At 45.3% G+C, this 143,167-nt stretch overlaps 1 protein-coding gene, 1 long non-coding RNA gene, 1 other non-coding gene and 1 pseudogene across 13 annotated transcripts; 3 read left to right on the top strand and 1 right to left on the bottom strand.

The window, feature by feature from the left end:
- The first annotated feature begins 4,549 nt into the window (after positions 1–4,549).
- LOC132585149 (uncharacterized) lies at positions 4,550–40,487 on the top strand. Its single transcript, XR_009556298.1, has 3 exons — positions 4,550–4,775; positions 25,138–25,218; positions 40,028–40,487. It is a non-coding gene; the product is annotated as an uncharacterized LOC132585149 (long non-coding RNA).
- LOC132585340 (small ribosomal subunit protein uS17-like) lies at positions 10,964–11,791 on the bottom strand (annotated as a pseudogene).
- Positions 40,488–72,244: 31,757 nt separating the features above from the next.
- ABI2 (abl interactor 2) lies at positions 72,245–142,824 on the top strand. 11 transcript variants are annotated; one of them, XM_060256919.1, is made up of 12 exons: positions 72,245–72,422; positions 102,170–102,337; positions 109,940–110,116; positions 113,664–113,681; positions 125,799–125,896; positions 126,763–126,909; positions 127,974–128,095; positions 130,574–130,759; positions 131,902–132,060; positions 136,190–136,276; positions 137,676–137,849; positions 142,446–142,824. In XM_060256919.1, exons 1-12 carry the CDS (start codon positions 72,306–72,308, stop codon positions 142,619–142,621), a joined length of 1,629 nt encoding a protein of 542 aa, XP_060112902.1. In that variant the 5' UTR covers positions 72,245–72,305; the 3' UTR covers positions 142,622–142,824. The 11 variants fall into 11 exon arrangements, with proteins under 11 accessions (XP_060112902.1, XP_060112901.1, XP_060112903.1 ...); XM_060256918.1 differs by having other exon boundaries at positions 127,971–128,095; XM_060256920.1 differs by lacking the exon at positions 113,664–113,681 and having other exon boundaries at positions 127,971–128,095.
- Positions 135,306–135,378, top strand: TRNAK-UUU (transfer RNA lysine (anticodon UUU)). Its single transcript has one exon. It is a non-coding gene; the product is annotated as a tRNA-Lys (tRNA).
- Positions 142,825–143,167: the final 343 nt, after the last annotated feature.

Raw genomic sequence — 143,167 nt, 5'->3', positions numbered from 1 at the left:
GGTTATATGTTTTCAGTCAGTTTCAGGTTAATTGATTTCTTCCCCCCACCCCCAAAAAGCAACTATCTCTCTCTTTTCCTTTGTGCTTTTTATTGTGAATTTTCTACTATGTGTGTAATTAGCTACGTTAGAAAAAGAGGCAATTAAAGCCACTTACCAACATCAGTACACTGCTTTTGAGAAGCTAGCTTTTCTGGCAGGTTACTCGGGAAGTTTCAGTTCCCCAGCGTATCTTTCTAGGCGTGGGGCTCAAAGGTGCTCTCTGGGTTGTTTTATAAAACTGCTGGTTAAACCGCGTAGGTGTCTATCGGGAAAAGAACACCTCTCAACCTGTGGCACTACCCTATTGTACCAAGCACACTAATTTTCAGAAGCATTCATCAGGGGAATATAGGCTGGTGTAATCTGCTTTTAGTAAGAAATTTGGGCGCAGAGGTCTTTCCAGCATTGTGATTCGACAAGATTTTGAGGCCGATGCATTTGATCAGAATCAGGAACGATGAAATTTGCCCTACGTCAGCGCTACATAGCTTGAAGTTGGTCTACAAACGAAAGGAGAACAGAACAAAAATGCTGACATGGGAGATTATTGCTGCTTGTCACAAAGGCAAGGCAGATGCTTTAACCCTTTAATCACCACAGAATCAACTTAGTTTGTATCAAGCTTTAGGAAGTTAACATCAAAGGAGGACTGATGGGAATCATGGCAAAAGGCAGTGGCGGAATACCACCTTTTGATTTCACCAAGGGCAGCAAGGGAGTGCTGAAGATCTTGAGCAACAGTGAGAAAGCTGCCTGTATAGTCAACAGTGAATAGAAGTTAAATTATTTTCTCATTATCCTTACGTGATCCTTGCCTTCTTTTGGTTTGCTGTGGCCCAGAAGGTAGAACCAATGGGTTGAATTACATCAAAAGAGTTTCTGGCTCAACATGAGGAAGAACTTCCTGACCATCAGAGCAGTTCCTTAGTGGAACAGGCTCCCTCGGGAGGTGGTGGGCTCTCCTTCCTTGGAGGTTTTTAAAGAGAGGCTAGATGGCCATCTGGCAGCAATGAGGATCCTGTGAATTTAGGGGGAGGCATTTGTGAGTTTCCAGCATTGTGCAGGGGGCTGGACTAGATGACCCTGGAGGTCCCTTCTAACTCTGATTCTATGATTCTATCTTGCCTCTATTACATCATTTTCTCCCTCCCTCCCTCTCTCTCTCTTTCTCCCTTCCCTTCCCTATGTAAATTGGTTGCTTAAGTTAGAATGAGCAGACACAGATAGCCCAATCTCAGAAGCTAAACAGGGTCGGCCCTGGTTAGTACTTGGATGGGAGACCACCAAAGAAGTCCAGGGTTGCTATGCAGAAGAAGGCAGTGGCAACAGCACCCCTCCCCCCCGAATATTTCTCATCTAGAAAGCTCCATGGGGTTGCTGTAAGCTAGCTGTGACTTAACAGCAAAAAAAAGCAACATAACTCTTTGAGAGAGGCACTTCAGGCCTAAGCTGACTTGAGCCTGTCACCTTCTGAGGACAATCTCTTTTGGTTGATCACTGTATGATAATAACTTATATGTGATGATTAGTCCATCATGGCAGTTACTTAAGCTTGCTTCTGATAACCACTAGGAAAAGCCCCTCTCATGCCAGACATGCTGATTCAGTCAAAAACAAAGCAGAACTGTGGTCTAAACTAAACGTCCGTTTACACAACTGGTAATTCCAGACTAAGAACCCATGGCATCCTCCATTTCTGAAGAGATTTCAGAGCCTCTGACAATTCCACACCACCTGTAAACAAGCAACTTGTTTTGGTACCTAAAGCGGACGAAGCTCTCACCATTTTTATGATCTGTGCCTGGCCCAAGATTGTCATCAAAGGTGGGTGTGGTTCAAAGAGATTCTGGTTGGGAGATTGTTATCCTGAAGACTTGTCCAGTCAACATGGTTGTAAAGAAGCAGGGCTTTTTTTGTAGCAGGAACTACTTGGCATATCAGGCCACGCTCCCCTGATGTAGCCAATCCTCCTGGATCTTACAGGGCTTTTAGTACAGGGCTTACTGTAAGCTCTCGGAGGATTGGTGACATCAGAGGTATGTGGCCTGATATGCAAAGTAGTTCCTGCTACAAAAAACGCCCTGTATATGTCATATGTTCATTTTGACAGAGGTGTTGGTTTTCTGGGAATAACAATCCCCTGATGACATGAACACCTTTCAGTTATGTTCATCCTTGCCAGCTGCCTGCTCAGCAGTGTGAATTTCAGTGTGCTGGCAAGCTGGTTCTTTGTGGTTCATGGAAGCAACGTTTCCCGCAGGGCTTTTTTTTGTAGCAGAAACTCTTTTGCATATTAAGCCACACATCCCTGATGTAGCCAGTCCTGGAGTTTACAGTGGGCCCTGTACAAAGAACCCTGTAAGTTCCTGGAGGATTGGCTACATGGGTGGGGAGGTGACCTATGCAAAGGCATTCCTGCTACTAAAAAAGACCTGGTTTTCTGACTACCACAACTAGTCTGAAGATTTGGCTACTGAAGATTTGATCTTCCATGCTTCACTGTGGCTGGAGCTAAGCCATAGCAGCCATTTTGTGGTAGCTTATGCAGGGCTTTTTTTGTAGCAGAAACTCCTTTGCATATTAGGCCACACACCCCCATGTAGCAAATCCTCCAGGAGCTTACAGGGCTCTTAGTAAAGGGCCTATTGTAAGCTCCAGGAGGATTGGCTACATCAGGGGAGTGTGGTCTAATATGCAAAGGAGTTCCTGGTACAAAAAAAGCCCTGCTCCCACCACTGTGTGTCAGAATTCCAGGTCACTGAAAGCTCAATTTTAGTTTACTGTCTTATGCCATCCCCATCTTTTTTTTTTTTTTGAAGGGGGGGGGGTGGTCTTTACACGTACCCAGATAAGCCACACCATAGCTACAGTACAGCTTCAGGAGTTGAGAGTGTTTCTAGGCTGTGAGGGGAGCCAGTGCAATAGCTGTTGCTTTTGCATTTTTGTGTAGACATGATAGAGAAGGGGATAGAAGCATCAGTGAGTCTTATGGGATGGGGTGTGTAGGACAAATTTTCACCTCCCCCCATGTAGATGCAGCCCATCTCTTCTGTATCTTGGAAGCTAGACAAAGCTTAGTTTGTTCTATATAGAGAGGATAGTGTGGAATTGTTTTCTGTGGCCCCAGAAGGTAGGACCAGAACCAACGGGTTGAGATTAAACCAAAAGAGGTTCCAGCTCAACATTAGGAAGAACTTCCTGACTGTAAGAGCGATTCCTCAGTAGAACAGGCTTCCTCAGGAGGTGGTGGGCTCTCCTTCCTTGGAGGTTTTTAAACAGAGGCTAGATGGCCATCTGACAGCAGTGAAGATCCTGCGAATTTAGGGGGAGGTATTTGTGAGTTTCCAGCATTGTGCAGGGGGTTGGACTAGATGACCCTAGAGGAAAAGGAGATTTTAAGCTGCCCTGAGACTCCTGTTGGTAGTGAAGGGTGGGGTATAAATCCAATCTCTTCTTCCTGTCCTCCCACTATTTTGGCAGAGGGAAATTAGCCTTCACAGTAACAGACGTCAGTAGAGACAAACTTCTCAACACCAGCTTTGGATTGAATTAGCAGCCAATAAACTACAGCTATCTCCTTGTGCCACAAATCAAGTTTCTGTAAACTGATTTCTTGCTTTGATTTTTATCAAGGGGAACAGCCCAGGGGGGCGGGGGGACTTTAATACTCCCTGTGTTCTTGTCTGTTGTCTCCTTTCCTTTTTTCAAATCTATTTTTAGTTGATACATGATGTTACTTAAAGCAGTTTTATTTCCCTGTTTTATGTAAAATGCCTTCATCGGCAGCTGGCAGAGTGGGTGGGGATGCCTGATTTATAAGATGAGCATTATTGAGTGGCTTGAGGTGTAACCTGAGCTCTGCAAATCTCTCTGCGCCTCTCACACATTTCTATGGCAGGGTACGAAAAATAGTTGACTTTCAATTCTGTTTCAGCCCAGTATTTCTAAATTGCTCTGTTGTGGGTCGTAGTTCTTAACAGACCGTAATAGCCTGGCCACCTGTGCCCCTTGGAAACCTTTGGGTACTCCTGGTCAATGTTCCCTCTAAGCTGTCAGTGTGAGCTAGCTCACAGATTTTTGTCTTAGCTCAGGAAGAATGGTCGCAGAGCAAATTAATTTATGCAGCAGCTCACTACTTTAATCACAGTAGCTCACAACTTTAATGACAGTAGCTCACAAAGTAGAATTTTTGCTCACAAAAACTCTGCTGCTTAGAGGGAACATTGTTCCTGGCATGTGAGAAATCAGTAACAAAACCAGTTCATTATCACAGAACCCAAATAAGGTTCTTGACCCTCAAACTCCTGCTCTTTAGAGTTCTGCTCCCTATAGGGTTGCCATTTAAGAAATATCTGGGGTCTTTTTTTGTAGCAGGAGCTCCTTTGTATATTAGGCCATATCCCCCTGATGTAGCCAATCCTCCAAGAACTTACAGTAGGCCCTGTACTAAGAGCCCTGGAAGCTCTTGGAGGATTGGCTACATATGAGGGGTGTGGCCTAATATGCTCCTCACCAACATTTTGAGGAGCTTCCATTTGGCTTCCATTTTAGGTTCTCTCGCTTCTTCACCTGCTGTGAGGTTCAATTCTCTTCAAAGGATTGCTGTACCTATGAATTTCCAGGTATTTGGGGGCTGAAGGCAGCTTACAGCCAGTGTGGTATACAAATAGTGTGTCAGAGTGGTGCTGAGAAAGCTAGGCCTGACTCGTCCATGAAGCTAAACAGGTCACTGGGTAAGTTCCTTCTACTTCACTAGCGAGCAGCACTGGAAAGATAAACTTTCAGCTCCTCACTGAGGACAATTTCAACTCCACCTCAGTCTGTGGTAAATGAGGCAAGCAGGCTTGCAGGCTGACTGTTGTATTATATTGAACTCTGTCTTGCCTTCGGCTAGGCTCCTAAGAACTCTAAGCTTTGCCCAATCAGGAAAGAGACTGTTTTGGAGGCAGGGTTGCCAATCCCCAGGTGGGACAGGAGGAAAAAGCCACGTGGGCTCCTGTTCTATCTTTTCACGTTACTGTTTGGTTGCTATAATCCCCAGGTGGGGGCAGGGGATCTCCTGGTTTGGAGGCCCTCCCCCCGCTTCAGGGTCATCAGAAAGTGGGGTGGGGGGACAGAAATGTCTGCTGGGCACTCCAGCATTCCCATAGGGTATAATGGAGAATTGATCTGTGGGTATCTGGGGCTCAGGTGGCTGTTTTTTGAGGTAGAGGCACCAAATTTCCAGCATAGCGATCAGCGCCTCTCCTCAAAACACCCTCCATGTTTCAAAAAGATTGGACCAGGGCGTCTACAACTATGAGCCCCCAAAGAAGGTGCCCCTATCCATTATTTCCAATGGAGGGAAGGCATTTAAAAGGTGTGCTGTCCCTTTAAATGTGATGGCCAAAACTCCCTTTAGAGTTCAATTATGCTTGTCACAACCTTGCTCCCGGCACCACTCCAAAGTCTCCTGGCTCCACCCCCAAAGTCACCAGATATTTCTTGAATTGGACTTGGCAACCCTATTTGGAGGGAACTGTCCTGATTGGGCCTTCAATGAACATCTGGATTGGCTGACTTTTTGGGACACTTGTAACGTTGTATATAGTTATTAAAAGATGATTGGCTGGAGGCAATCTCTGAAGCGCATATAAGTGGGGATATCGTTGGGTTGCGTGTGTTGTGTTTTGTGAGCTGAATAAATCACTTGCTCTTTGGTGTAGTGGTTAAGTGTGCAGACTCTTATCTGGAAGAATTGGGTTTGATTCCTCACTTGCACCTGCTGGAATGGCCTTGGGTTAGCCATAGGAGTTGTAGGAGTTGTCCTTGAAAGGACAGCTGCTGTGAGAGCCCTCTCAGCCCCACCCACCTCACAGGGTGTCTGTTGTGGAGAGAGAAGAGAAAGGAGATTGTAAGCCGCTGAGACTTTGATTCAGAAAGAAGGGTGGGGTATAAATCTTCGGTGGTCGTCGTCTTCTTCTGTTTTTGAAGAGGAGCTGCTCCGGCCTCAGTTTATGATACTGACCAGGCCAAAATTACCTGCCTTGTCCCAGTGCTTGTTACAGCAAATCCACACGCGACGCTTTCCATAGCACAGACATAAGAAATTGCCACTTGCTAATGACTGCAGCTTCTGGTGTCAGTAAAGACCCAGCAGCAGAGAAAGTCAGGCAAGCTACAGATAAGCTTTGAAAGGTCACTTGGGTTAGTCTTACAAATTAAGAGCTCAGTGGGACAGGTGCGCTTATTTTGCACAGGTGTTCAGATTACCACTGTGCCGCCTACAGCAATATGCCGGGAGCTGGTAAGTAGGGGGAAAGGAGCAAATGCAAAACCTTCCAATGCTGTGACTCTAATTTATGATGGCAGGGCTTGGAGTGTTTGTAAAATTTACGGCAGAGTTTGCTTAGCAACGTAAGCATCCATTTTTCACAGCCGCACGGCAGCCGCAGTGCCAGCATTCTTTATTATTTTTAAATGATGTGTCAAACCTAGAAGTCAATAACATTCTTAAGAAATTCAACACCTGCCCCCTCCCCCTCCCAAAAATCCGTGTACGTCATTTCTTTCCTGCAATCCTTTTTTTTAAACAGGCTTTTAAACAAGAAATCACAAACAGCAGAACTGAAATACAGTGTTGTATAAATCTTTGGGTGGCAAGCAGGGCTTTTTTGGTAGAAAAAAGCCCAGCAGGAACTCATTTGCATATTAGGCCACACCCACTGATGGCACCATCATTTTGCACAGAACTTTTTTTGTAGAAAAAGCCCAGCAGGGACTCATTTGCATATTAGGCCACACTCCCTGATGGCACCATTGTTTTGCACAGACCTTTTTGTAGAAAAAGCCCAGCAGGGACTCATTTGCATATTAGGCCACACTTCCTGATGTCACCATTGTTTTGCACAGAACTTTTTGTAGAAAAAGCCCAACAGGAACACATTTGCATATTAGGCCACACCCCCTAATGTCACCATTGTTATGCACAGGCCTTTTTTTGTAGAAAAAGCCCAGCAGGGACTCATTTGCATTTTAGGCCACACACCCTGGCACCAAGCCAGCCAGAACTGCGTTCTTGTGCTTTCCTGCTCAAAAAAAGCCCTGGTGGCAAATAAATAAAGGATCGGATATTGCTTGGGGTCATGAATGGAGAACGGTGGGAATAAAAACATATACAAATGAACTTTGAAATAAATAGTCTGCCAGGAGCTTGCTCGGTAGTTTGTGCAAGCCACTAATCTTTGTTTTCAGCCCTGCCCCCCCCCTCTCTGAAATATGGGGGGGAATAATGCTGATCTTCTAAATAGGATTAAAGGAAGAGCCATGGTTCAGTCATAGAGCATCTGCTTGGCATGCAGAATATCCCAAATTCCATCCCCGGATCAGGTTGTAGGCAATGTGAAAGGCCTTCACTTGAGACCCTAGAGAGCAGCTGCCAGTCTGAGTGGACAGTACTTCTAACGTACCAAGGGTCTGGCTCAGTTGAAGGCAGGCCTCAGATTCAGCAGAAGCTCACAGAAGGGCAGCTCCTGAACCTTTCCGATGGTTCCCCCCCTTCCTCCCCACCTACCTTGTCCATTGAATAGTAGTAGGGTTGGCAAATCCAATTAAAGAAAAATCTGGGGACTTTGGGGGTGGAGCCAGGAGACATTGGGGGTGGAGCCAGGAACAAGGGTGTGACAAGCATAATTGAACTCCAAGGGAGTTCTGGCCATCACATTTAAAGGGACAGCACACCTTTTTAAATGCCTTTCTTCCATAGGAAATAATTAAAGATAGGGGCACCATCTTTTGGGGCTCATAGAATTGGACCCTCTGGTCCAATTGTTTTGAAACTTGGGGGTAGTTTGGGGAGAGGCACTAGATGCTATACTAAAAATTTGGTGCCTCTACCTCAAAAAATAGCTCCTCCCCAGAGCCCCCAATACCCGCAGATCAATTCCCCATTATTCTCTATGGGAATCATTCTCCATAGGCAATTATAGAGTGCCCAGTAGACATTTCCCTCCCCCCCCATGCTTTCTAAAGGGGGGGAGGGCCTCCAAACCAGGGAATCCCCTGCCCCCTCCCTCTCTCTCACACACACATAGTTACTAGATCTTGTTCCTGCAGAACTTTACTTGCTGTGAAAACGAAAGCAAAAGAAAGGGAGGGGCCATTCCCCATCGAAACTGTTACTGACCCTTTCCCATGAAGTCCTTCCTGTTTCCTGTTTCCTGCTCAGCCTTAAAGGCACACATTTTACAAATAGATCAGTTTGCAGGTTTCTAAACCTGCAGGAGCTCTACAACTACATGATGACTGTGGGGGTGGGGCTTCCCCCGCTGGCCAGCTGGCTGGGGGCGGGGAGAAGCCTGTAAAAACAGGGGATCCCCCACTGGGACCTGGGGATTGGGAAGCCTAAATAGTAGGTGCAGCTGCATAACAATTCCTGGATTAGGAGAGTGGGCAGCCAGCCAGCCACCAGGGGCTTTGCCAAGCCCCCAGCAGCCCTTATCAACCCCTGGAGAAGCCTGCGCCACTCTTTCCCCACTTCTTATGTGATTTTGGGTGGTGGGGTGGCTTGCTGGCCTTTTGAATGGGGGAGGGGGGGCCCAGGAGAGCCCCAGGTGAGTGAGGCCTGCTTGAACTGGTTGGCTCTCTAGCCTGCCCAAGCAGGCCTTGCTCGCCTGGGGCTCTCCTTTCTTGCATTGGGTTCCTTTGGCTGGGGGGGGGGCATATGCTAATGAGTTATGCTAATGAGCTCCGCCACCTATTTTTCTACAAAACAACCCCTGAATTAATGCAACTTCACGTGTTTGTTGTGAGGGTTACTGAGATGATATATATTAAGTACATTGTACATTCTTAACATGTCACATAAATAGTTTGTGGTGGTCATGATATTGCGGTGGTATTGCATGCGTTGTTTTTAGGTTTTTCTGCAGTTAAGAAGGCAATCGATGATGCAGAAGCCAGTGCAGTTGGGAGAGTGTCTGCATCCATACCATAATAGTCAGTCTTCACCGCAGTGGGTGGCTGCATCGTTTGATGCACAGATAGAGTCACGGCCCCCTGGGAGATGCGTATGTGGTAACAATTACAGTGTTTCTTTTGCCAAACTTCCAAAATGAGCAGCTCTGCCACAACTATGAAATTCTGTTCTCTGTCTCATAAAATCTTGACTTATGTTACTGCAAACAGAAGTGCTCTGATTCGTTGTATACAATCTATGTGAAGAAGAAGAGAGACGAGATTGGATTTCTACCCCACCCCTCACTCAGAGTCTCAGAGTTTACAATCCCTTTTTTCTTCCCTTCCCCACAACAGACACCCTGTGAGGCAGGTGGGGCTGAGAGAACTGCTCTTGAGGCAATGGCTCTGAGAGAACTTCTGACAGACCCAAGGTCACACCAGCAGCTACATGTGGAGGCGTGGAGAATAAAACTCGGTTCTCCCAAATTAGAGTCCCCCGCTCTTAACCACTACACCAAACTGGCAAAAATTGTGCAAAAACAGGTTGCTGTGCATGGGATTTGCTGTATATGAAACATAGAATCGTAGAGTTGGAAGGGACCTCTAGGGTCATCTAGTCCAATCCCCTGCACAATGCAGGGAACCCACAAACACCTCCCCCTAAATTCACAGGATCTTCATTGCTGTCAGATGGCCATCTAGCCTCTGTTTAAAAACCTCCAAGGAAGGAGAGTCCACCACCTCCCGAGGAAGCCTGTTCCACTGAGGAATTGCTCTAACGGTCAGGAAGTTCTTTCTAATGTTGAGCCAGAAACTCTTTTGATTTAATTTCAACCCACTGTTTCTGGTCCTACCTTCCGGTGCCACATAAAACAATCCCACACCATCTTCTATATGACAGCCCTTCAAGTACTTCAAGATGGTGATCATATCACCTCTCAGCCGCCTCCTCTCCAGGCTAAACATGCCCAGTTCCTTCAACCTTTCCTCATAGGACTTGGTCTCCCAACCCCTCACAATCTTTGTTGCCCTCCTCTGGACCCGTTCCAGCTTGTCTATATCCTTCTTAAAATGTGGTGCCCAGAACTGAACACAACACTCCACGTGAGGTCTTACCAGAGCAGAGTAAAGTGATACCATCACATCATGTGATCTGGACACTATACTTCTGTTGATACAACCCAAAATTGCATTTGCCTTTTTAGTTGCCGCATCACACTGTTGACTCATGTTCAGCATATGATCCACTAAGGCTCCTAGATCCTTTTCGCACATATTACTGCTAAGACAAGTCTCCCCCATCCTATAACCATCCATTGGATTTTTCCTACCGAATTGCAGAACTTTACATTTATCCCTGTTGAAATTCATTTTATTGGTTTTAGCCCAGTTTTCCAGCCTGTCAAGGTCATCCTGTATCCTGTTTCTGTCGTCTTCTGTGTTTGCAACCCCTCTCAATTTAGTATCATCTGCAAATTTAATAAGCATTCCCTCTATTCCTTCATCCAAATCATTGATCAAGATGTTGAACAAAACAGGTCCCGGGACAGATCCTTGAGGCACTCCACTTGTCACTCCTCTCCAAGAAGATGAGGAACCATTCACAAGCACTCTTTGGGTGCAGTCTGTCAACCAGTTACAGATCCACCTAACGGTAACAAGATCCAAACCACATTTTACCAACTTGTCAACAAGGATAGTAAATGCAATGCAAATGACCAATCACAGGCCCGCAGCGCTATAATGCCAGCCAAGGCTTTTTCTGTAGCAGGAACTCCTTTGCATATTTGGCCACACACACACTGATGTAGCCAATCCTCCAAGAGCATACAGGGCTCTTAGTACAGGCCTACTGTAAGCTCCAGGTGGATTGGTTACATCAGGGGGGAGTGGCTTAATATGCAAAGGCGTTCCTGCTTCAAAAAAAGCCCTGGCCTGGCATTATAGTGCTCTTTTAATGAAAACATTGGAAAGAGAGAATCTGTTTTTTGTTTTTGTCTTTACAAAAAGTTTATTTGCACATCCCAACAAACCAGAATAGACTTCAGAACTTTTGGAACTGCTTCTTGGTACGAGCAACCTTGGTCAGCTTGAGGACATTGAAGCGGACTGTCTTACTGAGCGGACAGCACTTGCCCACAGTCACAATGACCCCGATCTGCACATCCCAGAAGCAGGGGGACAGATGCACTGACACGTTCTTGTGGCACTTCTCAAATCAGTTGTACTTGCGGATGTAATGCAGGTAGTCTCACTGGATGACAATAGTGCGCTGCGTCTTCATCTTGAGAGCCAGTTTGGTGTAGTGGTTAAGTGTGCGGACTCTTATCTGAGAGAACCGGGTTTGATTCCCCACTTCTCCACTTGCACCTGCTAGCATGGCCTTGGGTCAGCCATAGCTCTGGCAGAGGTTGTCCTTGAAAGGGCAGCTGCTGTGAGAGTCCTCTCAGCCCCACCCACCTCACAGGGTGTCTGTTGTGGGGGGAGAAGATATAGGAGATTGTAAGTGGCTCTGAGTCTCTGATTCAGGGAGAAGGGTGGGGTATAAATCTGCAATTCTTCCTCTTCTTCTTGGTGACCCCGCCTGATGAAATGCAGCCCCAAATGGACACATTGTCAGTAATGAGGCATTTCTTTTCAATGTAAGTACCCTCAATAGCCTCTTTGGGGTTTTTGAATCCAAGCCAATGTTCTCCTAGTGGGGGGGGGGCTTCTCTTTGCTGGTCTCTCCCAAGAGCACCCGCTTCTTGTTCTGGAAGATCGAGGGTTGCTTCTGGTAAGCCCTCTCGATCTGCATGTCCGCCATCTTGGGCCGCCCAAGTCGGAAAGAGAAGGGAGAATCTCAGCATGGGTTCTGTAAGGGAAGATCTTGTCTCACTAACCTGTTAGAGTTCTCTGAGGGGGTGAACAAACATGTGGACAAAAAGGACCCAATATATGTTGTTTACCTTGACTTCCAGAAAGCTTTTGATAAAGCTCCTCATCAAAGGCTCCTTAGTAAGCTCGAGAGTCATGGAGTAAAAGGGTAGGTCCTCTTGTGCTTGTGGGGGGGGGGCGGGCACAGTGGGAGGGCTTCTAGTGTCCTGGCCCCACTGATGGATGTCCTGATGGCACTTGGGGTTTTTTGGCCACTGTGTGACACAGAGTGTTAGACTGACTGGGCCATTGGCCTGATCCAACATGGCTTCTCTTATGTTCTTAATTCTGGTCTTCACTGCTCCCTTCATCCCTAAGACACCTTATCTTTGCTGTGAGTCTCATTCAGTTTGGATCTGAGCCACAGCAGGCTGCTAAATATGACCCAAAGACAGCTCTGCACTCCGAAAGTATTAAATACAAATGCAGCCCCCGCCCCGTGAACATTTTTCCCCTGAAGTGTTAATGTGGTAGGGCCCCCGCAAAGAGACCTTGTGCTGAGGTATCGTGTTGGCAGTGTCACAAGGCGAGGCAGAAAACACTTCTTACTCATGAGGAGCAGGGTGTGGGAAGGGGATAAAAGATCAGCGTTGCCATGGCGATCATTGCTTGAAGATAGCGTATTTTTAAATCTGTCTCAACCGTAAGCATTCCGAGCACATTAGCCCTTTCCCTATGAAGGCGCGTAGTTAAAATTCTGTTGCTTTTTTGCAGCTCTCAAAACGAGTACCCTGTATGAAAGGAAGGGCGTAATGCCGTCCTTCATCAACGCTGACTGGGAAGGAAAGCTTGGACTTTCCCTCCTTTTTCTTTTTAAAGAGGCTGTTGCATTAAGAGAACATAAGAGCATAAGAGAAGCCATGTTGGATCAGGCCAATGGTCCATCCAGTCCAACACTCTGTGTCACACAGCGGCCAGAAAACCCAGGTGCCATCAGGAGGTCCATCAGTGGGGCCAGGACACTGGAAGCCCTCCCACTTTGCCCCCCCCCCCCACAAGCACCAAGAATACAGAACATCGCTGCCCCAGACAGAGAGTTCCATCTATACGCTGTGGCTAATAGCCACTGGTGAACTTCTGCTCCATATGTTATCCAATCCCCTCTTGGTTTACTATGCTTGTAGCTGCCACCTCCTCTTGTGGCAGCGAATTCAATGTGTTAATCACCCTTTGGGTGAAGAAATACTTCCTTTTATCCGTTCTAACCCAACTGCTCAGCAATTTCATTGAGTGTCCATGAGAAACTGTATTGTTGAGAGAGGGAGAAAATGACTTCTTTCATTCCTACTTCTCTTGTTCCAGAATTAGAGTTGCCTGATCTCTGCTGGCCACCGGTGGGGGACAGAGAGAGCAGGGTTGCCATAGTTAGGCTGGGGAAGCTCCTGGATATTTGGAGATGGAGCTTTTGCGGGACAAGGACCTCAGTGGGGTACAGGGTTGCCAGCCTCCAGGTGAGGCAAAGCTGGAGGAAACTGTGCTTTAATAAAGACAATAAAAGACAAGACTTACATCCACCCAAACTTTTCTGAGAGATTATTCTCTAATGTAACAAAATTGTGTAAAACATTACCATGAGCTCAATATATTGTGCCAACGTATTATAATAAACCATTGCTAGCAAGTCCATCGTAAGAGAAAGTCCATCTTGAGAGTCCAAAATGTAGGGTTGCCAAGTCCAATTCAAGAAATATCTGGGGACTTTGGGGGTGGAGCCAGGAGACTTTGGGGGGTGGAGCCAGGAGACATTAGGGGTGGAGCCAAGATCAAGGCTGTGACAAGCATCACTGAACAACAAAGGGAGTTCTGGCCATCACATTTAAAGGGATGGCACACCTTTTCAATTCCTTCCTTCCATAGGAAATAATGAAGGATAGGGGCACCTTCTTTTGGGGCTCATAGCATTGGACCCCCTGGTCCAATCTTTTTGAAACTTGGGGGGTATTTTGGGGAGAGGCACTAGATGTTATACTGAAAATTTGGTGCCTCTACCCCAAAAAACAGCCCCCCCCAGAGCCCCAGATACCCACAGATCTATTCTTCATGATTTTCTATGGGAATAAAACTCCATAGGGAATAATAGAGTTCCCAGCAGACATTTCCCTCCCCTCCCCCCGCTTTCTGACGACCCTGAAGCAGGGGGAGGGTCTCGAAACCGGGGGATCCCCTGCCCCCACCTGGGGATTGGCAACCTTACCAAAATGCCAAGTTTGGAAAAGGCTTCAGTGCAGAACTATCTTGTCCCGCGTAGCAATCTCAAAGTGCAACACGCCCCCTAGGTGAAATTTGCATGTTTTGATACTAATTCTTCTTCAGGCGACTATTCTCCTGGAACCGAAGCTCTCAATTTTTGGCATGCAGGAGTCTAAACATTCAGAAGCGGCGTTGCTCTTTAGGGCCTGGAGATCTTCCACTTTTACAACGGATCTCCAGCTGGCAGAGATCAGCTCCCCTGGAGAAAATGGCTGCTTGGAAGGGTGGGCTCTATGGCATTGTACCATGCTGAGGCCCCTCCCCTCCCCAAACCCCACCCTCTCCCAGATCCACCCCCAAAGTCTCCAGGTATTTTCCAGCACAGACCTGGCAACCCTTGTGGGGTACAATGCCATAGAGTCTACCCTCCGAAGCATCCATTTTCTCCAGGGGAACTGATCTCTGTAGTCCGGAGATGAGCTATAATTCTGGGGCCCCACTTGGAGGCAGGCATCCCTAGACATTCTGTGATTCCTTGCTATTAATCTGGAAATTAATTGTACAGTCCTTAATAAACCTGTACACTGTATTCATTTTAGCTGTGATAATGATTCTAATGCACTTCTCAGAGCTAATATTAAAAGGTCAACACACATCCTCCTGGGAATCCAAAACATGGTTTGGCTCTGGGATCCTGTTAATTAGATTCGTGGGGCCACGGGGACGCTTCAAGCGGCTTCAAAGCAGGATTTTTAAAATCACATTTTAAAAAATAATTTTAAAAAGCAATGTTGCACACATTTTCACGTAAAGAAAAGGTCAGGACAAAACGCCACGCATGACTCAAAAATACGGTTGCCAACTCTGGGTTGGGAAATAGCTGGAGATTGGGGGTGGGGCCTGAGAAAGGTGGGGTTTGGGGAGAGGGAGGAGCCTCAGCAGTGCCATATTATCTGGAAATCATCTGTAATGCTGGGAAATCTCCAGGCCACAACTTGATGATGGCAACCCTACTAAACCCCTTTTTATGAATTAAAAAAATAAAACATCTCAACCCCTTTGTAAAACCTGAGAGAGTGGGTGGCAATTCGTGTAGCGTTAATTCAAACCAGGGCTTTTTTTGAGCAGGAACGCACAGGAATGTAGTTCCGGCTGGCTTGGTGTCAGGAGGAGTGGCCTAATATACAAATGAGTTCCTGCTGGGCTTTTTCTACAAAAAAAGCCCTGTGTGGAACAATGATGACATCAGGGTGTGTGGCCTAATATGCAAACGAGTCCCTGCTGGGCTTTTTCTACCCAAAAAAGCCCTGTGTGAAACAAAGGTGACAACAGGGGGTGTGGCCTAATATGCAAATAAGTTCCTGCTCAGCTTTTTCTACAAGAAAAGCCCTGATTCAAACCACGGTTTGCTGCTTTGCATTAATATGCTCCCACCTTCCCACTTCCTCCCTTCCTGCTTGGTGTCTTGCAGTTCAATAATTTACTTCCAGTCATTGTTACTGCCAAACCATGGTTTGTGCTTAACCTCCAAACCCACAGCTCTAAGCCATGAGTTGAAATTATCCTGCAATATTGGTTTGGGAACCAAGTGCAAATAGGGTTGCCAATCCCCAGGTGGGCAAAAACAATGAAAAGACCATGCAATTTCCAACAAACATATGTATAAGTGTATTACAGTGTAGAATAATCGAACAAATTGTAGTTTGTAGTTGCAAATTGTAGTTGCAGTCCATGAATGCTGAAAAACCTTTTCAGACCAAAAATAGGTGTTCTGCAGATATAGTCCCATAAAGAGTGCTTTCCTCCTTTCTTCCACTAGCCAATTAGATCGATTCCCATAAGGTATAATGGAGAATTGATCCACGGGTATCTGGGGCTCTGGGGTGGGGCCGTTTTTTGAGGTAGAAGCACCAAATTTGCAGCATAGCATCCAGCATAGCCTCTCCCCAAAGTACCCTCTAAGTTTCAAAAGGACTGGACCTATGACTGGATTCTATGAGCCCCCAAAGAAGGTGCCCCTATCCTTCATTATTTCCAGTGGAGGGGAGGAATTTAAAAGGTGTGTGGTCCCTTTAAATGTTATTGCCAGAACTCCCTTTGGAGTTCAATCATGCTTGTCACACCCTTGTTCCTGGCTCCACCCCCAATGTCTCCTGGCTCCACCCCCAAAGTCCCCAGATATTTCTTGAATTGGACTTGGCAACCCAAAGTGCAAACCCACAGACTTCAGACTTGGGAGGTAGCGGTACGCACACGCATACATGAACATATGAAGCTGCCTCATACTGAATCAGACCCTTGGCCCATCAAGATCAGTGTTGGACCTGCATCAGCTCTCCAGGGTCTCAGGTTGAGGTTCTTCACATAATCTCCTACCTGATTCTTTTAACTGGGGATGCTAAGGATTGAACCTATGACCTTCCACATGCCAAGCAGATGCTCTGCCAGCAAGCCACAGCCCCTCCCCTTAATGGCAATGGCAAAATAAGTTTTGTGCTAAAGCGGACAATGAACTTTGAGCTTGTGGTGGAAAGAGAAAGGGGGAAAGTCAATGAGAAACCACAGGAACATGGAACTTACTCATACTGCCAAACTGTGGTATGGCATGGGATCTGAGCTTAAACCAGAGAGAGGAAATGTGAGAGGTCTCTCTACATAAAGAATTCCATATGGAGGGTGCGAAGACTAAGAAGCCCCTGCTCTCTGGAATATCAATCAGCTTCCACATGGGACCTGAGGACATGGAAAGACTCCTAAAGGAGAAGGCAGTTCCTGAGGGCCACATAGCGATGCTCTAACCTAGGAAATCCTACTATGTAGGCAGGGGTGGAATTCTAGCAGGAGTTTCTTTGAATATTTGGCCACACGCCCCTGATGTAGGCAATCCTCCGAGAGCTTACAAAAAAGAGCCTTCTAAGCTCTTGGAGGATTGGCTGCATCAGGGGTGTGTGGCCTAATATGCACAGGAGTTCCTGCTAGAATTCCACCCCTGCATGTAGGTGCCAAGATGTAATCCCAACAGTAGATTGGGACTTCTACGCATTCCGCTCTCTGAATCTGAGTTATGGCTTCTAAATATATGAGGAAGAATAAAGAACAGCTTGTTCCAGGGCAGATATTCTTGGACATCCAAATTCCTGACTCCACATGCTATCCTAACTAGCGCAAAGAGGGTTTTGGAAATCTACTGCAGTTCTAATAATTCTTTCCTGGGAGCCAACCCCATTAGCACAGGATTCCCAGCAGACCTGCTTGGGCATTCTATGAACAGCACAGAACAAAATCCGGCTTCCACTTTAAGGGCGCCAATCCAGGAGCGGATTCAAAAGTGGAAGTTTCTCCATGCGAGAGCTGGCAAAGATCAGATTCCTAATAACACCGCCAGCTGGTGTTCCCTTCCTTCTGTCTTGTTTCCCCTTCCCCCGCAGAACCCGAGCAGGTCCCTTCTGTCTTGGAGAGGAGAGGCACAAACCCTCTCTCTCTCCCTGCCTGGTTCCTAATTAGCAACGGACCCAGCATTTTTAACTCCTCATCCACGATGACTCATAGATTGCAGCAAGGGAGGTATCGATCCGTTCCTTTATCCGAGCCCTGGTGAAGAAACAGAAGCCCCTAATTATCTGGGCCGAAATGCCAATACCTTCCTGAAGATGCACGTTTATGTCTGAGCATTTTACATGAAAAGCGTCTGGAGAGAAAGGTTGGCGATCTTTTTCTATTGTGAAGGTTTGTTAAAGGCACGCTACCTATTTCCTGTAGTTACAACTCTTTTGTGAGCTACCTGTCGTCGGATGGACTGGCCAAGCATGATGGCTTCTGGGAAAGAATAGATTTAGGTCACTTTCTTTCCTAAGTTCATTTAGTGTTTGCAGGGCCAGTGCGTGGGGTAGGGTTGCCAAGTCCAATTCAAGAAATATCTGGGGACTTTGGGGGGGTGGAGCCAGGAGACATTGTGGGTGGAGCCATAAGCAAAGTTGTGACAAGCACAACTGAACTCCAAAGGGAGTTCTGGCCATCACATTTAAAGGAAACGCACACCTTTTAAATGCCTTCCCTACATTAGAAATAATGAACGATAGGGGCACCTTCTTTTGGGGCTCATAGAATTGGACACCCTGGTTCAATCTTTTTGAAACTTGGAGAGCATTCTGAGGAGAGTCATCAGATGCTATGCTGAAAATATGGTGCCTCTACCTCAAACCAGAGCCCCAGGTACCCCCAGATCAATTCTCCGCTATACCCTATGGGAATCAATCTCCACACAGGGAATAATGAAGTGCCCAGCAGACATTCCCCCCCCTCCCCGTTTCTGACGATTGGTATCTCTGCTCACGAATGGCTGAACTTCCAACTTCTTCAGAGTAACACAGAACAACCAAAGGTTCATGTTTACCTTTCCTATGCAAATGACCTCTGAAAAGATTGTGCAACCAACGGAGGCTCTGGGCTGCTTTCACATCCACTGGGAGCAGCCATCTTGTTCTGCCTACTCCCCCCGCCCCCATTCAGCCTTAAAGACACAGACACACCATCCCAAGCGGAGTCTGAAGCCTCTGGAGGGGGAAAGGCACATGGTGGCTGTGGGGGTGGGGCTTCCCCTGCTGGCCAGCTGACTGGGAGTGGGAAGGAGCCTGGGAAAGCGGGAGAACCCCCGCTGGGACCTGGGGATTGGTAAGCCTAGCGTGGGAGTCGGCAAACTAGGCAAATGCCTAGGGTGCTGGATCCCAGCAGAGGTGGGGGTGGGTGGGCGCCCCTTCCCTGCTCGCACAGTCCTTGAGCCTCAGACTTGCTTCCCGTCCGCAGTGCCCTCTGAACTGGCGAGTGCTGCGGAGGGAAAGTGCCGAGTGTTTTTTCTTGGCTTTAAGGGGTCAGGGGAGCTCTCTCAACCCCTTAAAGCCAAGAAAAAATGGGGCTTCCTGTCTGCAGCGCCTGCTGAACTTGGCGAGCGCTGTGGAGGGGATGTGCTGAGCCCCCGGTGTGATGACATCACCTCTGGGTGACATCATCACGCTGCACATGTGCAAAGCGTACGCACAAAAGATCTACTGGAGGGGGTGCACGTTGGGGTTCTGCCTTGGCAGCAGAACCCCACACACCGGGCCTGAGTGTTTGCATGTAACATACCAGATACTATGGAAGGCAGATAGTAAGGGTTTATAAATTACAGAGGGTTTGTAAATTACAGAAGTCTCTGAAAGTTCCAAAGGTCCTTGAAAGTTTCATTGAATCTCTGAGCTTTGAACATCGGGACATATTGCAGCCACCTGCTGGGAACAGAGGAGCTGCTGCATTTTGCATTAACTGCAGTTTCTGAATCACCTTCAAGGTCAACCCCATGTAGACTATGTTACAGTAGTTAAGCTCCATTGGCACCTGACATGCCCGGCATGATTATGTCACCTGGAAGTGACATCATCATACTGGGCAGGTTGCTCAGGAATGCTCTAGCATTTGGCTACAAAAACTCTATGGCACCATAGAGTTTTTAACTAAAATGCTGGAGCATCCCTGTGTGATGTGCCCAGCATCAAAGGTCATTTTGTAGAAAAAAAGGTGGTGGAGCTCATCCAGGGATCGTTATGCAGCTGCACATACTATTCAATGAACAAGAAGGTGGAACTCTCAGGAGGAGGTGGAACTCTCAGGAGGAGGTGGAACTCTCAGAAAGGTTCAGGAGTTGTGCTCCTGTGAGCTCCCATTGAATCTGAGGCCTGCCTGGCACAATTATGTCACTTCTGGGTGATGTCATCGCACCACACATGCAAAGTGTGCACGAGGGGACTCCCCCTGCTGGCAGCCAAGTAAGGCCTGGCGACCCTAGTCACCCAGCAGGATACATGTGTCCCAAAACAGCTTACAATTGCCTTCCTTTCCTCTCCCCACAACAGGCCTCATGTGAGGCAGGTGCGGCTGAGAGAGTTCTGAGAAAACTGGGACTGGCCTGAGGTCATTCAGCAGGCCTCATGTAGAGGAGTGGGGATCAAACCCAGTTCTCCAGCTTAGAGTCCGCCACTCTTAACCACTACACCATACTGGCACTGGATAGTGGTAGGATACAAAGTTATACATCTTAATATTGTAATATTTTTATTGGTTTAACCGGAGAGCCAGTTTGGTGTAGTGGTTGAGTGCGCAGACTCTTATCTGGGAGAACCAGGTTTGATTCCCCACTCCTCCACTTGCAGCTGCTGATGTGACCTTGAGTCGGTCAGAAGTTCTCACAGAGCTGTTCCTCTCAAGAGCATTTATGGGAGAGCTCTCTCAGCCCCACCTACCTCACAGGGTGTCTGTTGTGGGGAGAGGAAGGGAATGGAGATTGTAAGCCGCTCTGAGACTCCTTCAGGTAGTGAAGAGCAAGGTATAAATCCAATCTCCTCCTCCTCTTCTTCTATTATTATGTTGTTTAAGTGTTGCAAGTCACTGCAAGACCCTTTGGGTAAGCAGCAAAGAAACACACACACACACAAAACCATTAAAGCCAACATGTTAGATTGCCTTAAAAGCACTATCCTACCCAGCATCTGGAAGTGTCCAGCTGTCTTATATGCTACAAGGCAAGATACCACATAAAGGTAAAGGTAGACCCCTGGGCAAGCACCAGTCATTTCCGACTCTGGGATGATGTTGCTTTCACAACATTTTCACGGCGGACTTTTTACAGGGTGGTTTGCCATTGCCTTCCCCATTCATCTACACTTTCCCCCCAGCAAGCTGGGGACTCATTTTACTGACCTCAGAAGGATGGAAGGCTGAGTCAACCTCGAGCCGGCTACCTGAACCCAGCTTCCACCGGGATTGAACGAAGGTTGTGAGCAAAGTTTAGGACTGCAGTACTGCAGTTTTACCACTCTGCATCACGGGGCTCTGTAAGGTACCACATACCCACCCACATGCTCTAAGCTCACATGCCAGTTTTATTTGCTGGATCACACTCCTTCCTTTCAACATTGGTTTGATCCCACCTATGAAAACAGCACTCATCCATTAACCATTTATTTTTTAAAAAATACACTTCCAAGCCTACACCACTGCTGTCAATCATTTCTGATGCTTCGGAGAAGGATGGGAAAGTTACGCTCTATGAAAGGGGTCTTTCTTCATTTAAGAAGATACACCTTGCTAGCATAGCTGTGATTCTTCTAAAGGGAGAGGTTCACATTGTGTTTTCCCTTCGCCGCTTGCTCTAACGATATTGAAGTGGGATCAAACTTCCCCCCTTAGTGAAATACACAGAAAGCCGTAGATTTGTACATCCTTGAACTGTACAGTAGATCGTTTTTGCTCATGCCGGGAGCTTAGTCAGATGTGAGGGGCCGATTACATTTATCCTGTTTGCTTCAGATAATCCTTTAAGACAATTTAAGCATTTTTGGCTCGGCGTCCACACAGTGGCTTTCTCTCCCGCTGCGATCCGAAATTACAGCTGAACATTCATCCAGGAGTTCCAAAAGTATCCAAACAACGGAGACCATCGGCGCTATGCTCAGTAGGCGTCAGCCCCCCGATGATGTCAACGAGAGAGGCTAGAATAGACGTATTGATATATTGAATACAGTCCTGGGCTGCTTGCAACACTCCCCCCTCCCGGGTGATGAGAAAGGCCGTGGAAAAGTCAAAGCACCGAATAATGGGTAACTGGATTATCTCTGCAACCGAGCATTTCAAATGCAGCCGGCTTTCTTCGGCGTTTATTAGGATTCTTAGGCCATTCTAAGCTTTGCACAGGCTGAAACCATTCTAGCCCCACCAAGCTGCTGTTAGCCAGAACAGAATCACACGACAACATCCTGTTTTCTACCTTGCCTTCAGAGAAGGAAGACAATAAGAAATGCATCTTGTTTGTATCTGTTTTTTTTTTTACATAAAAGGCAGTTCTTCATTCTTTTTGCACACTTGGAAGTATCTCTGTTTACAAGGGTTTTTTTTTCCAAGGCATTGTTACATATTATGTGTTTTTCATAGCTTTCCTGACTTGTTTCTCTGCTGGATATATTAATCTCTTCCCTTCTGCAGACGCATATTCAGAAGAGGATTATACAATAATGGTGCCACAAATTAATTCAGCAGTCCTATTAACATGACCTCCCAGTAAAATGGAGTATTAAGATGGTGCAGTGGTTAATACTAATCTAAAAGATTACCGTCTGGGCTTTTTTTTTTGTAGCAGGAACTCCTTTGCATATTAAGCCACATGCCCCTGATGTAGCCAATCCCCCAAGAGTTTACAGGGCTCTTAGTACTGGGCCTACCATAAGCTCTTGGAGGATTGGCTACATCAGGGATGTGTGGCCTAATATGCAAAGGAGTCCCTGCTGCAAAAAAGGCCTTGATTACTGTATCCTCCCATAGATCCGTGCATAAAGGAGCTGAAGCAAAAGAGTTCTTTAGGGGTAGGACTTTTTTGTAACCCCCCCCCCCCAAAACAGCAGGAACTTATTTGCATATTAGGCCACACCCCTGATGTCACCATTGTTTCACACAGTTTTTTTGTAGACAAAGTCAATCAGGGACTCATTTGCATAATAGGCCACACCTCTGATGTTACCATTGTTTCACATGGGGCTTTTTTGTAGAAAAAGCCCAGCAGGAATTCATTTGCATATTAGGCTACACCCCCTGATGCCAAACCAGCCAGAACTACATTCCCGTGCTTTCCTGCTCAAAAAAAGCACTGTTTAGGGGGATATATTGTTTGTACTTACATATGCATATTTGACACTATCAAGCTTGGGCTCAACAGGAATGGGGCGGCGGTGGGGGGGTGGCTATCTCTCTAGAGAAATAAATGTCTGTGGGTTGAGGTATATGTACAACATCAGTGATTTTTGTATCCTGCTTTTCTCTACCTTCAGGAGTCTTGAAATGGCTTACAATCACATTCCCTTCCCCTCCCCACAACAGGCACCTTGTGAGGCAAGTGGGGCAGAGAGAGTCCTGAGAGAGCAGTGAGTGGCCCAAGATCACCCAGCAAGCCTCATGTCTCAAAGCAGCTTACAATTCCCTTCTATTGTAAGTAGGGTTGCCAAGTCCAATTAAAGAAAAATCTGGGGACTTTGGGGGTAGAGCCAGGAGACTTTGGGGGTGGAGCCAGGAGACATTGGGGGTGGAGCCAAGAACAAGGATGTGACAAGCATAATTGAACTCCAAGGGAGTTCTTGCCATCACATTTAAAGAGACAGCACACCTTTTAAAATGCCTTTCTTCCATAGGAAATAATTAAGGATAGGGGCACCATATTTTGGGGCTCATAGAATTGGACCCTCTGGTCCAATCGTTTTGAAACTTGGGAGGTATTTTGGGGAGAGGCACTAGATGCTATACTAAAAATTTGGTGCCTCTACCTCAAAAAATAGCCCCCCCAGAGCCCCCAATACCCACGGATCAATTTCCTATTATTCCCTATGGGAATCGTTCTCCATAGGAATAGAGTGCCTAGTAGACATTTCCCTCCCCCCCCCACGCTTTCTAAAGGGGGGGAGGGCCTCCAAACTAGGGAATCCCCTGCCCCCTCCCTCTCTCACACACACACACACTTACCAGATCTTCCTCCGGACAACTCTACTTCCTGTGAAAACGAAAGCAAAAGAAAGGGAGGGGCCATTCTCAGAAGCCCTTTCTGCCTCCGGCTTCCTGCCCAGCCTTAAAGGGGCAGACATTTTGCAAACGGCTCAGGAGCTCTACAACATGAAGCCTAAAGGTATGTTCTCCCCACCCCCTCCACCCCTCACCCCCGCTTCCAGAGTTTTGAAGAGCGGGAGATGAGGCTGCGAAACCAGAAGTCTCCCGCCAGAGCGGGAGGTTTGGGAAGCCTAATTGTAAGTTTTACACTGTGTAACTGAAGCTAAGCTGCGGCAGCCATTTTGTGGCCGGCTCCCCCTCCTGTGGCAGCCATTTTGTTGCTGCGCCCACCATGCCGTGTCAGAATTCCGAATGTGCCTGCAGGCTCGAAAAGGTTGGGGACCCCTATAATAGAGTATCATTTAATACACTGCAGCTGCTGAAGTTATTTTGAACAGTTAAGAACACATTGTAAAGTAGGGTTGCCAGGTCCAACACAGGAAATATCTGGGGACTTTGAGAGTGAAGCCGGAAGACTTTGGGGATGGAGCCAGGAGCTAGCTTGCGACAAGCATGATTGAACGCCGAAGGAGTTCTGGCCATCCAGAGCCGGATTGACAATTAGAGCAAGGAAGCACTGGCCTATGGGCCCCCATGCCTTCAGGGGCTCTGGGCTGACTTTTCCTCCTCCCCCCCCCCCTGCTTGCAGCCCTCTCAGCTTGGAAGAGCAGCCAGCAACTGAGCTGCTCTTTGCCAGACTTGCCTGGTACGGCTGCTGCTGGTGTGGTTGCCAAGTTTGCCTCTCTCTGCTTCTCCCCTGAAGCTTCGTAAAAGTGGCTCTTAAGAAAGTGCTTGCTGGCTGCAGTGGGGGCCATGGGTGGTGGGACTGGCACCCAGACTCAGATAATTTGCAAGGGGCCCCCCAAGATTTCAACGCCTAGGGGCCTCCACAGGGTTTAATCCAGCACTGCGGCCATCGCTGCTCCTTTTAAAAGCCTTTCTTCCATTGGAAATAATGGAGGATAGGGGCACATTCTTTTGGAGCTCATAGAATTGGACCTCCTGAACCTTTGGGGGGGGGGGTTGTGGAAATGCACAAGATGGTATGCTGAAAATTGGGTGTTTCTACCTAAAAAAAAAAAGAGCCCCCCCCAGCCCCAGATACTCACAGATCAATTCTCCATTATACCCTACAAAGATTGGTCTCCATAGGGAATAATAGCATATCCAGCAGACATTTCCCTCCCCACCCCACCCCCTGCTTTCTGATAACACTGAAATGTGAGGAGGGCGTCCAAACCAGGGAATCCCCCGCCCCCAACTGGGGATTGGCAACCCTATGATGACTACATGTTTCTATTATATCTAGCTGGGAGAAAAATCCTCATCAGCTTTAGATTTCCGACTCAGTAACTAGGAGTTTTTTTAGTGGTACGTGTTTTTAACATACATTTTGTCATTCTGGGTACCTTCTCCTGTTGTTTTCTCCTGAAGATGAAGATGGCTACGTGTTTTTCCTGGAAACCATGACTTAAACAGCTGAGCCTACGTGAGGAACAGGCAGAAATGCAAGTGGTGAGTGAAACACCAGCGGACATCTGGGAGAAGAAGGGCTTTCCCTGTTGAATGCTCACCGCTCACACAGGTGTTAAAAGCGATGAAACCTCACTGGGGGGCAAATATGACATATGAAGTTGTCTTATACTGAATCAGACCCTCGGTCCATCAGAGTCAATATTGTCTACTCAGACTGGCAGTGGCTCTCCAGAGTCTCAAGCTGAGGTTTTTCACACCTGCTTGCCTGGACCCTTTTTAGTTGGAGATGCTGGAAATTAAACCTGGGATCTTCTGCTTACCAAGCAGATGCTCTACCACTGAGCCACCATCCCTCCCCAAAGTCAGTATTGTCTACTCAGACTGGCAGTGGGTCTTTAGGGTCTCAAGCTGAGGTTTTTCACACCTATTTGCCTGGACCCTTTTTAGTTTAAGATGCTGGAGATTGAACCTGGGACCTTCTGCTCACCAAGCAGATGCTCTACCACTAAGCCACCGTCCCTCCCGAATAGCACCAAATACCTCCTGAATTGCCTTTTTTCATATCTTTGTGCCTTTTCATGACACAAAATATAATTAGAGCAGTATAATTTTCTAAACAAATTTAGTGTTGGAGCAAGGCGGCGGGCGGGGACACACCAGGTTTTACCTCCTCCGGGCATTGTGCTTTGAAAGAGAAAGAGGACATTTGACAATACCGTTGCCTCCTAAATATTGGTTGCACCGAGTCTTTCTTTCACGGCTGTGACTCCTGTGGGTAAAGAATGTGGATAATACAAGCAGTTAATGGGAAATTGGTGAGAAATATCTGCTGGTTTCTGTGGAGGAGGAGAGGGATAGATGGATCCTGTGGCTGGCATTTTCTCAGCAAAGCTGCTAAATTCAAGGAGTAATGTTCACATTTTAGCAGATAAACGTGATGCCCCCCACACACTTCTTTTCCTCCCAGCTTTTTCTTCTTTTAGAACAGCTACTGAGGAATCCGGATTGGCAATTACAGAGTACGTTATGCATATTCTAAAGGCAGCTGCTTCTAGATTCCTTTTTGCAGCTAAATGGGGGCGGGGGGGCTTTTCGTTTTATCAGCAGATCCCCTAAGTGATCCTTCTCTCTTAAACACAAACCTGGTTAAATAACTGTCCTCCATGAGGTGTCTCGTTCTCCTAAATGGAGAACAGGCTAGCGAGTGGTCCAATTAATCTTTTGTTTAAAACGCTGTAAATACTGACAAAAACAGATTGGTAGGAAATGAGTAAATGGGCCCAGGAGTGGGAGATTGTGCAGAGGCTGCAGGTCAACTGATATAATTGAAGTTCAGATTCCAAAGGGACTGTTCTGAGTTACTTAGAATTAAACACGCCGGCCTCAACAACTGGAATATGCAAGCATTTCGCTGTAGTGCAAACAGCAGGATCTGGCTGGTAGGTTTTCACGACTCTGAGGGCCGTAGCTGCACAATGGTTAAAAACAGTGCGGGATTTGGGGTCCCCAGTTGGGATTACAGGATCCCCTGGTTTAGAGACCTTTCCCCTGCTTCAGAAAGCGGGGTTGGGGGAGGAAATGTCCACTGGGCACTCCATTGTACTCTATGGAGACCAGTTCCCATAGGATATAATGGAGAATTGATCTGTGGGTATCTGAGGCTTGGGAGGGCATTTTTTGAGGTAGAGGTACCAATTTTTCAGCATAGCATTAGAGGCCTCTCTTCAATCCTGCCCCCTCCAAGTTTCAAAAAGATTGGACCAGGGGGGTCCAATTCTATGAGCTCCCAAAAGAAGGTGCCCTCATCCTCCATTATTTTCAATGAAGGGAAGGCATTTAAAAGGAGTGCAATCCCTTTAAATGTGATAACCAGAACTCCCTTCAGAGTTCAATTATGCTTGTCACACCCTTGATCCTGGCTCCACCCCCAAAGTCCCCAGGTGTTTCCTGAGTCTGACCTGGTAACCCTTGTCAAAGACCAAATCTACACATGGCTGGATGTTGTGCGATAACTATCAGATAGCAATCATCCTCTATTGGATTGGGTCGTCTACTCAGGATAATGCTCCTGCAAAGGATAGCTATGCCACAACGAAAACAGAATATCCAACCATGTGAGGATACAACCGAAGTCTGTATTGTCTGCTCTGACTGGGAACAGCTCTGTAGTGTCTGAGAGAGAGGTCTTTCATATCACCTATGACCCAATTCTTTTAACTGGTGGTGCTGGGGATTGAACATAGAATCTTCTGCAGGCAAAGCAGATGGTTTTACCATAAAGATAAAGGTAGTCCCTTGTGAAAGCACCAGTCATTTCCAACTCTGGGGTGATGTTGCGTCACGACGTTTTCATGGCAGACTTTTTACGGGGTAGTTTGCCATTGCCTTCCCCAGTCATCTACACTTTTCCCCCAGCAAGCCGGGGACTCATTTTACCAACCTTGGAAGCATGGAAGGCTGAGTCAACCTGGAGCCGGCTACCTGAACCCAGCTTCCACCGAGATTGAACTCAGGTCATGAGCAGAGAGCTTGGACTGCAGTACTGCAGCTTTACCACTCTGTGCCACGGGGGCTCCTCAGTTTTACCATAGCCCCTCCCTGAAAGGAGGATAGGATGTCTGCATACAGCAGTGACCCCTCAACATGGTGTTGTGCGGATAATTGTGGTGCCTACCAGTGTATTTCCTGGTGCCTTCTTCCATCTTGTTGGAACAGGAGGGGTCTGGGAAGACCCCAGTAGGAATTACTTTTATCTCTTCAGGGAGCACTCTTTGCTATTTTATCCTAAGATGACATTTAGCTTGGAACCTCCTGATATTATGCGACTAGTTCCATGGAAGCCATTTTGTGGGCAACCGTCCCCCACAGAGGGCGGACATTTTGTGGTGGCGCCTATTGCCTGTTCTCAACATCCTAAAGGGCCCACAGGATCAACAAAGTTGGGAACTCCTGGTATACAGGTCTCGTACAGACATTCAGCCTCCATCCTTTTATCTCATCGTAATCGTCTCCCTTCATTTAACTCATCTAATTTACTTGAGTTCCTGGCAAAACATCTGAAGTCTGTACGACAACAAATTGTATTTCGCACGACAGATGCACTGTCGCTGATGGCACGTACCCAATCATTTCTTTTGTGCTACTGTTGCGCTTTGTCAAATTGGCTTTTTTGAAATATTACGAACATTCGCAAAACTCTTCACTTGAGATAATAGGAGGGAATGAGGACTGAAGCACATGATAGACACAACAGGGTTCCTACCGCCAGCACCTTTAATGCTAAGAAAGAACTGTTTGACGGAGTGGGCTTTTGTCCACAAATGCTTATGCTGCAATCAGTCAAAAGATAGCCTTCATGAGGCCACTAGGCAGGGGTTGTTTTGTAGAAAAATAGGTGGTGGAGCTCATTAACATAATTCATTAGCATATCCTGCCACCCCCCAGCCAAAAGCAACCTGGCGTAAGAAAAGAGAGCCCCAGGCAAACAAGGCCTGCTTGGGCTGGCTAGAGATCCAGCTAGCCCAAACAGGCCTCACTCACCTGGGGCTCTCCTTGGCTGCCCCCCCCCACAGTCAAAAGGCCAGCAAGCCACCCCCCATCCAAAATCACATAAGTGGAGAAAGGGTGGCACGGGCTTCTCCAGGGGTTAATGAGGGCTGCTGTGGACGTGGCAAACCTCCTGGTTGCTGGCTGGCTGGCTGCTCTCCTAATCCAGGGATTGTTATGCAGCTGCACCTACTATTCAATGGATGAGGTAGGTGGGGAGGAAGAGGGGGAATTCTCAGAAAGGTTCAGGAGCTGTGCTACTGGAAGCTCCTGCTGAATTCAAGGCCTGCCACTAGGTTTCCTTTTGTTTTTCTCGTCGCATGTCTGTCCCTCTGGAATTTGTATGAAGCTTAAAGTGTACCAGCCACAACCCAGGATCATTGTGCTGGCATATAATTCAGCCATGGATAAAGGGAATGTGTCTCTGTTTTGGTTTGATCTGTCAGCAGCCTTTGTGTGGGGGGTGACACATACCCTGCACAGATATGAGGTGGAGTGATGCCGTGACAGTCCTGGTTCTTTTGATCATACTGATTGTAGAAGGTTGCAATGGGACAAGTTGAATCAGCCATGTTGCGGGGGCTGGCATGGGGTGTGCCACAAGGTTCTGTTGCTCTCTCCTAGGTCAGGGTTTCCCAAACTTCCCCCCCCTGTGGCCTGTTTTTTTCTCTGTGGTCCGGGTGGAGCATGCTCAGGGAGCGATACAGAGACTGTGTGCTGGCCAGGAGCTTTCCCCACCCTCTCTGAGGGGGAGGGTTTCGGGCCAGTGCGCAGTCTCAGTATCACTCCCTAAGCATACTGATTGTAGAAGGTTGCAATGGGACAAGTTGAATCAGCCATGTTGCGGGGGCTGGCATGGGGTGTGCCACAAGGTTCTGTTGCTCTCTCCTAGGTCAGGGTTTCCCAAACTTTCCCCCCCTGTGGCCTGTTTTTTTCTCTGTGGTCCGGGTGGAGGATGCTCAGGGAGCGATACAGAGACTGTGTGCTGGCCAGGAGCTTTCCCCACCCCTCTGAGGGGGAGGGTTTCGGGCCAGTGCGCAGTCTCAGTATCACTCCCTAAGCATCCTCCAGGCAGAGGATGCTCAGGGAGCGATACAGAGACTGTGCGCTGGCCAGGAGCTTGCCCCTCCCTCTCTGAAATTTCCAAACATCAGAGAAGGATGGGGGAGTGCTTCTGGCCTGTGTGCAGTCTCTGTAGCGCTCTCTGAGCGTCCTCTGCCTGGAGGACGCTCAGAGTGCTACAGTCATCGTGGACGTGGGGGGCAGGGGCTGGAGTGCAGCGTCGTATTGTGGCACCGAAGATAAATATAGAGGGGAGAGGGGCTGGGGCAGTTGGGCTGCCCCTGGTGACCCAGCATTGAGGCTTGTGTGACTCAGTACAGGGTCGCGACCCTGCAAATGGGAAACGCTGTCCTAGGTTGTTTAGTATCCATTTAAGGCCCCTAAATGAGATTTTCTGATGTTTTGGAGTTGGTTGTCATCAAAAGGCTGATGACACTCAGCTATATATCACTTTGAGTAAACCTCCAGCTGCGACTGTCTCTGTCCCGGACTGGTGTATGGACTCAGGGTTTCATTGGCTGTGGAGAATGAACAAGTGGAAACCAGGCAAGATGGAGGACTGCTGTTTTAAATGGGACTTTCCTCCTTACTGAACAACTCTCACTGAAAAGCTCTGTGAAGAGTCTGCAAGTCTTGTTGGATCCTGCTTTCTCCTGCTGGAGGAATAGATCACAATGACAGTGGATAATGCCTTTTTTACAGCTTCATTTAATTAGGAGCCTGGCTCGCTGTTGACACCTGATTTGGCTGTGCTGATTCTTGCTTCAGTAACCTTGAGTCTAGAGTCCTGTTATACGCTGGAAGACAATTGGGAACTGCCACAGGGCCAAAATGCAGTTGCCCATCTGTTATGCGGGGCTACCCCTCAGAATCATATTACTCCTCACTCTTCAGCAGCAGCTTATTCTCTTCTTGGTCCAGTTCAAGGTGATGCTGATGCTCACCTTTACAGACCTTCATGGTGTGGGGTCCACACAGGGCTGCCAGATCCTACTTTGCAGATGGTGGGGTAATCCTGGGTAGTTTGGTGTAGTGGTTAAGTGCACGGACTCATATCTGAGAGAAGTGGGTTTGATTCCCCACTCCTTCACTTGCAACTGCAGGAATGGCCTTGGGTCAACCATAGCTCTCTTAGGAGTTGTCCTTGAAAGGGCAGCTTCTGGGAGAGCTCTCTCAGCCCCACCTACCTCACAGGGTGTTTGTTGTGGGGGAGGAAGGTAAAGGAGATTGTAAGTTGCTCTGAGATTCAGAGTGAAGGGCAGGATATAAATCCAATATCATCATAATCTTCTTCTTCTTCTTCTTCTTCTTCTTCTTCTTCTTATTATTATTATTATTATTATTATTATTATTATTATTATTATTTTCTAGGATCTTCTGGCATGCAGCCAAGTGACATCACCTGGAAGGGATGTAATCACATCATGACATGGGGTGATGCTCTAGTTTCGGACAAAATTCTATGGTTTGTTTTTATCATAGAGTTTTGCCTCCAAACTAGAACATCACCACACAATGTCAGTGATATGACGACATCGCTTCCAGGTGACATCATCATGTCACTTTCAGGCCAGTTGGAGGCGGGATCTCCCCCAGGAAACATCTCACAAAAGCAGGGGTTTCTCCGCCCCTGGCGGGGGTTTGGCAACCCTAGGGCCACTTATCTGAAGGATGACCTGTGGTGGCATGATTCTGTGGGAGGGACGGTGGCTCAGTGGTAGAGCATCTGCTTGGGAAGCAGAAGGTCCCAGGTTCAATCCCCGGCATCTCCAAAAAAGGGTCCAGGCAAATAGGTGTGAAAAACCTCAGCTTGAGACCCTGGAGAGCCGCTGCCAGTCTGAGAAGACAATACTGACTTTGATGGACCAAGGGTCTGATTCAGTATAAGGCAGCTTCATATGTTCATATGTGCAGCTTGAAGCTTTATTGGATGTGGCTCCCTGGAAAAAAATCCAAGCTCGGGGTTTTTTGAGTGGCTGCCCCATGCCTGTGGAACAGTTCCCTGGAAGAGGCCAGAAGGATTCTGCAGAAGAGTTCTGTTTTTCAGCCTTTCCAGAAAACCTGAGTTAGTTAAAGGAGGCGGGAAGCGATTAGCACTGAGTCATAGGTGCCCCGTAAAGTAGCAAAACGAATTAATGCTTTCATCGCTGGAGTTCTCTGGAGAAGAAGAAACGGAGCGGAGGGAAGGGAGAGAATGGGATTTGTTCCTGGAATCATCTCCCCCCCTCAAAGTCTCAAGATGTAGGCCTACGGAGGGAAAAAGCAGCTGTTGCAGTACTGAGACATTTTTTGTTGTTCAGTCGCACAGTCGAGTCCGACTCTTTGCAACTCCATGGACAAAGTCACGCCAGGTCCTCCTGTCTTCCACCATCCCACCATCCTCCGAAGTCTGTTCAAATTCGTGTTTGTTACATCAGTAACACTGTCCAGCCGTCTCATCTTTTGCCGTCCCCTTCTTCTTTTGCTTTCTGTCTTTCCTAGCATCAGGATCTTCTTCAGTGAGTGCTCCCTTCTCATTTGGTGGCCAAAGTATTTGAGCTTCAGCTCTGGCATCTTACCTTCCACGGAACAGTCTGGGTTGATTTCCCTTAGGACTGACTGATTTGATCTTCTAGCAGTCCAAGGGACTCTCAAGAGTCTTCTCCAGCACCACATCTCAAAAGCCATCTATTCTTCTGCGCTTGGCCTTCCTTATAGTCCAGCTCTCACCACCATACATTACTACTGGGAATACCATCGCTTTGACTATATGGACTTTTGTTGGCAGGGTGATGTCTCTACTTTTTATTATACGGCCCAGGTTCACCATAGCTGTCCTCTCAAGGAGCGAACGTCTTTTAATTTCATGGCTACAGTCACCATCAGCGAAGTATTAATGGACAGGAAAGGAGAACTGCAGGGTTCTTTAAATCTCTCTTCATGTGAAGCAAGTTCGGAGAGAGAGATGTAAAATTAGATTAGCAGAAGCAGCAAGGGAGAGCGATGGCAATGATGGATGGGGCTTTGAAGCTGTGATATTGTAGCCTGGCCGTCTTCAGCTCAGGTTTCAGGTAGATCAGGGGGGCTCACCTGCTGTCATCCACCTGTGGATATTTATTTGTATTCAGTGGACACTGAGGGCTGCTTGGTCTGGGGGTTTATAGAGGCTAAATTCAAGGCCTGTGTTTTTTAATTTGTATTTTAAGTGCGGCGTACAATAAGTTGATTTATTTTAATTTATTTTTAACATTGCTGTTACTCAGGGCTTTTTTATTTTTTAGTGGGAAAGCGCAGGAACACAGTTCCAGCTGGCTTGGTGCCAGGGGTGTGTGGCCTAATAGGCAAATAAGTTCCTGCTAGGCTTTTTTCTACAAAAAAAAAACCTGTTCAACTTTTGTGGTACCTAATTCAGTTTGGGGGTTGGGGTTATATTTCCTTTTGGATTATATTGGCCTCATCTGCTGGGAGAAGAACTCCTCCCAGAGAGCCAGTGCGGCTTCAGAGCTAACAGGAGCACCACCGACATGGTATTCGTTCTCAGGCAGCTCCAAGAGAAATGCAGGGAACAGAATAAGGGTCTGTATGTGACTTTTGTCGACCTTACCAAAGCTTTCGATACCGTTAGCAGGAAAGGCCTGTGGCAAATCTTGGAACGTTTAGGATGTCCCCCAAGGTTCCTCAGCATGATCATCCAGCTACACGAAGACCAGCGAGGCCAAGTCAGACACTGCAACGACCTCTCGGAGCCCTTCCCAATAGGCACAGGTGTAAAGCAAGGCTGCGTTCTTGCGCCAACTCTCTTTACGATCTTCTTTAGCATGATGCTTCAAAGAGCCGCAGTAGATCTAGATGAGGACGATGGTGTCTACATCCGCTATCGCACCGATGGCAGCCTGTTCAACCTGAGGCGACTAAAGGCACACTCCAAGACAATGGAAAAACTCATCCGAGAGCTACTGTTTGCTGATGATGCTGCACTCGTCTCCCACTCGGTATCAGCTCTGCAGCATATGACGTCCTGCTTTGCAGAGGCTGCCAAGCTATTCGGCCTAGAAGTTAGTCTGAAGAAGACAGAAGTTCTCCACCAGCCTGCACCCCAGGAAGATTATCACCCTCCCTGCATCACTGTGGGTGAATTAGTTCTGAAGACAGTCCAGCAGTTCAGCTACCTGGGGTGCATCATCTCCTCAGATGCCAAGATCGACAAGGAGATTGACAACAGGCTGGCAAAGGCAAACCGTGCATTTGGCCGACTGCACAAAAGAGTGTGGAGCAACAAGCATCTGAAAAAAGGCACAAAGATCAATGTTTACAAAGCGGTTGTGATGACAACCCTCATCTATGGCTCCGAATCGTGGGTTTTATACCGTCATCACCTGCGACTCCTTGAGCGCTTTCATCAGCGCTGCCTTCGCACCATCCTCAACATCCACTGGAGTGACTTTGTGACCAACACTGAAGTCCTCAAGCGGGCAGAGGTTACCAGCATCGAGGCACTGCTGTTGAAGACGCAGCTGCGCTGGGCAGGGCATATTTCTAGGATGGAAAACCACCGCCTTCCCAAGATTGCCCTGTATGGCGAACTCTCCACCGGCCATCGAAATAGAGGGGCACCAAAGAAGAGGTACAAGGACTCCTTGAAGAAATCCCTTAGCACCTGTCACATCAACCATCACCAGTGGTCTGACCTAGCCTCAGATCGCAAAGCATGGAGGCACACCATCCACCAGGCTGTCTCTTCCTTTGAGAACGCACGCATAGCTGGTCTTGAGGACAAAAGGAGATTGAGGAAGAATCGCACTGCTACAGCACCAACCCCAAATCAGACTTTTCCCTGCAGCCACTGTGGCCGGACCTGCCTGTCCCGCATTGGTCTTGTCAGCCACCAGCGAGCCTACTGCAAACGTGGACTATTGCACCCTTCTTAAATCTTCGTTCGCGAAGCCAAGCCGAGAGAGAGAGAGAGCTGGGTCACAAGCCCCTGAAGAGCTGTTGGTTTTTTAAATTGCTTTGGGGAAGAACCTGCAGCTGGTGTGCCTGTACAGAGAGCATGTGTACCATGTAGCCTCTGCACACATAACTGAGAAGAGAAGCACAACATAGCAGTGCCACTCAGTGGTAGGGTTGCCAATCACCAGTTGGCCTTGAGCCTTTTGGAGTTTAGTGCCATTTTGAAATCTTACTGGAGACTTTCTGTCCCATTGGTCCATTGGGAATTCTATGTGCAGTCTTTGGGCACACTGAAAAAGAATCTTGTGAGTTTTGCAGCTTTTTGCAACTTATTGATGCATCAGAGAAGAAGAAGAAGAACTGCAGATTTATACCCCGCCCTTTTCTCAGAGACTCAGAGCGGCTTACAATCTCCCATGTCTTCTCCCCCCACAAGAGACACTTTGATATTTTTTCTGAGCTTTTGCCTTTGGTTGTGATATGTGGTTGGAGCACCGTATGCTAGAAGAGGATTCGAAGCAGGAATAATCAAGTTGACCTCCTGTTCTTTGGGACTCCCTTGATGGAATTGTGAAACTTTTGGGGAATTGTTATTGCTAGTTAGTCTTCTATTGAACTTATTTGTATGATTTTGTTTCAATACATTCTTAGTTATTTGGTCACTATAACTTCGGTTGTGCTGTCTTAATCACCAGTTGGGGGCAGGGGATCCCTTGGTTTAGAAGTCCTCCCCACACTTCAGGATTATCAGAAAGTGTGCGGGGTGGTTGTCCTCTGAGCACTCCATTATATCCTATGGAGACCGGTACCAATAGAGTACAGGGCTGCCAAGTCCCAAGCTTCCCAGAGCGGGGGAGTTTTGCACGGTGTGAAGCCCATGCGTGGTGTGATGGCATCACCCAGAAGTGACATCATCAAAATGGCGGCGCCCCCATGCGGGGCCGCTCTAGGCATTTCCAAGGAAACTCTATGGTTTTCCTGGATGCTCTAGCCATTTGGGAGTTAAAAATTATATGGTACGTATTGTACCATAGAGTTTTCCATCCCAAATGGCTAGAGCGTCCGGGAAAACCATAAAGTTTTCCCAGAAACGCCTAGAGCAACCCCCCACAGGCACCACTATTTTGATGACGTCACTTCTGGGTGACATCATTGCGCCAGCAATGTAGGGGGAGGTTCCCCCCACCGGCCCAATGCGGATTCCCCACCTGGACCAGGGGCTTGTCAGCCCTTTTAGGGTATAATGGAGAATCAATCCAGTACTGGTTTCTTAATTTAAAACAAGGTGCTCTGTGCAGCTTGTGAGAGAATGTGGTAACCGTTAGACTAGGCCCCGCTGCTGCGCTGAAGCTCAGAAGGAGCACTCGGCTAAGTGAAGGTAGGGACGGCTGCCTGACCAGTCCAGCCGTCCTAAACCAGACCCAACAGGTGTTCCTCTTCTGTATCCGGAAAGACTCTGCGGTCACAGTGGGGGAAAATGCAGAAAAGGAGATTTCCCCAGAGCCCATGTTGATGGGATTAAAACCACCATATTTTTCAGAAGGGAAAAGACGATTCTTAGCTTGTCTCTGCAGAAAAGACAAGACAGATCAACTTAATTATAGCAATAACAATGGGTGGGAAAGTTCAATGCAAATGCAGTAAAGTCAAGGTAGAGTTTATTAAAGAAAGAATTGAGGATTCAAGAGTGTCAAGTAAAGAGGGGGTGGGAGAAATCGTCAGTTTGGCACATTCAGTGAATATATCAGATGAGGCCTGCATGGTCAGGAGTGGGTTGGGGAAGCTATCTCAAGAGAGCCAGTTTAGTGTAGTGGTTAAGTGTGCGGACTCTTATCTGGGAGAACCGGGTTTGATTCCCCACTTCTCCTCTTGCACCTTCTGGAATGACCTTGGGTCAGCCATAGCTATTGCAGGAGCTATGAGAGGGCAGCTGCTGTGAGAGCCCTCTCAGCCCCACCCACCTCACAGAGTGGGAGGGTGAAGATATAGGAGATTGTAAGCCGCTCTGAGTCTCTGATTCAGGGAGAAGGGCGGGGTATAAATCTGCAATTCTTCTTCTATCTCTGATTTCAGTGAGTGAGGATCAAAGAATCAGTCTCAGAGCATCTTACAATCTCCTTTATCTTCCTCCTCTACAACAGACACCCTGTGAGGTGGGTGCAGTTGAGAGAGTTCTGACAGAAGCTGCTCTTTCAAGGACAGCTCTGCAAGAGCTATGGCTGACCCAAGGCCATTCCAGCAGCTGCAAGTGGAAGAGTGGGGAATCAAATCCGGTTCTCCCAGATAAGAGTCTGCGCACTTAACCACTACACCAAACGGGCTCTCTGTAGGGACTATAGAGACTCAGGTGATGTCTCCTAGGTTGTTCTGAAGCACCTACGGCTGCCAACCTCCAGGTGTGGGCTGGAGGTCTGGAATTAATCTCCAGACCACATGAATCTCTTATTGGTTTGATATTTATTTATTTAGAAGACTTATTTCCCTTCTCCTGGAGAAAATGGCTGCTTGAGAAAGTGGACTGCATTATTATACCCTCCCTTTCTCACACTAAACCTCACTGTCCCCAGGCTCCGCCCATTTCTGAAACCTGAGCTGGTGACCCTAGCAAACCCCTCCTGCTCCAATAAGACGGAAGAGAGCCAGGGCTGGCTCTTCAGGTAACAGGAAACATAGCAGTGGTCACCATGGAGCCCCTGAGCGCCCTGCTGGAGATCATTGTCTTAGTCTAATGCAGGGGTGGCCAAACTTGCTTAACGTAAGAGGCATATCGAATAAATGTCAGATGTCTGAGAGAGAGGAAGGAAGGAAGACAGAGGAGAGGGGAGGGGGAGGGGAGGGGGAGGGGAGGGAGAAGTAGAAAGAAAGCAACTTTAACTTCAAATGCATTTTCCAACCTGCCAGCAGGCTTGGCTTGGAGGAGTGATTTAGAGAGAGAAATGCCTTCTCCAAGCAAGCTGACAGGGTGATGGGGGTGTTGAGATATGTGTGAAAGATTCACACATGGCTTCCAAGCTGCAGTTTGGCCACCTCGGGTCTAAGGCATGAATCCCAAGACTCTGTTTTTAAAAAAAATATATTTTGTCATACTCATTATGGGCAGCATGATCAATTCAGGGCACTCATTCCTGCTCACTCTTTCCAGCTTTGTGTCTTTGACGTGTCTACCAGCCAGAGCCACTTAACTGTCTGGATAGACAGTGTTTAGTAAGTCAGAGCTATGGGTGAGCCTGATGAATAATCACGCATGGTCTAGCACACAAAGAGAGGGTGGGTGGAGCTTTCCAAAATGCCTCCTCTGCTGGACGGACTGATGAGCGGTTCTGTTCACATACTCCTCATCAGGCGACTGCTTCATCTGTCACCTACAATGAGCTCTGAATTTGTCATGCAGAAAACCAGCGTCCTCTTTTGTCACACCAACGAATTCTAAGGGCCCAACTTTGACAGGTGACCATCGATTAAGATGGCTTCCAATCTCTGTCCTACATCCTTTAGATGGAATCATAGAGTTGGAAGGGAACTCTGGGGTCATCTAGTCCAACCCCCTGCACAATGCAGGACATTCACAAATACCTCCCCTCCCACAGACCCAGTGACTCCTGCTCCATGCCCATAAGATGGCGGAAAACCTCCAGGACCCCTGAGCAAACTAGCCTGGGGAAAACTGCTTCCTGACCCCAGAAGTGGTAATCAGCATTTCCCTGGGTATGTAAGAAAGGGTCACGAGAACTAAGCACTGATGCAGCCCTTCCTGCTCTCCCTCTAATAAACTGTCTGTGTTCACGGGATCAGCATTGCTGTCAGATGACCATCCAGCCTCTGTTGAAAACCTCCAAAGAAGGAAAGCTCACCACCTCCATCCTTGTGGCCTTGTATTTATATGTTTGTTTGTTTATCTCATTGTTGTTCATATCTCAAAGCTCCATGGCGCAGAGTGTTAAAGCTGCAGTACTGCAGTCCTAAGCTCTGCTCACGGCCTGAGTTCTATCCCCTGCGGAAGCTGGGTTTTCAGGTACCCGGCTCAAGGTTGACTCAGCCTTCCATCCTTCCGAGGTCGGTCAAATGAGTACCCAGCTTACTGTGGGGGGAAACGTAGATGACTGGGGAAGGCAACGGCAAGCCACCCCGTAAAAAGTCTGCTGTGAAAATGTTGTGAAAGCAACATCACCCCAAAGTCAGAAATGACTGGTGCTTGCACAGGGGACCTTTCCTTTCCTTGTTTGTTACATATTTTATCTTGCTTTCCTCCAAGGAGTTTGAGGTTTCCCTTGCCTCCGTTTCATGCTCACAATGACCCTGTGACGTAGGTTAGGCTGAGAAGAGGGTTGTCAGGTTCTCCCCTAGCTCCCAGTGTGGGATGGGGGGTAGGTTTGCCAGTTCCAGGTTGAGAAACTCCTGGACAATGTTCCCTCTCAGCTGCAGAGTCTTGTGAGCAAAAATTCTACTTTGTGAGCTCCTGGCATTAAAGTTGTCAGCTGCTGCATAGATTAGTGTGCTCTGGGGTCATCCTTCCTTAGCTAAGACAAAAAAATGTGAGTTGGAGGCTAAAAATCTGTGAGCTAGCTCACGCCAACTCAGTTTAGAGGGAACACTGCTCCTGGAGATCTGTGGCAGTGATGCTCTGTATTCTTGGTGCTTGGGGGGAGAGTCAACAGGGGGAGGGCTTCTAGTGTCGTGGCCCCACTGGTGGACCTCCTGATGGCACTTGGGGTTTTTTTTGCCACTGTGTGACACAAAGTGTTGGACTGGATGGGCCACTGGCCTGATCCAACATGGCTTCTCTTGTGTTCTTATGTTGATGGAGCCTAGAGAAGACAGGGACATCAGTGGGGCAGAATGCCCTAGAGCCCACCCTCCAACGCATCCATGTCTCTCCAGGGCAGGGGTGGAATTCTAGCTGGAGCTCCTTTGCATATTAGGCGACACACCCCTGATGTAGCCAATCCTCCAAGAGCTTACAAGGCTCTTTTTTGTAAGCTCTTGGCGGATTGGCTACATCAGGGGTGTGTGGCCTAATATGCAAAGGAGCTCCTGCTAGAATTCCACCCCCACTCCAGGGGAACTGATCTCTGTAGTCTGGAGATGAGCTGCAATTCCAGGGGATCCCCAGCTCCCACCTGGAGGCTGACGTGGTCCCTACCTGAGAATCGTTCACCCAAGTTCACACATTGAATTTCATGTCGGCGATCTGAACAATTGCTAAGTGATATTGAGACGTCTGTTGGAAACAGGAAAACATAACACATAGGAGTGAATGGAGGAGGGAACTTTTCTCTATGATGACTCATCCCGATATTTTCTGTCTTGCCAGATGACAATAGAAAGGCACTTGCAGGCCAGAGAAGAAAGAATATCCACCTGTGTGGCTTGGAAAAGGCGAAGGAAACTTAGTAGAGTCTGTTAAGGTCGGCATGCTGTATCCAGTAGGTCTTTCACTTCATTCAGACTAATACAAGAGGCCTCTTTGAAAAATTAATGAACATCCTGTTGCTGAAGAGATCACTTTTCCAAACAAGGTTTTTTTGTTTTTTGTTTTAAACCCAACAGATTACAAAGGGATATTGTTAAGGTTGTTAGGAGCATTGGATTCGGAGAAGGTTTCCGGTTAGTGGCTCGAATAAATCCAGCCTGCTAATGACCTGTGTAATTATGGAATTTCATATGCAGCCTGCGCCCAACTGCATAGGGTTCTGTGGTAGGGCTAGGATAAAAGAGCACCAATGTAAAACATCATCAAATCACAAAAGGTAGAAATAAAATACTGCATGCTATCTCAAAATGATTGTTAAACCCAATCAAATGGTAACACAAGTGACTAACATCACGTTAATTCTTGCCATACCCATTATGAGGTATGGGGGTGGCGGTGAAAGTTGGACAATGAAGGTGTGGACAGGAAGAAAATTGATTCATTTGAAATTTGTTTGTTTGTTTATTTTATTGGATTTACCGTATATCCCGCCCTCTCTGCCAAACCAAGTTCAGGGCAGCTCACAACAATAAAACATTTACAGTTCTGAACTTTAACAGACTGTGAACACTAGGACACTTGGGAAGAAATAAATTCATAAGGTTGTCATACGTTAGGGTTGCCAAGTCCAATTCAAGAAATATCTGGGAACTTTGGGGGTGGAGCCAGGAGGCTTTGGGGATGGAGCCAGGAGACATGAGGGTGGAGGCAGAAGCAAGGTTGTGACAAGCATAATTGAACTCCAAAGGGAGTTCTGGCCATCACATTTAAAGGGACCATGCTCCTTTTAAATACCTTCTCTCCATTGGAAATAATGAAGGATAGGGACACCTTCTTTTGGGGCACATAGAATTGGACCCCTCAGTCCAATCTTTTGGAAACTTGGAGGGTATTTTGGGGAGAGGCACCAGATGCTATGCTACAAATTTGGCGCCTCTACCTCAAAAAACAGGGGCCCTCAGAGCCCCAGATACCTGTGGATCAATTCTCCATTATTCCCTATGGAAATCGGTCTCCACAGGGAATAATGAGTGCTCAGCAGACATCCCCCTCCCCCACTTTCTGATGACCCTGAAGTGGTGGGAGGGCCTCCAAACTGGGAGATCCCCTGCCCCCACCTGGGGATTGGCAACCCTACCATACGTTGGAAGTGACTTGGTGGCAATTAACACACACACACACACACAAACACAGAGGCTACTATGAAAAGTTGGGAGGAAGAAGAGAGCAATCACACCAACAGCTCAGCAAAAATCAATTGCGATGCTCAGGGAAATAAAAACCATTCAGACTTTTTGTCTGAAAATGAAACAACTATTGCAAAAAAAAAGAAAGAAAAGCTCTTTCTCTGGAAACCAGATGGAGAAGTTAGACTTTCTCCAGAAGGCATAAGTGGAAATAAAGTGGTCCTTTTGCAGTGCCATCCTATGCAGAGTTACTCCAGTTTAACCCCAATGAAACCGATGGGCTTAGGCTGGAGTAACTCTACAAAGGATTGCTCTGTCAGTTCCCTGGTCTCAAATGATTTAAGTCTTCTAAAAATAATAACCAGCGCTTTGAATTATGCCAGGAAAAGAATATATAATCAGTCTTTTAGTATTAGAAAGATATGTCCCCGGCAATTTATACCTGTCAGTCGGCCTGCCCATTCATTCTGAACTAACTGAAGTTTTCGACAGTTCTCAAAAGTATTTCATGGAACGCACTGCAATAGTCCAGTCTAGGTGGCTGGGGAAATGGTATTTATTTCTTTATTCCATTAGACTTATATCCCACTGTGGCCCACAGGTGGCTCAGGGCGGTTACAGCATAAAGGAAAATATAACAAACATTAAAGCATATAATCTATAAAGCAGTTTTGAAACAGAACAAGATGCAGTCACCACCCAAAATGCTTTTTGAATATCTTGCATGTGCAGAAACAGCTTTTTAGTTTTCACCCTCTTTTTGATTTTTCTAACATCTGCATCTGGGATGCAAAATCTATTAGTGATCCCCAAGCAGAGGCAGGCAAGATTGAAGTTAACTAGCGAGAGAGCCTTCTCGAGAGCCAGTTTGGTGTAGTGGTTAAGTGCGCAGACTCTTATCTGGGAGAACCGGGTTTGATTCCCCACTCCTTTGCTTGCACCTGCTGGAATGGCCTTGGGTCAGCCATAGCTCTTGCAGAGCTGTTCTTGAAAGAGCAGCTTCTGTCAGAGCTCTCTCAGCTGCACCCACCTCACAGAGTGTCCGTTGTAGGGGGAGAAGAAAAAGGAGATTATAAGCCGCTCTGAGTCTGTGATTCAGAGAGAAGGAAAGGTCCCTTGTGCAAGCACCAGTTTCCGACTCTGGGGTGACGTTGTTTTTCATGTTTTCACAGCAGACTTTTAACGGGGTGGTTTGTCATTGCCTTCCCCAGTCTTTTACACTTTCCCCCCAGCAAGCTGGGAACTCATTTTACTGACTTCGGTAGGATGGAAGGCTGAGTCAACCTTGGGCCGGCTACTTGAATCCAGCTTCTGCTGGAATTGAACTCAGGTCGTGAGCAGAGAGTTCAGATCACAGTACTGCAGTACTGCTGCTTTCCCACTCTACGCCATGGGGCCTCTTTAGAGAGAAGGGCGGGGTATAAATCTGCAATTCTTTTTTTTCTTGCTGCCCCCTATCGGTGCAATCAGCTGCCGGAAGAAGTTAGGGCCTTGTGGGACCATGCCCAGTTCTGAAAGGCCTGTAAGACGACACTATTCCGGCTGGCCTTTAATTGATCCGGACTGACTGATATGGTAATAGGGAATGTCCCCTGAAATATACTGAACGCCATCTGAAATGAAACAATATCAAATGATATTAGCACCAGACTGTTTTAACAGTTTTAATTGTTTAATTTTAACTTAGGGTGTAAGTAATACGAGTGCATTGTTTGATTTTACGGGTTGTGAGCTGCTTTGGCAGGGAGGGCAGGATATAAATCCAATAAACCTTCAACCATCTGTGTCCTCCAGAAGCCCAGCCACTGCACATATCAAGAATGTACCCTGCCTGTTATGGTTCCTGTATGCATCATCACCATGTTGTTTGAAGAGGGATGTGAATCTATTGCATGCATGTACAAAAGTGGTACACACAGGACTTCTCTTTTTTGGGTAGCAGGAACTCCTTTGCATATTATACGCCATGCACCCCTGATGTAGCTAATCCTCCAAGAGCTAACGGTGGGCTCTGTACAAAGAGCCCTGCAGGCTCTTGAAGGATGGGCTATATCATGGGGGTGTGGCCTAATATGCAAAGGAGTTTCTTCTACAAAAAAAGCCCTGGGTATACACAATGAGAACCTTGGATAATCGGTTGGTCGGATCCCACGGTACTAGAGCAGAATGTGCATGCAAAATGACTATGCTGACTGACCCTGTTCAGATAGGAGACCATGGCTATCAGCAGGATCTCTTGGTATGCATGGACATAACATTTGAAAAAGGCTACTGATCCATGCACACCCTCGCCACCAGGTCCATTACTTGCTTCATTGTCTTTATCTTTGAGTTGCACCTGTTACTACTCTTCTTCCAGTGTAAAACTTCAGATTCTACATAGCCAGTTTGCTAAGCAAGAGGAGGAGGAGAAGAAGAGGAGGAGGAGATGGATTTATATCCCACCCTTCACTTGGAGTGTCAAAGCTGCTTACAATCTCCTTCCCTTCCTCTCCCCACAACAGGCGCTGTGTGAGGCACATGGGGCTGAGAGAGCTCTGTGAGAACTGTGATAGACCCAGGGTCACTCAGTTGGCTTCATGTGGAGGAGCAGAGAATCAAACCTGGTTCTCCAAAGTAGAATCTGTCACTCTTAACCACTACACCACACTGGCTCAAAGGCTGAGCTTCCAAATCCTACACTCGCCCATGCTTAAGTTCAAAGGTACCCTGCTTGAGCAAAGCAATTGAATGAGTGGCGTCTGGTCAACCTCAGAGGTTCCCGAATGAAGTGGATTGTTTCGATTTGTTCCAGTTTTTTAAAAGGGTAAAGTTAATTTTGGTGTTTGCCGCTACTCAGACCCTGACTGGGTAGAAAGGTGGCATAAAAATGTTTTCAATAACAAATGTGAAGAGGAAGAATTGCAGATTTATACCCTGTCCTTCTCTCTGAATCAGAGTCTCAGAGCGGCTTACCATCTCCTATATCTTCTTCCCCCACAACAGACACCCTGTGAGGTGGGTGGGGCTGAGAGAGCTCTCACAGCAGCTGCCCTTTCAAGGACAACTCTTGCAAGAGCTTTGGCTGACCCAAGGCCATTCCAGCAGCAGCAAGTGGAGGAGTGGGGAATCAAACCCGGTTCTCCCAGATAAGAGTCCGCACACTTAACCACTGCACCAAACTGGCTAAAATGTGGAAGATTACCTGGCTTCTTTCGAACTTCAATTCTGATATTACTTTTCGAGAGGTGAGGTTCTTTGCAACTTTGTTCTGATAATACAAGTTGGTTGCTCTGTTTTAGCCCATTTGGCTTTTTAATGGGAGGGAGGAAGGGAGGGAAGGAAGGGAGGGAGAGAGGAAGGAAGGAAGGAAGGAAGGAAGGAAGGAAGGAAGGAAGGAAGGAAGGAAGGAAGGAAGGAAGGAAGGAAGGAAGGAAGGAAGGAAGGAAGGAAGGAAAATTTACTAAGTTATGCTTGCAACTCATGGAGGTAACCACGCTGAGCTTCTATTTATCACAAAATTAGCAAACAAACAAACCCCCAAATCCTAAGGAGGCTACCACAATGCCCTCTTTGTAGAAAACAGTAATAAAAATAGAGGAATATTTTTAGAGTTCAACTCATATGGCGGGAAAATTCCTTTGTACTTGAGATCACACCATTAACTTGCTTCCTAGAGAGAAGTTCAGAATGAATTCATCAATCTGTCGTATGCTCTTTGCTCGAACATATATATTTAAGAATGATTAATGTCATTCTCATGGGGATGCATAACCATGATTTTTAATGAGTCCTTCTAAGGTTATTTTTAGTTGCTATGTTTATTCTTCCTGATTGTGCAGATATGTTATATATATATAATGCAGATAATATTCTAATAATAGAAAAACGATCTTACAAAGAGAGAGCAAGAGAAAGGGAAAGAGAGAAGGTGTTTATTATTATAATGAAGACGGAGAGAGTAAAATTTCATCCACTTTAGCACATCATTTAATTTGACAGATGGAGGCTAATTTGTAGGAATTAGCAAAATTAAATGGAATTCAATTATAGCCTTCTGGATTCAAGTGATATATTTTCATCGCTGTGAGTAGTTAGGGGACTGATTAGAGGGGGTCCAAGGCCATTGAATTCCAATCAGGGCATTGCAAAGGAATGCCCATTTTGGGTTTGAGCTCAACTACAAGGTTTATGTTCTGTCCTTCCAGGGCCAGTTCCAGATTTTTTTTGGGGGGGGGGGTGGGGAGCTGGGCAAAAAGTTCCCAAGAGTCTCCCTTCATGACCACTCACCCTGCGTGCACATTCCGTCCACAGAAGAGCCACAGAGAGCCAATTTGGTGTAGTGGTTAAGTGTGCAGGCTCTTATCTGGGAGAACCAGGTTTGATTCCCCACTCCTCCACTTGAAGAAGAAGAAGAAGATATTGGATTTATATCCAGCCCTCCACTCCAAAGAATCTCAGAGTGGCTCACAATCTCCTTTACCTTCCTCCCCCACAACAGACACCCTGTGAGGTGGGTGGGGCTGGAGAGGGCTCTCACAGCAGCTGCCCTTTCAAGGACAACCTCTGCCGGAGCTATGGCTGACCCAAGGCCATTCCAGCAGGTACAAGTGGAGGACTGGGGAATCAAACCCGGTGCTTCCAGATAAGAATCCACACACTTAACCACTACACCAAACTGACTCTCTGTTAGAGTTAGAGAGCCCCACCCACCTCACAGGGTGCAGCTGCTAGAGTGGCCTTCGGTTAGCCATAGCTATTGCAGGAGTTGTCCTTGAGAGGGCAGCTGCTGGGACAGCCCTCTCAGCCCCATACACCTCACAGAATGTCTGTTATGGGCAGGGCTGGCCTGAAAGCGTGCTGCGCCCCAGGCAGACTTACTGCCTGTGCGCCCCCAAGCTTACCCCTCTTGTTTTTTCTGCGGCACTCCGTTTCCGCCCCCGGCACGCTCAGATGCCAGCCTCGTGCTTACCGGCTTCGGGGGGGGGGCATCAGAATAGCGCTCTCTCTCTTAATACAGAGCAGAACGAGGCTTCGCTTCCTGTTCTGGAAGGAAGGGGTGAGAGCGAAGCCTCTTCCTGCTCTGTATTAAGAGACGGGTCTATTGCGATGCCAGTCTAAGCGGGTAAGCATGAGGCTGGCGTTGCTACTCTGAGTGTGCTGGGGGTGGTGGTGGAAGGTGGGCTACCTGCTGCCCCCTCTCCACTGGTGCACTCAGAGTAGCAATGCCAGCCTCGTGTTTACCCACTTTGGCTGGCATCGCAATAGACCTGTCTCTTAATACAGAGCAGGAAGAGGCTTCGCTCTCACCCCTCCCTTCCGGAACAGGAAGGGAGGGGGAGCCAAGCCTCATTCTACTCTGTATTGAGAGAGAGAATGCTATTCTGTTGCCCCCCCCCCTGAAGCTGGTAAACTCGAGGCTGGTGTCTGAGCGTGTCGGGGGCGGAGGTAGCCTGCCCACATGGGGGAGAAGTCCCCTGCCCGCCACTGTCTAACTACCCCGGGGCAATTAGGCATTTGTCTTATGTGCCAGGGAGGGGGGAAGAGCCCAATTCAGCGCCCCCCTGCCTGGTGCCCTAGGCAAATGCCTAATTTGCCTAGTGGGCAAGCCGACTCTGGTTGTGGGGGGAGAAGATATAGGAGATTGTAAACTGCTCTGAGTCTCTGATTCAGAGAGAAGGGCGGGGTATAAATCTGCAGTCATCTTCTTCCCTGCCTTGCTTGCAGGGGCTCCTTCTGCCTGTGCTTATGGCTGTCTGCAGCACCCACAGCCCTTTCCCTGATGCCACTGGGCAGTGTGTGCAGCTGGGCACATAAATGGCAAAGCATTCACAAGCGAGCAGGAGGGGAAAGGCAAGTTAAGGGGGGGAGCAGCAGGGGGTAGGGTTGCCAAGTCTGACTCAAGAAATATCTGGGGACTTTGGGGGTGGAGCCAGGAGTCTTTGGGGGCGGATCCAGGAGCAAGGACATGGCAAGCATGATTGAACTCCAAAAGGAGTTCTGGCAACCACATTCAAAGGGACCGTGCTCCTTTTAAATGCCTTCCTTCCATAGGAAATAATGGAGGATAGGGGCACCTTCTTTGGGGGCTCACAGAATTGAATCCCCTGGTCCAAACATTTTGAAACTTGGGAAAACTTTTGGGGAGAGGCACTGGATGATATGCTGAAATTTTGGTGCTGCTACCTCAAAAAAACAACCCCTCTGGAGCCCCAGATACCACAGATCAATTCTCCATTGTACCCTATGGGAATCAGTCTCCATAGGGAATAATGGAGTGGGCAGCAGACAATTTGTCCCCCCACCCCTCTTTCTGATGACCCTGAAGCAGGGGGAGGGCCTCCAAACCGGGGGATCTCCTGTCCTCAACTGGGGATTGGCAACCCTGGCAGTGGGGCCTGCCAGAACAACATAAGAGAAGCCATGCTGGATCAGGCCAGTGGCCCATCCAGTCCAACACTCTGTGTCACACAAGTGCCACCAGGAGGTTCACAAGTGGGGCTAGAAACCCTTCCACTTTGCTCCCCACCCCCCAAGCACCAAGAATACAGGGCATCACTGCCCCAGACAGTTCCAATAATATACTGTGGCTAATAGCCACTGATGGACCTGCTCATAGATCTTTTAATAATAATATTATAATAATAATAAATTTTTATTTATATCCCGCCCTCCCCGCCGAAGCAGGCTCAGGGCGGCTTACATGACATAGTACATTGTACCGTGATACAACAATAAAATTCAAAACAATTTACAGTTAAAATACAATTACATAAAAACAGCATTTAAATTAATAATTTAAATTACAATATAACATAAAATGGTGCTACAGTCTTAATATGCATATGAACACAGTTTTTGTAGTGATGGTGCAATGGTTCCACCTTAAAAGGCCAGTTGAAAGAGGAACTGATTAAGGCTCCGTAGGGCCCGTATCTCCTCTGGCAGCTGGTTCCACCATTGGGGTGCTGTTACCGAGAAGGCCCGCTCCCTTGTCGCTTTTAGTTTGGCCTCCTTTGGCCCAGGGATTTTCAGCAGATTTTGTGAGCTAGATCTCAGTACTCTCTGGGGAACATATGGGGAGAGATAGTCTCTAAGGTAGACAGATCCTCGGCCATATACGGCATTAAAGGTAATAACCAGCCCCTTGTAACGAACTCGGTAAACAATAGGCAGCCAATGCAGTTCCCGCAGCACAGGCCGCACATGTTCTCGCCTAGGGAGTCCCATTAACAGCCTGGCTGCCGCGTTCTGCACTAGCTGCAGTTTCCGAGTTCGGCACAGGGGCAGCCCCATGTAGAGGGCATTACAGTAGTCTAACCTTGAGGTGACTGTTGCATGTATCACTGTTGCCAGGTCGTCACGCTCCAGGAAGGGAGCCAGCTGCGTCGCCCACCTAAGATGAAAAAAGGCAGATTTAGCAGTAGCTGCTATCTGGGCTTCCATTGTCAGAGAAGACTCCAGTAGCACCCCCAAGCTCTTGACCCTGCGCACTGCTTCCAGTGGTGCACCATCAAAAGCTGGTAGGGGAATTTCCCCTCCCAGACCGCCACGGCTCAGGCAAAGGACCTCTGTCTTCACTGGATTTAACTTCAACCCACTCAGCCTGAGCCAGCCTGCCATGGCTTGCAGCGCCAGGTCCAGATTTTTAGGGACATCGTCAGTCCGGCCGTCCATCAATAGATAGAGCTGGATGTCATCAGCATACTGGTGACAACCCAGCCCATATCTCCAGGCAATCTGGGCAAGGGGGCGCATGTAGATGTTAAACAACATCGGGGAGAGGACTGCTCCCTGAGGCACCCCACAATTAAGTAGGTGTCTCTGGGATAGTTCTCCCCCAATCGCCACCCTTTGTCCCTGACCCTCAAGGAAAGAGGAAAGCCACTGCAAGGCCAGCCCCTGAATCCCTGTGTCGGCGAGGCGGCGGGTCAGCAACTGGTGGTTGACCATATTGAATGTGGCCGAACACGGTCTAACAACAACAGTACTGCCAAACCACCTCGATCCAGATGCCGCTGGAGGTCATCTATGAGGGCAACAAGCACTGTCTCCGTCTCATGGCCTGGGCGGAAGCTGGACTGGACTGGATCTAAGGTGCAAGCGTCAGCCAGAAAACTCTGCAGCTGCAACGCCACTGCCCTCTCTATAATTTTGCCCAAAAAGGGCAAATTGGAGACTGGCCGGTAATGCGCCAATTCGGTCGGGTCTTTAAGGGGTGTTGGAAAAAGGTCCTCCGAGAGGGATCTATTTATGATGTCCCGTGTAATTAGCCAGGAGGGACATGGGTCCAAATCACAGGTTGTTAGATGTACAGTAGAGAGGATTCTGTCAACTTCCTCCAAGCTGAGTGTGTCGAAGCGATCCAGGGTCAAACCAGAAGACAGGCACGGAGCCTCAAGTTCACACACTGTATCTAATGTGGCGGGGAAGTCGTGGTGGAGTGACATGACCTTGTCTGCAAAAAATTTCGCAAAAGCCTCACAGCCTATCTCTAATTCCTTAACATTTGGCCTGCCTTGTGGCAGTGTTGTGAGATTCCGAATTGTCCTAAACAGTTGTGCCGGGCGCAAATTTGCAGATGCAATCTTAGCCGCAAAGTGTATTTTCTTTGCGGCTTTGACTGCCATTTCATAGGATCTCATAAACTCTCTATAAGATGTTCTAGTCGCTTCATCCCAAGTACACCGCCATTGCCTCGCTAACCATCTGAGTCCTCGTTTCCGCTGGCGCAATTCTGGGGTATACCATGGGGCCAGCTTAGAGTGAGGTTGCAGAGGGCGTCAAGGTGCGATCTCATCGATGGCTCTGGAGAGTCAGCCATGCCAGGCATCAACCAGGTCATCGAGGGAATCGCCAGGCGGCCAGGGATCCCATAGAGCCATTTGGAACCGTTCCGGGTCCATCTGACTCCGTGGGCGAGCCATAATAAGCTCGCCGCCTAAACGGGTTTGGAGTGGAGCATCCACACGAGCCTTAAGGACAAAGTGGTCCGACCATGGCACCACTTCTGCAGTTATATCATCCACCATAACCCTGGCCGCAAAGATCAAGTCTAACATGTGCCCAGCCTGGTGGGTGGGGGATGTAACAAACTGAGAGAGTCCTAGTGTCACCATGGATGACACTAGGTCCATCGCCTGACTAGAAGCCGGGTCATCAGCATGGACATTGAAGTCACCCAGGATCACCAGCCTTGGGCACTCCAATGCCCAGCCTGCTGCAGCCTCAATCAGGGACGGTAAGGCGTTGGCTGGTGCGTTAGGCGGACGGTACACCAGCCAAATCACCAACCCCTCTCCAGCCTCCAACGCCAGACTGGCACATTCAATACCCTCGATCTCTGGAGCTGGGAGAGCCCTAAAGGAGTAAGCCTCTCGTATGAATAGGGCCACTCCTCCCCCCTGCCCGCTAGTCCGCGATTGGTGAAAGACTGAGTAACCCGGGGGGAGCTGTTTGTGAGAGAGCCACAGTGTCTCTCTCCCAAACCCAGGTCTCAGTCATGCAAGCCAGGTCCATGTCCTGCTCAAGTAAAAACAGAGGTCTTATTGTTAATGGACCTGGCATTGCATAACACCAGTGACGAAGGCGAGTCATTCAACCTGGCCCCTCTACCTGTCACCCTTGGGATGGGATGCAGACTGAAGGCTGTTGAGCACTGTCTGGTCTCGGTCTCCTTCCCTTGTGTCATTGTCTGTTCCCACTGTCATACCTCCCCCTCCCCAGGAGTACTGGAATCCCTAGGCCAGTCATCTCCCAGTGATGGCTGCTTCTGTTGTAGCTGCTATAAGTACACAACTCCCACACCACACTTGGTTAACTCCCCAAGCCACTCCGCCCTGCCAGCTGCAAATTTTTCAAGTCAATCAACCCAGTTAAAACCCTACCCACAATCTCCCTTTTAAATTAATTGGCTAAAATACTTAAATTAATTCTAATGGCTAATTATTTAAATATAAATCCCACCCTAACAATAATCCACCCTTAATTAATTTGCCAAAAATATATATTATTCTGAAACCAATCAATTCAACTAATCTATGTTAATTAACAAACCCCTAAGCAGCTCAATTTATAAACTGGCAGTTTGTAAATGGTTGGAGGTAGTTGTTATCACCGAGTAAAATGCTGTTGTGCTTCTATAACATAGATGCAGATAACGTAGATGTAAAGTTCTCTTCAATTGTAATTTGTATGAAGAGCAGGGTCCCCAATTTTCTCTGATGTAGTAGTGGGATAAAATGCAGTCTCTACGATGTAATTGTGGAGTAAAATGCAGCGTTGAGTGCAGCGGTCGTACAGCAGGGTGTACAGCGGGATGTAGGTGACACATATAGAGCGGGCCTGAGGGGGAATGGCCTTGTGGGGAATGGCCTTGGCTCTGGGCCCTGGCCGCTGCCCCACCTGAGATTTTGCTGACTAGAGTTGTCAACCTCCAACTGCCACCTGGAGAGCTCCCAGTATTACAGTTGATCTCCAGACTACGGAGATCAGTTTCCCTGGAGAAAATGGCTGCTTTGGAGCGTGAAGTCTATGGCACTGTACCCTGCTGAGGCCCCTCGCCTCCCCAAACTCCATCCTCCTTAGGCTCCACCCCCCAAATATCCAGGACTTTCCCAACCCAGAGCTGGCAACTCTAAGACACTGGCCTTGTATCCTTCCTTCCTCAAATGAACAAAGCAGGGATAGGATCCTACCAGCCTGATAACGCCCATCCCAAACAGACAACAGATATCAGGACAGTTGCAGGGTGAGTACAAGAGCATGCAATTCCCACTTCCCTATAGACAAATCCAGGAGCTCCTTTGCATATTAGGCCACACCCTGCTGATGTAGCCAATCCTCCAAGAGCTTACAGTAGGCCCTATACTAAGAGTCCTGTAAGCTCTTGGGGGATTGGCTACATCAGGGTGCGTGTGGCCTGATCAGGGTTGGCTTGCCTATTAGGCAAACTAGGCATTTGCCTAGGGTGATGGGAGGGGGGCGCTGAATTGGACCCCCCTCCCGGTGCCCAAGACAAATGGCTAATTTTGCCACTGCCGCCACAACAACTGCCCGCCCCCTCCCTTTCCTTCCGCTGCGCATCACTCCGCCCTCCCTCCCACTTGATCGATCAGAGGAGCGCCACGATGAGACTCGGCGCTACCCACTTCAACGCGGCCGGCATCTGATTGTTCTTTGAAGAGAGCGCTCACTTCTGGTCCTGGAATAGAGGGGGAGAATAATAATAATAAGAGTTGCAGATTTATACCCCGCCCTTCTCTGAATCAGAAACTCAGAGCGGCTTACAATCTCCTTTATCTTCTCCCCCCACAACAGACACCCTGTGAGAGGACTCTCACAGCAGCTGCCCTTTCAAGGACAACCTTTGCCAGAGCTATGGCTGACCCAAGGCCATTCCAGCAGCTGCAAGTGGAGGAGTGGGGAATCAAACCTGGTTCTCCCAGATAAGAATCCAAACACTTAACCACTACACCAAACTGGCTCTCAGCCTCCTCCAGCGCTCTCTTCAAAAAACAATCAGATTACGGCCGTGTTGAAGTGGTAGGGCTGAGCCTTGTCGCGGCGCTCCTCTGATTGATCGAGTAGGGGGGTGATGGAGTGCGGTGCCGCGTTGCAGTGTGGCATAGTGAAGGGAGGGAGGGCAGCAGGTGGCGATGGGCAGGGAGCCTGCATGGGGCACCACGTCCCCTAGGGCCGGTACTGGGCCTGATACGCAAAGGAGTTCCTGCTACAAAAAAAGTCCTGATCCATATTCACTTTCACCTTACGACCCGTAACGTTAGGTTCGCGGGGTTGCCTGACAAACAGGCATTGTTGCCGCTCTGACAACTCTGTCCCTGAAAACGAGGAGAAATTCCACCAAAACAGTTGGAGGAGATGCAATGAAAAGGTTTTTTTGTTTAGTGTTGGTTCTTGACACTTAGGATCATGTTTGAACGGTTCACGGTAGTCTATTAAATGCAAAGCTTTGTATCGCTTGTCAAATATGCATTATTTAAATCTTCTTGCCAAGCTGGGGAGAACACAGTTGCTGATAAAATATAAATTAGATTTCTGGAGCTGTGATGCTGTCGAAAAAAAATAAAATCGTGTCGCATTAGCAAGCGGTTTGGACTGCAGATGTATCCTAACATTTTAGGATATGAAAAGGTTTAAGCATCATAGAGAAATCTGGAGACATCTGGAGAAATCTGGATAAAGAGGCTTTTTAATAAAAGTTGACCTTTGCAAACATTTGTTTTGATTTCCACACCGTAAGATCTGAACTGGATTGGGAGTGGTCCAGCATTTGAAGGAATGACTCCAATGGTTCATTCTTTATGACTGACATAATCCAGAGCAGGGGTGCCAGTGCTGGATTAAACCCTGTGGAGGCCCCTAGACAGTCAAAATCTTGGGGGGGGGGGCTCACAAATTATCTCAGAGTCCGAGTGCCCGCCCCACCACCTGCGGTCCCCGCTGCAGCCTGCAGGCACTTTCTCAAAAGCCCTTTTTACTAAGCTGCGGGGGAGAGGCAGTGAGAGGCAAATTTGGTGACAACGCCAGCAGCGGCCGCACCAGGCAAGTTGGGCAAAGAGCAGCTCAGTTGCTGGCTGTGTGTGCAGGCTGGGAGTGCTGCAAGCAGTGGGAAAACTGTGTGTGTGTGTGGGGGGAAGCCAGCCTGGGGCCCCTAAAGGCATGGGGGCCCATAGGCCAGTGCCTTCTTGGCCTAATTGTTAATCTGGCTCTGGGGGTGGCCAAACTTGCTTCATGTAAGAGCCACATAGAATAAATATCGGCTGTTTGAGAGAAGCGAGACAAGGAAGGAAGGAAGGAAGGAAGGAAGGAAGGAAGGAAGGAAGGAAGGAAGGAAGGAAGGAAGGAAGGAAGGAAGGAAGGAAGGAATAAATGGGGAGGGAGGTGGGAGGGAGAGGCAGAAAGAAAGCAAATGTAACTTTAAATGCATTCTCCAGGCTGCTGGCTGACTTGGCTTGGAGAAGTTATTTAAACAGACAAATGCTTTCTCCAAGGTGGCTAACAGGGTGGTGGGGGCTCTGAGAGCCACACAATAAGTGTGAAAGAGCCACAGTTTGGCCACTCCTTCTGATTCCAGAGATTACCCCAAGAGGCAAGTGTATCTGTGTAGGAGCCCTTGCACTTCGTGCTCTGCAGAGGGACCGTGGCTCAGTGGAAGGGCATCCGCCTTGCATTCAGAAGATTCTTGGTTCAATTCCCAGCATGTTCGATTAAATGAATCCAATAGCAAGAAAAAGGTAGGTGGGGCTGAGAGGGTTCTGAGAGAACCATGACTGGCCAAAGGTCACCCAGCTGGCTGCATGTGGAGGAGTGGGGAATCAAACCTGGTTCTCCAGATTATAGCCTGCTGTTCTTAAACACTTCACCAAACTGGCTCTAATGGGATGGGAAACATCTGAAATTTGCTAATTGGAGCAGGCAGTCTTGAGCTTAATAAGCCAATGGTCTGACTCTGTTGTAGAAGGCAGCTTTGTGTATATGGTCACTTTTAAATGTATATTATTGACCTAGGACTGTTTCAAAACAAGGGATGTTCATGACTTGAAAGTGTGGCATAGTGGTTACATTGCCGGCCCTGCCACTAGGACCAGTTTCCCACTCACCTTACACCGCTCTCACGTTCCTCTTCTCCGTGGGGCTTCCTTCCGATTTCACATTATCTGCCTCGGGGCTGCAGCTAGCGTCAGCTTTTTTGCGCCGCAAACAGAGACCTCTAAAAACCAGTTTCTGTTTGAGGCAAGAAAAAGCCGACGCTGGCTGTAGCCCCGGGGCAGAGAGTGTGAAATCAGAGGGAAGCCCTGCTGAGAAGAGGAACGTGAGAGCAGTGTAAGGTGAGTGGGAAATTGGTCTAGGTGATTGCCTAGGGTGCCAGCCTTCTGGGTGTGCCGAATTGGGCACCCCACCATGTGACTTGGTGACATTATCAGTGCCGAGGGGGAGGGTACTAGAAGCTAGCCTTGCCTAGGGTGCCAGATGGTCTAGGGCTAGCCCTGAGTGGTTAGAATGTTGCAGCACTAGGATCTGGGAGACCCAGGTTCAAATTCTCACTCAAATTCCCCCCTCTCCAGGTGACATCATCATGCCAGGTATGCCACACAGGGACACTCTGTTATTTGGGCAAACTCTGGTTTTGAGGGTGGGAAAAACAGAGAGTTCTGTCCAGATGCCAGAGCATCCCTGCACAACATTCCTGCCATGATGACTTCATTTCTGTGCAACATCATTGCATCGGGGATACTGTGCGGCATGCCTGCCCACCCCCGGAGTGCCCCACAAATCCCCCCACTGGATGGGCAAGGGGACCTGGCAACCCTACCCAGGGGTGTTGTAAGGATAAAAATGGAAGGAAGATAGAATGGTGTTATAAGCTGCTTTGAGATCCCCCTTAGAGATAACAGTAGGATACAAATAAAGAAATAGGGCCTGTAAGATGGAGCTGTTCCGCCAGGCCTTCGGTTGAGGCAGCGAGCGTCCTATTCCACCAACTGTTCCATCAATCGGCCTCCCTTGTTGTGACATCATGCTCTACAGCCTTGTTGTGGTGCTGAATCTGATTATTTACATCATCACTTCTTCTTGGGCCAAAAACGGTTATACTTTTGTGAAATGTGCCCTTTCCGCCAGTGATGCACTTTATTCCGTTATATTGTTCTACTGTTTTGGTTTTATTGTAGTGTTTTAAATTTGAGTTGTAGGTATTTATTGTCCAATATATGTTGTGATCCACCCTGAGCCTGTTATGGGAAAGGGCGGGATATAAGCCTACTAAACAGAGCTCTTTTTCTAGCATGCCCTTTTACTAAGCCACACACCCCTGATATAGCCAATCCTCCTGGAGCTTACAGTAGGCCCTGTACGAAGAGCCCTCTAAGCTCTTGGAGGATTGGCTACATCAGGGGGGCATGGCCTAATATGCAGAGCAGCTCCTGCTAGAAAAAGAGCGCTGCTACTAAACAAGCAAACAAACAAATGCAATAGGTGCAAAGCGCACCTTGCAAGGCCTGGGAGATAAGCCTACGGCCTATCAAATGTAGTGTTCTGTATCTGAGAGACATTTTTAAAAACTGACAAGCATCCCTCACATCTGGTATTCAGCAATATGCTGCCTCCGCACTTGCAAGTTTCATTTACGTACCATAGCCATTCGTTCATTTATAAATCTGCTTGCAGGGGCAGAATTCTAGCAGCAGCTCCTTTGCCTATTAGGCTGCACCCCCTGATGTAGCCAATCCTCCAAGAGCTTATTTATTTATTTACCTTACATTTCTACCCCGCCCTCTCCACAAGCGGACTCAGGGCGGCTAACAGTCACTTCCGACATTTGCATTTATAGTATAAAAACCAATAAAATACAATTTCAGTTAAAACATTCTACAAAACATTCTGTGATGTTGTCTTCAATATAGGCGGGTTCTTTTCCTGATGGTGATCGTCTAGTAATCGTAGCTCTTTAGAGACGTGGGTGGCAGCCTTCTCCCGGATCAGATGTTAAATGCCTGTCAAAACAGTTCTGTTTTGCAGGCCCTGCGGAAGGTAGAGAGAATCTGCAGGGCCCTTATGGATTCCGGGAGGGCATTCCATATTCTGTGCTCTTTGTACAGGGCCTGCTGTAAGCTCCAGGAGGATTGGCTACATCAGGGGTGTGTGGCCTAATATGCAAAGGAGCTCCTGCTAGAATTCCACCCCTGCCTGCTTGTATGAATTTATCTAAGCACCAGGGCTTTTTTGTAGCAGGAACTCATTTGCATATTAGGCCACACCCCCTTGATGTAGCCAATCCTCCAAGAGCTTACAGGGTTCTTAGGACAGGGCCTACTGTAAGTACCAGGAGGATTGACTACATCAGGGGTGTGTGGCCTAACATGCAAAGGAGTTCCTGCTACAAAAAAAAGCTGTGCTAAGCATGTTTGTTTTGGAATACATTGGAAGAAGAAGAAGATGATGATGATATTGGATTTATATCCCATCCTTTACTCTGAATCTCAGAGTCTCAGAGCAGTCACAATCTCCTTTACCTCCCCCCCCCCAACAGACACCCTGTGAGGTGGGTGGGGCTGAGAGAGCTCTCCCAGAAGCTGCCCTTTCAAGGATGAGAGCTATGGCTGACCCAAGGCCATTCCAGCAGCTGCAAGTAGAGGAGTGGGGAATCAAACCTGGTTCTTCCAGATAAGAATCCACCCACTTAACCACTACACCAAACTGCCTTTCAAACTGGAGCGAAATCTCAGGCAGGAGTTGGAAAACACAAGCCGGTCGAGCCCTCTGATCCCCCCCCCCCGCCACAGCAGTTTGTGATGTTCAAACCAGTGATGGCCCTGGAACTCTTGCATCTGAAGCAGTACAGTTAGTGACCCCAAATACCAGGGATCATGTGAAATTGTGAACACTTGCTATATGCAGAAGTACCAAACCAGAGATAAAGCCTGTCATAACTCCTGTTTTGGGGTGGTCTGAAGTTTGGAGATATTGCCTGTCTTGATTACATTGGAAGCTCAAATCTTAAGGCTGAACCTGTGAATTTTCCTCAGGAGTGCAAAAAAAGCGTTGTGGGTAGCGGGCATTTTTTGGGGAGCGGGGGAATGGACAACTTTTCATTGTTCACGAATCACCTGAGGAAAATTCATGACTCAGCTACCTGACTTGGCTTCGGTTTGAACTCTCTGGCTGAAGCAAGGGAGAGTGGTTTGGGAGTCCTGTCGCTCACAGGCAGCTTGCAGAAATTAGGCCCCTGACTTCCTGAAATGGGATGGATGCAGGGCTTTTTTTGTAGCAGGAACTCTTTTGCATATAAGGCCACACCCTTCTGATGTAGCCAATTCTCTGAGAGCTTAGAGGGCTCTTCTTACAGGGCCTACTGTCAGCTCCAGGAGGATTGGCTACATCAAGGGTGCGTGGCCTAATATGCGAAGGAGTTCCTGCTACAAAAAAAGCCCTGGCTGGATGAATGGGAATACATAAACGTGGCCGTCCCCATCACTTCTATTCTGGTCCTCCGAGAACAGCCTAAGAGCTAGAGGTTGTCTCCAACGGTTTCTTCATGTAAAAGCCGTTTTCAGTTACATTGGCATACAATATTACATTCCTTTTTAGTTACCCCCACTTACACACACACACAACAAGGTTGTGACTTTCTGACAAAATCAGAAGAGATTGTTAGCACTTGCCAGGAATTGTATTTCAGTATGACACTTGCGTGTTAATGATTTAATGTTGCAAAGTTGGTTACATTGTTTCAGAGTAACGGATTTACAGTTTGTGGTTCATGATCTTAAATAATTTTGTAAAAGCAGAAAGGCAAGTATCTGTCCCCCCCCCCCCCCAAAAGGCAGAAAAGAAGTTAAGAAAAAAATGCCTCTGTGTGTGTGTCTGTGTGTGCGTGCATGTGTGAGGGATAATTAATACACTTCAATGATAACCTGGGGAAAAAAACCCCTGAAATCTCTAATAAGCAAGTTTTCAAAGTGCTGCATCGACAAAAGCCCCATTAAAATAATTGAGCGTTAATCAAGCAGCAAATGAGTTTGAAAATCAGGCAACCGACATGATCCAAGGGAAAAAAAAGTATGGATTTTCCTGTGTCATCTCAGGCAAGTCACTCGACATCTCTAAACTGGGAATTTTAAGTGCCATTGTCCATGTGTGTGCACGTGTCTGTGTAAAATGCCATCGAGTCTGTCATGACCCTGGGCCTAGCGAGGCCTGCAGGCCCAGAGGAGCCTGCTTTGGAGTTACTGGGAAAAGCCTACATCTCCCAGGATCCCCTCTGTCCCTCTGATTGGGTAGCAAGGGGTTTGGAGGGAAACAGGCCCGGAGAGGGGTGGGGCCTGGGAAGAGAATATAAAGGCCAAGCCCAGGAAGTGGGTGTTCTTTCTCTGGAAGGCTGAACTTGGGGTAGGCTGTTACCTGGAGAGCTGGAAGCAAGGGAAAGGCCCTTACCCAAGTTGGGGTAAGTGTAGTATTAGAGTAGGGACTGTAGAGATAGACGAGTTAGGGCATTTGTTTATTTTCCCTTCACCCTTTTACTGGTTAATGCACCTTGTTAATTTATATTGCACTAAAATAAACCTTTTCATTGTTGTTCACTCTGCCTGGTCCTCATGCCTATTATTTGGCCTAAGCTACAGGAGGTCTGAAGGGCTTGGGAGGGGACTTTGGGCCTTCTCAAGGGGAACCTTTAACCCAGAGTGGTGGCAGCACTTGGTAAGACCCCCCCTGAGTCGTGACAGAGTCACAACTGATGTATGGCAATCTCTTATGGATTTTAAGATGAGTCGCTTAACAGAGGTGGTCTGCCATTGCCTTCCTCCGCAACGTGCTCCTTGGTGGCCTCCCATCCAAGTACTGACCCTGCTGAGCTTCTGACATGTGATGAGGTCGGGTTATGCTATGCCATGCCACATCCTGCTTTTCATTGAAGTTCTACAGTGATTTGCACTGAAGTGCAAAGGAGAGCTGCCAGGGTGATCTGGGACCCGGAGACCAAGCCCTGTGAGGGAAGGCCGAGGGACTTGGGAATATTCAGTCTGGAGAAGAGGAGGTTGAGGGGGCACGCGGTCGCTCTCTTGAAGTATCTGAAGGGCTGCCCCTTAAAGGAGGGCAGGGAGCTGTTCCTGTTGGCAGCAGAGGAGACGACTCACAACCAGTGTTCCCTCTAAGCTGAGTTAGCGTGAGCTAGCGCACAGATTTTTAGCCTCCAGCTCACCCATTTTTGTCTTAGCTCAGGAAGGATGACTCCAGAGCACAATCATTTATGAGGCAGCTCACAACTTTCATGCCAGTAGCTAATAAAGTAGAATTTTTCCTCACAAGACTCTGAAGCTTAGACGGAACATTGCTCACAGTCATGGGTTTAAATGAAGAGCGCAGGGTTGGCCCTGCCACCAGGCAATTTCCTAGGGGAGGGGTGTCAAACATGCAGCCAGGACAGGATCTACATGCTTTTTGAGGGGGGGGCAAAATTAAAAAATGGCACCCCCTTTTGGGTCCATTCTACCTTATGTGCCCATAGAATAGAATGGACTCCATACCCAATTTGGTGCCCTCCCTCCGGTGGCGCCCAGGGCAAGCACCCTCCTCTGTCCTGGCCTAGATCCGGCCCTGCATGCCGCCCGGGGGCCAAATCAAGCCCTCAGAGGGCTCCTATCAGGCCCCGAGCAACTGGCTGTCATCTGCTTCCTTCTCCTTCTGCAGCACAGCTTGCTCAGTCACACAGGAGCCAAAGAGCAAAGTTTCTATTTTCTCTATTGGCTGAGGCTCCTCCCTTGTGGATGAAGGGGAGGAAGGCAGAGCTTGCTTTGCCAGCCTCTCTCAATTGCACAAAAGAGCTACTGAGCCAAGCCTCTCTTTCTTCTGTTGGCTGAGGCTCCTCCCTCTCCTGGTCCCCTGGGGAAGGAAGGAAAGAGCCAGAACTTCCTTTGCCAAGTTCCTTGGATCCTATGGAAGAGATACACAGAAAGCACCTTTAAGACCAACAAGTGCTAATGTTTTAAGCATGTTTTATTTTAAGTTTTGTAAAAAAAATCTTTGTGTTTGTCTGTGTCCTTTATAAAGTTCATATCTCTGCTACCTAATGTTACATAGCTACACATATGGCCTGGCCCAACATGGCTCGGCCCAATGTCTCATTTATGTCAGATCCGGCCCTCATAACAAATGAGTTTGACACCCCTGGCCTAGGGTGCCGGCTTTCTGGGGATGCCAACTTGGGCATCCCTCATGTGGCTCAGTGTCATGACATTATCAGTGCAGGGGTGGGGTGCCAGAAGTTAGCCTTGCCTAGGATGCCCGACAGTCTAGGGCGGCCCTGGGAGGGCGGGAAGGTACCAGCTGGATATTAGGAAAAACTCTCTTACGGTAACAGTGGAATCAGCTACTGAGGGAGGCGGTGAGCTCCCACCCACTGGCAGTCTTTATGCTGCGGCTGGACAAACCCTTATCAGGGATAGGCTGATCCTGCATTGAGCAGGAGGCTGGACTAGATGGCCTGTCTGGCCCCTTCCAACTCTATGATTCTATACAATAACATTAGTGGACAGATCAGGGGGTTCCCGTGCACTGTGTTAATGATGAAAATAATTCATTGCATTCTTTGTGGGAACGCTCTTTCCTAGGAGTCAGCCCCGTTGAATTAAATGGGACTGACTGACTTGGCAAATCTGCCTAGAATTGTTTCCTATAATCAGTTATTTGCTTCATATATATCCCTTTTTTCTCCCCAGTAGAGACCCAAGTTAGCTTTCAAAATTCTCCCCTTCATTTTATCCTCCCAACAACCTTGTGAGGTAGGTTAGGCCGAGACTGTGTGACTGGTCCAAGGTCTCCGGGCAAACTTCCCTGGCAGAGGAGGAATTTGAATGATGTACCAAAAAGGTAAGAAAGAAACCTACTAGATGGCCAACAAGTTAATACTACATATATACTAGTTATAAGGAAAAACATACGTATTTATTCTGAGAAGACTTTAAAAGAAAAGGGCCCAATTAAAGCCTTGTTACAAGGTACAGATTTAGGGCTGCCAGACCCAGTTTCGGGGGCTCCAGTCCACTGCTGGCCAGCTGGCTGAGACCTCTTAGGAGTAAGTCCTGTGTCCAGGCATATGCAAAAGATGGTAAAAGATGTTACAGTTGTGTATCTTCCAATTCTGGTCCAGAAAGTAATGATCTATTCAATTAATCAGAGCCACAATGTTTTCTATAGAAAGCAGGAAAGAATTTGAACCTGGGTCTTCTAGATCCTTCTCCGTCACTCAATCCACTGTACCAAGCTGGTCCTCAAATTAGAGTCAGTCTAGCCCAGGAATGGCCATACTGCAGTTTGTGAGCCACATGTGACTCACACATTTTGTTTGCCTCTCAAAGCCAGCCAGTGGCTTGGAGAATACCTTTTAAGTTAAAGTTGCATTCTTTCCACCTCTCCCTCCCTCCTGCCTCCCCCATCTATTCCTTCCTTCCTTCCTTCCTTCCTTCCTTCCTTCCTTCCTTCCTTCCTTCCTTCCTTCCTTCCTTCCTTCCTTCCTTCCTTCCTTCCTTCCTTCCTTCCTTCCTTCCTTCCTTCCTTCCTTCCTTCCTTCCTTCCTGTCTCGCTTCTCTCAAACAGCCAATATTTATTCTATGTGGCTCTTACATTAAGCAAATTTGGCCACCCCTGGTCTAGCCTAATGCTATTGATGTCCGTGGTTTAAATTTAAGTCACTCAGTATAGGCATAAAACTCTGCATAGTGGCATAAAACTGATATACTTGTGCAATAGAGCTGAGTTATTTGGTTTTAGCTGCGGTGCTGCTGATTCAATGTACTTTACATTTGCACTGAGCTAAAGCAGCTAGTTTAAAGACGGCAAAGGGTCTCGCAGGCTCACCAACGGCAACTCAGCATAAGAAGCACAGAATCCTTGTCATCTTGTCTTCAGAACCCCTTTATCTTCAGCACAGTGCTACACCAGCCTTACCCTAACCTGGATACACCAGGCTAGCCTGATCTTGTCTGATTTCAGAAGCTAAGTGGGTCGACCCTGATAAGTGTTTGGATGGGAGCAGGGCTCTTTTTGTAGCAAGAGCTCCTTTGCATATTAGGCCACACCTCCTTGATGTAGTCAATCCTCCAAGAGCTTACAGTAGGTCCTGTAATAATAATAATAATAATAATAAAATGTTATTTATATCCCGCCCTCCCCACCGAGGCGGGCTCAGGGCGGCTAACAACATTTCATAAAATTATACAGGGTTTAAAATCACATTAACTTTAAAACATTCCAGTTAACAGATTTCCAGGTGCTAATTCCAATTATAAATGATAATAGCGAAGTCACCCACAGCAGTCTCTCAGCCAGCAAAGGCCATCCTGAAAAGAGTGGTCTTGCAGGCCCTGTGGAACTGGTCAAGGCACCTCAGGGCTCGCACTTCTTCCGGGAGCTGGTTCCATAGGTGTGGAGCTGCGATGGAGAAGGCCCGTGTACGGGTGTTTTGAAGTTTGGCCTCCTTTGGTCCAGGGATAGTCAGCTGGTTCTTCCCTGCTGACCTCAGTGCTCTCTGTACTAAGAGCCCTGTAAGCTCTTGAAGGATTGGCTGCATCAAGGAGGTGTGGCCTAATATGCAAAGGAGCCCCTGCTACAAAAGAGCCCTGGATGGGAGACCTACGAGGAATACCAGGGTTGTGATGCAGAGGCAGGCAATGGCAAACCACCTTTGACTGTCTCTTGCCTTGAAAACCCCACCCGGGGTCGCCATGAGCCAGCTGTGACTTGATGGCACTTTCCACCAATATGCACCAGTTGTGGGAGATGCTGTCATCTGGAGACTCTTATACTCCAGTGCAGATTCAGGTAGGGTAGCCACATTGGTCCGAAGCAGCAGAGCAGAGTTTGAGTCTGGTGGCACCTTGAAGATCAACAAAGTTTTATTCAATAAATAAAATTTTGTTGGTCTTAAAGGCGCCACTGGACTTCAACTTTGTTCTGATCCTCCAGAGCAGTTTAATTTAGGACGAGACCATTCTACAATAAACGGCGAGGAAGTTGCATCTTTGCTATTTCATTCATTCTCAGCTTTTATCTCAAATGAGATTTCCACAAGGGTGCCATACACAGGAAATAAATCACCGCTTTAACAACGGTGGAAGTACTGCATCAACACTTGAACAGCGATACCTGTTTTTTTTCCTGTTTGCCTTTGCATAGTCTTTCAGCACAATCCTAACCACAGTAGCGACCTTCTAAATCAATGGGCCTAGAAGGGGCATAGCTCCGCTTAGGACCACCCTGTAAAGCTGCTCTCCTCTTGGGTGTAAACTTTGTAATAACTGATGATTAATCTCTACTGTCAGGACAGTTATAAAATTAACAGTGGAATCTCATTTAACTCACGAGGCTGCAAAATATGCTGAAGTTAGGTAGCTTGGCATATTTTGCGCAATACGGATAATGCAGAAATCCAGTAGCTGCATAATTTTAACTTACCTACGTCCCCCCCGCCCCCGGTTTTAGATAAATGTTGATTAATGTTCCTCTCACCTCCAAGGACATTTGTTTTCAGATCTTTGATATATCGTGCTTTTAAAAGAAATATATTCTAGATTGGAAGGGAGGTTAAAATGATCGATTGGAGTATTGCTCAAGATGGGTGTAGAAAATATATAAAAAATCTGGAAAGGTACCTGCTATTAAGCTTACTGTGCTCCTCTGAGCTATTCCAGTCTGTGAAACTAGACTGCCTTAACTCTGCATAGGATTGCACTGTCCGCTTCGGACAGATTCCTGAAGAGAAAGTGGTTTTCATTTCCATCGTAAGTTGCGTTACCCCCTTAGAACGCTTAGAATGGTAGACTAGAAGGCTTAAGAATTGTCTCTCTAAACTCCTGTCTATGCATGCCTTGTGCATTACTGTGATTTAATTTTTTTGAATAATTTTATTTCTTTTAATGTTTAATGCAAAGTGAATTTCAACAAAGAAAATGAAAATGCGCATCCTCAGAAAATTGTATTTAGGGAGTTAATTAGTACAGGCTCCTGTGATTTTCCGGTGTTTCTCGGCACTTGCAAAATTATCCGCCGAGAAGCCTAATATGTAATATGAGATGAATTAGCAAACAGGAAAGTATGTCTGCGAGTATGCATTTTTATGAATGGGCTGAGCGTCCTCAAATGCAATCTGGTTTTGTGACTCTTGTAGGTATTTTGCATTTTCCATTGCAACTTTATGTAGAACTGGTTTTTATGCAGAATTGGTTTTTAAACGTTGGGCAAGATCCAACCCCTTTCCCAGTCTTGCTGATTCCAGTATGGGAAACAGAAGCTCTTTTTTTTTTTTTTAAGTCTTTCCCATTGAAATAATGACCTTTGTTATTGGAAAATGGTTCATGAAATACTCCAGAAAATATCTGAACAAAGCAGGAGTCAATTAGCACCTTTAAGACCAACAAAGTTTTATTCAGAACGTAAGCTTTCGTGTGCTAAAAGCACACTTCTTCAGATGAGGAAATAAGGTACAGTGTTTCTGACTATACATTTTAAGTTGTTTCTTTTGAATAGTGTACTTAAAGTAGTAGATAAAAAGCTAAATATTTGATTATACACATAGTGACTGCAGCTAGAATACTATATGCTAAATATTGGAAGAGAACAGAAGTGCCCTCAAAGGAAGAACTCTTAGAAAAGATATTGGAAATAGTAGAAATGGACATTTTGACTCAGGGGTGTCGAACTCATGAGGGCTGGATCTGACATAAATGAGACCTTGTCAGGCTGGGCTGAGTTGTGTTGGGCTGGGGCCATGTGTGCACCTATTTAAGATTAGGTAGCAGAGCTATAAAAATTTTAAAGGACACAGACAAACACAACTAAAGATTTTTTTAAAAAACTTAAAACATTAGCCCTTGTTGGTTTTAAAGGTGCTTTCTTTGTATTTCTCCCATGGGATCCATGGAACTGGGCAAAGGAAGCTCTGGCTCTTTCCCCCCCTCCCCAGGGGACCAAGAGGGGGAGGAGCCTCAGCCAGTGGAGAAAATAGAGGTCTTGCTCTGTAACTCCTGTGCAATTGAGCAAGCCTTGCAAAGCAAGTTGAGATGCAGAAGGAAGCAAGAGAGAGGGAGAAGGAAGCAAATGACAGCCAGTTGCTCGGGGGGCTTGATAGGAGCCCTCTGGGGGCTTGATTTGGCCCTTGGGACACATGTTTGACACCCCTGTTTTGACTGATATACTGAAAGACGGCTCCAAGCAAGACATAAAGGGGACTTTGGGCACCACTGTATGAATGGATGAAGACAAATTATTAAACTTATGTATTATGATATAATCTAGCTTTATAGAAAGCAAACTAAATATGATATACAGTTAACAAAAATTATAGTACTAGATAGTTAAAGGTACTGTGATAGCAAACTTACAGACTTTATTGTTGTTATTAATAACTGACTGTGCAAAATGTGATAGAAGACGACGACATTGGATTTATATTCCGCCCTCCACTCAAGAGTCTCAGAGCGGCTCACAATCTCCTTTATCTTCCTCCCCCACAACAGACACCCTGTGAGGTGGGTGGGGCTGAGAGGACTCTCACAGCAGCTGCCCTTTCAAGGACAACCTCTGCCAGAGCTATGGCTGACCCAAGGCCATTCCAAGCAGGTGCAAGTGGAGGAGTAGGGAATCAAACCTGGTTCTCCCAGATAAGAGTCTGCACACTTAACCACTACACCAAACTGCTCTCAGAAATGATTATTGATTTTTAGCCTTTTCTTATTGTTCACCTCCCCCTCCTCTTTCCCCCCCAATACCCTCCCTTTAAAATTTAATAAATACTATTTAAAACGAAATAATGACCTTTGTCCACTGCCCTGAATCCCATTTCGCACTAGGCCTTTAATCCTGGTTTAGCCCTGTCCCCAAGCTGACATTTTACACCAGGGGTGGCCAAACTTGCTTAACATAAGAGCCATATAGAATAAACATCAGCTGTTTGAGAGCCACAAGACATGAACTTTAGCTGTTTGAGAGCCAGAAGGGAGGGAGGGAGGAAATAAATAAATAGATGGGGAGAGGGAGATAGAAAACAGCTTTAACTTTAAATGCATTCTCCAAGCTGCCAGCTGGCTTGGCTTGGAGAAATAATTTCAAGAGACAAATGCCTTCTGATCGGGGATAGGGGTTTTAAGAGCCACGCAATATGTGTGAAAGAGCCTCATGTGGCTCTGGAGCCACAGTTTGGGCACCCCTATTCTACACTAAAATCAGAGAATCATAGAGTTGGTTTCTCTGATTCTAGTGTAGAATGTCAGTTTGGGGACCGGGCTAAACCTGATGCCAGACACAGTGGAAAAAGAGGAGCCATCTCAAAAGCCCTTAAAGCCCTTCTTGTGGGAGAGGAATGGTGAAAAACTTGTCTTTAAGTAGAATAATAAAAGACATTCCAACCATTCCTGTTCCCGGAGGAATCCTATAAGATTTTTAGGGGCCTGGCTGATCTCTCTCTCTCTTTTTTTAAAAAAGCACAGCCATCTTGTGTGGTCTACTTATTTCTTTTCTAAGAACCTCAAGGTCAACTGATACATTTTAAATTTATGGAGCAAGACAAGACAAGCAAAAGGACAGGACAGGGAAATCTATGAGATTTATTACCAATGATGGTGCGTGGAACTCCGGCAGAAGTGCACTGCTAGGTAAGCTCCAAGCTCACCCAACTGAGCAACCTATTATTCATCTCGTATCACCTATTAGGTTTCCAGGCTGATAATTTAGCAAATACTGAGAAACACCAGAGAATCACAGGAACCTCTATGTCACGGGTGGCCAAACTTGCTTAACATAAGAACCATAAACGTCAAGACGTTGGAGAGCCACAAGAAATGAATGTCAGATGTTTGAGAGCCACAAGACAGGAAGGAAGGAAGGAAGGAAGGAAAGCAAATAGATGGGGGGCAGGAAGGGAAAGGTGGAAAGAAAGCAACTTTAACTTAAAACGCATTCTCCACGCTGCTGACTGGCTTGAAGAAATGATTTAGAGAAAGAAACGCCTTCTCCAAGCTGGCTAAGGGGGCAGTGGGGGGCTTCGAGAGCCACACGAAATGTGTGAAAGAACCACATGTTGCCTCCGAGCTACAGTTTGGCCACCCCTGTTCTATATAGTTTGCAATAATCACTGCACTATCTAAGATCAAAATCAAGGTGTACCATCCATAACACCTGGCATACTGTCGGTGGTTAATAAATGCCAGTTGTAATGAAGGAATCCCTTAAATGAGATGGAAGCAAGTAAGGACAGCTTTATTGCAGGTTAAGTATTTGTGGACTACAGCCCACAGGGTCTAATGCTTCCAACAAGGCTGCCAGATTCCCCCATAGGTTGCACTTTCCAGAGGAGTTGCTGTGTCAGAATGGTTGCATCCACACTGTGTGTTTTGGCACTTTTAAGAACCAGGCTTCAGGGGTTGTGGCCTAGAGGAGTGGTCTTCATCCTTCATCCGGGTTTGATTCCCCACACTTCCACTTGCAGCTGCCGGAATGGCCTTGGGTCAGCCATAGCTCTCGCAGAGTTGTCCTTGAAAGGGCAGCTTCTGGGAGAGCTCTCTTAGCCACACTTACCTCACACGGTGTCTGTTGTGGGTGGGGGGGAGAAGTAAAGGAGATTGTGAGCCACTCTGAGACTCAGAGTGGAGGGCGGGATATGTATCCAATGTCGTCGTCTTCTCAGGACCCACTGAGCTACAAGCACAGATGAGGGGCTAGACTTATGAACCCACTGGGGTCGTGGTCACATCCACGAGAAAGAGACAAAGACCCAGGGAAGGAGACATACAAGCACTGGGAGCTGTACTGCAGTGAGGAAGAGCAGGTTGCCAAGCCTCCAACTGACAGATCTCACAACGGATCTCTGGATGGCCCAGTTCAGTTCCTGGGGAGAAAATGGCTGCTTTGGAGGGTTAGGCTGCTTTGGACTATTTAGCATTGTACCCCACTGAGGCTCCTCCCCTCCTCAAACTCTGCCCTCCCCAGGCTCCTCCCCCTCAAAATCTCCAGGCTTTTCCCAACTCAGTTGGCAACCAGGGGTGGGATTCTAGCAAGAGTTCCTTTGCATATTAGGCCACAAGCCCCTGATGTAGCCAATCCTCCAAGAGCTTACAAAAAAGAGCCTTGTAAGCTCTTGGAGGATTGACTACATCAGGGAGGTGTATATTAGGCCACACCTCCCTGATGCAGCCCATCCTCCAGGAGCTTACAAGGCTCTTTTTTGTAAGCTCTTGGAGGATTGGCTACATCAGGGGCTTGTGGCCTAATATTCAAAGGAGCTTCTGTTAGAATTCCACCCTAGTCAGAACAATGGGAGAGCCTCCTCCACTAGGGGGTGACCTCTCTCATGTCTTCCTGCTCTATGCGTGCAAAGAAAGGCAGGAAGAATGGCACTCTTGCTTTCTGTGCAGCAGGGCTGCCAACTCTGGGTTGGGAAATTTCTGGCGGTTTGGGGAGGGTAGGGTCCTCAGCATGGTGTAATGCCATAGGGCAGGGGTGTCAAACATGCAGCCCAAGGGTCAAATCAGCCCTCCAGAGGGCTCCTATCAAGCCCCCGAGCAACTGGCTGTTGTCTGCTTCCTTCTCCCTCTCTGCTTCCTTCTCACAGCTTGCTTTGCCAGGCTCTCTCAATTGCACAGCAGAGCTACAGAGCAAAACTTCTATTTTCTCAATTAGCTGAGGCTCCTCCCTTGGGGAGGAAGGTAGGGAGAGAGTTTGCTTTGCCAGTTTCTCTCAATTGCACAACAGCCTCTCTTACTTCTATTGGCTGAGGCTCCTCCCCCTCCTGTTCTCCTGAGGAGGGAAGGAAAGAGAGCTTCCTTTGCCCAGTTACCTGAATCCCTTGGGAGAAATACAAAGAAAGCACCTTTAAGACCAACGAATACTAATGTTTTAAATGTGTTTGATTTTAAGGTTTGTTTTTTTTAAAAATGTAATTGTGTTTGCCTGTGTCCTTTATAAAGTTTGTATCTCTGCTACTTGGCATTACATTTTAGGACACACATGGCCTGGTCCAACAAGGTGTCATTTATGTCAGGCCCGTCCCTTATAACAAATAAGTTTGACACCCCTGCCCCAGGGTCCACTTTCCAAAGCAGCCATTTTCTCCAGGGGAACTGGTCTCTGTAGTTGGGAGATCAGCTTTAATCCCAGGAGATCTCGAGGCCTCAGCTAGAGGATTGCCACCATACTTAACACAGCAAGTTCTTCCAGAAGGCAGCAAATGAGAAATGGCAGCCATACAGGGCTTCACAATGCAGCAGGAAGTGCTTCCCAACCTATTTGAGGATCCCAAACACATACTCCCTCTAAGCTGTGGAGTCTTGTGAGCAAAAATTCCACTTCGTGAGCTACTGGCATTAAAGCTGTGAGCTACTGCATCAATGAGCTTGCTCTGGGGCCATCCTTCCTGAATTAAAAAATGTGTGAGCTGGAGGCTAAAAAACTGTGAGCTAGCTCACACTAACTCAGCATGAGATCTCCCAACTGTCACCTGGAGGTTGGCAACCTTCTCACTACAGTACAGCTCCCAATCTTTGCTGCCTCCTCATGGACCTGACCATGACCCCAGTGGATTCATAAGTCTAGCCCCTCTTCTGTGCTTGTGATTCCGTGGGTCCTTGGTCAGGAAAGGATGAAAACCTTTGTTCAGGAGATGTCTGTCTGTCAGTCTGTCTTAGGGTTGCCAGGTCTGTGTTGGAAAATACCTGGAGACTTTAGGGGTGGATCCAGGAGAGGGTGGGGTTTGGGGAGGGGCTTTAGCATGGTACAATCCCATAAAGTCATCCCTTCAAAGCAGCCAGTTTCTCCAGGGGAGCTGATTTCAGCCAGCTGGAGATCAGTTGTAAAAGTGGGAGATTTATCTGTCTGTCAGTCGGTCTGTCTGTCCAACCAGACCTCAGATTCAGCAGGAGCTCACAGGAGCACAGTTCCTGAACCTTTCTGATAATTCCCCCTCTTCCTCTCCACCCACCTTTTCCATTAAATAGTAGGTGCAGTTGCATAACAATCCTTGGGTTAGGAGAGTGGGCAGCCAGCCAGCTACCAGCTTTGCCACGTCCCCAGCAGTCCTCATTAACCCCTGGAGAAGCCTGTACCACCCTTTCTCCAGCCACTTATGTGATTTTGGATGGCGAGTGGCTTGCTGGTCTTTTGACTGGGGGGGGGGCGGCCCAGGAGAGCCCCAGGTGAGCAAGGCCTGCTTGGGCTGGCTGAATCTGTAGCCAGCCCCAGCAGACCTCATTCGCCAGGGGCTCTTCTTTCTTTCATCGAGTTGCTTTTGGCTGGGGGCTATGCTAATGTTATGCTAATGTTATGCTAATGAGCTGTCTGTCTGTCTGTCTGTCTGTCTGTCTATCTATCTATCTATCTATCTATCTATCTATCTATCTATCTATCTATCTATCATCTATCTATCTACAAGTGGGCAGCTGTGTTGGGCTGAAGCAGTTGAACAAAGCAGGAGTCAAGTGGCATCTTTAAGACCAACCCATTTTTATTTAGAATGTAAACTTTTGTGTGCTCTTAAGCACACTTCATCAGGGAGTCGTTTCATGGATTCCTCCTGTGATGAAGTGTGCTTAAGAACACATGAAAGCTTACATTCTAAATAAAAATTGTTTGGTCTTAAAGGTGCAGCTTGACTCCTGCTTTGTTTATCTATCCATCCATTTCATATACAGATCCACAGAGCAGGGCCGGATCTATGGGTAGGGGCAGAGGGGGTGCTTGCCCTGGGCGCCAATGGAGGGGTGTGTGTGCCAAATTGGGTATAGAGTCCATTGTATTCTATGGGACCATAAGACAGAATGGCCCATAAGGGGGCACCGTTTTTTAATTCCCCCCCCCCAAAAAAACACATTTAGATCTGGTCCTTCCACAGAGAGATGTCTGTCTGCACCCCCCCCCCCGGACAGATGGCCAACAGGCTCCTCTCCTCCTCCTATCACGCCCCCGGGAGTGGGGGGTCTCTCTCTCCCATCACGTGCACGAGCCCCCCCACGTGCCCCTCCCACCCCTGGCCGCCCTCCTGCTCCGACCTGCGGGGGACAGAGGCACCGGAAGTGTGAACCGCGCGCGGCTCTGTGAGGGGACGGGGGGGGGGGAGAGGAGGCGAGAGTGCCCGGCCTGGTGGAAGCCTCCGGCGCCTGCGCAGTACGGCCGACCGCTGTTGGTCGGTGACGCCGCGCCCCCCACGGAGGGACCGTTGGGGCGGTTGGGCAGCGGGCGGTTTCTCTCCGGGGAGGGAGAGGGGCGAGTCCCGCAGCCTGGGCGCGGTGAGGGGAAGGACGAGAGTCCAGAGTGTTCGTGGCGTGCGTGCGTGCGGTGTTTTTTGTGTGTGCGTGTGAGGGGGGCGGTTGGCTGCACGCGGGAGGGAAGGAGGGAGCGCGAGCGAGGGAGAGGGCGGGGCGGAGCGCGCGCGAGCGAGCGACGATGTGAAGATGGCGGAGCTGCAGATGCTGCTGGAGGAGGAGATCCCGGGGGGTCGCCGGGCCCTGTTCGACAGCTACACCAACCTCGAGCGGGTCGCCGAGTACTGCGAGACCAACTACATCCAGGTACGGGAGGTCGGGGTGGAGGGCCGCCCCCCTCACATCCTCTCTCTCCAGCCCCAGCCCCGTGCTGCGCTAGGGCACGGGGATCCCTTTCTGCCGGTGGGACTCTGCGCGTGCATGTGGGGGTTGCATGATTGATTCTGCTAACCGACCCCCGCCAGGACCCCGTGCTTGATGATCATAATTTTGCTCCCTTCAGAATCGACTCAGCTCGTTATATGCAGGCCCGGATGCAGCTTGCAATGGGGTATGGGGGGTGTTGGTGTTGGTGGTGAGAGTCGTTTCGTACCACGGATGGGAGGGGGCGCGGCGGGAGAGGAGGGGCGCTTGCTCAGGGTCTAAACTCCAGCACCCCGCCCCCCCCCCCCAGCTCAGTCTTGGAAGCTGAGAGAGGTGGGAGGTTGCAGCTTCTTCTAGCAACGCGGGGTGGGGGGGATTAGAGTGGGTGTACCATTAGATTCAACCCCCCCCCCCTCCTGTATGTAGTATTAAACGCCTGCGACTATAGAGATCTCTTGGTGTTTGTGGAATGTTTTCAGCTTTGACGTGTTGTCTCCCTTGGAAGGTGATTCTCGGTTGACGTTGGTTTAATAGGATTCACTATGCAATCCTATGCAGGGTTCCTCCAGTCTAGGGGCCATTGATTTCTGGGGAATGGATTGCATTAGGGAAAGCATGAATGAGCTCTCTGTATCTAAAGTCTTCCTGTTTCTCTCTGCGTTTTTAATTCAGGTATGGGGTTCTAAACCTATCAGTTTTTCTTGTTTAAAGTCCTAGTGCCCCCAAGATTTCAGTGGGTCCCAAACATTAGGATATTTGTTAGCCACTTAATTCAAAATGCTAGGCCATGGACTCTTTCCTCTGTCTTTTTGCATTTCTGATCTAGCAACTGTCAGTTGGTGTTGTCAAGTGAGACTGCTTCCATGCTCCTTCTGTGATGTGGGAATGCGTGAACCAACTGGGTGGGTGGTTAGCACCCTGGCGTTTCTACTGTATGCCAGAAAATAAAAATCTCAGAATCGTTCTGGGGAAAGCATGCTGAGATTTAAACACGCAAGCAGACACCTGAAGGCAATTTTGTGCAGCCTACAGTTCATACTGGAGCTGTATTCCCGATTACCTCTTTACCACAGCCATTCTGTCCTATGCGTCGAGCTTAGGTAATGGGATTAATTTTGGATGTGTTATTACGGGGTATGCAGCCTTCTGCCTCACATGGTGATACAATTAAGTAGCTTCATGCCTGCTGACTGGGATTTTTTGTGCTTGAGGTTTCTTTTGAGGAATCTGATGTGACCCGTGAGAATATCGGCTGCCAAATGTCAGAGAAAAGGCCGGACAAATCAGTGGTAGCTTTGACATACTGACATTATTGTGACTCTTATTGTCTTGTACACTGGCAGACTGATAAATAAAATGTGGATCATGACAGTGATTTTGTTCCGTTATGGTGTCATTAAATTTATCTTCAGTATATATCTAGATTTTCATAAATGTACTGGCAAAGCCAAAATACAGGGATCTTATACCTGAAGCCCACACTGCAGCCTTAGACTTCATTCCACCATGTGTAAAGTTGAATTTTTCTGGACTTGATGTGAGCGAATGGTGGTGGCAGGGAATACATGGGCAAATTTTTCAGGTATTGGTTGCTGTCTCACTTTCAGAAAGTCAATTATATAATATGTGATTCTGACTTGGAAATCATCGTGGGCTGTATAAGGATCCTGAAATCTCTGTTGCTTCCTAGATATAGTTGTGGTGTAAAATAATGCAACATGTTTTCAAGGAGACCTCTAGGAGCAGTAAAACAAATGCTCAAGATTCCAGTTTCTGTGTCTCTTACACAAGTTTGTGTTTTTATCAGCATAGGCACAGTGAGAAGGATTATGGCAATTTAAAGATGGTGGTTGTAGCACAAAAAGCACACAGAAAGGATAGAACCGTTAAAACAGCATAATGGGAGCGTGTTCTGTGTTCCACTGGATGACTAACCCTATCAAGTGGATATTGATATCAAGTGGACTTGAGTGTGCTCAGAGATGGTTTGGTAGGTGTTCTGTCTTTCTGTATGTTCCATTTTTCCAACATGGTATCTGAGTGCTCATATCTGGCTTTATAATCTAGGCTGAACAGGTTTTTCATTGTAAAAAAGAGAACAAAAAAAGGGGACGTTTTAGAAAAAATGTCTTACTGTGCTTTGTAAGAGCTGGTAGGCTTTGGAGAATTCTTTCTTTTAATCTAAATGATTGAAAATGTATTCTGGCATTTTGACCTGAAGATGATTGAATTTCTGATCAGGCTTTGCTGTAATGATTGTGTGAAATGGTGAGAGAGCTGTTACCTCCAGAAGCCTTGGAGAATTTCACTGAGTGTTGTTGAAAGTCAGGAAAGTATTGTTTTGGGATAAAAATGGTCTAAAACCCAAGCTGTGTAGATTAGGTTTTTGCCCATATAGGCAAGGCTGTTTGAATATATGTGTATGTGTGATTTTTTAAAAACCTAATCCTTTGCTAAGAACATAAAGAGAAACCATTTTGGATCAGGCCAGTGGCCCATCCAGTTGAACATTCTGTGTCACACAGTGGCCAAAAAACCCAGGTGCCATCAGGAGGTCCATCAGGGGGGGCAGGACACTAGAAACCCTCCTACTGTGCCCCCCCAAAGCACCAAGAATACAGATCATCACTGTCTCAGACAGAGAGTTCCAACAGTACACTGTAGCTAATAGCCACTGATGGACCTCTGCTTTGTAATAAACATTTCCATGGGTCAAAATAGAAAACATAACACTAAATACAGTGAAAAAGAGCCCTTCTGAATCAGACCAATAGTCCCATCTAGTCCAGCATCCTGTCTCACACAGAGGAACTAATTGGCCACTTATTGAGATGGGATGCTGGACTAAATGGACCACTGGTCTGATCCAGCAGGGCTTTTCTTACAATCCTATGAAGTTGACTGAAAATATGCCAGGTGTCCTAACAAAATTTGTTTTGAGTTATTAATTTGCTAAGGAAAACAAGCAATGAGTAATTGTTGGTTTTATCCCGTGTTACAATAAAAGCTGCTTATTCTAATCACAATTACCAACAGGTTTGCTGTGCTATAGTCCTCTTTTAAATTCAGCAAGTGTAAGGAAAAGGAACTAAATTGCTTTGGTACTCACAATTTAGAAGTGTATTTGATTTAGGTCATACCTCTGCAGTACACGGCACCTTTTACCAGCTTTATCTGGTGTACCACCTGCAGCCTTACCTTGTGGAATGTGACTCGGATACAGTTATTCATGCACTGATAAGCTGCTGGTTGGACTACAGTAATACACTTTACTTGGGTCTGCCCTTGAAGATGATTTGGAAATTGCAGTTAGAGCAGAATGCAGTAGCCAGACTGCTGGCTAGAGTCTTGTGCAAATAACCTATTATGTCTGCCTTAAAACAACTGCATTGGCTGGTTCCAGGCCCAATTCAGCATCTTGCTTTTGGCCTTTAAAGCCTTAGATGGCCAGGGTATCTGAAATATTTTCCTACTTTCATTTTTTTCTGGACTGGCAGTTAAGATCAGTATTTCAAGTCCTGCTTCATCTTGCATCAGTCGTGGATGGCAACCTGACAACTAGAAGGGATTTAAAAAAAATTATGGTACCTTGACTTTGGAATGCCCTCCCATTGGCAGTTTGCCTGGTGCCAGATTTGGTGTGATCTTCTAGCAGCAAGTAAAGACCTTTCCTTTTACCTAGGCTTTTTTGGACTGGGTTATATGTTAGGTTGTGTTTGCTTGGGTTTTGTAAATCTTTGCTCTGATTTCTGCTGATGCTTATCTCCTGCATTTTCATATGTCTATTTTAGTTGATAATCTGTCTTTTGGTCTCAGTTAGAAAGGTGGAGTGTAGATAAATAACAGTTTTAATGAGGATATGTTAGGTTTTGGGAGGGTGGATAGAGTTATGGTTGTGATATTTTTATTGTATGTTTCGCATTTCGTTTCCAAGGAATATAGCTGCACTAATGTATCAAAGCAAGATAGATCAGAAGTCCAATGACACCTTAAATATTAGCATTTATTCCAGCATGAGTTTTTGTGAGTTGGAGCTCACTTCCTCAGATGTGTGAGAGAAAACCAGAGTTACTTCTCTGCTCCCCACTTCTCCCTTACCCTCTCCCCTTTTGTATCTTTCCTGAGGAAAATGATTTTCTGTTCCTTGCATCTGAGGAAGTGAGCTCAGATTCACAAAAAGCTCATGTTTTTCTTCAAGATGCCACTGGACTTCTGTTTTATTGCTTTTCTGTATTTAATTAAGCTGCAAGGTGCCTGAGAGCTTTTGGATTAAGAGGTGGGAATACACACTGTGCAGTGAATAGTCTTGGTGATTACATCAAATCCTAAATGTGCAAATTTCCTAATCAAGCAATGGGAATTCCCAGATGTGGAAATTATATTCCAGTTTTTATTGGAGTCCAGTTGTATTGGAGTCCAACATACTTTGCATTGTAGATTATTTGGTCTGACTGGGTGGAATGTAACTCCGTCAGCTGAACATGCATCCAGACTCCATCAACTGAGCATGCATCCCAGTTCTGGGTATGTTTATTCAGTAAGTCTCAAAATTATTTGGTGGGGGAGGGGGGGAGAGGCTTACTCCCTGCTAAATGTGCATTTGATTGCAGCCTTAGTAAGTATTATGAATAAAATAAAGGATAGAACAAGCATCCTTCACCTATTGAATAGACTTTTAAAAGAATTTATGTATGGGATAATGAGTAAGTGCTTCTGCTTCATGAATATTGCAGTTGGCTACCTTAATCTGTGTAAAACATGACATAACCCTACTTTACCCTCTCATGATCCTTTTTTGCTTGCTAGTGAGCACTGTTCAAAAGGGGGGAAAGCCAGAGGTTTGGACATGGATTTATGAGATGTGCATGTATTTTTACAAACTGTCACAAAGAAGTAGTCTGTAAATAATGAATGATAAAGAAATTACCAGGAAAGCAGGCTGCATGAGGAAACATTCTGCAAAATGCAGAGACCAGGAAAGACCAGAGCTATTGATGACTTTTGCTAAACATATTGGCAGGTCCTGACATGCGTGCAGGTGTTAAGACTCTGGAGACGAATCTTGTTTTGTACATATGTCAGAAACTGAATCGTCTTATCGTAATACTTTATTGAAGACAGATCATATTGTAAAGACATGTGGGTATTGAGTGTCCTGTTTTGAACTAGTCATGCTAGAATGCCTGCCAGAAATTTCTCCCCAATATGTTTTATTTTTGGCTGTACTTCATTCAGTTAGAATATATCATTAATAGAAACAAACTGTAACCTATTGCATTGGAGAATGTTTTAAAGTAGTAATTAAATGCTTTATACTGGGATGACAGGCTTGTGCTGGTAAAAATGGAGTTTTACCTGGTGGTAATTGTTCTAATAAATGTCTACAAAATGATCATGGTAGAAATTAGCCAATATTATTTTTTCCAGTTTTTTTTTTTTAAACTAGTCAGATTAAAGGATTGAAACTTGATGCAGTGTTGGGTGGGAGAGTAGAATATCATCTTGCAGAGTTGTGTGAACTCTTGGCTTTAAAAGAATTTCACATTTTTCAAGGAATGCAAAAGTTAGTGTACAGATTAAATTATGCTAAAATAAGCATGCTTTCATAAACTGAGTTTGCTGAATTTTTGGTTTGGAAAATGTTGTGATTGAACAAAATGTGGAATGTTTTTGTGAGGCCAAAGTATGTAAGAGAGAAATGTTTTGTGGAAATAAGATAAAGTCAGAAGAAGACATGTCGGGCAGCCACAAGGGACAGAGTTTTTAGAGTACATGTTTAGAGCACTGAAGTTTCACAGCTTAAAAATTGCACTTTAAATGGATCTAGTTGCAAACTAAGAAATGAAGGAGACTAGGTGTCACTCTACTGCATTTTTCTCTTGTTGGCATATAAGCAGAACAGCATTTCCAGAGAAATGTAAATGCTCTTTTGCTGCACATACCAAGAAGAGACCTGTCAAATAATTAAAAAAAAAGGTTCCTTTAACTTGTTTGGTATGCTGTTTGTATGAAATGTAAATAGAGACCAATACACAAACCTGCTTCATAATCCTTTGAACTGGATGGGAAGATGCCTTGTAATCTGGTTGGATCCTAATGATAGGGTGTTCTGTCAGCTCCTGCAAATTGTAGACCTTGCTGTCCGCTACTGTTGGTAGCTTTTGTAGGCACTTAATGCAGTGGCTTTGCTTTCCCAGCAGCTTAAATGACAATTCAGTGTCTCCTCTGCATTATTCTCTTCTGTTGCTCAATAATAATTCAAACTGGTGAAATGATAGGAAGCCTTGGCATGGAGGTTAACCACACAAGATGCATGTTTTGTAAGGAGGAGGTACTGAGTCTCCACAATAAAATTTTTATGTGTTTATCCATCCATCTCTGAGCACGACAGGTCTTGCCTGAGAATTTTTTTTTTTTACGGTGGAGGACGGGCAGAATACTGGTTGGAGAAATCTGTTTCTCAAGTGTGAGCTGTTGTACACATATCTAAATCTGTGCATCAGGCCCATTCTGAGTGAAAGGAAATTTTTCTCCAAATTTGGGGAGAAATTTATCCCCGGTTTGCAGAAAAATCTTAAAAGGTAAAAATGGTATTGGTGGGTGTAACCCCCCCTCCCAACTATAATGTTATGTGCACATGCATGGATTGCTTACCTGCTCAGCCGATGTAGGAGAAGCCCTGCTGCCCATGCTGCATCTGAAGAGATTATCAAAGTAAAGGGGGGGGGGAAGAGAGATGGAATAAATATTGACAGAGATGGGGAGGGGAGAGAAATAGAAGGAGTAAGTTTGACAGGGGAGGGGAGAAAGAGGAGAGGGTAGAAGATTGTTTGAGAAGGAGGGAAAGGGAAGGAAGCAGCAGTGGTGGGGATGAGATCAGGGCCAGGAAGGCAAGGGGGGCAGGGCAGGGCGCACATATCCTCCTTGGAGCCTGCCTTCCCTTACAAGGGGACGCAGGCTCCAAAGAGCGCATACTCTGCCCTGCCCCACCACTCTCACCTTCCCGGGTCTGTGCAGACTTGGGAAGGCGAGAGCGATGGGGTGGCGCGTGTACTTGGAGCCTGTCCTCCCTTGCTGCGGAAGACTCTGGAGAGCGAGCACACACTCTTGGGGAGGGGGTGCCCCTGTAGCCTAGGTGGCTATCTACTTGGCCTACTCCTGCGTGCCAGCCCTAAGTTTATTTTGGGTTCCCGCTTGTTAAGTATATTTGCAGTTTTGTTTGAACAAAAACCAGTCATTTATGCTTTTAAATGTCGTAAAAATACCAAATCTAAAATGGTACTATGCAAAAGAAGTGCATTTGCACTTGCGAAAAGGAGGGCATTCTGGAATGTGTGGGTATTCTCTTACCACAGTCCCTGGAAGCAGAAAGTAGGCTGATCTTTCTGCCTCCAGTTGGGGAGAGACCACCCACCCATCTTCAGTTTGCCTTCCTGCCACCTCTGTGAGAGTATGCTAGGAGGAGAACTCTGAGAGATCTTTTCTCTAGGGCTTGTTGGTTGTTTTCTTTGAGTTCTCTCCTTTTTTCTCGTTTCTAGCATTGTTCCTTCCTGAGAATCCAGAATGTCCTTCCCTATTGTTCCTGTTCCCTGCTCAGTGTGCTGTGTCAGCAGTACATTAAAAGAGAAAATTTGGTTCAAAGGGAAAGGATTGGGGCTTGAGCATAATCTGCTGAAACCTGGGTTGATATCTGAAGTAAAACTGACAGGCATGAGATGGTTTGCTTTTTAAAGTGAATAAATAACAAAGTATATTTCAGAACAAACATGTGACTGATGTAAGTGCTTAACCAGGAATTATGGGATGTTAAGGTTTATGTAGTGTAAGCCTCAGGAAAGCACACAGGCAGGTTAATAACATATCTACACAACACTCTGCTTCAACTGAATTACGCACCAGAGTATTTCAGCATTCCTCAAAATTGCCCAATCTTTCTATTGGAGAAATTGAAAAAGTCCTCAAACTTTTCCAAACTTTGCTCGTTCTAAAATAGAAAATGTCTCATCTTCTCAGTGTTCCCTTTAACACATATAAAAAAAACCCCAGTCCCCAACCCTGGGAAAAATATGGGGTCGAATTTTTTCCTCCTGGGCCATGAAATCACAACTACAGCTCCCATTGGCTGATTCAGAATACTGCTCTGCTTGGTTGCTGCGTGTCTGAGGTACATTTCTGTGTTCTGCCTGTCACAGGCAGTTTTTATTCATGTTCTTTATAGTCTGCCTTTCTCACTGAGACTCAAGGTGGATCACACAATATAAATGAATGTAGGTCCTTTTAATCCCTTTTTATTCCTAAACACTTGATTGTTGTAATTGTAACAGAGAAGTTGTTTGAATATTTACATTTCAAATGTTAAACATTTATTAAGACTTTTGATTGTCCTTGTAATATATGAATTAATTACTCCTTTTTTCTTTATTTTCTCTCTGTATCCTTATCTTTTTTAAAAAAATAAAAAATATTAAAATGTAGTCAGTAGGATGGTACATCTACGAAGCAGTGTGATAGGATTGGACTGCAGGAATTAGAAATAAAACTGTTATCTGAAAAAAGTATATTAAAAATGGTATGTTAAGTAGTAAGGAAAAAGGTATTACAATAATAGAAACAAAGCATTTTCAAGGAGCAGTCTGTTCCATCCCTAATAGGGCAACTTTCCGATCAGGTTCTACAGAGGCATAGCATGATAGGATCTCAAGGCTGCCATGAGATGTCTTGTGGCCCACAGGTTCCCTAATCAGCCAGCTGAAGAGGCAGCTAATACTGCCGCGATTCATCCTGCATCTAGACACCATCACAGATTGGATGAGAGGGGAAAAAACTTTACCTTCTGAGAAGTGAGAAACAATCTTACATGCTATCACACAGCGGTGTGCTCAACTTGATCCTTCGACTTTGTCTCTTTTCTCCTATTCGGTTTTTGCAGGGCTGATGGTAGCAGCTATCAATAGTGTTCACTCTTGTCAACTCTGCAGCAGCCTTAACAAAAAGTTAATGCTCTGAGGCATCTTCTCAGATGGTCTGTAAACTGACAGCTTCAACTAGATCTGAAGTGGGTGATGGTGAAGAACCTTTTCCTAAGGGGAAATTGGCCTGGGTACAGACAGATGTACAAATCTCAGTTGGAGTCATCTTATCTGGGTCAGAAGTCCTTTGTTCACTGGGCCATGTTTTGGGGATGTGGAACCACCTTGAAAGCTTCAGAAATTTCAGGCCATTTGCCTAGCACTAGTTCACTTCCATGAAAAGATCTCTCCGTTCTACATTTGCTTTCAAATAGACACCATAGAATGAGTGTTATCAGTTGTCCGGGAGGTATGAGGTCTAACAAGACTAAAGAGAGAAGTGGTGGTTCTGCTGTAGTTGTGGGGGCGGGGGAATGTCCCTCGTTTTATAAAGCCCCTGCCCCCAGAAATGTCCAGAACAGTTACATCTGTGGGGTTCACACTTTATTTCCCCTATATGTACGTGGGCTGAAGTTTCACTTCATGCATCTGATGGTCCATGAAATCTTATGCTACAATAAAGATTCCACATTTGTGTTTGCTGCAACAGCCTAACACAGCTACTTTACTGGATTATATTAATACTAGGAATAAGGCCCATTGTGGGGAAAAACACAACAGGCTGTAGAAAGAGGCTCTGGGTGAGTGCCCCTCACCTTGCTGTCTTTCTTACCCATCCAAGGTGGCTGTTTTCTGTAGTGGAATTGATCTGACTTCAGCTTTCCATCTCCTCCCCACTCCCTGCAGCTTCTACTTAGGAAAAGTACAGTCTTTATCCACAGTGTGTACCAAAGCAGCTTACATCATGCTCTTCTCTCCCTTTTGATCTGCACAACAATCCTGTGAGGCTGAAAATCTGTGACTGGTCTGAAATCCCAGTGTGGACTAAAGCAGGAGGAAAGTGACCTCAGCAGGAGGAAAGTGACCTCAGTCCATTCTGCAAAATAGCCATTTTCTCCTGGGGAACTGATCTCTGCCATCTGGAGAGCAGTTGTAATTCTGAGTGATCTCCAGTGATCTAGAGGTTGGCAATTCTGAGTGACTTGGAGATTGGCAACAATGGTTCCCCAGGAGGAAATGGTTGGTTTGGAGGGTGGAATCTATGACATTGTACCTGTCTGAGGTCCCACCCCTCCTCGAACTGCATCCTCTCCAGGCTCCACCCCTCAAATCTCCAGGAATGTCCCAACCTGGAACTAGCAACCCTATCTCCTTCTCAGCAGCAGTAGCAAGCAGCCAGGCCTTGTTTTATGGTTCTGATGTGTGCTGTGCTGACCATTTGTAAAATCTCTTGAGGCATTTGATTAAAATGAATTTATTTTCTATTATATCTAGGATATTTGCTGTCCATTTGAAAACAAAACACACTCAAATATTAATTTAAAAACATTAATTAAAAAAGAACCTAAATTTAGAAATAAGTATTCCTTAATTTTTAATTACTACAGTAGGTGTGATTACAATGTTGCAGAAACTGAACTCTGCTGCAGGTGATTTTGCAAGAAGACTGCTATCACGAAATAAGTTCCCTTTGGCTTTTAGGCATTAGTCTACAAAAATAGTGCTCTTGCTAAGAGAACTCTAATAAATACTAAATTAAAGCAAAATACTTCTTTTATTCCTTGAGGTCAGAAAATGTAAAAGTTACCACTCCTTAGATTAGGCAATATTGATAGATTCCTGTCAGTTAAAGCTGCTTCTAGATAGGTTCCTTGACTGTGGTAATGCTGGTTTTGAGGTCCATCCCCCAGCACTGTACTACCTGTAGCCATTTAAAGAGATAGCTCTGTCCTAACGTTATGGAAAAGAGGCAGGGCTCACGTTGTCTTGGAAAACAGTCTTGTTAAATGAGAAGTGCTGGTATCTTTCTTTAAAACAGAAAGGGGGTTTGCATTCAAGAACTGCAGAGCTGGAGTGAAAAAAGAAAGTTGAGTGAGATAGCTGATATACTTAACAGGTATTTGAAACTGGTACTGGGTGGATGAGGGACATTGAACAGAAATTCAGTAAGTTGTGTGCTGTTCAATGTGGCTGATCTGTGAATGAAGAGTCAGCATATACTGGATGGGATTGTAATTTCTTTGAAGATTAGGGGTTGGGTCCTGTGGTCCACTGGTGCAAGGATTCTGGGATCTTCCCCACCTTTTTATCTGCCCTTTCCTGTCTGCCCTTCACTGCAGCCACCTCACCCATAAGGCTGTATTAGTACTCGCAAGTCATTTCTAAATTATTTACTTAATTTTAATCTTGTTTCAATTAACATTTTAATTATGTTATTGTTTTATGGAATTGTTATAGCTTAATGATATGTTGTAAGTTGTCTTGAACCCGCTCACGGGGTAGGGCGGGATATGAATTGCAAAAATAAATCTCAGGAAAGTATTCCTGGGGTTGAGGAATGGATTTATGTGTACTAACATTCAGGTGGGATGAGCAGGTGCAGTGAGGAAGGGGAAATGGACACAGTCCCTCCTAGAATGAGCAGAGGTCTACTCCCTCAAGAGGCAGGAAAGGTGCCCTAACCTGGATACCCCAGGCAAGCCTGATCTTGTCAGACCTCAGAAACTAGGCAGGGTCGACTCTTGCAACTACTTGGATGGAAATATCCTTGGAATATCAGAGCCAGGAGGGCGGGGGCAGGCTTTATTCAGCCACTTCTCTGAATATCCTCCACGCCCCCAGTAGGTGTGCATCACCAGAGGTTGCTATGACCTCCAGGTGCACACACGCACATTAAAAATACATAAATATTTTTTAAAAGAGGCAGGAAAGACAACTTTGTCTCCTGCCCCTTGGAAAGGGCTTCTGGGAAGATCCCCAGATTACCATAACTTTTTGCTGATGGCTTGCGGGTTCCAAGCCTAGTTTTGAAGCTTTATCATGCTTTTAGATTTCTGCTGGTCTCCTCGTGGCATGATGCATCTTTGGCCAATTTAGGGCTGCAGGCAGACCAGTAATTTTTGAGCGATAAGATCTGACCATACTTATCCATGTTTTGATCATGTCTAGACTGGATTATTGTCATGCACTCTGTGCAGGGCTGCCTTTTAAAGTATATCTGAAAGCTTCCATGCGTGCAATATGCTGAAGTGAGGTTACTCACTGATGTAGATTACATGAAACACATCTTGCTGAGTTTGAAAGTTTCATGCCAGTATTTTTAAAATAATTCCCACTAATGCCATAGGTCTTGAACTAGAGCATTTAAAGCCTAAAACCTACAAGTTTCACTAAAATCTATGATGCAGACCCTGTTGTGTTCCCACTCTGCCATCTGAGGTCGTCTCCCCCTTCCTTCAGCTGTGATGGAATTCTTTCCCTTGTTGTATATTTTGCCATCTTGTTCTTTATTATTTCTTCTTTCTATCTATTTTACGATCCTGTTTTTTTCTAGTCTGAATAGCATAATGATATTTATTGAAAGGAATTTTTAGCAACTGCTATTGTTTTTATTAATAGGCCTTTAATTATTCTTATACTTTATGGCTTGCTGTCTTGAGCTTATGCTGGGAGGCAAGGTATAGATATTTTAAATAAAGAAAAGGCACGAGTACTGTTTTCACTGCAAGTATGACAGGAAGCCGCATTTGATAAATTTCTGCGACATTCACACTTGGTATAATAGAAGGATGATTTTCTTGTACATAACTAACTGCGCATGAGAAATATCATGGTCTGGCAGTAGTTTTCTAGAGGAAAAAAATAACAAAGAGATTTAAAGATCTAGTGAGAAAAAGTAAGATTGAAATGGATTTATAAAAACACAAAACATTTAATGCTTTAAGTATATACTTCATAGTGTTAGTAGTTAAATTGGGGTACTTCTAAACAGATACCTTTTTTCTTCTGAAGTGTTGCGTGTGAAGTATCAGGCTGAGAACTATGTTTACCTGCAGAGTGGCTTGAATCTTGTGCCATATGAGTAACGTGGATTGAGAGTGCACTTCTGATATGAATTAGATCAAGCTGACATAACATTGCAACTCCTGCTTTTGAGAAGTTTTTAAAACTATGCATTAAAAAAAAAAACTGTTTCCAGAACCATTAGCAGGTGTTTGACCTTCAAATAGTTGCAGGAACATTTGGCGACGGAGTGTAGACACCTACTTTTATAGTGCTTGTGTGAAGCAAATATTTTTCAGTATTTTAGAGGCAACTGAAAATGGAACATTTCATAGTTGTGTTGTGCTATTATTATTTTTCCATAATTGTTAATACTCCTGGATTGCAGCAACTACCGTGTGCGGGGTAAGAGACTTTATTCTTTTGACTGTGTGTACTTTGAAGAATATGCAGTTTCCTCATTTCAGGGATTTTGCTTTTGAGAGCATTAAGGTCTGTGACTTATCGTTTTTTGGTTTCAAGGCAGGAAGTGGTACACCATTGTGGTGAATAATTAGAAACAGCCTGAACAGCCTGTGCCTATGGCTAGGGGATGAATCTTGCACTATGAAGTTTCATGTTTGCATTGTCTTTTAATTCCGTTCATTAGATTTCATTTAGTTTTGTTGTTCCTCAGATGTTTTATGCTGTACAAGTACATTGTTTCTATTCTGTAACCTGCCTTGAGCCTTGGCAAGAAAGGTGGGCTATAAATAAAGCAGATAATTTTTTTTAAATTAAAAATGTTCATAGAGAGCATATGCAGTTAGTTTTGGCCTAGGATACCCAAGCTACAACAGGGACTCTCTGAGTATTTATCAGTATTTTTTTTATATCCCATATCAATATTTGGGAATCCGATGAAGGGACTCTTGAAACCTTATAACCTGTTTGTCTCTTAAGGTCCTACTGGACTCAAATCTAGCTTGGCAATATTGCTATCCAGATCCTGAATATTTGGGAATATCTGGGGTTGGTGTTTTGAAGCTCTGAACTCCACACACACCAGTTTTTCAGGTTTTGTGGGCAACAGGAGGGAATGGAGAGGGAGGTAGCTCTTACAGTAAATGGGGTTACACGTTGGCGGAGCTTGTCAGGTTTCTAGGATTCTCTGGTTTGACATTGGTTCCATTGGGCTTGTGCCACCACTTTGGTCCTGGGTTCTTTTCTATTGCTTAAGTTTGTGTGGCTTGGATTCTCTGGTTTAACATTAGATGTGTTGGGAGCGCCACATTGGCCTTCACTTCTGTTTGGATTCTCTGGGTTGACAGTGGTTCTGTTTGGTTTGTTGGTTCTGTTTGTATTGGGAGGCTTTCGGCCAGTGGTTGCTTGTTCTTGTGTGTTTGATTAGTCTTTGCTCCTGAGAATGGAGAAGCATGGTTCCCCCCCACAGGACATTTCAGTAGTGTTTTTCTACAATAAATATGCTATAAGAAGTTTAAAACAATAAATAAATAAATATGCTATAAGATGTATGATGATAATAATGTGATATTTAAATAATAGATGCTTAATAATATTTTGTATATGTTTACAGTATACGCAGGAATTATTATCTAATATTGTTGATTATCTATATAAATTTCATACTATACATTCTCAGTGACTAAAACCTTATCTTTTAAAAAATTCACTTGTAATATATTTATTTATTTATTTATATTAAGATTTATACCCCGCCCTTCTCACCTAGGTGTCTCAGGGCGGCTTACAACACAATAATTAAAACAATTTCAGTTTAAACAATTAAAATACCATTAAACCATAATTTAGTAAAAAACAAGATAGAGTAAAAACCGGCGGCCTATAGATACATTTTTTCATCCAGGATATTTTACATTGTCAGTTAATATCATAGGCCTGCCGGAAGAGGACTGTCTTACAGGCCCTGCGGAATTGCCCTAGATCCCGCAGGGCCCGCACCTCTTCCGGCAGCTGGTTCCACCAATAAGGTGCCGTTATTGAGTAGGCCCGATCCCTGGTGGATTTTAGGCGGGCCTCCTTTGGCCCGGGGACTACCAACAGGTTTTGTGAACCTGAACGTAGTACTCTCTGGGGAACGTGTGGGAAGAGACGGTCCCTAAGGTAGGCAGGTCCTAGGCCATATAGGGCTTTAAAGGTCATAACCAACACCTTGTACCGGACTCGGAATATTACTGGCAGCCAGTGCAGACCCTGGAGCCCCGGTCGAATGTGCTCCCATCTTGGGAGCCCTAATAACAGCCGGGCAGCAGCGTTCTGCACCAACTGCAGTTTCCGGGTTCGGCACAGGGGTAGCCCCATGTAGAGGGCATTACAGTAGTCCAGCCTCGAGGTGACCGTAGCATGAATCACTGTTGCCAGGTCGTCACGTTCCAGGAAGGGGGCCAACTGCCTCGCCCGCCTAAGATGAAAAAAAGCGGACTTGGCAGTGGCTGCTATCTGAGCCTCCATCGTCAATGAAGGCTCCAACAGCACCCCCAGGCTCTTAACCCTGCCCGACGCTGTTAATGGAGCGCCGTCAAAAACTGGCAGGGGGAGTTCCCTTCCCGGGCCGCAGCGACCTAAGCAAAGGACCTCTGTCTTCGCCGGGTTCAGCTTCAGCCCACTCAGCCTAAGCCACCTAGCCACTGCCTGTAACGCCCGGTCCAGATTTTCTGGGGCGCAGGCGGGCCGGCCGTCCATAAGCAGATAGAGCTGGGTGTCATCAGCATACTGATGGCAACCCAGCCCATACCCTCGGGCCATCTGGGCAAGGGGGCGCATATAGATGTTAAATAACATCGGGGAAAGCACCGCCCCTTGAGGCACCCCGCACTCAAGCGTGTGTCTCCGGGACAGTTCCTCCCCAATCGCCACCCTTTGTCCCCGACCGTCAAGGAAAGAGGAAAGCCATTGCAAGGCCAACCCCTGAATCCCTGCGTCGGCAAGGCGGCACGCCAGGAGCCGATGGTCGACCATATCGAACGCTGCCGATAGGTCCAACAACATCAGCACCGCCGAGCCGCCTTGATCCAGATGTCGCCGAAGGTCATCCACCAGGGCGACCAGCACCGCCTCCGTCCCGTGGCCCGGGTGAAAACCAGACTGGTAGGGGTCGAGGACAGAAGCATCCTCCAGGAAGCTCTGTAGCTGCAACGCCGCTGCCCTCTCTATAAGTTTGCCCAAAAAGGGCAAATTCGATACCGGCCGGTAGTGTGCCAATTCGGTCGGATCTAACGTTGTTTTCTTCAGGAGGGGACGGACCACCGCCTCTTTGAGCGCCGATGGAAAATGTCCCTCCAATAGGGATCTATTTATGATATCCCGTATAGGATATCTTAGCTCCCTCTGGCAGGTCTTAATAAGCCAGGAGGGGCATGGGTCCAATTTACAAGTTGTTGGGCGTGCAGATAGGAGGATCCTGTCAACTTCTTCCAGGCTGAGCGCGCCGAAGCCGTCCAGGACACAATCCGAAGACAGGCACGGAGCCTCAGGTTCGCTAACTGTATCTAATGTGGCAGGGAAGTCGGAACGGAGCGATGCGATTTTATCCGCAAAAAAATTCGCAAAAGCCTCACAGCCAATTTCCAATTCATTAAAATTTGGTCTGCCCTGTGGCAGCGTTGTAAGAGTCCGAATTGTATTGAACAGTTGTGCCGGGCGCGAAATTGCGGACGCAATCTCTGCCGCAAAGTAAGTTTTCTTTGCGGCCTTGACTGCCACCTCATAGGACTTCATAACCTCTCTATAAGATGTTCGAGTCGCTTCATCTCGGGTACGCCGCCATTGCCTCTCTAGTCGTCTGAGTCCTCGTTTCAACTGCCGCAACCCCTGGTTATACCAGGGTGTCGGCCTTGAATGAGGGCGCAGAGGACGCCTAGGCGCGATCTCATCGATGGCCCCGGTGAGCCTATTATTCCAAGACTCCACCAGGTCATCGAGGGAATCGCCAGGGGGCCAGGGATCCCGCAGGGCCGTCAGGAACCGTTCCGGGTCCATCAGGCTCCGCGGGCGAGCTAAAATAAGCTCGCCGCCCAAACGGGGTTGGGGTGGGACGTCCACACGAGCCTTGAGGGCATAGTGATCCGACCATGGCACTGCTATAGAAGCAAGATCGTTCACTAAAACTCCTGACGCGAAGATCAAGTCTAACATGTGACCGGCCTGGTGAGTGGGTGTCGTAACTATTTGGGAGAGTCCTAGTGTCGCCATGGAAGACACTAGGTCCATCGCCTGATTGGAGGTCACGTCATCGGCATGAACATTGAAGTCACCCAGGATCAGAAGCCTCGGGTGCTCCAATGCCCATCCTGCTGCGGCCTCCATCAGTGATAGTAAGGCGCTGGCCGGTGCGTTAGGCGGTCGGTACACCAGCCAGATCGCCAACCCCTCCCCAACATCCCACGCCAGGCCGGCACACTCAATGCCCTTGATCTCCGGAGCCGGGAGGGCCCGGAAGGAGTAAGCCTCTCGAATGAACAGGGCCACCCCTCCCCCCCGCCCGCTAGTCCGCGACTGGTGAAAGACCGAGTATCCCGGGGGCGCCATCTGGGAGAGAGCTACGGTCTCTCCATCGCGAACCCAGGTCTCGGTCACGCATGCCAGGTCCATATCCTGCTCAAGCAGGAATTCCCGGAGGATGGAGGTCTTATTATTAATGGACCTGGCATTACATAACACCAGTGACGGAGGCGAGTAATTTCGCCTTGCCCCGCTACCTGTCACCATCGGGATGGGACACAGGCTGGAAGGTGGTCGAGCACTATCTTGTCTCGATCTCCTTCCCCTCCATTTCTGCCTGTTCCCACCGTCATACCTTCCCCTCCCCAGGAGTACCGGAATCCCCAGGCCAATCATCTCTCACTGGTGCCACCAACCCTCCACTGACAGATGTTCAGATTTGTCTCTTCTCAGCCGTCCCACCTCCGATTGGCCTATCAATAAATACCCACTAATATCTAATAGTTACTTAGTCTAATAGTTATTTAATCTACCCCCACCCAACCAATCCAATTCACCAATATAAGAGAAAATATAAGCGGTTCCCCACCCCAGCACTCCCCAACATTTCCAATTTTTACTGTTAGAAAAGCCAGGTTTATTTTTATTTTTTGCTTTCTCCAGGCCTTTGTGACTCTAAATGCAGTTGATGCTATGGAGAGTGACAGTGAAACTTTGGTGCCCCAGTGCCCTTTACGGAAGACAGTTAAATTCGGTTGAAAGAGATGACCGGGCAGTGACATACAGGCATATCACGGCACAGTTCTTTTGAACTAAAATTAGAATGCCAACAGATCTCACATCTCTGTATATCACACGTGAATGTGGTTAATCTTAAATGACTATTCCTTTTCCTCATGCTTCACATGAGCAGGGAAAGGAGAAAGAGTAAGGAGCCAGGGGTTCGTGTTTCAAGGCCAGCATGTTTATTTCTCACAGTTTAGTTGGGCATCCATTGTGGGGTGTTTGAGAATGCAACCATAGTGGAGCACTTGGGGCATCTGGCCTCATCTCTCTTGTGTGAGGAGAGAGAAGAAGACGACTGCAGATTTCTCTCTGAAACAGAGACTCAGAGCGGCTTACAATCTCCTGTGTCTTCTCCCCCCACAACAGACACCCGGTGAGATAGGTGGGGCTGAGAGGGCTCTCACAGTAGCTGCCCCTTCAAGGACAACTCTGTGAGAGCTATGGCTAACCCAAGGCCATTCCAGCAGCTGTAAGTGGAGAAGTGGGAAATCAAACCCAGTTCTTCCAGATAAGAGTCCGCACACTTAACCACTACACCAAACTGGTGTAGCAGCATCAAACATTGGTGGCAACATGTCCCCCTTCCTTCCTGCCTTGAAAGGTGCATGGAGTGGGAAAGGAGTGGGCTGGGGTTTAAATCTGTGAACACAGTGGAGGACCAGCAAGCAGCCTCTGTAATCTTATTGGCAGTATTAGGTGAGAGCGTATTTCTTGCTAGAATGTGCCATGATGCTTCATGGGGTTTAGGTTCCAGCACTTCTGTCTAGCGCTATAAATGGAGTGATGGTGTTATTGGTAAAATAAATCCCTGTCTAAACAAAAGAGCTCATTGTGCAGAGATCTCATTGAACTAGGTGGTTGAAAAGCTGTCTTTGTTCATGTAGCAGCAGAACTTGTAAACACAGATTTGAAATATCTTGGTAGACAAGCCTGAGTACAAATAACTTTATTCTAAGCATGGAAGAATATCTTGTAAACAGCACTTGTCTGAACAAGTGCCTGCTTTGCTTAGTTTAAACTCCATGTTTGGGTAATGTTTTGGCAGACATAGCAAGAAACAACCACAGAATGCCCATTTTCCTTGGTGTGTCAAAAGATCATGGATACACTGCTTTGATTTTAAAAAAGCTCAAGCACGAATTTTAGAACAGATTCACATACCTGTGCTCCAGGGGGAATCCAGGGGATACCAGTATAAGTAGATGTTTTTAGAAATTGTTTTGATGTTTGATGTTTTTATTGTTGTTTTATTTTATTTGTTTACACAATGTAACTGTGTGACCTCAAATTTGTGAGCCGCCCTGAGCCTGCCTCGGCGGGGAGGGCAGGATAGTAAATAAATAAATACTGTTGTGAATTGATGTGGGGCTTGGGGTTTTGCAAGTAATTACACTTCTTTGAGGGTTGTAAAAGGTCAGTTTGGCTGGGCCTTGCACTCAGGTTCAACATTTAATTTCATTGCTGAATTAGGAATGTGAAGAATGTACATAAACATTTGAGATTTGAGATTTTCTGTTCAGGTTCTTCACACACACCCCATCTTGGGAAAAAATTGCAAATGGCCATGGGTAAAGATAATACTTTATAAATGGGATAATATTTCATAATGCAAAGGATGGAAACATAAATAATACTTCATAAATGGGAACATGAGTGGAAGTGGCTTGTTTGTATTTCATATTGGATAGGAGCTTGGTAAGCAATTTCATATTGACACTGTTTTGTTTTTAATAAAGAAGAAATGCACCCATTCTTCTTCTGAGGCAGAGGACATCTTGAAGGGTGATTTCCAGTGCAGTCAGGGAGGCAGGAAGGTGTTTTTTTACTTCCTGTTTCTCACCTGTAGGAATCACCCTCTTCAGTTTCTTCCCTGCCGCAACAGGGAGAGCAGCTAATGAACAGACTTTGCCTTTGTCTACACTAAAAATCTCTTTTTCCTCTTCTCTAAAAGCTTTTTTCTATTCTATCCTAGCTCCCTCCTATAAGTCCTCCTTCAACCCAAACCCCTTCCTTTCCCCAATCTCTGGGAGACCAGCGAAGGGCAGCTGTCAATCTCACTGTAGAGATGGTGGCCATTTTGTGGCGGCAACAGAGCTGGACCAACCAGCTGCTCCAATTATGGCATAGAAGAATGGTAGAAACAAATTTCTATCAAACAGCGACTCATCCTTAATGGCAGGCACAAGGAAGACTGCTGGGGAAACTGGCAAGGCCCACTGTCGGCTCACCTCATTGGCTGTGACCATCTTTGTTATGAGGAAAGGAAAAGATTTGAACAAATACCACTTATTGAAGAAACGCGCAGGAGACCAAAGCGGGTTTGAGTCTTTCAGCTAACCATGTTGGCCATTTTACACAGCCACAAATACCTCATGGAGGCAGTTCTGATGTGGGCACAGCTAATCTGGAGGATGTGGAGCCTGACTGTTCTGTCACATCTTGCCTTGCCGGGATCCAAACAGGATCCAAGAAGATTGAACTAGACTGAGTTGAGACCCTTCCTCAGAAACGTTTTTTACTCCAGATTTGCCAGATAGCCCAGGAGCAGATCAGAGTAGACTGGGATGGAAAGGACCCCAAAGCATGATGTCTCCTCCATTCTGGTAGGAGGAAGACGACTTCAGAGAAATCTGGATCCAGTCTCAAGGCCTTTGGACTGTGGAATTAGTTACCAAAGGTTGCTCAATAGAATTTTTCAACCTTCCACCGGAACGCTTCATTCCAAGAAACCAGAGGGAAGATAATCGGTGGTTCCTCACTTAAAAAAAACATAAAAACCTTGTCAGAATATTGTTTTGTTGCATTTGATGAATTTAGTGCTCAAGGCACAGATGACAAGATGGTCCACTTTTTGTTGTTTTTTATTAAAATGTACTGAGTGTTTCACACTGAAGCAAAAAGGTCTTCCAGTGCCAAAAGTGATTTCATTGTTTCTTTAAAAAGCTTAGAGTTGAAAGATGACAACAACGTTGGCGTATAGCTGACAAAAAAGTGCTGCTCTTGCTAAATATGCCCTGGTGTTGGCTTATTGTATGCATTTTTTTGGCGTTGGTTGATATGGTAGATTAGAAGAGGAAGAGTGTAACCTTTGCAAGATTTGAACATTACATGTTGCTGCTTCCTTTTATTCTCTCATGAATGGCTGTTGCATTTGTTTGTGTCCCCCCCCCCCCCCCGGTGGCTTAAAGCAGAGCAAAGTTGAAATTCAGTCATGAGTAACATAGTTTAAAATTTGAATTCCTAAAATATTCTTGCTTGCTCTACTTGATAACTGTTGACAGCTAGACAGAATAAACAAGTATATCTTCTATAGAAAAGATGTCTGAATATGTTTAATCACTTAACAGGTTCTCATCAACAGTAAAAAATATAACTGCAAAACCAGAAAAATGTTACATTCTGTATACATGCTGTACTTGTTTTGTTATGGTAATTATTAAATGAACTGATCGAAAGACCTTTTTTAAAGTCAGGCACGTTATTATATTTCCTTTCCTTTTATTCCCTTAGAAGCTCATTGAGTCTTGTTGTTTGCCCTGAGCCCGTTCACAGGGAGGGTGGAATAAAAATCCAAATAAACAAATCCATCTTGAGTAGCGGAAAATACTTATTCCTTGTTTTTTAGATGCAAGGGCTAAAAGGATGGAAACATATTTTGCAATTGCTAAGGTAAACTTAGGATCCTTATCACTAAGCAAAAGAGCAAGGATTTCTGGAGTATAAGGGGACAGTTGTCTAATTAAAGGCTTAATATAATGATCCCTTATATTTTCAAAGAACCTATATTCGAGCAGGGTATGAAAGGATGTATCGATCTTTAAGGCCACAAGGGCAAATTCTGTTGGAATAGGACCTATTCAAAAATCTCTCCTGTAAAACCATTGTGGGTGTAGTATTCAATCTTGTGAACAAGAAAGTTCTGCAGTATCGTGAGGCGGTAAGATAGTACATATGGAGGGGGGTATTGATTTTGGGGAAGAAAGACCAAAAAAAGAGAGATGAACAAACTCTGCAGGCTCTCAGAAGCAAGCTGCTATGATTGATTTCTAGGACACAGTTTTTGATCAGAGAAAATGCTTTGCATTTGCCCATCTCAAACATATCATCAATTGACATTCCAACTATCATACTAACCATGTCTAACAAACCATCTTCAGCATAGAGCAGTTTTAATCTCAGTTTAAAGGCATATAGCCATGCTTTGCTTCCAAGGATAGCTGTCCAAATTCTGCCTGCAATATATTAGACACGCATCGGGGGATATTCAATAGTTTCCTAAGAAATTGTGCTGAGGGTTGATCAATATTATCAGAGATAACTTTGATCCAAATAGCTGAGCCATAAAGAATGATGGGGGCCACTTTCAGATTCAAAACTTGCACTGCTGTAGGAATATACTCCCCCCCTTTATTGTGGAAAAACCTGTTTATATTGTTTGCATATGGTTTTGCTTTGGGCTGAACTCCCCAAAAACAGATGTGCCAAAAACAGAATTTCCAGATAGGAGAAGGCAGGGCTTTTTTTTTGTAGCAGGAACTCCTTTGCATATGAGGGCACACACCCCTGATGTCACCAATACTCCAAGAAATTGTAGTAGGCCCTGTAAGAAGAACCTTGTAAGCTCTTGGAGGATTGGCTAAATAAGAGGGATGTTGCCTAATATGCAAAGGAGTTCCTGCTACAAAAAAAGCTCGGGGAGAAGGTCTTGACTTGCTCAATATTGGACTTATTGATTGACCATTGAGACGGGTTCCATTTCTTAGTTTTTGTGAATTATTATATTTCACAGTTCAGTAATTAAAGTTGTTTAACATTTTGGTCTTTGTTTTGACCTGGGTTGGATGCTATTTAAAACCTTTCCATTAGGCAGCAGTAATCACCCAACAATTAATGTGCTTACTGGTGCTGTATACCATTCTCTGGCTCAAGAGCTACACGCAACTCTTTCACCTCCAGCTGTTCTTCTAATTTCAGATCCTGGTGGTTTGCTTTGCATCTTTTACAGTGTGTTCCAGTGTAAACAGATAAATCAGTGGATTTTAGTTTTCCAGCAAACATTATTTGGCTTTTTATCTGTTATGCTCTTAATATCTGAGTGTTTGTATGTAAGTTTGGTGGGGTGGTACACAAGTGGCTGTTTCAATTGACAGTGATTGTGCATATGGCTTTCTATAAGGTACACAGTGAGTACTACTGCTTTTGATAGTTGTTTAGTTGCAGGATTTGTTGGTAGATTGAGGTCTAATTCATGCATTCTGGTGTGATGTGGCTACTTCTTGTGCGTGTTCTGACTTCTGCACACTGGTGCTAGTGTGGATGCTTTTGATGTCTGGATGGTTTATAAATGGCAGAATACACTGCATGGCTTGACAGTTGGACATTATTGTAGGGTAATCGGCAGCAGGAGGCTGGTTTAGTTGGATTCGGTGTGTGTGTGCAGGGAAAGATTCATGTGGAAAGCCAGGCAGCTTTTTTCATGGGTGCCTGAGAAAGGGGCATGTATCTATCGTTTGCCACAAGCTGCACCAAGAGCAGGTGAAGATTCCTGAGGAGGCAGGCATTCAGCTTCTTTCATGGCGCTTCAGCCAGTGGTGAAGGAGTTGGTGATGTGGAAAGGCTTTGCCTTTAGCTGGGCGCTGCAGTGCAGGTCGGTATGATAGCAGTCAGGTTTTTGCAGGTGGTGGGGGAAAGGTGGAGGAACTGAAGTCAGATTTGGACTTCTGCAAACTGAATCCTCATTTCAGAACCTAACCACAGTCAAAACAAACCATGAGTTTTACATCAGCTGAGCCAAGCTTGAGTAGACGTTCTGCAGGAGGCTTGTGCTTATTATGTGGCTGCTTTGAAGACTGAGAAAAAGGATGTTGATGAACCTCTTCCTTCTGGGCCTTTTTCAGGTTATTCTCCTTCTCTGGAAACTGCAGCTCCATCTGTGGAGGCAGCTATATGTGTGCTTCTATAGGTGTAGCATCCCCCCCCCCACTGCCACCTCAGAGGGGAGTGGTTAAGCATAGGAAAAGGGTTAAACATCCCCATCCTACAAAGCGACTTTGTGGGGCTGTTTATGTAGGCTTTAGAATTCCATTAAAAAAAAAAAGACATCTCCATGGTATCTCTACTCTCAAACTCATTCTGTATAATAATGTACAGTGAGTGAAGAGTTAATTATTTGCATACCTGACACAGTATTAACAAGCTGTCTCTTGTGCTCCAAGTTTAATCTGGCATTTAATCACATCTGTCCCTTGCTTTCAAGGCTATAATGCTGAAATGTAGGTAGCAATACAGCTGTGGTGCTGGCTCATACTTCTCAGGCCTGAGCATTTTCCAGGAGCAGGACATGGTGGCTTGACTATTCAGTAGCTTTTGAATGTCATTTTAGCATAATAAAACAATAGACTGATTTCTTGAAAGACTAAAAATATAGACCAAACATGACACTTTCAGTTGACTAATGTTCAAATAGAGTTACTGCTTGCAGGCACACCTTGTGTATGAACTTACGTTGCCTAGCAGAAGTGTTTAATCTTGCAACAGTTTTTTTACTCTTGTGCTCACACCATCCATGCAACCTTAAATTAATTCTGATTTATTGTTTTAATTGTTTTAACTGTTCTGGTTGTTTTATTGTTGGTTTTAATGGTTTTATCATGTTGGAATCTGCCCTGAGCCTGTTATGGGAAAGGGTGGGCTATAAATCTACAGAAATAAATAAATACTTTTAAAGATCAGGTTGAGCTATAGATGCACAAAGCATTATTCTTAATTATTCTTTATCAGCGGTATTGCTACTAATTCTGTTTTCCCTTAAGTATTGATTTACAAAATTTATACTCCACCTTTCTGCATTCATAAGGGACACCACAGGGGGGCTGACAAATCACATATTTAAAAACTGTTAAAAGCAACCAAAAACATATAATCAAAATAATTAAAATTAGAGCTAAAATATGCATTCAAAAACATAGAAGTGATTTATGTGTGTTGCTGTCTAGAAATTTAAAAATAGTTTTTTATGTTCATTAAAATGAATTTGCAAGCTTGTGTGAGATAATGCAGTTTAGTTTCTTTTGGTGGAACCGAAGATACCCTGTATGTAAAATGGTGGTATTTCGGTTGCTTTATTCAGCAGCTTATACTCATTTCAGTGGTGTGCTGGTTTCATGCTTTTGGTATTGTCCATATTTGTAGTTTCTTAAATACACACTGAAGTGGCTTCCTTTGAAACTATTATGGTATAATGATTTACTGAACGTGTTTGCTTCATATTTGCACTTTTGAGAATATTGCCCTTGGCCAGGAGACCTCTGATTTAGTCATATTCTTTATATGAGCACAGTTACGGTAATTGACCAAATAAAACTTGTTAAAGAAAAGTTAAACGGCACAAGGTTTACCAGACTTCTTCATTTACCTAAAAGTGTTCTTTCGCACACAACAAAAAATGAAGTTGGTTTAAGTTGATTACAGGATTGTTCTGGAAATACAGAATATTACACACCTTAACACAGTGAATGAATGTTTTGGCCTAATTGCTTAAGTTTGGCCTGCCTTGCATAACTGGTTTCTAATATTTGAATGGCCAAAATGAGGTCAGCCTATATTTTCTGTCTGTTTATACAACAGCTGTTTCTCACATTCTCACTGCATTGGTCTGTCCTGTGGATGCTGTACAAGTATTTCTTCCTCAGCCAGACTATACCTTGTTACTCTTTAAGCTACAGCTACTACCCAGACTTAGGGGAGGTGCTTAGAACTTGGCCAGAACTTGCCGCCACAGCAACCTCTCCACCATTTGATCACCTCTAAGCAAATGGAAGAAGTGACATGGGATTGGGATCAAAGACTTGAGAGCTTTCAGAGACAGAAAGGGGGAGGGAGTGTGAATGGGTCCAAGGAAGACAAAGGGAATTTGAAAAGGGTTAAGGAGGGAATCTTAAGAGTCCCTTGGACTTCAGGAAGATCAAATCAGTAAGTCCTAAGGGAAATCAACCCAGACTGTTCCCTGGAAAGTCAGATGCTGAAGCTGAAGCTCAGATACTTTGGCCACCAAATGAGAAGGGAGCACTCACTGGAGAAGACCCTGATGCTGGGAAAGACAGAAGGCAAAAGAAGAAGGGGACGGCAAAAGATGAGATGGCTGGACAGTGTTACTGATGTAACAAACACGAATTTGAGCAGACTTCGGAGAATGGAAGACAGGAGGGCCTGGCGTGACTTTGTCCATGGGGTCGCAAAGAGTCAGACTCAACTGTGCGACTGAACAACAACAGCGAGGGAATGTGGAAGGATTAGGAACAGGTGCCGGATAATGCACTGGTGGGCACCACATTGGGCATTGCTATTTTAATGTAACTCTTTCCTTCAACTGATGATTCAAGGAACTTAAAATGCAATGGTTTTCTGCTAACCATGGAAATTGTTTGTTAAGACTTCTACCTGTGTCATGTGAGCCGTGCAGATATTCTGTACTGTGACAGTTTGTGTCCAGTTACAGTTTAGGATCCTAACAGTGGCACTTCCCTGTATTCTTAGACCAAGTTATCATCTGCATCTTAATTTGGGGTCTTTGCAGCATGAATGTTTCTGAATTTCATTACATATTGAAATAAATGCTCATTAGAAAGGGCTCATGTAAGAACAATGTGGAGTTAGTCCTGGTTGTTGTCACAACAGAAAGCCAACCTGTAACCCTAACTTGACTTCTTCTCAATTTCTTATAATGTCGTTGTTGCTTTTAAAAGTTCTGTTTACTTCAGGGTCACAGCCTGTCTGGTAATTCGCTGTTCAGTAAATGAATTAATCTAACACGGCAGTGAGAAGGACTTTGTGTGCATGTATTTTTACACTAAAACATGCTCTGATGTAAAATGATAAATAAGCTTTGTACTTCAACTGTTGCTTGTCGAGAGGCATTACAATAAAATAATTGCTGAAAATGCTAGGTGCCTGGGATTTGTTGAGTTTTGGTTTGCACATATTGTTACTTAGGTGGATTTTATTGTATTTGCTTATATTAGATAATTTGTCAGCTGTTTGTCTTAACAATGGCCACAGTAAAAAGGTAAAGGTAGTCCCTGTGTAAGCACCAGTCGTTTCCGACTCTGGGGCGATGTCGATGGCCACAGTACATAGTAGAACCAATAAAAGCTCTAAAATTCAGGGTCCCCCTCCTTCCATTGGTGAAGTATCATTATTTTCCCATTTTATTCCTGTGCCTATGGTGTTTCAAGTCCTTTGTAAAGCTTCATATTTAAATACTTCATTGTTGTGTTGATGCTACTGAAAACTTAATATCTTTTGATCTTATACATGAGTATGGATGTGTCATCAGCTGTCTAGAGCAGGGGTGGCCAATGGTAGCTCTCCAGATGTTTTTTGCCTACAGCTCCCATCAGCCCCAGCCAGCATGGCCAATGGCTGGGGGTGATGGGAGTTGTAGGCAAAAAACTTCTGGAGAGCTACTGTTGCCCACCCTTGTCTGGAGGACAGCCAGCAAGGTATTAATCATACATTGAATATACGATGTAAATGTTTGCAGTGGTAGCTGTGATTATGATTTGTTGTTTTATGGGAGCCACCGCACCTAGGCTTTTTCACTAGAGTCTCCCACAGCATCTGAAGTGGAGTTCTAGCTTTTATGGGTGCAAAGCCGTCATTGCTTCTTTCATAGTTTGCAGACAGTTTCTGTTTCTGTCATAAAATTTCCAAGCTGCAGTGGAAGGAAAATAAGTTTTTCAGCTCAGAGATTTACAACTGCTTTGGGCAGCCCAAAGCAACTGGGCGAGGAAGACAAAGGCCCCATCAATACTATTATGTCTGTTTTTATGTCATTGTAAACTGTCACCTTCCCCTAAGGAATCCTGGGAGTTACAGTTTGGTTGGTGCTGAATTACATTAGTTCTGTAGTTCTTTCACAGAACTACATTTTCCAAGGTTCCCTTGGAAGAGAAAGGAACTGATTCTTAAGTGCTTAAATACAGAGTATGGAAAGAAGTAAGGGGATAGAAAGAGTATTGGTTTTCTACTAAGCTTAATAAAACTGTTTTGATATAGAACAGCATTTTTTAAGGTGGTAGACTTCTGATAAAGTTTTCTACTTATGGTCAGTTTTTCACATTTTTATGCAGTCCTTTTTTCCAGTGAGTTAAGGGTATATGTGAAGATGCTTTCCTTGTCACATGAGGATAGGTTTAAGTCTAGAGAGAACTGGTGAAAGTTGGCCCTCTTCCATCCGTGGAAACCACTTTGTAAGTGTGCGAATGGGAATGAAAATGAGACTTATCTGAAAACACAAAATATACCACGAAGCAGGTGCAGTGCCTTGTTGCGTGTAGAGTGTTGAACTTCCTACACAGGTCTAGAGCAGGGGTGGCCAAACTATGGCTTGGGAACCACATGTGGCTCTTTTACAGATATTGTGTGGCTCTTGGAGCCCCTACCGTCCTGCTGGCCAGCTTGGAGAAGGCACTTGTCTCTTTAAATTGCTTCTCCAAACCAAGCCAGGTGGTGGTTTAGAGAATACCTTTAAAGCTACTTTCTTTCTGACTCTCCCCCCAATCTATTCGTCTTGCCTTCCTTCCTTCTTGTCTTGTGCCTTTCAAACATGTGGCTCTTACATTAAGGAAGTTTGGCCACTCCTGGTCTAGAGGATGATACCCGGGTACACAAATCATGCTGGATGAAGCAAACACAAAATCCAGTTCTGCAGAATGCCTGCTATCACGTACTGAGAAGTGAGTGCAGTCTGACTTGCTATGTATTCCAGGCATTTCCCCTTTAGATTCTGTTCTGTTGGATGTTGTAGAAAGTTGTTTAAACTTAGTATATGAAGACCTACCAGTCCAGAATGTTTTGCCATGGAGAGACAGTTACTGGTAGAAACTGGGGAGGGATGGTGGCTCAGTGGTAGAGCATCTGCTTGGGAAGCAGAAGGTCCCAGGTTCAATCCCTGGCATCTCCAAAAAAGGGTCCAGGCAAATAGGTGTGAAAAACCTCAGCTTGAGACCCTGGAGAGCCGCTGCCAGTCTGAGAAGACAATACTGACTTTGATGGACCAAAGGTCTGATTCAGTATAAGGCAGCTTCATATGTTCAAACTGTACTGTATGTATTGGCCGAAAGAGTTCAAGTTCAATGGAGAGGTTGTTGGTTGTGACTTCTCTAAAAGCACTTAGTGTAACAATGTGGAAGGCAGATATAACAAAACTACCTACGTGGAAAGGCTCTACTCATGTTCTTAAAGAGAGATTGAAGCCATTGAGCACATGTTTTTTAGCTGCCCATTTTATAAGCATGCGGTGAGTTTATTATTCTGTTTGACAAAATCTCTGGTCTCGTTGAAAAAGTTAGACTTGATTCTCTCTGATAAGAATGCTAAGATGACTCATCAAGTAGCTACATTCTATTTGGTGATTTTTTTAGGTCTTGGAAACTATAATATAATTAGAAGATTTTACATTGTTTTATCTGGTTTATTTATGCCTTGGAATTTTTTAATGTGTAAATGTGTTATATGATTGGTCAAATTACCGTAATAAAGGATGACTGGTGTAACAAGTATGTATAATCTAATTATTTCCCTCTTGTTTAGTCAACAGATAAACAGCGGGCCCTAGAAGAAACCAAAGCATACACAACTCAGTCTTTAGCAAGTGTAGCCTATTTGATCAACACCTTGGCCAACAATGTTCTACAAATGCTTGATATCCAAGCCTCCCAGCTTAGGCGCATGGAATCTTCTATCAACCACATTTCACAAGTAAGAGAATGTACCTTTTGTCAAATGTATGAAGCCATTCTGTTGAATTAGATAAATACTGATACGTTCTCACAGTCTTAAGAATTGTTCCTACCAGTTAAGCCGTTTGGCTGTATTTATAATTTAAAGGCTTTGCAAATTAATTTATTGGAAAAACTTTGATAGTTGGGTGCCTAAAAATTCGATGGTGCTGGAGGACTTGAAATATTCTTTTGTTCCTAGATATTTAATCATCTTTGCTTGGTTTGTCTTGCCATCTCTATAAATTCCTTCCATCTTATTTCCTTGAATGCTCCATTATAAATCTTGCTTTTCTGGAATGCAAGCAGAGACAGATCTTTCCGTCTTCTTAGGAAATAATGTGTTCTGGTTATTTTCTTTCCCCCTTTTGAATAGTTCTGCCTCTCATTCAAAAACCTGTGTAGTACTTTCTTATGATCTGCAATTTTGTTTACCAACAAGCTACCTTTGAAGACATATATTTGTAGTCATGCAAAAATGTGGAGTCGATTTGTCTGACTTTGTAATACCTCGAGAGGAAAATTGATCTTCTTTTCGAGGCTTTTCTAGATGAGTTTTGCATACTGGCATTGCTGGAGATTATGAGTTGTATTCCTTGCGATAAAGAAACGTTTTCCAAAGAAGTAGATATTAAAGATGATGCGTTTTACTGTTTAATTTTAAATCCAGCTATCTAAAATATGTAACATGCATACGACAGTAATGGGGGTGGAGGTAGTATACCCTTTTGGACTGTTCAGCAACGGAACTAATAACTTGTGACAGAAAACCAGTTATTCACTCTGATAAATAGAAATGTTCCCCTTAGTATTGTGGAATATTTTGAAATTAGCAGGAACTTGAAGATGAAATCGTTTGTTAAAAGCTGAAATTTCAGATGTCAACTGGTTCCCCCCACCCCAATTTGAAAGGTCTTGTTATTCGAGACATTCCATGATCTCTGTGGTGAAGAAACATGATATGTGTTTTAAGATTTTGGATTTATATCCCGCCCTCCACTCCGAATCTCAGAGCAGCTCACAATCTCCTTTACCTTCCTCCCCCACAACAGACACCCTGTGAGGTGGGTGGGGCTGAGAGGGCTCTCACAGCAGCTGCCCTTTCAAGGACACCTCCTGCCAGAGCTATGGCTGATCCAAGGCCATTCCAGCAGGTGCAAGTGGAGGAGTGGGGAATCAAACCCAGTTCTCCCAGATAAGAGTCCGCACACTTAACCACTACATCAAACTGGCTCTTTTGACCATATCACTTTTCCATATGATCTTAAAAGGCATTTAAAATTTACCCATCTGTAAAATGCATGGTCCTACTCTCGCTTACCCATCCAGCCCAGTATAGCAAGGCACTTGTGATACTCCTTGATAAAAAGGCACTGAGGGTATTAAATGACGAGTTCATACCCCTTGTGGAGTTGACCCTTATGCATGTCATATCACAGTTTAAAAGATAAATCAGGAATTATGGAAATATGTGTTATTGGTCCTCAAATGTTGAATTTTCATGCATTTTCTAGAGATAGTTGGGGAGAGGGTCACGCATTTGTTAATGGAATGTTTTTTCATGTTATACATGAAGTATCATGGCTGTCTTATAGGTTCTATTGCTTAAGGTTGGGTTTCATTTGTACTAGAAAACATCAATATTCAGAACTTTGGTTCCCCAATGAGGGACTTGGTCTTGTTTCCCAGTTTCTCTGTGAAATTAAACTAAACAGACAAAACATCTGGCCATCTAATAAACCATTAATCTTAAATATGTGCAAAATTGTACTGAATGCAGAGGAATTTTCATCTCGAGGAAGGAAAGTTATGGAATTGACCCCTATGCTAGGTATATAAATAGTTAAAGGTATTGGTGATATAACTTAAAGTAGGTAGGTAGGCAGGCAGACTGACTTTCATGTTCAAAACAATTGGGAATGTGTGTCCTCTTTCACTTTTCAAAAGCAACCATTCAGAGGATCATTCCCCCCCCCCCAGATGTTTTTTGAAGGCCTCAGTTTCATGATAAGTAGCAGTTTGTGAACTGCTGAACAAATACACTATCACTTTCCTCCATTTTCTTTTCATTTAAAGAGATTTATGGCATCAATGCTGAAAAGCATAGAACTTCATTTTCTTATCAAGGATTTTTATCTTAGCTGCCAGCTTTCCAAATGAGCCATTGTGCCAGTGTTTTCCTATATGTTGTTTCTGCAGAGATTTTGAATATAAGATTAATTACTAGCTACTTACAGGATCCTGCAGGAAACAAGAAGTAAGGACTTTTCAGCTTGGAGAGTTAGTTCCATCAGTTTGTCCTATGAAATTCTGTTGCAGCTTCTCATGACATTTTTCCTGACAAAAATTGATGTATGCAATGAAGAGAAAGCATATAAAATGTATATGGGGAATGGCCAGACTAATGAGTGTGACCCTTTATTAGTTGTCATAAGCCCCAGCAGCTTTGAAACTTTGTTTCTTGCTTTTGGTTGCTTGTCTATATGGTATTCAGTATTACACTGGGTGGCACCTCTTGCTGCCAGGATAAAAAAATGTAGTGACAGGGGGGGTACAGATATGCCCCCCCCCCATTTCTAGGAACTGCTGAGCATAGGGATGATGTTCTGCAGCTACCGTCTTCTGACTGGAAAGCTCTTGAATACTCGTGTTTGGTGGTACCGAGAGAGAGAGAGGTTTTGACGGCCCATGAGACAGAAAATGTTGTGCACTTGGCCAGCCCAGAAGTACAGTCTAGTAGTGTGTGTCACTCTTTGCCTGCCTCTTTGCCTACCTCTTTTATACTGTCTTTCCTAGGTTTGAGACAGTTTTGAGAGAGGATAAACTGGAGTTTGTGTTACGCTGTGCAGGCTGGGATTTTAATCCCCAGTTTAATGCCACTTTGAATCCTGGTTTGCATGACATAAACCACTAAGGCTTTGGATATTTGGATATCACAAGTGAATTTGAACTTGATGAAAATGGACCCGTTTGCTCAGAGTGGGGAGGGGAAAGTGGGAGAGCAGCAGAAGTGGGAGCAGATGAACCCAGCAGCAGGGGTGGCCAACGGTAGCTCTCCAGATGTTTTTTGCCTACAACTCCCATCAGCCCCAGCCAGCATGGCCAATGGCTGGGGCTGATTTATTTATTTTATTTATTTAATTCGATTTATATCCCGCCCTACCCCACCGAGGCGGGCTCAGGGCGGCTTACAACATAAAACCAACAAAATCAATTTAAATATATTAAAAATACATTAGTAATTATAATTGATGGGAGTTGTAGGCAAAAAACATCTGGAGAGCTACAGTTGGCCACCCCTGGGTTATGTGCACATGCCCAATTAAAGTTGAATAGCTGGTTATCATGATGTCTGATAAGACAAATCGCTAATACAATATGTAATAGTAGAATCAAACAATACAATAAGCACCAGCCCAGGAAATGATATCTCTGAGTTCAATTAAAAAGCCAAATAAAAAAAAAAGAATGTCTCGCATCCCTTGTAATAATATAAAACATGATTGGCTTTCCTAACTTCCTCTGGAAGATAATCAGAGAGTTAGAGCTGCAATGGAGAAAGCTCTCCTGTTGGCCTTTTTTGATTCCTGGTACTGTGGTGCAGAGTGGTAAAGCTGCAGTACTGCAGTCGAAGCTCTCTGCTCACGAGTCACGACCTGGGTTCAGGTAGCTGTCTCAAGGTTGACTCAGCCTTCCATCCTTCCGAGGTTGGTAAAATTGAGTACCCAGCTTACTGGGGGTAATTTGTAGATGGCTGGGAAAGGCAATGGCAAACCACCCCCTAAAAAAAAGTCTGCCATGAAAATGTGATACAACATCCCCCCAGAGTCGGAAATGACTGGTGTTTGCACAGGGGACTACCTTTTTACTGTCAGTGACATCTGGTGATTGGGCCTTAGTTGGAAAGTAGATTTAGGGGATGCTAGTCATTTCCTCTATTGCATCTTACTAGTGTAGTAAAAACATTTAAATACACTCAAAAGAAGTTGATAGTGAAGTGTGGATCTTGTGTTTGATGCTTACTCATTATGCAGGGACTGTAAATACCAACCTTGATAATTCTGAAGGAATGTTGACACGACTGTCACAGGTTTATGAATTTGTGCGTTGCATGGAGACAGTGGAAAAAGAAAACTATTTCTTTTCCGTAATACTGGATCTTGCAGGAACAAAGTGAAGTTAATGGGCAATAGATTTAGGATGGACAAAACCCCTTTTCACTCAGTGAATAATTAAACTATGGAATTCACTGCTTTTAGCATAGATGGCTCTGAAGGGGGATTAGACAGATTAGTGATAGCAGGTCCATCAGTGGCTACTAATCTATTTTTTTTTTTAAACAAACAAATCCTTTATTAACACTTTCATATATCCATAAACAATAACCAAGAAACAAACAAACTATACATAGATCATACATACATACCCAACACCAACCAATCACCCACCCTTCCACCCAAGGAGCTTATGGGGCTTTATCTAAACACACACCTGGTTTTCTCATAGTAGATCCCATACTTTTTATCCATATATACAAATAGTCCCAAGTCTTCCTGCATTCTTGCAGATTGCCTCCTCTTAATCTTACGGTTAGAGTGTCCATCTCTGCTGCCTCTAATAATTTCTGTATGAATTCATTTCTGTCTGGTATTTTTGAGACTTTCCAATATTTCGCATAGAGAATTCTTGCGACAGTTATTACATGTAACAATAATTTTTTTTTCATTTCTGGATAGACTTTCTTTACATACATTCAACAAATATAGTTCGGGAGTGTGTTGAAGCTTAATTCTTAGTATTTTTTGTGTCCAAATATTGATTTGGGCCCAGTATTTTTTGGCATGTTCATATTGCCACCAAATGTGGTAGAGAGACCCCTTTACTTTCCTACATTTCCAACATCTATTGGAGTATTTGGGATAGATTTTACTCAACCTTTCTGGTGTTAAGTACCATCGATACATCATCTTGTAAATATTCTCTTTAAACACTGCTGATTTAGTAAATTTTAAATTTTGATTCCAATTTTTTTCCCATTCCTCCATTTCAATACTATAGCCAAAGTCTGTCAACCACTTTACCCAGCTTTCTTTAACGACTTCACTCTGAATTTTAATTTGTAAAAGCCAATTGTAAATTTTCGAAATAAGTTTCTGATTTTCACTAATTATCATATCGAATTCATAGGATACTTTAACAAATCCTGCTTCCTTGTCTAGTTGGAATTTAGATTTAACTTGGTTCTTCAGCCACCAATCCAATTTCACATTATCCTCCAGATTTAAGTTGTTTTCTTTATCTAAAAGGACTCTATAATTGTAAATGATTTCCCAGCAATATAAATTAGGTTGGCTAGAGGCTTCTACTGGTGATAGCCAGAGAGGTGTTTTAGGATAGATCATATTTTTAATTTCCGTCCAAACTTTGTACAACGATTTTCTTACTTCATGTCTATAAAATATATTATTTCTAGTAGGGGGCAAATACCACAGATAAGAATGCCAACCTCTAACTAGACCCATACCTTCCAATACCAGTAATCTTTTATTTTCCGATGTAAACCAATCTGATAACCATACTAGACAACATGCCTTATGATATATATTCCAATCAGGCATGGCAAGCCCTCCTCTAGATACGCTGTCTTGTAGCACCTTTAATTTGATTCTGGGTTTTTTGTTTTGCCATATAAATATGGTAGTCAGTTTATTCAACTGATGAAAGAATGTTTGGGAAAGTATGATTGGTATTGTCTGAAATAAGTATAGAATTCTTGGTAGAATATTCATCTTAATAGATGCGATTCTCCCCAATAAGGAAATTTGTAGGTCTCTCCATCTATTTAGGTTTGATTGAATTTCTGTTAGGATCTTGTCATAACTATCTCTTTGTAGCGTTTTTAAATCGTTGGAGAAGAAAATACCTAAATATTTAATCATGATGACTAAAGAGAATTTCCTTATTCGGAGGTATTACATCTTTGAATACCAGTCATATGAGGCAACCTCAAGGGAAGGCATTGGCTTCTACGGTCTTGTTTGTTCACCCTCCAGAGTAACTGGTTGGTCATTGTATGAGACAGGATCTTATACAAGATGGATCACCAGTCCGATCCAGCAAGGCCCCTAATGTGTGACATGGTTTAAAAGTAGAGAGCAGACCTGTTTCAAATTGTGCACCATAGTTTGTGATGTTACTTCTTAACTTGTACTTTCGAAGCCAAATTGCGAAAACTTAAAACTACAACTATTTTAAGGTATAGTAGAAACAATGATACTAGTGCTCTGATTCTTGGTAATTCAAGCAGTATGAACAAACTCCTGCTTTGCCCTTAAAAGCATAACACTCTTGTTTTAGTCAGCCATTTGGGATATCTTCCTTGCAGTCTAGGGATTGTTCTTGGAAGAAGAACATTTGCATTTGGTTTGTGGGTTCCCTTCCTCCTTCCAAACTGACTTGACAGGCATTCAGATAGATGCTGCTATAACCTCTAGGTTAGAGGATTGCAACATAATGTTGTGGAACTGTCATAGAAAGAATTCCAGAGAAAATTGGTACAGGAGGCAGCTGCGTGTTACTGTTCAATGCTGGCCATTGGGTGCCAATGGCACCAGATGAGAAACGATTTCATTTGTTGTCTGCTCCTTGGCTCAGGCCAAGGTTCTGGTTCTTTCTTGAAGGACCACCCTATCTGTTCAGTCAATCCCATTATCATTAAAGGTCCGTTGTTCCTTTGGGAGCCATCACATTTGCAAGAGTGGTCCTTCTCACCCTGATCTGGTTAGCCCAGGCAAACCTGATCTCATTGGATCTCAAAAGCTAAGTAGGGCTGGCACTGGCTAGCATTTGGAAGGGTGACCTCCAAGGAATACCAGGGTTATGACCAGTGTTCCTGCTAAGCTGAGTTAGTGTGAGCTAGTTCACAGTTTTTTAGCCTCTGACTCACACATTTTTGTCTTAGCTCAGGAAGGATGACCCCAGAGCAAACAAATTTATGCTGCAGCTCATAGCTTTAATGCCAGTAGCTCACAAAGTAGCTTGCTCATTCTGTGCCCATTCACATTTGCCTTCAAGCCCCACTAGGGGTTGGTAGAAGTCAGATTGATTTAATAAGATAAAATAATAATAATAATAAAAAAGAGTGGTCCCTTCTCCTGCTTTCCAGTCATGGCACAGATCAGATGGAATAATTTACTGTAGGAGGCCTGTGGAGCTTCATCCATCGCTAGAGTTCAGCAGTTCTTTCAGAGAAGGCTTTTCAAATGAAGGTTTTTGCTGAGGTTTTAGGCTCCTGTTACTTTTTAGCAGGTGGAAATATGGTTATGCTGCACTGTTTTGTAGTTCTATTATGTTTTTAGTTTCTAAATTGTGAATTTTAACTTTTTATAACTTGCTTTAATGTAGTGAGGAAGCAGCGTATTCATTTTTAGAGACAGAAACATAAATGTTCTCGCGGGGCAAAACGAATATAGTTAGCATCCCTTATCTGATGGTGTACTGATGTGGAATACTTGATGCTATTAATTGTTAGTAAAATACATTTGCTTAATGACCATTATTTGTAAATTCCTTGGTTTTGCAGACAGTTGACATACATAAAGAAAAAGTGGCTAGAAGAGAAATTGGCATCTTGACAACAAACAAAAACACCTCAAGAACTCACAAAATCATTGCACCAGCCAACCTGGAGCGACCCGTTCGCTATATTAGAAAACCTATTGATTATACAATTCTAGATGATATCGGGCATGGCGTGAAGGTAAGTAGTGATGTGGAATTTTCATGTCTGCCCATATATTTTCCGAACGCCAAGATCTGTGCGTGTGGATCCCTTCCCTCGCTTCTCCGAATACCAGCATGGATTCTCCTATCTGATGATGATCCTTGTTCACCCCTCTCGTCTCTGTGTTTGCCTCTCTTTTGTTAAACCCTGCTTTTCCGGCTGCTTGATACTATATTTTTAAGAACCCGGTGGAAGGCTTTCAGCTTGGAAAATACTTGGTGCAATTCTCATCCTTTGATTTGGTTGTCAGGCAATATCTGCCTGCCCACAGGCTGTGGCTTCTGACTCTTTTATTTACTTGGCCTGGAATATTATTGGGGGGGACCAGGTGTAAGAGGGAGGTGTTTGCATTGCGGCGCTAGCCCCTCCCAGAAGAAAGTAATGATTTCCAGACTTGCATGATAAGCAAAAACAAGGGAATGTGAATGTTAAGAATTTTTAAAGCACATAACCTGGACAAATAGAAAAGTGGCCAGGTTTCACTGGATGTGCAATACTGCCAGTGCTTAGGGAACAACCTTAGTACTTATTATTGAATTGGAAATTAAATCAAAAATTCAGTTGCTCACTCATTCTGTGCCCATTCACATTTGATAGCATGTGCAAATTCTGTTCACATTTTTAAATGTCTCTTTTCTTAAAGCTCTCCAGAAAGAAGTGATTTAGTTGATAAGAGGCTACCAGCCTTTGAAAAGGAATGGGTGCTGTAAATAACAAATGATTTACAAGTCCCCTTAGCTGCCAGAGCTGCCTCATGTTAATGGCGCCAGCTCTTACATAAATGGGGCAGGGCTCCCATGGGGGGTGGAGTAGGGTGGAGAAAGGTTTTTGCTGGTTTTCAACACAGTTCATCTGCACTGCATCCCATGATTGCTCTTGGTAGGGCAAAGACCTTTTCTGCAAACTTCATTTTTGGTTGGTTGACTCCTTACAAAGCTGCATTAATTAATCTGAAAGTGGAAAATCCTGGGGAAATACTCCCCCCCCCCCAAAATTGCAAACCCATTTTAGTGCCTATTAAAAGGCATATGAGAACTGTTGGAACATACGGTTCACAGTATCAGTGATCTGAGTTTCATAAAGTCCAGCAGCAGATTGTTAGAAGAAGCTACTGTCTATGATAGAATAGTACCTGCGTTTTCCTTTTGATGTATGGGGATTTTGTTCCCAGTTTCAGGGGGGTGGGGTTATAACATGGCCATCAAGAAGGCAAGTAGCTCTGACTCTTCAAGGATGCTGTATTATCTTGAAAGGGTCTGTTTAGATCACGGGTGGGGAACCTTTATTCTGGCAAGGGCCATATGGATATTTATAACACCATTCGTGGGCCATAAAAAATTATCAACTTAAAAAACAGTTCTCCGCCAAGGGAGAACAATTCAGGCCAGCAAAATTAATGCAAATAATTGTTTTTCTATTTGAAATCATGTAGGGAGAGCCTGATCTGGCACACGCGCACACACACACACACACACACACACACACACATGTTCCACTGCCCTAAGCAAATGCATAGGTCCAGGACTCCTTTGTAGAAAAAGCCCAGCAGGAACTCAGTAGCATATTAGACCACATCCCCTAATATTAGCATATTAGGTCACTCACTCATTAGCATATTAGGCCACACCATCTGGGATAATCAAGTGCAAACTGAACTGTGACAGTAAGTTTCAGTTTGCTTTATTACGGTCCATGACCAAATACACAGCACAATGCAGGCCAACAACAACTGCATAAAAATTGTAAAAATCAAGATGGACCTAAATAGGTAAATCGTAAGATATTTAAAAAATAAATGTGAAAATAAAATATAGGACATTAGTATGAATAATGAGATATGACAAATAATACAGTAGTGGTCAAACATCCTCTAGCTTAATAAATATAGTACATATAATAAAAAAATTAAAAATTATACAGCTCCAGAAAAAATATTAACTTGAATACCCTGGTTAAAATTACAATTTGTTACCTCGACATTAACTTGTAAGAACCATACAATGCAATTTGATTGCATGGGAACAAAATTTGGCAACTTTATGCATGGTCTCTGTATTTATATCAGTTTCAGTAGCATTTGTGATGGTATACAGAGTACTCAGGCATTTAAGAAAAGATAAAATACAAGCTTGGGAATATTCAAAAAACAGTTCAGGACCCCTTCTTCACAAACTGTGACAGTAACTTTTCTAGGCCCTGCAGCAATTCTGGCCGGCCAGTCAGGCCCCAGGGAGGCTGCCGCACAGTACATCTGGGCCCTGTGATCCCTGCCTGGCCTTGGGGAGGCTGCTGCACAGCGTGGCTGGGCCCCACGATCCTCGCTGACCAGCCACGCCCCAGAGGGGCCGCCACATGGCTTGGTTTGGCCCAGCAATCCCTGAGGGCCACACCAAGTGACCTCGAGGGCCGCTTACGGCCCTCGGGACGGAGGTTCCCCACCCCTGGTTTAGTTAACCAAAATTAGATTGAGAGATGTACATCATTAAAATTGACATGCTACACTATCCATATAATAATTTTAGTTCTTTCCAAAGATGGTGGTAAAGTACTAGTGGGGCATTTTACATGACCAAACAAATACTGGCTATAGACTTAAGCTTTCAGTTGATTATGTTGAGCTTTACTTTAATTATTTGTAGAAAACAGTATGGGGAAATCATGTTCACAATCTGATTTTAACATTACCTCTGTAGGTGTTTGATTTAAAAAGAAATGCCATACTTTTTCAGTTTTGCAAGGTGAAGCCTAAAACCATGACATGAGCCACGAATTTGAAGAATTTCTTATAAAAGCTGTCTTTGCTGGAGATCTCACATTGATAACTTGTATGCTGGCCCTGTGACTTATTTGCTTATCAAGCAAAGTTGGTTGCAAAACCTGCGCAGTACATTAACAAAGTCCTTTGTAATGTTGTGTAGTTGAACTGTAATGCATGCAATTCCATGAAAATGTATCTCAGTGGTTGTAGGTTAAGCAGTTAATGGCTTGTGACATAATTTTCTGTAATGGATTCTGCCATGCTCAGTGCCTCTAGCATTTCATGAGAATTGAAATATACAAAAAATTAAGAGCGTAATTATAACCATTCATTTCAAAAAACTCTGCTAAAAATCTTTAATACCTAATAGCTGTAATATTTGTTGCAATCTAAATACATCTGCAAGTTAGTCTACTTAAAAACCAGCTGGTTTGTTTTCTGCTAGAAACTGGCTTTTGGAGACCTTACACAATCTCATGAATAGGCGCTGGAAACCCTGAGTGCTGCTTTCTGCATCTAATGCTAGCTTAAGACAGTACTGTTTGTCCATGACTTAATGGAGTTTCATCTTGGAGAGCCCTTTGTCCATGGCACATTCTGCTTAAATCACTCTTTCTGTGATCTATTGATACATTATTTTGTTGATGCGAAATGCTTAACTTTTTTACTTTTCTCCCCCTTTCTCTTCATATTCCTGAAAGTTTCAACTAACCTTTCAATGCTTTTCTTCCTTACCTCTTTTATTTGCTTCATTTATGCATTAAGTGGTTGCTTAGATTTAAGGTAAGAAACGGCAGGGCTGGATTTCATTCTTATATTGTGATGGACTATTACAAATGGGGAGTGTTTGAGGGATATTGGGAATGGAAGGGAGTATGGGCCAGCCTGGTGCTTAACAGTGCCAAGCGTTTAAAAAAGTTTTCCTGCTGAAATGATGATGTGAGGTCAAGATAATTAATAGAGCCTTGGGAAATTGGTAGTTTGCATGAGATAGTTATGAAGCTGCTGTGTGGTTAATTCATTGATGACCTCCCCCTATGTAATAATCTGATTTGACTACTTTATGTGAACAGTGGTTGAATTTGCAAACTTCCTTAGTTTTGCAAAATCAAAAGTAACATGGGGCATGTTTGTTTTTCACTCTGTCTTCCCCCCCCTCCCCACTAGTTTAAAAATAAACAAATCCTCAGGGTAATTTTGCAGGTCTTTGTACTTCTAATAAAATGCACTTGTGTTTTACGTCTGCACATTCCTCAAACTTTGTAGTTTTAACATTGCTGTTGTATTGTTTTCAGTGTTGTGCTGTTGAATATACTCATTATAAGTGAGATATTTAGAATCAAAGGTGTAATTCTGGGAAGGGGGAGCCAGAAATAGGACTCAGGACTTCCTGAGTCCCACCTGACATCATTCTGATCTAAGTCTTTAACATTGTTTAAGATGGGCATGCCTAACTCTTTTGGGAATTGCAGTGCACATCAACGCTTGCAGCATCCAGAAGCTTCTGAAAAATTTTTTTCTTGGAACAGCACTGCTCCATGCTGTTTCCGACCTTCTCCATAGTGGTTTGCCCTAGCACATGAATGGTTGGCTGTCTGGGAAATAAAAGTCACAGATGCCCATGAGTAGATTGAGCTATAAGACTCTCAACTGAGAAAATACCCGAAGATCCTGAAATCAGGTTCCAGACTAATTGGAATAAGATGAATCAAGCAATCACTCTGTTTAATTGCACAGTTAATTAAAATATTGGGGATTAACGTAATATGTTGAAGCTTGGAAATGTGGAGCGATTCTTTCCCTAGAATTTGAGAAACAAATGTATGAAAGAATTAAACCAAGGCTTAGGAAATCAAATTACTATTTCTAAATTAGGTCTAACTTGAAAAGCTAATTTCAGTGGCTTTATGTTTTAATATATTTTCATTTTAGTGGCTTAGTTTAAATGAGGTATTCTTTGAGAATGATTAAACACAACATTTCTTCTAAAAGTTAAACACTCTAGAGTTGTTGCCTTCCTATCAAAATAGGATAGTCTTATCACCTTCTGCTGTCAGCTGCAACATCTGATTCTGAGTGTAGGTGCACAGATTGATTTGATCTGGCATGAAGTGCCTGAAAAAAGTAGCATTTTTAAAAACTCTCATCTCTGCCCATTTTAATCCATAACAACTTCATTAATATTCATAATTCATTTTTCATGGTGCTGTTAGAAACTCCCCTTTATTCAGCTCAGAGCTGAGCAACTGAGCATGGGAGATGACTGCGATTATCCACATTAAATAATGTGTCATTGACGCCCATGCATAAATTAGCCAATCCACCATTGAGCCTGTATTTGTGTGTTCAAACCTTAGCCTTTCTGGTTATCATTGTTTGTAGTCATTTAAGAAAAGTCTCCTCACATTGTAAATATACTCAAATTAACCAAGAAGGCTCTGGGAACAGGGTGGATGCCGTCTGTATCTGTGGTATTGCCCTACAGAGGGTACCGTCAAGGATGTATTAAAGCTGACAGTAGAAATGGGGTGAGGGTACAGGAAGGATGGTACCAGTTGCCATTTAGTGGTCTCTAGGATGGATTTAGATGAGCATAGCCAAAGGTATTTGAGATGCTGAGAATAAGAAGATGGACGTGCAGAGCATCTTCTTCCAGCCCCATAAAGCAGGTATGTATAACCCTTATAGATTTTCAAGAGTCTTTCAGATGAAAAATTGTAAGGACTCCATTATGATGGTGCCATTTTTTAGTATAAATTCTGACACTGCGTAGGTATTTTATCTTCATGTAACATTATGCTAGGTTGCCTTGGATACCTTTCTTGTAGGGAGATATGGATTCTGCATTCCCAGTTTCCAGTTTCTCACCCAACTAACTGCTCTTTATGCATTCCGTTTCAAAATCCATTTTTATGGCATGGCTAATAGCTGGATTCTGCAGTCCTGGGGGATAGCGTCTCAAATGTGGTTACCGAGCACTTTCCGCATACAAATCAGCACATGTGGCAGGCGCTGATAGAGGAGCAGCCCTGTACGTGTGCTGCATTCCTCTCCCTTTCACAAGTCCTTTGGCTCCCAGAACATGGGGTGACACAGGAGATCCATCTCCAAACTGGCTTGCAGACGTTTCTCCTTGTCCTGTGCAGGTGCATGCAATATTTTCACTCTGTTGATTGTGTCAAATAAAAGGAGGGACTGTAATCCAGTAATACTGTGGAGAAGGGGGTAACTGCCTCTCCATCCCCAGACCTTGGGAACAGTTACCAGTTTTTACCTTACATTTTATATTTATTTTGTGTAGAAGATCTTGAACAGGTAGAGCTAGTGATGAATCATTGCATTATGTAGTATCCCCAAGTGGTTTATCTTTGTTTAGTAATGCTAGTTTATGTGTGATCAGTACTGGTACTTAAGCAGTGGCTTGAAAAAGTTATATTTTCATGTGCTAGAGAGAGGACATCACATAGAAACTAGGGGGATATTCTCTGATGATCCTGGTAGTGTGTCATTCCTTACTACTGGGGGTGTAGCTTCTCCTCTCTGAGGACAGGGCTGGCTTAAACTTCATCCTGGAGGGAAGGGGCTTATTCCCTGGTTTCCCAGTCTTAACGGCCCTGCCCTTGAAGCAGGACGTGCCAGTTTAAGCTCTGTTGAACTCAACGATCCTGATAAGAAAGAAACTGAGGCGCCCAAGGAACCAGACAGGAAGGTACCTAGGCACCCAGAGTAATGCTTGTAATTCCCTGTTCAGCGTTGGTTTAGAAATACCCCAAACAAAGCAAGGTCCTCCCAAAATTTCAGGGTTGATTTGGATTACTTTTGCACTGTTTTCAATGAGTGTTAGACCTGGTGACTGAATGGTGGCCAGGTGTATTAGTACATGATATTCCCAAATATGAAAGTCTTACTGCAGTGGATTTCAGAAGTGATATCAGTAATCCCAAAATTTTAGGGAAATGATAATCATGCCCTTTCTGAAATTTTAACAAAGTTGCACGAAACCAAAAGTTAAAATGAAAACCTTTACACCCCTACTAGGAACACATTTGGAAAGTTGAAATGTGAACAAAGATTACTTAAATCTATCTAAAGAGATGGAATAAATATTTGACAAGTTTTGCAAAATAGATGGTACCATTGGGGGGGAAGGGGTATAACTTCTATAGCAGACAGTTGTTAGTGTTTAAGGTCAAGGATAAAATTTCATATTTGCAGCATTCTTAGATTGCATCCACCCCTCCTCCAATTGATATTATTTAGTTTGTTGGCTAAGGTAATTTAAGATTTCATGTTGTTGAGAGTTGACTTATTCTGTAGTGTTTCAAAATACATTTCTGTAAATGACCTTATAATCTTCACTGGCCTCATAAATTACAGCATTTGGAATGAGATGTACCACAATTTTTTTTAACTTGCACAAAAGCCTATACATATTTATCATGAAATAGGATGAGCAAACAAAGTTGGAATTCAGCAGTATATCTTAGGCTGTTTTTGGATGAGCAAACAAAGTTGGAATTCAGCAGTATATCTTAAGCTTTTTTAAAATAAATCATTATCTAAATACCAATAATAATCTAAAAACCAAGTGTTTATATTCTAATTCTAATTTTATTTTTAAATGTAGATGCAAACAAATGTAAGGTCAATGTGATTATTAGGTTTTTATTTACACATTATACATAGACTGCAAGAAAACTGTTGAACAACTCATGGAGTCTTTGTGTTAGCCCTCGTTAAAGTATCCCCTTGCGTTTGGTAGCAAATCTCTGGATAGTCAGAAAATGCAAGAGTTGTTTGCTCCAAAATATACTTAGGGGAGAGAAAAGGACATTGTTGGGCTCCATTTATGCAGCTATCTTGAAACTTTGAGATGAGCCAACTTCATTTAAAACTGAGAATTTTGTGTCTTCCTTGATAGTCCAGCAATCACCTGCTGGGGCTATAAAAGGGCATCATTTTCTTCCTGGTGTGACTGGTTTTATGACCAGACTTTATCCTTGAGCTTCGCAAAGCATGGTTTTAGAGTTCCCCAACTCAAAGGCCTGGTGGAACATCCTTTCTGTATTATGCCATACCTCATGCTACATGATCACAAACTTTTGTCTTGTATGTGGCTGTGACAAAAGTTAAGGACTGGATAAAGAAAATACTGCTTGGATTTTGAGGAAGAAAATAAATACTGCTTGGATTTTAAGGAAGAAATCTTCAAACACTACATGTATTTTTACAAAAATGCATATACAAAAAGTGCACAATATAAAATACAAAAAATTAGTTTAGGTGCAGAGTCTAGTATGTTGTATAGGTGAAGAAGGGGGTCTTCTCTTTCTGAGGCAGAGGACATTTTGAGGATGATTCCCACCATCCAATCAGGGGGGCAGGAACAATTTTTTCAACTTCCTGTCTCTTGCCTGTGGGAGTCACATTCTTCAGTTTCTTTCCCTCCCCTCAACAGGAAGAGCAGCTTGCAAATAGGCTTTGCCTTTTTCTACACTCAAATCTCTTTTTACTTTTCCTTCTCAGTCCTTCACTCTTCTCTAAAAATTTCTTCTGTTCTATCCTATCTTCCTCCTCTAAGTTCTCCCTCTGAGGCAGAGGCCATCTTGTGGGTGATTCCCAACCCACTTGTAGGGAGGCAGGACTAACTTCAAACTTCCTCTTCCTGTTGGGATTCACCCCAAGTCAGTTCTTTAACTGCCTCAGTGGGAGAGCACCTAGTTATAGGCTGTGCTTATTACCTCAGTAATTTACAAGTCCTTTATCTCAATATTCCTCTTTACTATTTTATTCCTGTTTGTTCCTTATCTAGTCTTCTGTTACCTGTCTTCTTTTCCTCACTGTGCCTTCCTTTTCCTCAGTCGGGTTCGGGCCTCGGCTCCCCAACTGCCATTTTTTGGCGCTCTTTTTTCCTCACTGAGGAAGAAGCTGGCAAGAGGATTCAGGCGGCTAGCAAACATGCCACGAAGAGAAGAGGACGATGGAATCCTATTGGAGGGGGAGGGTCAGAACCTCACCTCAGGACCAACAATCTCAAAGGGAGCCGGCAAGACCCAGCAGAGGCTTGCACGGAACTCCTCGTCGGAGACGCCATTTCGCGGCGTGCAAGGAGAATGCGCCAAAGTGGCCGCTCCGTTCCTGTGACGAGGCTGATGGCTTCGGACCTGGCAGAGTCTTCCTTCCCATCCGGCAGAGGCGGTGAGCGTAGAAACCCGGGAATGAGCACCGCGGGGGCCCCTTTAAGCAGCAACATCGCAGGGGAAGGGGAAGGCACAAGCCGCTTTACTCATGACTTGCGAGTAGGCCAGTTTGAAAATCCCCAGCCAGGGGATCTTATTTCCATGCTTCTCCCTCAGGAATTCCTCACTATGTTATGTGATATGCGGAATGAGATGGGTTCTGCCCATAGAAAGCAAACAAACAGCACAGAAGGTTTTTTACCTTTTTACTGTGTCCCGTTAGATCTATTGTATTCTTCCTTTCCTGTTTTTTCATGTTGAAGGTTTTTCATGCTATTGTAACTTTGTTCTAGTATGGTTCTACTACTGTTAGGAATACCGAACTGACTTGGGGTGAATCCCAACAGGAAGAGGAAGTTTGAAGTTAGTCCTGCCTCCCTACAAGTGGGTTGGGAATCACCCACAGTTTCTCCGGGAAAGCAGCAAGGGCAGCTGTCAAGCTTGCTCTTGCAGTGGCAACCATTTTGTGGCAGCGACAGAGAGCGAGATCATTTGGCCACTCCAATTACTGTGCAGAAAGATGGCAGTGATAGATTTCTATCAGAGGGAGAAACTGATCTGTCCTTAATGTGAGGCACAAGGGAGACTGATGGGGAAACCAAAAAAGGCCCACCGTAGGCTCACTTTGGTGGTTGTGGCACTGCTTGGTGAAAAGCATGCTGGTTCCCATAGCCAATTTGAGCCTTTTGACTAATGACAGTGGCCATTTTACACAGCCATAAACAGCTCCTGGAGGCAGCTGTAATGCAGGCATGGCCAGTCCAGAAGGCCTGCAGCTTGGTTGTTCTGCAGTACCACAGCATTTTGGAGCAGAGATCCAGGGAGCTCATTGCTCAGTCTGAAAGAATAAGGCTCCCATTCATGGGAGTTAGACAAGTGAGCAGATGACCAATAAAGTAAAAACTCAGGGATTTTTCATCTTCCCCTGAGTTCATCTCTATAATTAGACTATGAGGGAGGAGATCAGCAAGTCACCTTAATGGCACAATGCCCAAGGGAAGTCAAAGACTGAGATGTGCTGCTGCCTTACTCCTCCTTTCCCCCCTTCCCATCAAGAGGCAAAAGAACAAGGAGGGGGAGTCCGAGTGGGGAGAGGGGCATACTGGCAGCCCAGAAGGAATTGTCTCTCTCTCTGTGGGTAGTCGGATATGGAACTCTCAATAAGAACTGATATGCGATCTTAAAAGGCTAAGTGAGATTTTTGGGTTATATTAAGCTGTTTCTTCTAGAGTAATATGTATATAAGAGCTAAAGGATTGAAAAGTTTTGAAAAGAACTTTCTGTAAATAAATAGTTAACTTGGATTAACTTTTAAGAAGGTAGACAACATAATTATCTTGTAATTTGGTAGATTTTCTCTTAACAGATAAAGATATTTGTTTCTTAGGCTCATTTTAATGACAATATTGTTAAACAAATAAACTAGTCTGTATTTTCAATATGGTTGAGTTAAGCAGCAAAAAAATCAAGATGTGGAAATCTTTCAGGAAGAAGGGTCTTTGAATTGTTGTTCCCTCTGGGTAATTAGATATGGAATTTTTAATAAGAACTGATATGTGATTTTAAAAGGTTAAGTGAGATCTTAAGGATTGAAAAGTTTTGCAAAAATGTTATATAAATAAATAGTTAATTGGATCAATTGTTAAGAAGGCAGACAACACAATTATTTAGAATTCTGGTAGATCTGCTCTTAGTATGTTTGTTTGGAGAAACTGTCTATACTGAGACAGATAAACTATTCTGTCTTATCTTTAGCTTATTTTTTTCTCCCTATCCTCTATGACATTTTAAAAGTTTTTTTTCTCTTTTTTTCTGTTTGAATTAAGTTAGTTAGGATAAACATATTTGTTTCATATGCTTATTTTAATGTCAATATTGTTAAACTAGCAAGTTAGTCTGTGCTTTCAACATGGTTAAGCTTAGCCAGCCAGTTGTGTTGAGACTGCCTTGACTCTTTTATACTTATATGTGCTGAAGAATTGTTTAGACTTGTATTTTAAGTAATAGTTTAGTAAAAAAATCTATAATGAAAGATAAAGATGGTAAAATATATGGGGAGAACCTCATACTTGCAGGTAGAAAGAAATGGGTATTTCACTTGGAGGTAGAATTGTAACTGACATATTTGCATTTTTCTTTGTTTCTGTTTTCCCCACTTTGTATTCACCCCTTCCCCTCTTTAATGTATCTACGCTTGTGCCTCTTCTCTTTGTAGTTAAAATCAATAAAAATTATAAAACTGCAAACTGGAATTAACTGCAAACTCAGAAGAGCTTTTTAACTCCAGATTTGGTAGGCAGCTCAGGAGCAGATCAGAGTAGATTGACTGGGATGGAAAGCATCCTAAGGCATGACATCTCCTTGATTCGGTTGGGAGGAAGACTACTCCAAAGTCTGGATCTCGTCTCAAGCAGACCTCTGTGAAGTTAATCACCGAGAGTTATGCAATAAAATGTTCCAGCCCTCCACCAGAATACTTCATTTCATCTTCCAAGAGATCAGAAAAAATGCCTCAGGATCACCCAGGCAATCTAATATATCTTGCCATCTAAACCATCAAGCCTGTGCCACTTTCAGAGAAGGGATGCAGAATTCACTCCATCTTCTTTACTATGCCAAGAAGAGTGGGGACTGGAGAGCCATCCTGGATTTTAAAATTCCTCAACAAATTCATCAGATTGAGATATTTCAGAATGTAAACAGTCCAATCCATTGCAGAATGCCTACTACCAAGAGCATTCCTCATGTCCATGTAGCTTACAGAGGCGTACCTGCGCATTCTGATTCTTCCAAGGCACAGGAGGTAGTTCTGCTTCTGCATCTGGGAAGACCACTGTCAATTCAAGATGCTCCCGTTTGGTCTCTAAACAGCTCCGAGAGTCTTCTCTAGGATTCTGATCAATCTGATTGTCAAACAAAGAGAACAGGAGTTCCATATACACCTTTATTTAGATGACTTTCTGATCAGGTCCAGCTCCAGAAACAAATCATTAATGAATATGAGGACGTCCATTTAATATACACAAAGTCATGGCTTCATCATAAACCTGCAGAAGAACTCACTGAATCCAGCACAATGGCTAGAGCACCTGGGGGTCATCATTGAGGCAGCAGTCCATTTCTTATCTCTACCAGTCCATAAGGCATGGGAAATCAGAGAGATGTCCAAGTTTGTGTTCATGAGCAGATCCACTTCTTTGATGACCCTGACCAAACTCTTGGGTCTACTTATACCAAGCAAAGGTTGAAACAATTGGGGATGACTATATGTGTGGCAATCACAGCAACTCTTAAGGTCTTTCCAGTTTTAAATCATGAGAAAGGAGGGCCTGTCTGTTCTGGAATCACCCAAAGTAAAGATCAGCATGCTATGGTGGACAAAGTTGCCCAACATACTCCAAAATATATTGGACGTTGGAGAGAAGATAGATTAGATTATCTGGATGAGTGGTGACACTGGACAACAAACCAGTTCAGGATCAGTTCAAGACATCATATATATTTCCTTTGAGGTATGACTTTGAGAGACCCGCCACAGGCTCACAGGTCCCACACATGACAGCTCTATATAGTTCTCTTGGCACTTACCAAGAAACCCTTGGAGCCATTCAAGGAAGTCTTGTTGAAATAGCTGAGGATGAAGATGCCTTTTCTTATGGATATCACTTCTGCCAGATGAGTCTCTGAGCTAGGCTCACTTTCAGCTAAAATCAAGCTATGCATGTTTTACAAGGACATTTAGAGCAGATCCTACCTTCATACCCAAAGTCCATTCTGCCTTCCATAGAGCTCAAGAAATATGTATTCTGTCCTTCTGCCTAAACTCAAAGCATTAAAAGGAGAAGACATGGTACATCCTCAATAACTTGGTACATCCTCGATAACTTGGTGCATCCTCAATATTGACATATAATTGTCAAACCAGCTGAGCTAGGAGAACTGACTCATTATTCTTGTCCTTATATCTGCCTAACACAGGAGAAAGGTTGTCCAAGTTGGCCATAAGCAGCACACTCAGAGCATGTGTAGTAGAGGCCTATAATACCCATAAACTTCCTATCCCTGCTGGCATTACAGTCAGGAATGCTGCCAACAATCCTGCATTCACAAGGCAGGCAACAGTCAAGGAAGTCTGCAAAGCATCAGCTGGTTTATTATGCATTACAAGATCATCAATATTTATAATTTGGCTGATGCTGCCTTTGGCAGAAAATGCTACAACACATCCTAAGTGAAGATGACAATGACCCACCCTAAAATTGGGGATACTGCTCTGGGAGGTCCCTCAAAATGTCCTCTGCCTCAGGGAGAATGGACCATTCTTTCTCCTCTGAGGAAAGGAGGACATCTTGTCCCTTCCAAAGTCATCCTCAAACTAGTTATTTAGCAGGTATGCTTCTTGTCTCAATAGTATTATTTACCTGTTTATAATTATCTACATTATTGCTCGTTCCTAGAATTCTCTTTCCTAGAGTTGACATTATAGTCTAACTGCCCCTTGGAGTTACCAAAACTGAAGAGGGCGCCTCCCACAGGCAAGAGACAGGAAGTTGAAAAATAACGTTCCAGCCTCCCTAATTGAATGGTGGGAATCACCCTCAAGATGTCCTCCTTCCCTCAGAGGAGAAGGGCTCTCCACGGTAAGTATCCAGTGCTCTGTTCCCAGGGCCCTCTCCATTGACCTGGCGTTTGGGCTTGGGTTAGTTCATTTTCCATTGGCGTACTTTGTTCACCTAGCTAGCTATTTCAGTATGCAAATATAAGCCATTGCAATTTTCTCATTCCGTTTGATTTATGTGGAAATAAATCATGTTTATCTCATAAAACCCACAGAAGTGCTGATGAGCATGAGACATTAATATTTCATATTTATGTAATCCATCATCAAATAAATCAGTGAAATGCCCAACAGCTCGAAAAAAAAAAAAGACTGGTACAAGAAGTTGCTGTGATGATACTATCATTCTTTTAAGACCACTCAGACGAAGAGGGCCATCTCATTAAAATGCCTGATAAATTTCTCATTTAATTTGTAAGTAGAACTGCATCATCTAGACAGGTATATGTGAAAACTACTAATAAGGATGGAAAGCTTCAAGATAAACACTTGAAATATATTTCCTTTTTTGGTGTTACTCTAAAATTCAGAGGCTGGTATTGACTCCTTAGGAGCTAATTGCATGAACTTCTAATAGAGTTTTGGCTGGATGAGGTTATAGAACTCCATTTTATTCTTTTTTTTCCTGCAACAGTGGCTTTTGTAACCACAGTGAAAGCCACGTGCAGTACCATAGCAGGTGAATATACAGGATTGTTTTATACTGAGTCTCGAGAGTGTTGGTCCTTGTAGCTCAGTTTTGTCTGCTTGCTCTGGTAGTTATTCTCCCAGGGTCTTGGGCAGAGGGCTGTCGTGAGATAACGGGACTGGCAGTGCAAAACATTGAGCTTGGGACCCATGCAACACATGTGCTCAGAACATGCAGTTCATTCTTTCCTCCTTGCCAAGCAACAGCTGACTCCTAGAACTCCAAATACCCAGTGAAGATTGACACCAGCTACTCTGTTCTTCGAGCCCGAAAGATGGGGAAGGCTTGGAAGGCACCCCATCAGGACAACTGACGGTTGCATGGCAAGGACTCAGAGAAGACCAGTGTTGCAGTGCATTGTGGGAGCACAGTGTACTGTTTTGTTAGCCACTTCGAGCACGGTTAGAAGGGGATATAGATTGATTTAGACATTGATTTAGACAAAAATGCCAATGACTACAAGCTGTCCACACCAAGTTCCATGACCATATAGCATTTTCATTTTTCAGTAGAACAATTTGGCATTCATTGAGCCTCTGCTATGGCATTTCTCCTAAGAACCAGACACAGGAGACATTTCTTCGTATTTTTAAAATTTTATTTTATCAAATTTATATCCCGCCCTCCCCTGATGGGCTCAGGGCAGCTAACAACAGTTTAAAACAACATAAAATATTAAAAACAGAATATGCAATAGAATCATTTTGAAGAGAAGGTTTATTTTAAGGATTTTATGTATTAACACCTCGTTCTCTGTTTTGAGATTTAGTACAAAAAAGGTCGATGAAACAAAGCATTTTGAAGCAAGCATCCTAGCTGCTTTGAGAGATGCTTCACTCATGCTATGGCAAATACGCGTTTGCTGCCACGTGTGTGTTTGGTGGGGCGCTGTAGCCAGTCCCACCCCCCCAGATATGTGTATCTGTATGATACGTGCAGCAAAAAATCTGTGTTGTCTTGTGCACATGTGTGTTATGGTTCTAGATGTACGGGTAAATTGTCTTCTGGGGTACATACAAAATGTAATGCGTGAAATGATCTGCTGAACCCAGTAAGCAGAGTTTTCAGTGAGATAGGCATGCTGTGCCCTTTGACCCAAAGTTAAATGCAGTGGTGTAAAGGTGAACGTGTTATGCCCAGAAAGCAATCACAAATCCTTTGAGTGCCAGGAATGACCTTAAGCAAAGAAATAGATTCCGTGCAAAGTGTATGACCACTATTTTGTCTTTCTGAATTGTTTGCATGTCCCCCCTCCTTCTTTAACATTGCAAATAAATTCTCAGAGGAATTTTATTTCGTTGCTGTTTACCTGAGTTTAGTGAAGGTGGTTTTTCTTCCCATTGCCTCTCCTGCAGGTTAGTACCCAGAATATGAAAATGGGTGGCCTGCCTCGTACTACACCACCCACCCAGAAACCACCCAGCCCTCCATTGTCAGGGAAAGGAACCATTGGGTGAGTACAATCTGGTGCACCTCAGAAGGGGAATGGGGAGGATGCAAAGGGATTATTATCCAGGGGGGGATGATTGTTGTGTTCACTGTGGCTTCATAAAATTTCTGATTTGTTGAATTCCAAAAATTGCGGTGTGGGATTTGGAGGTGTTTTCTTTCCCTCCTCCGATAGATGCATCTTGTAGAATAGCCAGGATGCAGTGACTTTAAGCCATTGAAAATGTTTGTTAAACATCTACTTTCTCCAGAATCTTCTTGGGCTTTTAGTTGACATTGGTGTATACGGCACCTCTATGCTGTTTTCTGCTGTTTACTTGGAATAAATAACTGGCTATCCTGAATGTCCTTCAGTTTCTAAATATAAAGAATTGGCACCATCCAGTCCACTATGGGCACAGCGCCAGTGCATGGAGGATTCCCACATGCTTAACAGAGCCCTAGTTTCCCAGGCCCTCAAGCTAAAACAAGCATGTGCAATGGGCCTTCAGGGGGTACGAGGAATCGGTGCATGGCTTTTCATATCCCCATGTGTCTCTCACCGCTCTCCCCCAGTACAGATTGCTCTCTGGAGCTCAAGCGAGCTGCATCAAGATAAAAAAGGAGGTTGGATGGGAAATACGGGAGGGCCCAAGGAAGCCTTCCATTCCTCCTGGCCATCCGTTGTGCAGACTGTGTGTGTACTAGGGGGAAGGGGAGGGAAGAAGACTCTGTGAAGCCCGTGGCAGTTCTGCCCACGGTGGACCGGATCGCGCCCTATCCATCATCTCCGATAGAAGAGCGAGCAGGAGTTCTTCAGTGCCTTGCCCGACGTCTTTGGTGTATTTCGTTGTCTGAAATTGCTTCCATACGTATGTTTTTCTTGTGTAGGCGTCACTCTCCCTATCGCACACTGGAGCCAGTGCGTCCTCCAGTGGTACCAAATGACTATGTACCTAGCCCAACCCGTAATATGGCTCCCTCGCAGCAGAGCCCTGTTAGAACAGCTTCTGTGAATCAGAGGAATCGCACTTACAGGTATTCGGTCTGCTCCTGCACAAAACATAAACCATAATTAAGGCATAACCACGCAGCTTCCAGCAATCTGCTTTTAAACCCCACCTCTCCCCTCCCCCCCTTAATTTAGACCTTCAAAATTCTCGTGATTTCCTGTGAAATCCATAGGGAGTTAAGGGGAAACCGGGATGCTTTTTCCTCCCAAGTTGCATGATGTGCAATTTTCTTTTTTCTTTTTCTTTTTGTCTCTAAACAAGGTTATTCAGCCGCAGTCTACTGTCTGCTTGCTGAATCGCACAACAGCACAAATGAGATCAGGATGCTACCATATTGGACCAATTGATGTTTGGTTTATTGCTTTTATTTAATCGCCTTTCGGCCACAAGGTGCCCAAGGCAATGCGCAATGTTTAAAATGTTGCGCCTGTTAATCAGAGCCAGGTAGCTGTGAGGTTTGGAGTTGCTTCCCAGTGGAAGTTACGAAGCCCAGAGGTTTCCTACTGAACAGTTCGAGGGGTCCGATGCTTGCAAAAATGTCGGTCACTTGGAATAGATTGTTCAGTAAACCACAGGAAGCGTGGATGATTTTATTTCCCCCCTCTGTGGGCTTTTAGAAGATATATCCTAGCTGCAGAATGCCTTTGTCTGAGCTGCGGAAGTTGAGTTGCACAGAAGGGGGAAAGGTGCCTCAGGCAGCCCAAAAAGTAATAGTGTCAGTGAGATCTCTCGCGTTTAAAAACTGTTACTGCCTGCCTAGCAGCGTCTCCTTCAACAATGTAAGCAATGCCAATAAATCCAGGCTGTTAGAAATGCAAGCTTTTTGTTTGCCAGTGGTTTGTAACGCGCGGGGCCCTTGGGCAGTTTCCTGGATGCCATTTCCGATCATGTAGCAGGGAGCTGTTGTTGTCTGTGGCTTGTGCATCTTAATCTTAGTTTAAACGCATCAGTAGATAACTTTAAATATACGTGTTGCTTGTTTCTGTGTCCCCAATGTTGAAAATGGGCGAGCTTCTGCTGTAAGGCTGTTATGTACCTCGTGGAATGGGATATAGATACCTTGGTGGTTTTGTTTGATTTCTTTAGCAGCAGTGGGAGCAGTGGCGGGAGTCACCCCAGCAGTCGGAGCAGCAGTCGTGAGAACAGCGGGAGCGGCAGCGTGGGCGTTCCTATCGCTGTCCCTACTCCCTCCCCTCCCAGTGTGTATCCAGGTAAGCGAACCTCTCTCCTCCCCCTCCTTCTTTGTATGGTTATTTATCAGAGTAATCGGGGTTTTTTTTGTAAATGTGAATAATTCATCCTTTTCTCTGTAAACATGGAAGATGAACAAGTGTTTTGTGTGTCCTGATACTGTTTATATATGCCTTCTTACATTTGTCCTTGGGGTGGAAAACAGAAGGTTTGTTTTAAGCTAGCAGAGATGGAAGCACATAGACTGCATGCTTGGGGAGGGACAGTGGCTCAGTGGTAGAGCATCTGCTTGGTAAGCAGAAGGTCCCAAGTTCAACCTCTGGCATCTCCAACTAAAAAGGGTCCAGTCAAATAGGCGTGAAAAACCTCAGACCCTGGAGAGCCGCTGCCAGTCTGAGTAAACAATACTGATTTTGATGAACTGAGGGTCTGATTCAGTATAAGGCAGCTTCATCTGTTCCAAGAAAATGTCTCTAGTTTTTTTTTAAGTGAAACCTATGGACCCTGATCCACATATCCAGACTTTTACACAATTGAGTGTAGGGGTTGCAATCTGAGATTTCTGAAAGCACACCCTTGTGTCATCCCGTCTGCCAGTTAGAAGAAGACCCGTGTTGCCTCTCTGCTGCATGAGTAATTGCGAGTGTCCATGGGTGTGCGTTCTGATTTTTAAAAAACCATTTGTAGTACCTTCTAATGCTCATAGCTTACCGGAATGGTGATTGAGCAAGCAGAGTACGTGTAATTATTTTGGGGTATAATTTGTTTTAATACAGGATTGGTTTTAATTAAACCTAAACCATCCTTTTTTATCAGCCACATTGATCAGTTAATTTTGAAAGAGGTGGTTAACTGGAGCAGCAGGTAATCAGATTTTTGTTCCAGAAAAGGGTGGGTATGTAATACAGTTAGGCTATGATCCCCAGGTGCTCCTGTTTCTTTTGCAAGTACATGGGCATGCACTGGTTCGTTCCTTTTTGGTGGCAGACCTTTGTGTCTGATAGAATGGGCAGTTGTCGAGGGCAAGGTAAGGGGAGGGAAGGGCAGTTTCTCACTGAAAAAATACCACATCCAAGCCACAATTAACCTTGCTTGGAAAAAGCTGTTTGGTTATCTCAGAGGATGATGGTGAGTTTATTGGGAAAGATTTTTTGGTGGGGCAAAAGTTCAATAGCTCTTTAAGCATCCCCATCAGTGTCATTTGGAAAAGAATGTTTCATTTATGGTAATAATGGAGCCACCTCGAATGGGCATGCGCACCCTCGTTGCACTGGCAAAGTGTTGGGGCTGTTGTTTTTCTGCAATCCAGAAAGCGTTCTGCTAATTAAAGTTATCAGCAGGAAGGGAAAGCCAGGCAATGTAGGTCATGGGGTAAAGCATCTTTACTCTTCCCAGTCAACCCATTTCATTTTATCTTTAATATAATTTAACTGCTCAGCTGTGAGGCCAAGAAGTACAACTGCTGCACAGGGCGTCTCTAGAGCTGATCGCTAGCTGCTTCCTAAGCCCAGAGCAAGTACGAGAAACGGTACAGAAAGACCTGCAGCAAATCCTTAACCTTAACCGTTGGTGTGGAAATGGAATTATCCTTTTTGCAAATTATATTCTGTATCCAGTTGAATACTTAACAATTGTCACAATTTGAATATACTAAAAATACATCGTATTTGTTGAGGTCATTAGGATTTGTGGTCTTAACCCAAGACATTTTTAGAGGCGCTTTCTGCTTGGGGTGAGGGGGGAGGGAAATAACAGGAGGCTGGGATTTGTAAATAATGTAGTTGTTCTGGTTTGGGAATGCACAATGAATGCCATGATTTATAGTTTTGTACCTCTTTGAGAAGCTGCAGCAGATTCCTAGAGCTAAGAATAGGAGAAAGTACTATGGTTTTCTTTTCTCTTTTTTTGGTACTCTTGAGAAATTAACTTGCACGAAGGATTTACAGAAATCTTGACGGTTTATTCTTTTCCCCTTTACGTCGACAGAAACATGCCTCTTCCATAGCACTCGTATCAAAAATCAGCAAGGTTGACATTTAGGGAGAAAAGCAATATTTGGCTTTTGTGCCGAAAATAAGGCTAGATTGCAGCTAAGGTTTTTGTGATGTACATAATTTACTTGAATTAACTAAAGTGGCATATGCCAAGTAGAGGGGAGGACTGGTTAGATTGCAAAACTGTTTCCTGGGGAGGGGGACGTCGGATCACAGTGTGGTGAGCGAGTAAAGTGGAAGAGATGTCCTTTTCTTGGCTCTCTCCACCAGTTTCTTTTTCTTTTCTTTTTAAATTTCCTTGCTACATTCAACAGGGGTATCTCCTTCCCAAACAGAAACCACATTCTTTTATCCCCTCCTCCATCACTTTTTTGTGTTCTTGCTAAAGCGCGAAACATTAATGGAACATCTAACACCAAGTACTCAAAAAAAAACACGGCTTTTTTGAACCTTGCTAACCCAGACTCCTGATTAACTCCTCCTCTTCCTCCTCTTTCCCCCTAGCCCCCGCCAGCTCAGCTGGCTCTTCTCCCCTTCCTGCTACTTCTGCCCCCGCTCCCACTGCTCTCCCTCCTGCCACTGCCCCGTCCTCCGCTGCCCCAGATGCTGCCGCTGCTGCAGGGGCTCAGCCCCTGGCCGATGGCTTCACTTCTCCAACTCCCCCTGCCGCCTCTTCCGCTCCTTCCGCAGGTGAGTGGCGTTTTATTCTCTGAAGGCAGCTGAACCAAAGATGCGATTACTGTCTTAAGGCTGATGGACAATTCAGATTGAGGGTCATCCCCCCCTTCCGGGGGCAAGGGGATCATTCATCTGATTTTCTTTGGAAGGATTATTTCTTTCTCCACAAGAATGGAGTGAAAGGCACTAGCATACCTTGTCAACCATTCCAGGATTTTAGAAAGTTAAAACCATGGCAAAATCCTTTGTGTAACATGCCAGGAGCCAACATGATGGCGTTTTGGACAGATACCATTGGACAGGTCCCCGAGTTGTTGAAGGAATAAGATGGTTTTGTTTTTGATTGAGCTTTGGTTGCGCTGCTACAGCAACAAACCCCAAACCATTTCTGCAGAGAGGCAAATCTAGAGTGCCCATCCTTCCACACCGTCTCTAGAACTATAAAGAGTGTGAGTTCTCTGCCGTTTTCTTGGTGGCTGATAGCATCACTGGTGATACTGAATGTTATGAGTTGCTGGCTGTCTGGCATCTGGAGTGCAAAGAATAGTTTTACAGTTTACGCCTTTTATTTACATCATTTATAACCCCACCTTCCTCCCCTGTGGGTACCAAAGAACTTTGCTTTATTCTCCATTTTATTCTCACCACAACCCCCATGAGGTTGGTTAGGCTGAGACTGTGTGACTGACCCGAGCACTGCCTCAGCACATTGCTTCATTCTTAAAAATCAGGCAGAACTCAATGGATTCTGTACCCTCTGCCATGCTGTGTTTGGTTAGCTGCTTTCAGAGCTCACAGACTCCATCTGGAGGACCCCCTTTTTGTGTGTATGTGCTCCCCTCCGGGTAGGACTGTACCTGTCATTTGCACGCATCATTCCATTCAATACAAATGTTAACACTGTAACGCATGTTCCCTTCTTAAAAACTGTCATTGAATTATCCTGTCTAACATACATTCCCTGTCAGTGGAATTATTTTTAAAACTTTTAGAACGGTAGGTTTTGTATTTAGCTGGCAAATCATCTCTATTGGCTCCAGTTCTGACAAATGACGTTTTCAGAAGAACTTTTTTCAATCTGTTGCATGCACACGGAAGTCCCCGCCTCAGTCTTTGTTGTCCCTCTTCATGCGTTCTTTCTTCTTCCCCGACAGGTCACCCTGTTCAGTTCTACAGCATGAACAGGCCTGTTGCTCGGCACACCCCTCCAACAATAGGGGGCTCTCTGCCGTACAGGCGCCCTCCCTCCATCACTTCACAGAACAGCCTTCAGAACCAGGTGAACGGAGGACCGTTTTATAGCCAGAACCCAGGTGAGACCGCAGGGCCGGTGGAGAGAATTCAGCACCCCAATGCACCCACCCATCTGCCAATGCCGTTTGCACACTTCATTCCATTCGATAACAGCATTAACACCATATGCATGTTCCCTTCTAAAAAAATTGTCATTGTCCTATCTAACATACATTCCCTGATGCATCTGCCCATCTGCCAGTGCTGTGCCATAGTGACCGGTTCCTCTACTGTCCTGGACAACATTTGGTAAAAAAATAGAACGAAGTTGGAGTCCGGTAGCACTTTTAAGACCAACAAAGTTCTATTCAGAATGTAAGCCTTTTTGTGCATGCACACTTCATCAGATGATGAAATGGAGTACAGTGAGCAGAGTTACATATAGCTGGTGGGCAGTGCTTAAGCATGCAAAATAGTACCAAGCAGGGGTGGAATTTTAGCAGGAGCTCCTTTGCATATTAGACCATACCCCCTGATGTAGCCAATCCTCCAAGAGCTTACAAGGAGCTTATTAGGCCACACTTACATCAGGGGTGTGTGGCCTAATATGCAAAGGAGCTCCTGCTAGAATTCTACCCCTGGTACAAAGTCAGAATCTGTGCCAAAATCGTATAATTAACAAATTGAAAGAACAACCAGTTTGATTTAGATACCATTTGTTGTGTAAAATAATAGCCTTTGTTGGTAAAAAAAAAAAAAAAGTGCATGTCTGTCCAAAATTTGGAGCAGGGTAAGAAAACGCAAGCCATGATATCATGCCACGCATTACAAACAAACCTGGGTTGGCTGTAGGCTTGGGTCTCCCATAACACTTAGTAAACTCTGCTCAGTTTTCAGAAGGCATTTGATTGGGTTTTTTTTAAAAAAGTGGCTCTGTTGTAGCAGTTGTGAGCTCAAAGAAGTGGGGCATGCCAAATTGCTAATTGTTAGGGTGGCTTGCTCAGATAACGACAACCCAGGTTAGCCTTATCTTGTCTATTCTCCCTCTGAAGCAGAAGCCATCTCTGTGGGTGATTCCTACCCATCCTTCAGGGAGGCAGGAAACACTTTTCCCCACTTCCTGTTGGTGCCTTCGGAATGACCCTCCCTTCACTGTTTTTCTGTGTTAGTCTTTCTTCAGGATGGTCTGATGTCAGGTCTAAAGTCCTCCACGTCTGCAGACAGATTGTGGCCCTTACCACAGTGCTTCCTGTCAACAGCTGACCAAACATCATCACATCCTGTGTTTTCCTTGCAAAGTGCTACACTCTAGGCTCCTCCTCCGGGACATTGCTGTCCTATTTGGAGGTTACACATCGTATTGTCTGCCCTTGCAAAGTCTCCGCTTGAGCCTCCCTGGTTAGTATGGGAGACCACCAAGGGAAATGAGGATCATGACGCAGAGGCAGGCAGTGGCAGAGCCCCCTCTGAGCGTCTCTTGCCTTGGAAAGCCTGCAGGGTCGCCATAAACTTGGCTGTGGCTTGATGGCACTTTCCATCACCAGCAGGGCGGCTCACCTTTTTTGGTAGGGGAATTATCTGGTGCATAGAAGCAGCTGGCCCGGAGAAGCCTGGACTGCACTCCTAATGTGGCCAAATAAATTGGGGTGCAGAGCCTCTGACAAAGAGGGTCAATTCTGTTCAGCCAAATGGACATGTGGCATGTCTGGGTCTGAATGACACTCCTTGGGTGATGCACTCTTCCCTCAGTACAAGCCCTCCCCCCCTCAAATGTAACTGGGCATTGGCAGAAGGGCTCTGGCTTTCTGTGTGTGCAGCATTGTTGTTGTTTGTGGGGAAACGGTGGCAGATCAGAGTAATTTACTCCTTGGACAAGATGCTTTGTGTTTCTGGTCTCGTCCTCCTGGCAACCCTGTGAATCGACAAGTGAGGCTGAGAGCAAGTTGCCAGGGGGCTCAGGAACTCCTGTCCCAGCCCCTCTACTGGCCTGCTGGGTTTGTGCTTTCCAGGGTGGCAGTGATGCACTTAGCCCAGTCCCTCTCTCCATGGACCTGTGTGATGCCCCCAGTTGCAAAAAGGGATGTATTTGCACATCTTGGCTGCATTGCTTTGTAGGTGAAACATTTTGCCCCCGTGCATATGGCAAAACATGACACTGTTAGCTGGAGTAAGTTGTTGGCAATAAATATGACTCCCTGTCAACCAAACAAGAGAGGCCATTTTACAAGACTGACCTTCCAAGTTTAATTTTTCCTCTGTACAAAAATGTTCTCTGTCCCCCCGCTATTCACCATCTTTGTGGAATCCCTTGTGTGTGTGTGCATGTGTGTAAATGGATGGCTCTTTACCAGCCACCGTGTCTCTAGGAAGGTACCACAGAAGACGCCAAATAGCTCGTAAATAAGTTACATAATTCCAATTCAGTCTATTTAGTCAAGAAGAAAGTAATGCATGAAAGGGTTATTTGCATGAACAGTAAATCACAAAGAGCATAATTTCCCTGTGGCAAAGCAACAGACAAGGAGAGGTTTGTTACGCATTGGCTTTTAGCTGCTTAAAGGGATCCATGGACTTGGGACTTCTTCCAGCACAGAAGCAACAGACTTCTAGCGGGGACCCAGTGCAGAGAAAGGGCTGGTGAGGACACCCAAATCGCTGCCGTCTCAGGAAAAGGAAGAATTGGCAGGACGGGGGAGGAAGAGGCATCTTTGGCTGGGGAGCTGCTTGTTAATTTTACAGTGAGCGAACGTTGGAAGCCTCTGGGGATGTGGGGGCTATAAGAGCACGGGGCTGGTCTCCTCTTTCTTCGTTAAGTGCAGGGCTTGAAAAGACACCTGGAATGCGAGAAGCCCCACTAAAGGTCTGTGCTGCTGCCTTCCAACCAGGTAGCCTGAAATACAGCTCCTGCCCAGTCACTGACACTTGGTTGTAGATGCACTTGCAGCAAGCAAAAGAACAAGAGGGTTTGGGCACGGATGCTGGATTGTTGGCTTGCATGGTCCTCAGCAGCCCCATGGTGGAGAGGTCAATGCTCACTGTGGCTTGGCTTCTGCAAAGGTGGCCCTCGCTGAATGCTGCGGCGTAGAAACGAACGGCGTCCATTTGGTCCCAAGACAGAAAGCAAAGCTGTGGGTGGCCGCTTAAGCCTCCCATTGACCTCTCCGGGAGGATTACACAGGATGCACACTTGAGTTTTTCAGTCTGCGCAGCTTTACTCAAAGGTTCTCAAACTATACTCTGCTTCACTCAAAGTTGGGCTTAGTCACACACAAGCATTTCTCTGAAATCCCAGGGAAATAGTGAGGTTGTTCAGTTTGTTAACAGAGCCCGGATAGCTCAGTTGGTAGAGCATCAGACTTTTAATCTGAAGGTCCAGGGTTCATGTCCCTGTTCAGGCGACAGTACCTTTATTAAGAGCCCTGTGGCGCAGAGTGTTAAAGTTGCAGTACTGCAGTCCTAAGCTCTGGTCACGACCTGAGTTCGATCCCCGGCGAAAGCTGGGTTTCAGGTAGATGGCTCAAGGTTGACTCAGCCTTCCATCCTTCTGAGGTTGGTAAAATGAGTCCCCAGCTTCCTGGGGGGAAAGCGTAGATGACTGGGGAAGGCGATGGCAAACCAACCCGTAAAAAGTTTGCCGTGATAACGTTGTGAAAACGTCACCCCAGAGTTGGAAATGACTGGTGCTTGCACAGGGGACCTTTCCTTTCCTTCAGTTTGTTAAAGCTTTCTGTCTGTGGCTTTGCACACAGAGACACCTTGAGTCAGGTTATCTGAAATTGTCACCCCTGGAACTTACGGCTTCAGCTAGAAAGAGACCAGTGTTATCTGCAACTTGGCATTTCCCTTGTGCTTTTGAATTACCAAATTCTGGAAAGGTGGTACAGAAGGGTGGGATGCAGATCCAATAAAATAAATGGCTGTATTTGAGCAACTAAAGTGTTTGAATGTTTTCTGTAATTTTTCCCTGGGAACGGCAGAAGATGTCACTTAAACATGAATTATCTTTTTTTGTTCCTGAAACAAGCCCTGTGTTAATTTCCAGAGAATATTAGTTAGTTAAAACACGTTGGCTGCTTACCATGTCTCCTGCTCTCCGTGGCAATGTTTAGTGTTTTCCAGGAAGCTGCAAGTGCCTGACTGATGCTCTTTCTGCTCCTGTCCCATCAGTTTCTAACCCGAAGCTTTCTCCTTCTTGCTCCTCCGCTGCAGTGTCTCTCGCACCACCGCCGCCCTCCATCCTACAGGTAACTCCTCAGTTACCACTCATGGGATTTGTGGCCAGAGTTCAGGAAAATAGTAAGTGTGCCTTTCCGTTATGCTGCGATCTCTGTAGAGCCACTCAGGATTTCTGATCTTGGAGCTTCAGCGCTCTCTCTGTGTGCCAGGCTTGAGCGAGCAAATGTCCTTGGACTGCAAATCTCTTTTTTTAAATACCTTTTCTCACCCCAAATCCAGCAGAGGTTCCATGTTTAGCTGCGCTGTTGATAAACCACTTTAAGTAAATTTTGTCTGGTTTCAGCCAGCAGCCTGTGATGAGTAGCACAGTTTGTAAAGGGTGCAGATATGGATCAGCAGATAGGTCACGTTCCTGCAGGAGCACCATCTCCTTCAAAGTTCTTGCTTCTCCGATGCTCCTGGTAGTGGGTCAGTCCTTACTACTGGGAGTGTGGCTCCTTCTCTCTGAGAACAGGGTCGGCTTAAACTTGATCCTGGAGGGGAGGGGCTTATCCCCTGGTTTCCCAGTCTTACCGGCCCTGCCCTTGAAGCAGGACATGCCGGCTTGAGCTCTGTTGAGCTTGAAGATCCTGATAAGAAGTTGAAGTGGCCAGGGAAGCAGACAGGAAGGTACCTAGGTGTCCAAGCCTCTCTCTTTGTTGCGACAACTGTCCGCATGGTTCCTTTGACACTGAGACAGCAGGCTGGTTCCTCAGTGGTCTTGGAGCTTCACTGACTCCTGTTTTTGCCATCAGTCAAGTGGAGGGTTGGGGGCATAGGTCACGTCTAAGGGGTGAGGGGCTGGAAGCAGCTTAGGTGGGATACAAATATCTAAAGGGGGCATCACAGAAATATTCAGGGTCCATCCAGAGATATTATGACCTGGAAGATCTGGGAAGGCTTAGATTCACTTCCAGACTCCTTACTAGCAGCTTTCTCTCTCGCACACCTGCCTCTGCCTGGATGGAGGTGTGAGAGACAATAACTAAAGCACCTGACGGAATACATAATATAAATGAACTCTGGCTGCATTGAGGCACTAAGTTGAACTACTGAAAAAATGTGCTAGAATCCTGCCAGTGCTGGGCCACACATGTGTACCTGGCTCCTCCTACTTTTTGCCTGGATCTCAAGGAGAGAGTGCTAAGCTAAGACAAAATGCCAGCTATTTGTGATGTGTTGACGAATGCAGGCATCCAGCTTAATGGATTAGGTTTTCTCCCCTTCACAAAGGTCACCAGGGTACAAATCCTGGCTCAGGATTATCTTGAATGGGAGAAAAACTAAATGCACCCATGTTTTGCATGCTTGTGTTATAATTGGAGTTAGTCTTGCTGTTCCTCCATTGTGCTGTGCGTGAGAAAGGAGGGTGGAGGAGGGCAGGCCTGGGCACAAGCCTTTTGAATCCATTAACGCTTCAGTTTGACATCTGAAGGCGGCTTGTAGAACGTCCATGTGGATTTTTTGCTCTCCTCTTAAGTTTCAGATACTCCTCCTCCCCCGCCCCCCGCAGACGAGCCAGTCTTCGACGAATCCCCACCGCCGCCCCCTCCTCCCGAAGATTATGAGGAGGAGGAAGCCGCAGTAGTGGAATACAGTGACCCCTATGCTGAGGAAGATCCACCGTGGGCACCGAGGACCTACTTAGAGAAAGGTAGGCTTGGTGGGTTGTGAAAGGGGAGAGAGCTCAGTGGAGAATTGATACAGAGAAGTGCAGTCTTTTGACAGCAGTCAATCATAATACATTTTCTTGAGGATGATGTGTCTTTGAGATCCTTTGCCAGGATCAGGGGTGGCACTGGGGTTTCTGCACGGCTGCGCCCCCCCCCCCCCATGGGGAGTTTGAACGAGGCCACTGTTCCTTTTACCCGCCCGGCTGCTGGGCAGGGGCAAGGGCCCCATGTGGGACTGCCGTGCCTCACTCTGAAGCTGTTTGCAGAGGAGGCAGCTTCAGAGCAACGCTGCACCTCCTCCTTCCTCTGCCCGGCTGCTGGGCAGGGGAAAGGGCTGTGGGGCTGCCTGCCTTGCTCTGAGGCTGTCTTCCTTTGCAGGGGAGGCAGCTTCAGAGCGATGACGTGCTGCCTCCTTCCTCCGCCTGGCTGCTGGGCGGGGGAAAGGACTGTGGGACTGCCGTGCCTTGCTCTGAGGCTGTCTCCCCTTGCTAGGCTTGGAGGAGAGCACAAACTTGGGTCTTGAGAGCAGCGGAGCAGTGGGAGGCACCCTGTAGGTGAGGTGGCGCCCAAGGCTGCTGTCTACCTTGCTGACTCCCACGCACTGGCCCTAGCCAGGATGAAAGGAGAGCAAGTCAGTGCTTGTGAAGTTATTGCTTCCCTCCCTTCTTTTGGGAAGGGCACCCGGCTCTTCCTCCATAGGATGCAAAAATAAGCGAGGAGCGGCTAAGCACACAAGCAGTGTTGTAGTTACTAGATAGGAAGATGACCCTGACTATAAGATGATCCCTCTAGAAAAGGATACACATGCAACAGAATACTGTTGTTGGACATAACTGTCACTGGTATGGAAGTTACAGTTCTTGCTGGCATAACTAGGGAAAAACTAAGGCTTATTATGCATGGGTATTTGCCCTCACTTTCAGTGTGTATGTCCATCAAGTTTTCTTTTTCATTCTGCATTGATTTTCCTCCAGCATTTGGTTTGCTTTCTGGTTGCTGCTTCCCCTGGTTTTATCAAAATGTTTGTGCCGATTTTTCCCTTGTTTCTGTTCCAAGCCAAAAATAATTCCAAAATGTAGAGATTCCCTTGGATTCCCTCCCTCCCTCCCTCCCCCCCCACTCTTTTGCCACCCCCTCGAAGGTCACTCCTCCACCCTCATCAGGATTGTTCTGCCCATTCTGTACCTTCCACCATCTTCCTTGCTTCATCGGTGTAAAAGTTCTATTTGTTTGGCCCTCATTGTTTTACCTTTTTTTTTACAAGTGATACAAGACTATCACTAGTCTCGATCGCTGAATTAAAAAAAATTAAAATGACAGGGAATAGGAAAGGTCCCCTGTGCAAGCAGCAGTTGTTTCTGTCTCTGGGGCAACATTGCTTTCACGTTTTCATGGCAGCCTTTTTATGGGGTGGTTTGCCATTGCCTTCCCCAGTCATCTACGCTTTCCCCCCAGCAAGCTGGGTACTCCTTTTACTGACCTCAGAAGGACGGAAGGCTGAGTCAACCTCGAGCTGGCTACCTGAAAACCCACCTTCCACCGGGGTTCAAACTCAGGTCGTGAGCAGAGCTTAGGACTGCAGTACTGCAGCTTTAACACTCTGTGCCACGGGGCTCTTACATCAGGAGGAATGACAGGAGGAAAGCTTAAAAGGAGCTGTGCGAGATTTTCCTGTTGGTATTGACTTGAAGGGGGGATCAGAGAGGAGGCATACAGTAGCAGCAGCAGCAAAAAGAAAAAGGATTTCAATGCTGCATGCAAACAAAATGAAAGTGTGTGTGTGGGAGGACAGCATGGAATGAAATTGACGTGAGAAGGAAAGAGACACACTGGAATGGGAAGCCTAAAGCAATAAAAACGTTTTCCCCTTTAATGCTTGAGTGAACAAAGTTTAGAGAAGGGGGGACCATTTTGGCAGCCTTCAGAAGCCCAATGTTAAAATGTAGGCTGAGGCACATGGGCCCCTCGGCAAAGCATCGAACTTAAGAATTGCTTGGGATTGATCCATTTGAGGAGGAAAGAGCGCAGTCGGAACAGGACATGCTTTTTATAAACTGCCAAGATTATGACCAGTGTGCAGGATCAAATTTGGGAATCACAAAGAGAAAGCCATGCGAATTTGCAAGGGAGGGCAGGAAATTAGCATCACTGTGCAGTTGCGCTAGGGCATTGATAAAAATACCGCCCCCCCCATACACATTTTTTTCAATTTAGTGGCACTAGACAAAAAAAAAGCTCTCCAGAGCTTGAGAACTCTTCTCTCTTACAAATTGTAGACCAGTGCAAAGCGTGGCGGAGTTGCAGTCGAGTTTGCATAGGCACCCACAGACAAGTTGCTAACGATCAAGTCTTGCGATGCCAATGTCATTGGGTTGTACTAGGCATTTTGTAACCTCAGCATGTTCCCCATATTATGATATCATGTGACTCTTTCCCATTTTTCACAGCAGCTGATGACACAGCAGAGATTCCCCTAGTGCAAGGGTGGCCCAACTGTGGCTCGGGAGCTGCATGTGGCTCTTTCACACATATTTTGTGGCTCTTGAAGCCCTCACTGCCCAATTGGCTGGTTTGGAAAAGGTATTTGTCTCTTAAATTCAATTTGCCAAGCCAGCTAGCAGCTTGGAGAATACATTTAAGTTAAAGTTGCTTTCTTTCCACCTCTCCCTCCATGTATTATTTGCCTGCCTGCCTGTCTTGTGGCTCTCAAACATTCACATCTTCCAACTCTCAAACATCTGATGTTTATTCTATGTGGCTCTTATGTTAAGCAGGTTTGGCCACCCCTACCCCTAGTGCTTGGCAAGATGGAAAGCAGCGCTTTGCGACTGCTTGTCAAGTTAAAAAAATAGTCTTGCCAGTGTCACCATCAGTTTCCCCCCTCTGCCTGCCTGCCTGCCTTTGTGTTCCCTTTCATTCAGTCAACTGAAGCTGAAATGCAGGAGCAAAAACTCAACCATGAGGACTTAAATGGCAGGCGCTCGCTGGACGCTACTGTACAGCTGCATTAGGGCAACTGTGTAATTTTTTTTAAAAACTTCGGATGCCTTCCCCCACACATCACAAGTGATGTTCCCACCCCAATGTAGAAAAGTGCATTTTAAAATTGTAGCTACAGAATGAATGGTGCAGAAGGCGGGCACAAAACCCAAAGTCAAGCTTGGAAAATTTGCAGGAAGCTGTGCATAATTGACCTAAGTCTCACATTTGTGCAGATCCTGTAATTGTAAAGAATAAATTGGATCTCTGTCCTCCTGCCAAGTGGAAGGATGCTGTATGTCAGTTGCAGCAGTATGATAGATCTGACTGTTGTTCTCTGCCCATCTGCAACTGTTGATCTGTCATCCTTCCAAAACTGCTGGAGCCGCTGTTAATCCTGGAATCCAGCTACTAAAGAAACCTATATTTGCTGTGTCAAGCACCAGTATGGGAAAACACCAGAATTGTTAACAGACTAATGGCTGTTCTTTCTCTCCCATGCTGACATGGAAATGACCAGTGAGATTTCATAAAATCAGAGCTGGGCTTAGAAGGGACAGAAGACGAAGACATTGGAAGAAGACATTGGATTTATATTCCGCCCTCCACTCAAGAGTCTCAGAGCGGCTCACAATCTCCTTTATCTCCCTCCCCCACAACAGACACCCTGTGAGGTGGGTGGACTCTCACAGCAGCTGCCCTTTCAAGGACAACCTCTGCCAGAGCAATGGCTGACCCAAGGCCACGCCAGCAGGTGCAAGTGGAGGAGTGGGGAATCAAACCTGGTTCTCCCAGATAACAGTCTGCACACTTAACCACTACACCAAACTGGCTCTCTGCTAAATGACCACATGATTTGGTCCAGTTACTTGAAGCATCGGAGCTGAAAAACAAATCCAGTGTGGCAGCCAGCCATGTGACTCTAGGCAGTTGCCCAGGACTACCAAAAACGGGTTGACTGGTCCTGTTCTGGAATGAGCAGTGGCAGAAAGGGCTGTGGTTAACAGGCAGCTGCAGAGAGACAAGGCAGTGCCTTGTCTTTTGTTGTACATTGACTGTTCTCCTCGCTCGCATCGTTTTGTGGTTTTCTGAGTAGGAAAGCTAGAATTCTTCGTACCTGTCTTTTTCCTGCACTTAGGAAAACTATAAGCAGGATTTCCCCCCACCACCACCTCCAACATGCAGTGTTTTCAATTTTACCACTTTGGTCAAGTAGAAATGGGCTCCCCTGATAGTGACTACCAGAGAAGATTTGTGTGAGTTGGCCAGACTGGCTTCCTTGCAGCTGTAGTTGCTTGGTTACTGCTTATATAGTGCTTCCCATGGCTGTTATGGGAATGGTAGCACAAAATCTCTCCCTCTCTCAACTTTTAAGAATTCCAACATTTGAAAGTAAAATGTGTTTTAAACTGATTTTTCAGTGTCAAGAGTGGGCAGATTCAGAGGAAACTGATAGTGGTCGTTAAGAGGCATTCCCACTGTTCGGGAAGAAGGAAAACGCCCACCTGAAACCTGTTTGTTACTGGAAACAACCAAAGTCTGGGGGGAAACGCTGCGCCCTCTTGGGTCTTTTCATTTTCTTTGTGCTTGGTTTCTAGTTGTGGCGATCTATGACTACACTAAAGACAAGGAGGACGAACTCTCCTTTCAAGAAGGGGCCATCATCTATGTCATCAAGAAGAACGATGACGGGTGGTATGAAGGCGTCATGAATGGAGTAACGGGACTCTTTCCAGGGAACTACGTGGAATCCATCATGCACTATTCGGAGTGAAGGCCATCATGGTGAAGGGCAGAATGGCACCTCAGTTTTGCCAGGAAGGTTCTTGGGCTCCCTAGATCTCCACCAGCGGTTGGGGGAATCTGGGCAAGTGAACTGAACGAAGGACGGATCATTGTAATAAAACCACTCTTTATTTTTCTTTTACCCCCTCCCCCCTTTTTTTATAAAATAGTGATTTGAGTTGTTTGAAGAAATGGCTCTTCCATTTGCTAGCAGCAGCTGTGCAGAACGATGTATTTCCAAAAGCTGATTGCTTTCAAGGTGTAGAAACGGGAGATGTAACGAACTTGCCAATGAATTGTTCCATTGTTCAAATTGTGACACCCCCCCCCCCCCCCGCCCAATTCAGTCAAGACATGGGATTTTTTTCTCAGGAATAATCCAGGCCCCGGTATTGGGACATCCTGGATGCCAGTGATGAAGGATGGGCTTGGATAAAGGCCATCTGCCCTCCCCTTTCCCCTCCCCTTCCTGCTCCGCTGTTCTCCATCGGAAGAGGTCCACTGGGATCTCAGACTCGTTCCTTGCATTTCTGAC

Source organism: Heteronotia binoei, chromosome 16 (genome assembly GCF_032191835.1).
Source record: "Heteronotia binoei isolate CCM8104 ecotype False Entrance Well chromosome 16, APGP_CSIRO_Hbin_v1, whole genome shotgun sequence".
NCBI classification, from domain to species: domain Eukaryota; kingdom Metazoa; phylum Chordata; class Lepidosauria; order Squamata; family Gekkonidae; genus Heteronotia; species Heteronotia binoei.
Note: the sequence above shows the minus strand (reverse complement) of the source record. Positions and strands in the feature narration are given on the sequence as shown.

Coding starts and splice junctions, on each gene's coding strand:
- ABI2 (XM_060256918.1), top strand. CDS start 72,306: ATGGCGGAGCTGCAGATGCTGCTGGAGGAGGAGATCCCGGGGGGTCGC. Junction 132,061..136,189: donor GTTTTATAGCCAGAACCCAG/GTGAGACCGCAG, acceptor CCTCCGCTGCAG/TGTCTCTCGCACCACCGCCG. Junction 137,850..142,445: donor GAGGACCTACTTAGAGAAAG/GTAGGCTTGGTG, acceptor CTTGGTTTCTAG/TTGTGGCGATCTATGACTAC.